This window comes from Nipponia nippon, unplaced genomic scaffold (assembly GCF_047370975.1).
Source record: "Nipponia nippon isolate SJK-2023a ecotype South Korea unplaced genomic scaffold, ASM4737097v1 scaffold_7, whole genome shotgun sequence".
In the NCBI taxonomy this organism is placed as follows: Eukaryota; Metazoa; Chordata; class Aves; order Pelecaniformes; family Threskiornithidae; genus Nipponia; species Nipponia nippon.
In genome coordinates, this window is record NW_028262391.1 from 14,616,173 (window position 1) to 14,741,599 (window position 125,427).

The 125,427-nt window shown below is 49.8% G+C and overlaps 4 protein-coding genes across 6 annotated transcripts; 3 read left to right on the forward strand and 1 right to left on the reverse strand.

The window, feature by feature from the left end:
- The first annotated feature begins 788 nt into the window (after nt 1-788).
- Nucleotides 789-63,299, forward strand: LOC104015731 (IgGFc-binding protein-like). The gene is given in 91 exon segments (XM_087739719.1): nt 789-858; nt 8,308-8,448; nt 8,993-9,249; nt 9,352-9,436; nt 9,581-9,673; nt 9,975-10,058; nt 10,356-10,448; nt 11,450-11,539; nt 11,656-11,897; nt 11,993-12,276; nt 12,386-12,663; nt 12,957-13,555; nt 13,935-14,499; nt 14,651-14,850; nt 14,952-15,332; nt 15,678-15,964; nt 16,666-16,937; nt 17,211-17,394; nt 17,986-18,163; nt 18,926-19,169; nt 19,286-19,527; nt 19,623-19,906; nt 20,016-20,293; nt 20,587-21,185; nt 21,565-22,129; nt 22,281-22,480; nt 22,582-22,962; nt 23,308-23,594; nt 24,296-24,567; nt 24,841-25,024; nt 25,616-25,793; nt 26,556-26,799; nt 26,916-27,157; nt 27,253-27,536; nt 27,646-27,923; nt 28,217-28,815; nt 29,195-29,759; nt 29,911-30,110; nt 30,212-30,592; nt 30,938-31,224; nt 31,926-32,197; nt 32,471-32,563; nt 32,865-32,948; nt 33,246-33,338; nt 34,340-34,429; nt 34,546-34,787; nt 34,883-35,166; nt 35,276-35,553; nt 35,847-36,445; nt 36,825-37,125; nt 37,128-37,388; nt 37,540-37,739; nt 37,841-38,221; nt 38,567-38,853; nt 39,555-39,826; nt 40,100-40,192; nt 40,494-40,577; nt 40,875-40,967; nt 41,969-42,058; nt 42,175-42,416; nt 42,512-42,795; nt 42,905-43,182; nt 43,476-44,074; nt 44,454-44,754; nt 44,757-45,017; nt 45,169-45,368; nt 45,470-45,850; nt 46,196-46,482; nt 47,184-47,455; nt 47,729-47,821; nt 48,123-48,206; nt 48,504-48,596; nt 49,598-49,687; nt 49,804-50,045; nt 50,141-50,424; nt 50,534-50,811; nt 51,105-51,703; nt 52,083-52,383; nt 52,386-52,646; nt 52,798-52,997; nt 53,099-53,479; nt 53,825-54,111; nt 54,813-55,084; nt 55,358-55,450; nt 55,752-55,844; nt 57,272-57,519; nt 57,804-57,981; nt 59,533-59,641; nt 60,145-60,236; nt 60,865-61,041; nt 63,007-63,299. Coding segments are annotated over 91 exon segments (23,127 nt in total).
- Nucleotides 63,300-63,522: 223 nt separating this feature from the next.
- LOC148050833 (zonadhesin-like) lies at nt 63,523-78,482 on the forward strand. Its single transcript, XM_087740968.1, has 17 exons — nt 63,523-63,647; nt 64,404-64,645; nt 65,316-65,480; nt 65,945-66,069; nt 66,816-67,084; nt 67,647-67,855; nt 68,327-68,468; nt 69,743-69,993; nt 70,621-70,750; nt 71,795-71,963; nt 73,185-73,361; nt 74,776-74,906; nt 75,815-76,014; nt 76,981-77,119; nt 77,412-77,543; nt 77,910-78,018; nt 78,228-78,482. Exons 2-17 carry the CDS (start codon nt 64,457-64,459, stop codon nt 78,379-78,381), a joined length of 2,691 nt encoding a protein of 896 aa, XP_087597094.1. The 5' UTR covers nt 63,523-63,647; nt 64,404-64,456; the 3' UTR covers nt 78,382-78,482.
- Nucleotides 78,483-82,527: 4,045 nt separating this feature from the next.
- Nucleotides 82,528-85,960, forward strand: PLAAT1 (phospholipase A and acyltransferase 1). Of its 3 annotated transcripts, none has more exons than XM_087740969.1 (4): nt 82,528-82,673; nt 83,250-83,482; nt 83,675-83,943; nt 84,331-85,960. In XM_087740969.1, the coding sequence occupies exons 2-4, from the start codon at nt 83,344-83,346 to the stop codon at nt 84,430-84,432; spliced, it is 510 nt and encodes a 169-aa protein (XP_087597095.1). In that variant the 5' UTR covers nt 82,528-82,673; nt 83,250-83,343; the 3' UTR covers nt 84,433-85,960. The 3 variants fall into 3 exon arrangements, with proteins under 3 accessions (XP_087597095.1, XP_087597096.1, XP_087597097.1); XM_087740970.1 differs by having other exon boundaries at nt 82,550-82,673; nt 83,190-83,482; XM_087740971.1 differs by having other exon boundaries at nt 82,567-82,673; nt 83,247-83,482.
- Nucleotides 85,961-86,066: 106 nt separating this feature from the next.
- Nucleotides 86,067-121,532, reverse strand: LOC104015732 (putative cation-transporting ATPase 13A5). The gene is given in 33 exon segments (XM_087739720.1): nt 86,067-87,150; nt 89,235-89,458; nt 90,959-91,019; nt 91,021-91,114; nt 91,738-91,978; nt 92,998-93,098; nt 93,834-93,943; nt 94,752-94,794; nt 95,794-95,873; nt 96,005-96,127; nt 96,696-96,859; nt 97,012-97,136; nt 97,752-97,869; nt 99,299-99,455; nt 100,523-100,606; nt 101,889-102,032; nt 102,652-102,727; nt 104,696-104,757; nt 105,005-105,193; nt 105,460-105,491; nt 105,494-105,616; nt 105,852-106,013; nt 106,621-106,761; nt 107,571-107,643; nt 109,987-110,052; nt 110,054-110,122; nt 112,324-112,393; nt 112,949-113,029; nt 113,106-113,176; nt 113,396-113,435; nt 113,437-113,540; nt 114,238-114,411; nt 121,470-121,532. Coding segments are annotated over 33 exon segments (3,618 nt in total). The 3' UTR covers nt 86,067-86,997.
- Between the last annotated feature and the right edge of the window lie 3,895 nt (nt 121,533-125,427).

The following is a 125,427-nucleotide window of genomic DNA, read 5'->3' on the forward strand; positions in this document are numbered from 1 at the left end:
ATTTGTAAATGCTTTTTTTCTGCAGCATTTTCAGGGTAAATTAGAAGAGCTGAATGAGATGACAGCTTTGTGTCATGAGAGATTTGCAGGGGTTAAAGGAAATATATAGCCTTCCAACAAATAACAGCATTACACGGTATACTAGTTTACTGACATTTACACACTTTGCAACAGCGGGGATGACGATGCCATGAGCAAGTTAATAGCAAGTCTTTGCTATTATCCTGGTATTGTCTGAACTGAGCTGAGCTGCATCCATCCATCCCTTCCATAGCTCCCTGTACCTAGGAGAGCTGGTCTTCTTTCAGTTCAGTGGGATAAAGAGCAGAGGATCCTTCCACACTAGATGAAGTGAACATATCCTACCTTTGACTCACTCTCAGAGCTTTATCATGAAGGACTAAGTACATATGGGAAGAGAAAGAATCAGATATGGATGAAACCCTGGATCTATTCAGTTTTTCAGTGAAACACCCAAAGATATATGTTTGAGGTCCCAACATTTTTTCTTAAACAATTTTTGAGTTACTAATTCCACAAAGGCTTCACTGTGTTGTTTTTCTTGGCAGGATCAAGCGAAGACCAACTGGTGGCTTGACAACATGGGATCCTGAAACAGGTAACTTCATGTCATTAGTGCTGTTAACATCTGAGGCAGATTTTGAACATACTAGCTCCTCTTCCTTATTTTAATGTGTTGTATTTCAGCTTACCTCACCAGATGTGATTTTAACAACAACTCAAGACCATTTTGTGACTGGACCCAACCTTGCAATGCCAACCACGGAATGTGGATACGAACCAAGCATGACACTCCAACTGGTGGAACGGGTCCTAGTGGAGACTATCCTGATGGAAGTAAGTGCTCGGTTGTGGCATTGTTGATTTCCTTTTGAAGACAGCTTGACTACCTTTATTCTTCTTTCTTTGAAAGAGAAAAGAGATTCATGAAGCCTGTTGAAATGTGTCAGTTTCATTTCATGCTGACACCTGTCTTCTTTGACTTTTCACTTGTCAGTTCTGAGTAAATTAAACTGGGTTGCCCTGTTGTGGGTTGGAAATCTTTATCAGTGCATGGAAGTAGAAAGAAGCTAATTATGTGATACTTAAGGCCTCATAGAGAATGCAGTGACGTGCAACAGATCATTATTCAAGATAGGTCTCGTGGCCAAATTACACCGTTATCAGCTAATGGCAAAAAATGTGATGATCTCTGTACGGGCACTAGATAATGTTCACGCTGGCAAAGTACTACAAGATCAACTCTGAAATTAAATAATATCTTTAAAAAGCTTGTCCTCAGCTACATGTGATTGAAAAATTGGGGTCCTACATAGTCATATCATCAAACAAGTGCTTAGTATGTCTCCATCTCTATCTGTTTGAACTGCTATCCTTGCACTAGCAGATCCATTTATGGGGGATCAGTCTGCAGTCATACTGCTTTCTGTAATTATCCCGAGACTGAAAGATCAGCTACTGTCAGACTCAGTAAGTGGATTGGAACAGTATTAGTTGGGATTTTTGCTAAATAATTTTCTGCATTTTTACTATTTTTAATTTGGATTCACACAAATAATAATTGTATTGCTTTTTGAATTGACGCAGACCATATAGCTTTAAATGTGACTTACATTTTCTTGGCAACTAAAACATATGACTGAATGTTAGAAGCTATGTGTGGAGCCATACTTAACCATATGCAAATGGTCATTCATTTCTTTTTGATTCCATTCCATAGTGAGATGGGAGAGACTTGACTTTAACTGCACTGGGGAAATGTAGCTTTGACTTTAGCCCATGGGAAGAAAAAACTTCAGCCCTAGTAAAGCAAAATGAGATCTCATATTGAACCAATTCAGACTAAAGCATTTCAAATCCTAAAAGAAATACTGTGAGTTTCTGAATTTTGAAAAGTTTTGTTGCTTTTCATAATGTCAAACGTAAATATTTTCATGGATATATCTGCATTGCTTTCTGTCCCTTCCATTTTGAGACAAAACCAAATGCTGATGGGTTGGAATTTTCCTTGTGCTAGGGATTTGCTCATCTTGAGACCAAAATATTTAGAAAAAAATATATCTCGCAAGAGAAGGTATATAGCAGGTTGCATTATTTTCCTTTGAGGAAACATTAAACTGAACATGGATCAGTGGAGCACTGTGTTTGGAGATGCTGTTTCTTGAAAGAGGCCTACACCTTTATCTGTGATGCCAAAATAACTGTTCATGTGAGATGGGATGTATTTGCTTTGCTCTCCAGCTCACATTCTAGTTTAGATAACTACATGGTGCTAACCGTTGCAATGTAAATTCCAAACACCCTCTACTTTGTTTCTTTGAACTGCTAATGATGCCCTTGATTTCTTCTAGAGTTGGGTTGTACTTCAGTTTTAAATGACACCTAACAAGTTACAAAGATTCAACCATATTTTAATTTTTTTCACTCTGCAGAAGGCTATTTCATCTACCAAGAAGCAAGTAATCTAATCCCATTCAACACTAACAGACTTGAGAGCCCAGATACTCTAGTTTCTGAAAAAATATGCATCGACTTCTGGTACTATATGTTTGGGTCAGAAGACATGAATGAGCTGAGAGTGCTTATCCAAGACAGCACAGGGGAGTCTGTGGTGTGGAGTCGGAAGGGAAACCAGAGTTCCTTGTGGAACTATGGTTCCATCACTCATGCTTTTCCAACACAGAGAACAATAAAGGTATTATATTTTCAGAATAAATTTCTCTGTACAGTGTCAGCATTTGTTCTCCCCTTGCAGGCTGCAAAAGGTTGTGCATGTAAACTAGAAAATATAATCAAGATTTGCTTGGTTTATATTTTGTAAATATAATGGCCTCATGCTTTGTGACAATGAACTAAGAGAAGAAACAAACAACCCCCTGAGTTTTTAGGGGACAAAATATATTTAATTTTCTCTCTTTTTTCTTCCTTCCCTCCTTCATTTTATCACAAAGTCAAGGACTTTAGGTGCCTTAATTAAATGCAGGTTTGTCTGGTATGAGTTAATGTTTGAACTTTAGGATGCTGCCTACATTGGACTCCTGCATAGAGTCTAGACAACTAGTTACCATAAATCATCAGTCAGCAAAACAGAGGACAAAGTTTCTTGAAGTCCTTACCTTATTACAGAATATATATTTTAGGCTTCTGAGGGAAGGTAGAAAAACAGTTATAGCCTCAGTTTACTTCCCGCCTTTAGAGATAGACCAGAAAGAATATTTTGAAAACATGCTAAGGGAAATGGTCTCATATTTGCCTAAACAAACTCTGATGCAGTGATTCATTTTGCATCCTGCCTAGGTCATTTTTGAGGCTGTCCGAGGACTGACAGAGTACGGGGATACAGCACTGGACAATGTGAGAGTAAGGGATGGATCCTGTGGTAAGTCTGTGTTTGCACCTTAGTGTATACTCCTTCCTCATCTTTGTTTAAGCTGTTGACCATTACTCAATTCCATATACAATACAGAAACTCCTCATAACTTTGAACCACAAAAGAGAAATAACAAAAACTTTACAGCTCGCTTCATTTGAATGTTATGTTTTGTTGTAGTTTCTTCCTAAATCTTTCCACACCACCTCAAACATTCAGAATAAGCTATCCCTTTCTCTGCAAATGTGACCATTTTCACAAGGTCCAGCAAACTTTACCTTCACTTTAAGTCTGAAGTGCATTTCTAAACCCATCCAAGGCTATGCACATTGGTCTTGGATTCCAGATTAAATGCTCTAATCAGCATTTTACAGCAAATCTCAATTCATGCAAGCTCAGCAAATACACAGCACTGCTATATGTCACAAAAAGAAATAGCGGTGAGCCAGTAAAGCTGAGTTGCACTACCAGCTCTGACTATGAATCAGCAATTTGAGCTTGATCCCTGACCCTGTAACAAATCAGCCAAGATTGGCACAAGCTGTGGATGACTAGGATCTGGAAGTGAATTACAGTTTCATCCCGTCTTTACTGACAAGCATGCAATACTTACAAAATGGGAATTGAACAAGAAACTTGCTGAAAACCATATAGAAACTGTCATTAGGTCCTAATAGGCCTTGCTCTCTGTGAAATACTGCTCATATAATGACAATAAAATGTTTCAAATTTACACTAGCCAGGACAAAGATTTCCATTCAGGTCCACACCATCTGAACATATAATTTTCTTTAAAATTCTCTGAAAAATACTTGGAGCCTTTTTTTTTTTTGAGGTCTAGGGAGACCCAGTTCTTCTTTTTCCCAGGCGTATTAGCACATGATTCAGCCACTGGATGGTGCACTAACGTAACTACAAGAGACAAGAGGAACGTGCTCCTCTCTCTCTTCAACTGTATGGCTACTAATATGATGAAAGTTAAGTGAATTATTAGGTCTCGTAAAAGTCAAAGTCCTCCCAACCTTTTTGTTTGTACAAGAATGTTTGATTGAATAGACATTTTAATCACACTCATGAAAACTAAATATATGTCCATTTGTCACATGAAAAATTAGCTTCCAAGGCAACTTTAGCAAGCAGTCTTTAGGTTATGATGTTTGATATTCATACTGTCATTTGCAGAACTTCTTCACCTTAGATCTCAAAGAACAATAATCTTAGGAAGAGGTTTTCTTCTGGTTTTTTTTTTTCCTCAGCTTACAACAAAGTTAACTTAAAGCTTGTTGGGAAGTATCTATTGTGGGAATACAGCCATTATCAGGATTCCTGTAATTTTTCACCAATGTTGAAAGAGCAAAAAGAGCAATTCTGGGCTAGATATGCAAAAACTGCATTTATACTGGAGTAGGGAGCTGAATGTGAAGAAATGGGCATATAAGAAACAGGTGTACAAGAAACCAGTGCATGCAAAGGAGCTGATCCCATTTTGCAGGCAGGTTATTACAAAATATCTTCAGCTTTGAAGTTAGAGCTCATTAAGTGAACAGGATCATTTTGTGCAGAGATTTATCAGTATAGTAGTGTATACTAGACTTCAAGTTATGTGAAGTCTGTTGGCTTCTTCTAAATTATAATCATAAGTATCTTGCAAAACCCCCACATCCAGCTGAGTTTGAATCACATGGTTAGTGCAAAAGCAGTACCATCATAGTATGTAGTTACTGCATCATTATTCAAAAATCTCTAACTTGTCCTTGTATGACTTGTTTTCTATATTACAACTTAATCCTTATAATGTTAGCAGTGTCAGTAATATGGAAGACCAACTGCCTTACTTGTGGATTCATTTAGGTGATTATATCTAGCGGGGTTCTGCAGGGATCACTTAGGGCCAGTGCTCTTTAATGTCTTCATAAATTACTTGGATGCAGGACTGGAAGGATTACTATCTTTGCCGATGACACAAAACTGGGAGGAGCCGTTGACACTCCTGAGGGCAGAGAGGCCCTGCAGAGAGATCTAGACAAATTAGAGAGCTGGGAAATCACCAACTGTATGAAGTTTAACAAGGGCAAGTGCTGGATTTTGCACCTGGGACATGGCAACCCTCAATGTACATACAGACTGGGGAATGAGAGGCTGGAGAGCAGCCCCACGGAGAGGGATCTGGGGGTTCTGGTCGATGGCAAGTTGAACATGAGCCAACAGTGTGCCCTGGCAGCCAAGAGGGCCAACCGTGTCCTGGGGTGCATCAAGCACTGTATTTCTAGCTGGTCGAGGGAGGTGATTGTCCCGCTCTACTCTGCACTGGTGCGGCCTCATCTTGAGTGCTGTGTGCAGTTTTGGGCGCCACAGTACAAAAAGGATACAAAGCTACTAGAGAGTGTCCAGAGGAGAGCCACGAAGATGGTGAAGGGTTTAGAGGGGAAGCCGTATGAGGAGAAGCTGAAATCACTTGGTCTGTTCAGCCTGGAGAAGAGGAGACTGAGGGGAGACTTCATTGCAGTCTACAGCTTCCTCACAAGGGAAGGAGGAGGGGCAGGCCCTGATCTCTTCTCCCTGGCGACCAATGATAGAACCCGAGGGAACGGCAGGAAGAGGGGAGGTTTAGGTTGGATATTAGGAAAAGGCTCTTCACCCAGCGGGTGGTGGAGCACTGGAACAGGCTCCCCTGGGAGGTAGCCATGGCACCAAGCCTGACAACATTCAAGAAGCATTTGGACAACACCCTCAGACATATGGTGTGAATTTTGGGGTAGTCCTATGCAGGGACAGGAGTTGGACTCGATGATCCTTGTGGGTCCCTTCCAACTCAGGACATTCTATGATTCTATGATATACCTATAGTGCATCTATAAGTAGGTTGGAAAGCATTGTTCTCCATGAATCAATTCATCACTTGATTATCTCCTTGTACACTGACTGTTATTGCACACTCAGTGCACGGTGGAAGGCTCACAAGGGTGCAACAGGAGAGCACCTGGATGAGGAGAGTTGTTCTTTGTTCTGCAAAGGGGCAGGAGTGAATGCACGCATGCTCTGAAGGTTTTAGTCAGTCTGTTGTACTTCCAAAGATTCAGATCCATCACTCATCTGCATGTCACCAGGTGAATGAACATGACATCAAGAGAATACTCACCCTGGTGTTGCTAGCTGACACATACAAGTACACCAAGAGGACCACTTCTTTTGGAGGATATCTTTGTGATGGATAAAGAATAGGTGGAGAAGATGCTAATATTTGTTAGCAAGCAGAAGTAGGCAGGAGGAAAGACTTCACAACACGACTCTTTCTTGTGTCTGTCAGCAGAAGGCTCTTACAGCTGTCACATTCCTAAGAAATAAATATAATTTTGAAGAAACAACTAAACTCTCTGATTAGAAACCACCAGTGCCCTAAGAGTTATTTTGTTTCTGCTATATGGTGTCTGCTGGCAGGCTACTCACTCACAGACCTGCCAACACGTGCAGACAGTATGACCTTCGTGCCTTAACATACACACCAGAGGGAGTCACATATCCAATTGTAAATACACTTCCAGCTCCAGAGAAGCATGCTGGCACAAGCTCAGTCACTGTCACCAAGCTAACAATCAGACGAGCTTTCCTAAGCGCTCAGAAGACCCACACATCCTCATTTTAAATAGAGGCAGTTCCACTTGCTTCAGTGAAAAACTTCTAACTTTATACTGGTGAAGAATAAGTGGAAATTCATGTATGTTGGTGTGTAAGTAGTGTTCACCCTGTAATGTTATAACTTATTGTATTGCCTTCTCTTTTATACTAACAGAAGCTGTCCCTAACCCTGTACCACCAACAACTACAACAGAATCTTCACCACCTTCATTGGCACAGAATTTTAGCCAATCACATATGCTAGTCAATGGGTTGTAGAAGGGCACCTACATTTTTTACTACCAGTGCTACTTATTTGCTTCATGTAATTTCTTTGGGTATCTCTCTATGGCATTGCCTTATGCCATATAAATCTGCCTTTTCTGTTTCGGTTCTTCCATATGTAATTTATAAAATGGGGATATTGTGGTTTCAAGTAGGTACAAGCCTCAGCCTGGGGAAGGGCAGCTTGAGGAACATTGTGCTTCTCGTGGCAGTCAGTGTAGTTTCTGTCTTGAACAAGAGCTGCCAGCCCTTGGGTGAAGAGACTCTTTGTGACAGGGATACCGTGGAATGACACTCTCTGATTCCTGCCCAGGGCCTGTCTGGTCACGGCGTTGGGTGTTTGGGAAGGGTGGGCCAGCTGCCTGCAACAAATGTCCCATGTTGGTGCAGAGCTCCTCTAACTCTCTCTTGTGCTAGGTCCATCGACACCAAAACCCACCATCCCCTTGCCAAGCACTACAACACAGCCTCCACGCACGCCGTCAACACCAAGACCCACACCGAGCTCAGGTACTGCCGTGTTCCATTCCCATCTTCTACTGCTTGTTGAAACTGTTCATTTCACTTCCTCCAAGGCCCACCACCACGCTATGGAGTGTCTGTAGTGAAGGGGCTGCGCGGCTCTTTCTATCCTCCCGCTATGCTGGTGGATGAGCACTTGAGCGCTGGAATTTTTGCTGAGGAGACACTGGGCAATCCCTGCCCTGGGCCTGCCTGGTCACAGCGTTGGGTGTTTGGGAAGGGTGGGCCAGCTGCCTGCAACAAATCTCCCATGTCGGTGCAGAGCTCCTCTAGCTCTCTTTTGTGCTAGGTCCTGGTACACTTGTCTCCCGTCCATGTTTGTTACTGGCTGTGCTAGGCACTCTGCTTATGGATTTCCACTTGGCTGGCCATCCTTACCTGTCCATGACCATGCTAGGGATGTAGGTGTGCCCTGTGTGACATGAGGAAATGGTGTCCCCATCCTCACTGTAGAAACTCTGCTTTCCTTTCTGCACCATATCCATCTCCCCCAGGAGACTGCAATTTCACCTGCACATTCGACAATGACTTCTGTGAGTGGGTCCAGGCAGATTACAACAGCATTGACTGGATAAGGAACAAAGGTCCAACGCCCACGCAAAATACCGGCCCCTCCTCTGACCACACAACAGGAGGTAGGAACAGCAATCTGTACACAGTAGACCTTCAGGCAGAGGGGTCTCCCTGGGAAGGCAGTGACAAACCTCTTCTAAAAGCAAATACAGGCCACGTGTGTCCAGGCCTTGATCCAGAGCCGTTTGTGAGAGTCTCCCCGAGAGCCAGAGCCTTCCTTTAGGAAGATTTTCAGCCCTGGGAATCAGTCAGTGGTACCCACAGGTCAGGCAAGGACCTGCCATGCAATGGGGAAAGTAATGCAAAACTTGATGACACGGCTGTCTCAGGGGAACAGGAAGGGGTCTCTCTTTTAGGAGACGCTGGTTTCTGCAGAAGACAATGATGAGTGGGCCCCGAAGCTGCAGAGCCATGTGAGCAGGGTTCATAGGTGGACCCAGGGCTGGGGAGGGTTATGCCTAGCTAAGGACCTGTGTTTGCTCTCCCCTCCTTTTGTCCGACTTGAACCGCAGCAGGGGGTACTCCCAGGACTGTGCTTGGGTTGTCCCTGACTGCTTTGTCTGGATTTGATATGTGTGTGACAGTGTGGCTCACGCTTTGTTTCAGACGGCTACTACATCTACCTGCAAGGGAGCAACGCCCTCCCCGGCTTTGTGGCTCACCTGATCAGCCCGGTGTGCAGTTCCGAAGGACCACACTGCTTCCGCTTCTGGTATCACATGTACGGAGTGGCTGAAGCAATGGCCCTGCGGGTGTATGTGGCTAAGGGCGAAGAGCTAGTGCTGGTCTGGAGCAGTGCTGGGAACCATGGGGACAGATGGATCTTGGGAGAGGTCACAGTGCACAGCACAGGAAACATGCGGGTAAGGGCAGGGGCTCTCACTGCCATCTGAGATGAACTGTGCTTTGTAAAGGAACTTCACACATGCGGCCAGAGCTAATGCTGGGAACCATCCCTTCCGTAGATTGTCCTGGAGGGAGAATGGGGTGAAGATTTCCGGAGTGACGTAGCATTGGATGATCTGTCCATCGAAAAGGGATCCTGCACAGGTACAAGGCTCGGCCTGGGGAAGGGCAGCTTGAGGAACATTACGCTTCTTGTGGCAGTCAATGTAGTTTCTGTCTTGAACAAGAGCTGCCTGCAACAAATGTCCCACATTGGTGCAGAGCTCCTCTAACTCTCTCTTGTGCTAGGTCCATCGACACCAAAACCCACCATCCCCTTGCCAAGCACTACAACACAGCCTCCACGCACGCCGTCAACACCAAGACCCACACCGAGCTCAGGTACTGCCGTGTTCCATTCCCATCTTCTACTGCTTGTTGAAACTGTTCATTTCACTTCCTCCAAGGCCCACCACCACGCTATGGAGTGTCTGTAGTGAAGGGGCTGCGCGGCTCTTTCTATCCTCCCGCTATGCTGGTGGATGAGCACTTGAGCGCTGGAATTTTTGCTGAGGAGACACTGGGCAATCCCTGCCCTGGGCCTGCCTGGTCACGGCGTTGGGTGTTTGGGAAGGGTGGGCCAGCTGCCTGCAACAAATCTCCCAGGTTGTTGCAGAGCTCCTCTAGCTCTCTCTTGTGCTAGGTCCATCAACCGCAGGACCTGAGACCGCCTTGCCAGACACCACAACACAGCCTCTGCATACACCGAGACCCACACCGAGCTCAGGTACTGCCGTGTTCCCTTCCCCTCTTCTACTGCTTGTGGCAAGTGTTCGGTTAGCTTTCCTCGAGGCTCGTGGCCAAGGGATGGAGTGTCTGTAGTGCAGGAGCTGCGTGTCTCCTTTTATCACTCACCAGTGCTCTGTGGAGAGCGCTTGAGTGCAGAAACCTCTGCTGAGGAGACACTGTGCGATTCCTGCCCTGGGCCTCTCTGGTCATGGTTTTGGGGTGTTTGGGAAGGGCGGACCGGCTGCCTGCAACAAACCTCCATCTTGCCACTGACCACTTCTGTGTCTCTCCGTAGGTCCGCTTCCTTCTACACCCTCGACCCCATTGCCAGACACTACGACGGAGCCACCACGCACACCAGCAACACCACCACCTGGGACCACCTCAGGTACTACTGTTATTGGTGGCGTTTTGAGTCATCTTCAAAACCCATAGTGGATATGCCGGGCAATGCTTTGTGTCACTCTCCTGCCGTACTGAGACACACATTGAGTGCTATTCCCTTTCTGAGGGTTTGGGTGGGACGCCCGTGCTTCTGGCACTTAGGTGTTTGAGGAGGTTTGAACCGGATGCCTGGAAAAAATATTCCTGTCTTGATATAGATCTCCACTAATTCTGTCTCTTGGCAAAAGCAGTGGACCAGTCATGGTGCTGATGTTCTTTGTGCAAGGTGGGCTGGGGAGAAGAGGCAGCAGGAGGTGCTTAACTGAATGTTTCCTCTGGTCTTTCATTAGGTCATTTAGCAAAGAGCCATCCAATTAAATCCTCATGCTACAAATATAAATTCAAAAGATGAAGAAGTTGAGCAGAACTTCAGAAAAGGGGATTCAAGGAGACACAGGAAGCTTTCAAGTGCTTAGCACCTCTGGAAATCTGGCTTCTAATCTAAGCTTCTAATGGGCTTCCAGTATTCACTTTAGAAGATGATGTTTGAACACTTTTGACCTACGACCAGAATTGGGTCATGAAAGACCAGAATTGGGTCATGAAAGACAACATACACTGTCGGTTAAGGGCTCAGCCAGGGACAATTGAGCACTTGTCTAACAGATCACCACTTTGGCTTTAATACAATATTTTATCTTTTTGAGAAGTGCTACTGCATCACATACCCAACCTGTCTACAGCTTCAGGTTTTCACCAAACATGCAAAATAAATTATAGAAGTATATAAACCAGGGCTTTAAAATTAATAAAGGAGAATCCTGCAGCTTGAGGTCCATTCAACCTTGCAGTCACAGCACTACAGAGGTACAAGGCTTGGCCTGGGGAAGGGCAGCTTGAGGAACATTGCGCTTCTCGTGGCAGTCAGTGTAGTTTCTGTCTTGAACAAGAGCTGGTCAAGGAGGACTGATTTGCTTCTACCATCTTCTACCATCTCTTTCGTAGGCGATGTGACTCCGACACCACCAGACACCACCACCACCACCACCAAACCTTCAACAGGGCATCCCACGCCACCACCCGTGCCAGACTCAGGTGAGTAGAGTAGACCCGTCATGGGGCCACCGTCCTTTGTGCAGGGCCTGCTGGGCGGCAGAGGCGGCAGGAGGTGCTTAACTGAATGTTTCCTCTGGTCTTTCCACTGTGAGCAGGGACCTGTGTGGTGGAGGGAGACCCTCACTACCACACGTTCGACAAGCAGCTACACCACTTCATGGGCACCTGCACCTACACCCTCTCCAAGCTGTGCGAGAGCAACAGCTCGCTGCCCTACTTCAACGTGGAAGCGGCCAATGAGCACAGGGGAAGCAACACGCGCGTGTCCTATGTCCGATACGTGGATGTCGACGTGGCTGGCCAGCGGATAAGGCTGGGGAAGGGTGGAGCAGTGACGGTAAGCGCAAGGAGGAGAGGCGGTGGGGCTGGGCGAGAGGACAGAGCTGCGCCAAATGGGTTGCTCCAACCCTGTCTCGGTTTCTGCCCTTGCAGGTCAACGGAGTGGCAGAGCTCCTGCCCTGCACCCCATCCGTGGGCGTGCAGGTCTCATCCAGCGGGTTCTACACTGTGGTCACGACAGACTTTGGCTTGAGAGTGAAGTTTGATGGGAAGCATCGGGTGGAGGTGACGCTTCCGAGCACCTTTGGGCAGAAGGTTTGTGGCATGTGTGGGAACTACAACGGGATGGCAGCAGATGACTTCCTGAACCCGGAAGGGGTGATGGAGCCAGACTCCACCAGCCTGGGCAACAGCTGGCAGGTGTCCAACGACAGCAGGTGCGTGTGGCCCCCCAGCAGGTCTGGGGACGTGTCGGGCAAGGGGAGGGGGAGGCACCAGGAGAAGCCCGCGGATGACCCAGGGGCCCTTCTGCCTGTCCTTCCACAGCTGCGCAGCCGGACCGCTCCCCACCCCAGCCTGCAATGAGACGGACAAGCAAGTCATTGCCAGCAGCCACTTCTGCGGGCTCCTCACTGACACCAGCGGCCCGTTTCAGATGTGCCACGCTGTGGTGAGCCCCAGCGATTACTTTAACACCTGCCTTTATGACCTGTGTGAGCTGGGGCTGGATCGCGAGGCCCTGTGCAAGAGCTTGCAGTCCTACGCGGACGCCTGCCAGTCGCTTGGTGTCAAGATACCTGCGTGGAGGAACGCAACCTTCTGCCGTAAGTCCACACGCGGTGCCGCGGATCGTTCCTCTCAGGAAAACACAGAACAGGAATGAAAGAGTGGGGTGGGGAATAAGAAGTAATTTTATTAGGTGCCGTGGGGATTTACAGGTAGTTGTCAGTATTAGAGGCACCATTTTCTGTTTCATTTGATCAGGTGTGACTTAGAATACTCACGGAGCCAAGCAGACCACAGAGAAAATATAGACTCTTAATTTTTCAGAGGGGAAAATACAGAGCAAAGCAGTGTTATGTTCCCCAAGTAACGGCCATGTCTTCTGTCTCGGCAGCCATCACCTGTCCGGCCAACAGTCACTACGAGCCCTGTGCTGCAGCCTGCCCTGCCACCTGTGTTGACCCGATGGCTCCTGCTACCTGCAGCGTGCCGTGCGTGGAGGGCTGTGTGTGCGACAGCGGGTACCTGCTCTACAACGACCGATGCGTGCCCAGCCAGCAGTGCGGGTGCTGGCACAACGGGCAGCACTACCCCGTGGGCTCGGAGTTCTGGACGGACAACACCTGCTCCTCAAAGTGCACGTGTCCCGCGCGGGGAAGCAAAGTCCAGTGCACCAGTGCCTCATGCCCTGCGGGCCAGTACTGCGGGGTGCAGGATGGGAAACCCGAGTGCCTCGAACAATCCTACGGCATCTGCCACGTCCACGGTGACCCTCACTACAACACCTTTGACAAGGTGACGCACCACTTCATGGGCACCTGCACCTACACCCTGGCCAAAGTGTGCTCCAACACCACCTCCCTGCCCTACTTCAACGTTGAGGCCAAGAACGAGCATCGTGGGAACACCAGAGTGTCGTATGTGCGCGAAGTCCTGGTGGAGGTGTACGGAGCGCGCATTGTCATTGTCAAGAAGGAGAAGAGCCAAGTGCTGGTAGGCAGCGGGGCTGGCAGGAGCGTGGCGCGGCTGCAAGGCGGGGCTGGCTTTTCTTGGCAGGGCCTGGGCTGTGCCAGACACCTCCATTGTCCCAGGCCCGGGTGGGTTGCCCTGCAGCCACTGGGTTGCTTTGTTTTCCCTTTCCGGAGGGGTTGGAGGAGGAAGAGGCAAACGGGGAACGTGGCCCGTGTTGAACGGAGGCCCCTGCAGAGTGCAGAACACAGGCATGGCTCTGCAAGCCACAGGGGCGTCTGGGTGTGAGGGCATCATGGGCGCCGGTTTGCCGTGCCCGGCCTGGCAGCTGATTTCCCTGGGGCAGGAGACCCCAGGGAGGCCAGGGACAAGTCCCGGGCCCATTGCGGTGTGTCTGCCCTAGGTGAACAATCTGCGCAAGACCTTGCCGGTGAGTGCAGCGGGAGGTGCCATCACGGTGAGCAGGAGCGGCCGCTACATCGTCCTGGAGACAGACTTCAACCTCAGAGTGTCCTACGACACTGACCACTCGGTGGAGGTGAAGGTGCCCACCACCTACGTCAACCTGACCTGTGGCATGTGCGGGAACTTCAACAGCCGGAGAGAGGACGATTACATGATGCCCAACGGGCTGCAAGCCGCAGACTCCAATGAGCTGGGGCAGAGCTGGCAGGTCCCAGACGACGACCCCTCTTGCGGTGTCCCCTTCCCCCCCGGACCCTGCAGTGCAGAAGAGGAGAAGCTCTACCGATCGGACCAGTTCTGTGGCATGCTGACTGCCGGGCCTGGCTCTTTTGAGAGGTGCCACGGCGTGATCAACCCCCAGAGCTACTTTGAGACCTGCTTCTATGACCTTTGTGCCCTGAATGGTGGCCAGGAGGTCCTGTGTGCTGCTCTGGAGGCCTACGCTGACGCATGCCAGGCAGCCGGCGTGACTCTTCTTCCCTGGAGGAATGCCACCTTCTGCCGTGAGTACCTGCCTTGCAGTTGCCAGAAGGGGAATGTGCCGCTCCCCGTGCCCAGAACCGCTGGCCAAAGCAAGTCTTTGGTCGTCTCCTTCCCAGGAGGTCGTCCTTCCTTGAAGGCTTGCTTGTCCTAATTGTCCCCTTCCCATTGCAGCCCTGCCGTGCCCCGCCAACAGCTACTATGACCCTTGCATGACCGGCTGTCCTGCCACCTGCGTTGACCGACAAGCCCCGCAGAACTGCTCCAAGCCCTGCGTGGAGGGCTGTGCGTGTACCTCTGGCTTCCTCCTCAGCGGAGACACCTGTGTGCCCGAGGCCCACTGCGGCTGCCTCTTTGAGGGCAACTACTACAGCGTGAGTGAAAAGCCTGCCCTGGCTTGCACCCCTCCCAGGGCACTCCCTTGCCTCTACTTTCCTGCCTGACGCGCTGACGCTCGGTGTTCCTCTGCCCGCAGGAAGGCGAGCACTCCGTGAACGAGAACTGCACTCGCCAGTGCCGGTGTGAAGGCAACGGCCAGATGGTTTGCTCTGCGTTGTCCTGTGGTGAGGACGAGGTCTGCAAGATCCAGAACGGCCAGAGGGACTGTTACCCAGCCAGCACTGCTCTCTGCCACATCTACGGCGACCCGCATTACAGCACCTTCGATGGGAAGCTTCACCACTTCCAGGGCTCCTGCAACTACACGGTGGTGACGGGCTGTGAGAACTCCTCCGTGGGGTTCAGTGTCACCACCCGCAACGAACATCGCGGCAGCCAGAAGTGGACAGCTCTGAACTCTGTGGCACTGTCTGTGGAAGGCCTCCACATTGCACTGCGCAAGAACAAGGCGGTCTACGTAAGCCCCTCATTTTTACACCTGGGAACAACACATGCCCTAGGCACCATTAAGTACCACTCTGTCCCCAGGAAGAGCTTGATATTCCCTGAGCCTGGCGCACGGCGAGGCTCTGAGCGGGGCAGATATGGCTGCTCGCGCAGCAACAGGTTCTCGGCTAGTTTTCCTGGCCTTTCGGTGTGCCGTAGGTAGAGTCGCCGCCGTTCTTGTAGGCCTGGGCAGGGTTTCCCATGCCATCAGTGCTCCTGACTCACTGGGCCCTGGCGCCATCGCAGTGAAGAACAGCGACCTCTCAGCGGAGGGCATCTCTTTATGCTTCTGTCTCCCCCTCTCCCCCTCTTTCAGGTCAACGGTGCTCTGGCCTCCCTGCCTGCTTCTCCTGCCCCCGGTGTGACCATTTCCCTGAGCGGCTCCTACGTGCGGGTTTCTACCAAGCTGGGCCTGCAGCTGCAGTTCAATGGGGACCATGAGCTCCTAGTGAAGGTGTCTGAGAAGCACAAGGGCAAGCTGTGTGGGCTGTGCGGGACGTACACTGGGAGCCAGCAGGACGACTTCATGCGCCCCGATGGGGTTGTCGTGCCCAACTTCAATGACTTTGGAGACAGCTGGATGGTGCCGGATGAGGAGTGGGCGTGAGTCCTTGTTCCGTCGCGTAGATGACGGGCAAAAGGGAGCGTGGGGGAGGGGCGCTGTGAGGGGCGCAAGGAGGGAGGGGCGGTAATGGCAGGCATGCGGCAAGGGAGAGGAGGCAGGCAGCTGTGGGAACGCGTGTGCAAGCACATAGAGGCTCCACGGCAGTAGGCGTTATCGTCCTTGCGTCTCACACCCCTGCTTCACCCACCAGCGGGGTGTCCTGTCTGCAACTGGGTGCCAGACGTGCGGCCGTTCCCCTTTCCCCTCAAGGCTGGCTTGCTTGTGCCAGCGTCCAGGCCCCTCCGCGCGGTCAGGGTACACGGTGCACTCGCCCCCTAGGCGCTCTGCTCTGGGGTCCTCGGTGACCTCTGTGCAGGGCCCCGCTGTCCCACTCCAGACGCTGCATCTCACCGTTCCTGACCCCAGAGAGAGCGGGCCGTGGCCTTGGCATGATGCTTTTGCCAAGCTGTTGCGATCGCAACTGCCTCGGCCATTTGTTTCTGTCCACCTGATGCCACGGAGGGGAACGGTGACTGTGGGCCATGTTGCCCACCCTTGCAGGTGACAGCCGTGGGTGCCTCGTCTTAGCGAGGGATCTGGACTCCAGAGGCCGAGGTTTTGGCTGGGGAGGAGGTCAGGAAACAGCGTGGCTGGGGTCCACAGGCTGCTGTGAGCTCAGGGCTGTCTGTCCGCTTTGCAGGTGTCACCCAGGCCCCATCCCGCCTGCCTCCTGCTCCCCCGAGGAGGAGGAGGCAGCTAGCAAGCAGTGTGCAATCCTCACGCAACTCGGTGGCCCGTTCCAGCCATGCCATGCAGTTCTGCCGCCCAAGACGTACTTTGAGAGCTGTGTCTATGACCAGTGTGCCACGGGTGGCAGCGCGGAGCATCTCTGCAATGACCTGGGGGCCTATGCTGCAGCCTGTGCTGAGGCAGGCGTTGCTCTGGGAGACTGGAGTGCTGGCACTGTCTGTGGTAGGTGTTCTGTTGATCTCCTTTGTGGCCCACGTTCAAGGAACGGGGCAGCTGTGGTGGAGGTTTCTCCGCGTGTCACCCAACCGCTCTGGTGGGCCACCAGCCCTTGGGTGAAGAGACTCTTTGTGACAGGGATACCGTGGAATGACACTCTCTGATTCCTGCCCAGGGCCTGTCTGGTCACGGCGTTGGGTGTTTGGGAAGGGTGGGCCAGCTGCCTGCAACAAATGTCCCACGTTGGTGCAGAGCTCCTCTAACTCTCTCTTGTGCTAGGTCCATCGACACCAAAACCCACCATCCCCTTGCCAAGCACTACAACACAGCCTCCACGCACGCCGTCAACACCAAGACCCACACCGAGCTCAGGTACTGCCGTGTTCCATTCCCATCTTCTACTGCTTGTTGAAACTGTTCATTTCACTTCCTCCAAGGCCCACCACCACGCTATGGAGTGTCTGTAGTGAAGGGGCTGCGCGGCTCTTTCTATCCTCCCGCTATGCTGGTGGATGAGCACTTGAGCGCTGGAATTTTTGCTGAGGAGACACTGGGCAATCCCTGCCCTGGGCCTGCCTGGTCACGGCGTTGGGTGTTTGGGAAGGGTGGGCCAGCTGCCTGCAACAAATCTCCCAGGTTGTTGCAGAGCTCCTCTAGCTCTCTCTTGTGCTAGGTCCATCAACCGCAGGACCTGAGACCGCCTTGCCAGACACCACAACACAGCCTTTGCATACACCGAGACCCACACCGAGCTCAGGTACTGCCGTGTTCCCTTCCCCTCTTCTACTGCTTGTGGCAAGTGTTCGGTTAGCTTTCTTCGAGGCTCGTGGCCAAGGGATGGAGTGTCTGTAGTGCAGGAGCTGCGTGTCTCCTTTTATCACTCACCAGTGCTCTGTGGAGAGCGCTTGAGTGCAGAAACCTCTGCTGAGGAGACACTGTGCGATTCCTGCCCTGGGCCTCTCTGGTCACGGTTTTGGGGTGTTTGGGAAGGGCGGACCGGCTGCCTGCAACAAACCTCCATCTTGCCACTGACCACTTCTGTGTCTCTCCGTAGGTCCGCTTCCTTCTACACCCTCGACCCCATTGCCAGACACTACGACGGAGCCACCACGCACACCAGCAACACCACCACCTGGGACCACCTCAGGTACTACTGTTATTGGTGGCGTTTTGAGTCATCTTCAAAACCCATAGTGGATATGCCGGGCAATGCTTTGTGTCACTCTCCTGCCGTACTGAGACACACATTGAGTGCTATTCCCTTTCTGAGGGTTTGGGTGGGACGCCCGTGCTTCTGGCACTTAGGTGTTTGAGGAGGTTTGAACCGGATGCCTGGAAAAAATATTCCTGTCTTGATATAGATCTCCACTAATTCTGTCTCTTGGCAAAAGCAGTGGACCAGTCATGGTGCTGATGTTCTTTGTGCAAGGTGGGCTGGGGAGAAGAGGCAGCAGGAGGTGCTTAACTGAATGTTTCCTCTGGTCTTTCATTAGGTCATTTAGCAAAGAGCCATCCAATTAAATCCTCATGCTACAAATATAAATTCAAAAGATGAAGAAGTTGAGCAGAACTTCAGAAAAGGGGATTCAAGGAGACACAGGAAGCTTTCAAGTGCTTAGCACCTCTGGAAATCTGGCTTCTAATCTAAGCTTCTAATGGGCTTCCAGTATTCACTTTAGAAGATGATGTTTGAACACTTTTGACCTACGACCAGAATTGGGTCATGAAAGACCAGAATTGGGTCATGAAAGACAACATACACTGTCGGTTAAGGGCTCAGCCAGGGACAATTGAGCACTTGTCTAACAGATCACCACTTTGGCTTTAATACAATATTTTATCTTTTTGAGAAGTGCTACTGCATCACATACCCAACCTGTCTACAGCTTCAGGTTTTCACCAAACATGCAAAATAAATTATAGAAGTATATAAACCAGGGCTTTAAAATTAATAAAGGAGAATCCTGCAGCTTGAGGTCCATTCAACCTTGCAGTCACAGCACTACAGAGGTACAAGGCTTGGCCTGGGGAAGGGCAGCTTGAGGAACATTGCGCTTCTCGTGGCAGTCAGTGTAGTTTCTGTCTTGAACAAGAGCTGGTCAAGGAGGACTGATTTGCTTCTACCATCTTCTACCATCTCTTTCGTAGGCGATGTGACTCCGACACCACCAGACACCACCACCACCACCACCAAACCTTCAACAGGGCATCCCACGCCACCACCCGTGCCAGACTCAGGTGAGTAGAGTAGACCCGTCATGGGGCCACCGTCCTTTGTGCAGGGCCTGCTGGGCGGCAGAGGCGGCAGGAGGTGCTTAACTGAATGTTTCCTCTGGTCTTTCCACTGTGAGCAGGGACCTGTGTGGTGGAGGGAGACCCTCACTACCACACGTTCGACAAGCAGCTACACCACTTCATGGGCACCTGCACCTACACCCTCTCCAAGCTGTGCGAGAGCAACAGCTCGCTGCCCTACTTCAACGTGGAAGCGGCCAATGAGCACAGGGGAAGCAACACGCGCGTGTCCTATGTCCGATACGTGGATGTCGACGTGGCTGGCCAGCGGATAAGGCTGGGGAAGGGTGGAGCAGTGACGGTAAGCGCAAGGAGGAGAGGCGGTGGGGCTGGGCGAGAGGACAGAGCTGCGCCAAATGGGTTGCTCCAACCCTGTCTCGGTTTCTGCCCTTGCAGGTCAACGGAGTGGCAGAGCTCCTGCCCTGCACCCCATCCGTGGGCGTGCAGGTCTCATCCAGCGGGTTCTACACTGTGGTCACGACAGACTTTGGCTTGAGAGTGAAGTTTGATGGGAAGCATCGGGTGGAGGTGACGCTTCCGAGCACCTTTGGGCAGAAGGTTTGTGGCATGTGTGGGAACTACAACGGGATGGCAGCAGATGACTTCCTGAACCCGGAAGGGGTGATGGAGCCAGACTCCACCAGCCTGGGCAACAGCTGGCAGGTGTCCAACGACAGCAGGTGCGTGTGGCCCCCCAGCAGGTCTGGGGACGTGTCGGGCAAGGGGAGGGGGAGGCACCAGGAGAAGCCCGCGGATGACCCAGGGGCCCTTCTGCCTGTCCTTCCACAGCTGCGCAGCCGGACCGCTCCCCACCCCAGCCTGCAATGAGACGGACAAGCAAGTCATTGCCAGCAGCCACTTCTGCGGGCTCCTCACTGACACCAGCGGCCCGTTTCAGATGTGCCACGCTGTGGTGAGCCCCAGCGATTACTTTAACACCTGCCTTTATGACCTGTGTGAGCTGGGGCTGGATCGCGAGGCCCTGTGCAAGAGCTTGCAGTCCTACGCGGACGCCTGCCAGTCGCTTGGTGTCAAGATACCTGCGTGGAGGAACGCAACCTTCTGCCGTAAGTCCACACGCGGTGCCGCGGATCGTTCCTCTCAGGAAAACACAGAACAGGAATGAAAGAGTGGGGTGGGGAATAAGAAGTAATTTTATTAGGTGCCGTGGGGATTTACAGGTAGTTGTCAGTATTAGAGGCACCATTTTCTGTTTCATTTGATCAGGTGTGACTTAGAATACTCACGGAGCCAAGCAGACCACAGAGAAAATATAGACTCTTAATTTTTCAGAGGGGAAAATACAGAGCAAAGCAGTGTTATGTTCCCCAAGTAACGGCCATGTCTTCTGTCTCGGCAGCCATCACCTGTCCGGCCAACAGTCACTACGAGCCCTGTGCTGCAGCCTGCCCTGCCACCTGTGTTGACCCGATGGCTCCTGCTACCTGCAGCGTGCCGTGCGTGGAGGGCTGTGTGTGCGACAGCGGGTACCTGCTCTACAACGACCGATGCGTGCCCAGCCAGCAGTGCGGGTGCTGGCACAACGGGCAGCACTACCCCGTGGGCTCGGAGTTCTGGACGGACAACACCTGCTCCTCAAAGTGCACGTGTCCCGCGCGGGGAAGCAAAGTCCAGTGCACCAGTGCCTCATGCCCTGCGGGCCAGTACTGCGGGGTGCAGGATGGGAAACCCGAGTGCCTCGAACAATCCTACGGCATCTGCCACGTCCACGGTGACCCTCACTACAACACCTTTGACAAGGTGACGCACCACTTCATGGGCACCTGCACCTACACCCTGGCCAAAGTGTGCTCCAACACCACCTCCCTGCCCTACTTCAACGTTGAGGCCAAGAACGAGCATCGTGGGAACACCAGAGTGTCGTATGTGCGCGAAGTCCTGGTGGAGGTGTACGGAGCGCGCATTGTCATTGTCAAGAAGGAGAAGAGCCAAGTGCTGGTAGGCAGCGGGGCTGGCAGGAGCGTGGCGCGGCTGCAAGGCGGGGCTGGCTTTTCTTGGCAGGGCCTGGGCTGTGCCAGACACCTCCATTGTCCCAGGCCCGGGTGGGTTGCCCTGCAGCCACTGGGTTGCTTTGTTTTCCCTTTCCGGAGGGGTTGGAGGAGGAAGAGGCAAACGGGGAACGTGGCCCGTGTTGAACGGAGGCCCCTGCAGAGTGCAGAACACAGGCATGGCTCTGCAAGCCACAGGGGCGTCTGGGTGTGAGGGCATCATGGGCGCCGGTTTGCCGTGCCCGGCCTGGCAGCTGATTTCCCTGGGGCAGGAGACCCCAGGGAGGCCAGGGACAAGTCCCGGGCCCATTGCGGTGTGTCTGCCCTAGGTGAACAATCTGCGCAAGACCTTGCCGGTGAGTGCAGCGGGAGGTGCCATCACGGTGAGCAGGAGCGGCCGCTACATCGTCCTGGAGACAGACTTCAACCTCAGAGTGTCCTACGACACTGACCACTCGGTGGAGGTGAAGGTGCCCACCACCTACGTCAACCTGACCTGTGGCATGTGCGGGAACTTCAACAGCCGGAGAGAGGACGATTACATGATGCCCAACGGGCTGCAAGCCGCAGACTCCAATGAGCTGGGGCAGAGCTGGCAGGTCCCAGACGACGACCCCTCTTGCGGTGTCCCCTTCCCCCCCGGACCCTGCAGTGCAGAAGAGGAGAAGCTCTACCGATCGGACCAGTTCTGTGGCATGCTGACTGCCGGGCCTGGCTCTTTTGAGAGGTGCCACGGCGTGATCAACCCCCAGAGCTACTTTGAGACCTGCTTCTATGACCTTTGTGCCCTGAATGGTGGCCAGGAGGTCCTGTGTGCTGCTCTGGAGGCCTACGCTGACGCATGCCAGGCAGCCGGCGTGACTCTTCTTCCCTGGAGGAATGCCACCTTCTGCCGTGAGTACCTGCCTTGCAGTTGCCAGAAGGGGAATGTGCCGCTCCCCGTGCCCAGAACCGCTGGCCAAAGCAAGTCTTTGGTCGTCTCCTTCCCAGGAGGTCGTCCTTCCTTGAAGGCTTGCTTGTCCTAATTGTCCCCTTCCCATTGCAGCCCTGCCGTGCCCCGCCAACAGCTACTATGACCCTTGCATGACCGGCTGTCCTGCCACCTGCGTTGACCGACAAGCCCCGCAGAACTGCTCCAAGCCCTGCGTGGAGGGCTGTGCGTGTACCTCTGGCTTCCTCCTCAGCGGAGACACCTGTGTGCCCGAGGCCCACTGCGGCTGCCTCTTTGAGGGCAACTACTACAGCGTGAGTGAAAAGCCTGCCCTGGCTTGCACCCCTCCCAGGGCACTCCCTTGCCTCTACTTTCCTGCCTGACGCGCTGACGCTCGGTGTTCCTCTGCCCGCAGGAAGGCGAGCACTCCGTGAACGAGAACTGCACTCGCCAGTGCCGGTGTGAAGGCAACGGCCAGATGGTTTGCTCTGCGTTGTCCTGTGGTGAGGACGAGGTCTGCAAGATCCAGAACGGCCAGAGGGACTGTTACCCAGCCAGCACTGCTCTCTGCCACATCTACGGCGACCCGCATTACAGCACCTTCGATGGGAAGCTTCACCACTTCCAGGGCTCCTGCAACTACACGGTGGTGACGGGCTGTGAGAACTCCTCCGTGGGGTTCAGTGTCACCACCCGCAACGAACATCGCGGCAGCCAGAAGTGGACAGCTCTGAACTCTGTGGCACTGTCTGTGGAAGGCCTCCACATTGCACTGCGCAAGAACAAGGCGGTCTACGTAAGCCCCTCATTTTTACACCTGGGAACAACACATGCCCTAGGCACCATTAAGTACCACTCTGTCCCCAGGAAGAGCTTGATATTCCCTGAGCCTGGCGCACGGCGAGGCTCTGAGCGGGGCAGATATGGCTGCTCGCGCAGCAACAGGTTCTCGGCTAGTTTTCCTGGCCTTTCGGTGTGCCGTAGGTAGAGTCGCCGCCGTTCTTGTAGGCCTGGGCAGGGTTTCCCATGCCATCAGTGCTCCTGACTCACTGGGCCCTGGCGCCATCGCAGTGAAGAACAGCGACCTCTCAGCGGAGGGCATCTCTTTATGCTTCTGTCTCCCCCTCTCCCCCTCTTTCAGGTCAACGGTGCTCTGGCCTCCCTGCCTGCTTCTCCTGCCCCCGGTGTGACCATTTCCCTGAGCGGCTCCTACGTGCGGGTTTCTACCAAGCTGGGCCTGCAGCTGCAGTTCAATGGGGACCATGAGCTCCTAGTGAAGGTGTCTGAGAAGCACAAGGGCAAGCTGTGTGGGCTGTGCGGGACGTACACTGGGAGCCAGCAGGACGACTTCATGCGCCCCGATGGGGTTGTCGTGCCCAACTTCAATGACTTTGGAGACAGCTGGATGGTGCCGGATGAGGAGTGGGCGTGAGTCCTTGTTCCGTCGCGTAGATGACGGGCAAAAGGGAGCGTGGGGGAGGGGCGCTGTGAGGGGCGCAAGGAGGGAGGGGCGGTAATGGCAGGCATGCGGCAAGGGAGAGGAGGCAGGCAGCTGTGGGAACGCGTGTGCAAGCACATAGAGGCTCCACGGCAGTAGGCGTTATCGTCCTTGCGTCTCACACCCCTGCTTCACCCACCAGCGGGGTGTCCTGTCTGCAACTGGGTGCCAGACGTGCGGCCGTTCCCCTTTCCCCTCAAGGCTGGCTTGCTTGTGCCAGCGTCCAGGCCCCTCCGCGCGGTCAGGGTACACGGTGCACTCGCCCCCTAGGCGCTCTGCTCTGGGGTCCTCGGTGACCTCTGTGCAGGGCCCCGCTGTCCCACTCCAGACGCTGCATCTCACCGTTCCTGACCCCAGAGAGAGCGGGCCGTGGCCTTGGCATGATGCTTTTGCCAAGCTGTTGCGATCGCAACTGCCTCGGCCATTTGTTTCTGTCCACCTGATGCCACGGAGGGGAACGGTGACTGTGGGCCATGTTGCCCACCCTTGCAGGTGACAGCCGTGGGTGCCTCGTCTTAGCGAGGGATCTGGACTCCAGAGGCCGAGGTTTTGGCTGGGGAGGAGGTCAGGAAACAGCGTGGCTGGGGTCCACAGGCTGCTGTGAGCTCAGGGCTGTCTGTCCGCTTTGCAGGTGTCACCCAGGCCCCATCCCGCCTGCCTCCTGCTCCCCCGAGGAGGAGGAGGCAGCTAGCAAGCAGTGTGCAATCCTCACGCAACTCGGTGGCCCGTTCCAGCCATGCCATGCAGTTCTGCCGCCCAAGACGTACTTTGAGAGCTGTGTCTATGACCAGTGTGCCACGGGTGGCAGCGCGGAGCATCTCTGCAATGACCTGGGGGCCTATGCTGCAGCCTGTGCTGAGGCAGGCGTTGCTCTGGGAGACTGGAGTGCTGGCACTGTCTGTGGTAGGTGTTCTGTTGATCTCCTTTGTGGCCCACGTTCAAGGAACGGGGCAGCTGTGGTGGAGGTTTCTCCGCGTGTCACCCAACCGCTCTGGTGGGCCACCAGCCCTTGGGTGAAGAGACTCTTTGTGACAGGGATACCGTGGAATGACACTCTCTGATTCCTGCCCAGGGCCTGTCTGGTCACGGCGTTGGGTGTTTGGGAAGGGTGGGCCAGCTGCCTGCAACAAATGTCCCACGTTGGTGCAGAGCTCCTCTAACTCTCTCTTGTGCTAGGTCCATCGACACCAAAACCCACCATCCCCTTGCCAAGCACTACAACACAGCCTCCACGCACGCCGTCAACACCAAGACCCACACCGAGCTCAGGTACTGCCGTGTTCCATTCCCATCTTCTACTGCTTGTTGAAACTGTTCATTTCACTTCCTCCAAGGCCCACCACCACGCTATGGAGTGTCTGTAGTGAAGGGGCTGCGCGGCTCTTTCTATCCTCCCGCTATGCTGGTGGATGAGCACTTGAGCGCTGGAATTTTTGCTGAGGAGACACTGGGCAATCCCTGCCCTGGGCCTGCCTGGTCACGGCGTTGGGTGTTTGGGAAGGGTGGGCCAGCTGCCTGCAACAAATCTCCCAGGTTGTTGCAGAGCTCCTCTAGCTCTCTCTTGTGCTAGGTCCATCAACCGCAGGACCTGAGACCGCCTTGCCAGACACCACAACACAGCCTTTGCATACACCGAGACCCACACCGAGCTCAGGTACTGCCGTGTTCCCTTCCCCTCTTCTACTGCTTGTGGCAAGTGTTCGGTTAGCTTTCTTCGAGGCTCGTGGCCAAGGGATGGAGTGTCTGTAGTGCAGGAGCTGCGTGTCTCCTTTTATCACTCACCAGTGCTCTGTGGAGAGCGCTTGAGTGCAGAAACCTCTGCTGAGGAGACACTGTGCGATTCCTGCCCTGGGCCTCTCTGGTCACGGTTTTGGGGTGTTTGGGAAGGGCGGACCGGCTGCCTGCAACAAACCTCCATCTTGCCACTGACCACTTCTGTGTCTCTCCGTAGGTCCGCTTCCTTCTACACCCTCGACCCCATTGCCAGACACTACGACGGAGCCACCACGCACACCAGCAACACCACCACCTGGGACCACCTCAGGTACTACTGTTATTGGTGGCGTTTTGAGTCATCTTCAAAACCCATAGTGGATATGCCGGGCAATGCTTTGTGTCACTCTCCTGCCGTACTGAGACACACATTGAGTGCTATTCCCTTTCTGAGGGTTTGGGTGGGACGCCCGTGCTTCTGGCACTTAGGTGTTTGAGGAGGTTTGAACCGGATGCCTGGAAAAAATATTCCTGTCTTGATATAGATCTCCACTAATTCTGTCTCTTGGCAAAAGCAGTGGACCAGTCATGGTGCTGATGTTCTTTGTGCAAGGTGGGCTGGGGAGAAGAGGCAGCAGGAGGTGCTTAACTGAATGTTTCCTCTGGTCTTTCATTAGGTCATTTAGCAAAGAGCCATCCAATTAAATCCTCATGCTACAAATATAAATTCAAAAGATGAAGAAGTTGAGCAGAACTTCAGAAAAGGGGATTCAAGGAGACACAGGAAGCTTTCAAGTGCTTAGCACCTCTGGAAATCTGGCTTCTAATCTAAGCTTCTAATGGGCTTCCAGTATTCACTTTAGAAGATGATGTTTGAACACTTTTGACCTACGACCAGAATTGGGTCATGAAAGACCAGAATTGGGTCATGAAAGACAACATACACTGTCGGTTAAGGGCTCAGCCAGGGACAATTGAGCACTTGTCTAACAGATCACCACTTTGGCTTTAATACAATATTTTATCTTTTTGAGAAGTGCTACTGCATCACATACCCAACCTGTCTACAGCTTCAGGTTTTCACCAAACATGCAAAATAAATTATAGAAGTATATAAACCAGGGCTTTAAAATTAATAAAGGAGAATCCTGCAGCTTGAGGTCCATTCAACCTTGCAGTCACAGCACTACAGAGGTACAAGGCTTGGCCTGGGGAAGGGCAGCTTGAGGAACATTGCGCTTCTCGTGGCAGTCAGTGTAGTTTCTGTCTTGAACAAGAGCTGGTCAAGGAGGACTGATTTGCTTCTACCATCTTCTACCATCTCTTTCGTAGGCGATGTGACTCCGACACCACCAGACACCACCACCACCACCACCAAACCTTCAACAGGGCATCCCACGCCACCACCCGTGCCAGACTCAGGTGAGTAGAGTAGACCCGTCATGGGGCCACCGTCCTTTGTGCAGGGCCTGCTGGGCGGCAGAGGCGGCAGGAGGTGCTTAACTGAATGTTTCCTCTGGTCTTTCCACTGTGAGCAGGGACCTGTGTGGTGGAGGGAGACCCTCACTACCACACGTTCGACAAGCAGCTACACCACTTCATGGGCACCTGCACCTACACCCTCTCCAAGCTGTGCGAGAGCAACAGCTCGCTGCCCTACTTCAACGTGGAAGCGGCCAATGAGCACAGGGGAAGCAACACGCGCGTGTCCTATGTCCGATACGTGGATGTCGACGTGGCTGGCCAGCGGATAAGGCTGGGGAAGGGTGGAGCAGTGACGGTAAGCGCAAGGAGGAGAGGCGGTGGGGCTGGGCGAGAGGACAGAGCTGCGCCAAATGGGTTGCTCCAACCCTGTCTCGGTTTCTGCCCTTGCAGGTCAACGGAGTGGCAGAGCTCCTGCCCTGCACCCCATCCGTGGGCGTGCAGGTCTCATCCAGCGGGTTCTACACTGTGGTCACGACAGACTTTGGCTTGAGAGTGAAGTTTGATGGGAAGCATCGGGTGGAGGTGACGCTTCCGAGCACCTTTGGGCAGAAGGTTTGTGGCATGTGTGGGAACTACAACGGGATGGCAGCAGATGACTTCCTGAACCCGGAAGGGGTGATGGAGCCAGACTCCACCAGCCTGGGCAACAGCTGGCAGGTGTCCAACGACAGCAGGTGCGTGTGGCCCCCCAGCAGGTCTGGGGACGTGTCGGGCAAGGGGAGGGGGAGGCACCAGGAGAAGCCCGCGGATGACCCAGGGGCCCTTCTGCCTGTCCTTCCACAGCTGCGCAGCCGGACCGCTCCCCACCCCAGCCTGCAATGAGACGGACAAGCAAGTCATTGCCAGCAGCCACTTCTGCGGGCTCCTCACTGACACCAGCGGCCCGTTTCAGATGTGCCACGCTGTGGTGAGCCCCAGCGATTACTTTAACACCTGCCTTTATGACCTGTGTGAGCTGGGGCTGGATCGCGAGGCCCTGTGCAAGAGCTTGCAGTCCTACGCGGACGCCTGCCAGTCGCTTGGTGTCAAGATACCTGCGTGGAGGAACGCAACCTTCTGCCGTAAGTCCACACGCGGTGCCGCGGATCGTTCCTCTCAGGAAAACACAGAACAGGAATGAAAGAGTGGGGTGGGGAATAAGAAGTAATTTTATTAGGTGCCGTGGGGATTTACAGGTAGTTGTCAGTATTAGAGGCACCATTTTCTGTTTCATTTGATCAGGTGTGACTTAGAATACTCACGGAGCCAAGCAGACCACAGAGAAAATATAGACTCTTAATTTTTCAGAGGGGAAAATACAGAGCAAAGCAGTGTTATGTTCCCCAAGTAACGGCCATGTCTTCTGTCTCGGCAGCCATCACCTGTCCGGCCAACAGTCACTACGAGCCCTGTGCTGCAGCCTGCCCTGCCACCTGTGTTGACCCGATGGCTCCTGCTACCTGCAGCGTGCCGTGCGTGGAGGGCTGTGTGTGCGACAGCGGGTACCTGCTCTACAACGACCGATGCGTGCCCAGCCAGCAGTGCGGGTGCTGGCACAACGGGCAGCACTACCCCGTGGGCTCGGAGTTCTGGACGGACAACACCTGCTCCTCAAAGTGCACGTGTCCCGCGCGGGGAAGCAAAGTCCAGTGCACCAGTGCCTCATGCCCTGCGGGCCAGTACTGCGGGGTGCAGGATGGGAAACCCGAGTGCCTCGAACAATCCTACGGCATCTGCCACGTCCACGGTGACCCTCACTACAACACCTTTGACAAGGTGACGCACCACTTCATGGGCACCTGCACCTACACCCTGGCCAAAGTGTGCTCCAACACCACCTCCCTGCCCTACTTCAACGTTGAGGCCAAGAACGAGCATCGTGGGAACACCAGAGTGTCGTATGTGCGCGAAGTCCTGGTGGAGGTGTACGGAGCGCGCATTGTCATTGTCAAGAAGGAGAAGAGCCAAGTGCTGGTAGGCAGCGGGGCTGGCAGGAGCGTGGCGCGGCTGCAAGGCGGGGCTGGCCTTTCTTGGCAGGGCCTGGGCTGTGCCAGACACCTCCATTGTCCCAGGCCCGGGTGGGTTGCCCTGCAGCCACTGGGTTGCTTTGTTTTCCCTTTCCGGAGGGGTTGGAGGAGGAAGAGGCAAACGGGGAACGTGGCCCGTGTTGAACGGAGGCCCCTGCAGAGTGCAGAACACAGGCATGGCTCTGCAAGCCACAGGGGCGTCTGGGTGTGAGGGCATCATGGGCGCCGGTTTGCCGTGCCCGGCCTGGCAGCTGATTTCCCTGGGGCAGGAGACCCCAGGGAGGCCAGGGACAAGTCCCGGGCCCATTGCGGTGTGTCTGCCCTAGGTGAACAATCTGCGCAAGACCTTGCCGGTGAGTGCAGCGGGAGGTGCCATCACGGTGAGCAGGAGCGGCCGCTACATCGTCCTGGAGACAGACTTCAACCTCAGAGTGTCCTACGACACTGACCACTCGGTGGAGGTGAAGGTGCCCACCACCTACGTCAACCTGACCTGTGGCATGTGCGGGAACTTCAACAGCCGGAGAGAGGACGATTACATGATGCCCAACGGGCTGCAAGCCGCAGACTCCAATGAGCTGGGGCAGAGCTGGCAGGTCCCAGACGACGACCCCTCTTGCGGTGTCCCCTTCCCCCCCGGACCCTGCAGTGCAGAAGAGGAGAAGCTCTACCGATCGGACCAGTTCTGTGGCATGCTGACTGCCAGGCCTGGCTCTTTTGAGAGGTGCCACGGCGTGATCAACCCCCAGAGCTACTTTGAGACCTGCTTCTATGACCTTTGTGCCCTGAATGGTGGCCAGGAGGTCCTGTGTGCTGCTCTGGAGGCCTACGCTGACGCATGCCAGGCAGCCGGCGTGACTCTTCTTCCCTGGAGGAATGCCACCTTCTGCCGTGAGTACCTGCCTTGCAGTTGCCAGAAGGGGAATGTGCCGCTCCCCGTGCCCAGAACCGCTGGCCAAAGCAAGTCTTTGGTCGTCTCCTTCCCAGGAGGTCGTCCTTCCTTGAAGGCTTGCTTGTCCTAATTGTCCCCTTCCCATTGCAGCCCTGCCGTGCCCCGCCAACAGCTACTATGACCCTTGCATGACCGGCTGTCCTGCCACCTGCGTTGACCGACAAGCCCCGCAGAACTGCTCCAAGCCCTGCGTGGAGGGCTGTGCGTGTACCTCTGGCTTCCTCCTCAGCGGAGACACCTGTGTGCCCGAGGCCCACTGCGGCTGCCTCTTTGAGGGCAACTACTACAGCGTGAGTGAAAAGCCTGCCCTGGCTTGCACCCCTCCCAGGGCACTCCCTTGCCTCTACTTTCCTGCCTGACGCGCTGACGCTCGGTGTTCCTCTGCCCGCAGGAAGGCGAGCACTCCGTGAACGAGAACTGCACTCGCCAGTGCCGGTGTGAAGGCAACGGCCAGATGGTTTGCTCTGCGTTGTCCTGTGGTGAGGACGAGGTCTGCAAGATCCAGAACGGCCAGAGGGACTGTTACCCAGCCAGCACTGCTCTCTGCCACATCTACGGCGACCCGCATTACAGCACCTTCGATGGGAAGCTTCACCACTTCCAGGGCTCCTGCAACTACACGGTGGTGACGGGCTGTGAGAACTCCTCCGTGGGGTTCAGTGTCACCACCCGCAACGAACATCGCGGCAGCCAGAAGTGGACAGCTCTGAACTCTGTGGCACTGTCTGTGGAAGGCCTCCACATTGCACTGCGCAAGAACAAGGCGGTCTACGTAAGCCCCTCATTTTTACACCTGGGAACAACACATGCCCTAGGCACCATTAAGTACCACTCTGTCCCCAGGAAGAGCTTGATATTCCCTGAGCCTGGCGCACGGCGAGGCTCTGAGCGGGGCAGATATGGCTGCTCGCGCAGCAACAGGTTCTCGGCTAGTTTTCCTGGCCTTTCGGTGTGCCGTAGGTAGAGTCGCCGCCGTTCTTGTAGGCCTGGGCAGGGTTTCCCATGCCATCAGTGCTCCTGACTCACTGGGCCCTGGCGCCATCGCAGTGAAGAACAGCGACCTCTCAGCGGAGGGCATCTCTTTATGCTTCTGTCTCCCCCTCTCCCCCTCTTTCAGGTCAACGGTGCTCTGGCCTCCCTGCCTGCTTCTCCTGCCCCCGGTGTGACCATTTCCCTGAGCGGCTCCTACGTGCGGGTTTCTACCAAGCTGGGCCTGCAGCTGCAGTTCAATGGGGACCATGAGCTCCTAGTGAAGGTGTCTGAGAAGCACAAGGGCAAGCTGTGTGGGCTGTGCGGGACGTACACTGGGAGCCAGCAGGACGACTTCATGCGCCCCGATGGGGTTGTCGTGCCCAACTTCAATGACTTTGGAGACAGCTGGATGGTGCCGGATGAGGAGTGGGCGTGAGTCCTTGCTCCGTCGCGTAGATGACGGGCAAAAGGGAGCGTGGGGGAGGGGCGCTGTGAGGGGCGCAAGGAGGGAGGGGCGGTAATGGCAGGCATGCGGCAAGGGAGAGGAGGCAGGCAGCTGTGGGAACGCGTGTGCAAGCACATAGAGGCTCCACGGCAGTAGGCGTTATCGTCCTTGCGTCTCACACCCCTGCTTCACCCACCAGCGGGGTGTCCTGTCTGCAACTGGGTGCCAGACGTGCGGCCGTTCCCCTTTCCCCTCAAGGCTGGCTTGCTTGTGCCAGCGTCCAGGCCCCTCCGCGCGGTCAGGGTACACGGTGCACTCGCCCCCTAGGCGCTCTGCTCTGGGGTCCTCGGTGACCTCTGTGCAGGGCCCCGCTGTCCCACTCCAGACGCTGCATCTCACCGTTCCTGACCCCAGAGAGAGCGGGCCGTGGCCTTGGCATGATGCTTTTGCCAAGCTGTTGCGATCGCAACTGCCTCGGCCATTTGTTTCTGTCCACCTGATGCCACGGAGGGGAACGGTGACTGTGGGCCATGTTGCCCACCCTTGCAGGTGACAGCCGTGGGTGCCTCGTCTTAGCGAGGGATCTGGACTCCAGAGGCCGAGGTTTTGGCTGGGGAGGAGGTCAGGAAACAGCGTGGCTGGGGTCCACAGGCTGCTGTGAGCTCAGGGCTGTCTGTCCGCTTTGCAGGTGTCACCCAGGCCCCATCCCGCCTGCCTCCTGCTCCCCCGAGGAGGAGGAGGCAGCTAGCAAGCAGTGTGCAATCCTCACGCAACTCGGTGGCCCGTTCCAGCCATGCCATGCAGTTCTGCCGCCCAAGACGTACTTTGAGAGCTGTGTCTATGACCAGTGTGCCACGGGTGGCAGCGCGGAGCATCTCTGCAATGACCTGGGGGCCTATGCTGCAGCCTGTGCTGAGGCAGGCGTTGCTCTGGGAGACTGGAGTGCTGGCACTGTCTGTGGTAGGTGTTCTGTTGATCTCCTTTGTGGCCCACGTTCAAGGAACGGGGCAGCTGTGGTGGAGGTTTCTCCGCGTGTCACCCAACCGCTCTGGTGGGCCACCAGCCCTTGGGTGAAGAGACTCTTTGTGACAGGGATACCGTGGAATGACACTCTCTGATTCCTGCCCAGGGCCTGTCTGGTCACGGCGTTGGGTGTTTGGGAAGGGTGGGCCAGCTGCCTGCAACAAATGTCCCACGTTGGTGCAGAGCTCCTCTAACTCTCTCTTGTGCTAGGTCCATCGACACCAAAACCCACCATCCCCTTGCCAAGCACTACAACACAGCCTCCACGCACGCCGTCAACACCAAGACCCACACCGAGCTCAGGTACTGCCGTGTTCCATTCCCATCTTCTACTGCTTGTTGAAACTGTTCATTTCACTTCCTCCAAGGCCCACCACCACGCTATGGAGTGTCTGTAGTGAAGGGGCTGCGCGGCTCTTTCTATCCTCCCGCTATGCTGGTGGATGAGCACTTGAGCGCTGGAATTTTTGCTGAGGAGACACTGGGCAATCCCTGCCCTGGGCCTGCCTGGTCACGGCGTTGGGTGTTTGGGAAGGGTGGGCCAGCTGCCTGCAACAAATCTCCCAGGTTGTTGCAGAGCTCCTCTAGCTCTCTCTTGTGCTAGGTCCATCAACCGCAGGACCTGAGACCGCCTTGCCAGACACCACAACACAGCCTCTGCATACACCGAGACCCACACCGAGCTCAGGTACTGCCGTGTTCCCTTCCCCTCTTCTACTGCTTGTGGCAAGTGTTCGGTTAGCTTTCTTCGAGGCTCGTGGCCAAGGGATGGAGTGTCTGTAGTGCAGGAGCTGCGTGTCTCCTTTTATCACTCACCAGTGCTCTGTGGAGAGCGCTTGAGTGCAGAAACCTCTGCTGAGGAGACACTGTGCGATTCCTGCCCTGGGCCTCTCTGGTCATGGTTTTGGGGTGTTTGGGAAGGGCGGACCGGCTGCCTGCAACAAACCTCCATCTTGCCACTGACCACTTCTGTGTCTCTCCGTAGGTCCGCTTCCTTCTACACCCTCGACCCCATTGCCAGACACTACGACGGAGCCACCACGCACACCAGCAACACCACCACCTGGGACCACCTCAGGTACTACTGTTATTGGTGGCGTTTTGAGTCATCTTCAAAACCCATAGTGGATATGCCGGGCAATGCTTTGTGTCACTCTCCTGCCGTACTGAGACACACATTGAGTGCTATTCCCTTTCTGAGGGTTTGGGTGGGACGCCCGTGCTTCTGGCACTTAGGTGTTTGAGGAGGTTTGAACCGGATGCCTGGAAAAAATATTCCTGTCTTGATATAGATCTCCACTAATTCTGTCTCTTGGCAAAAGCAGTGGACCAGTCATGGTGCTGATGTTCTTTGTGCAAGGTGGGCTGGGGAGAAGAGGCAGCAGGAGGTGCTTAACTGAATGTTTCCTCTGGTCTTTCATTAGGTCATTTAGCAAAGAGCCATCCAATTAAATCCTCATGCTACAAATATAAATTCAAAAGATGAAGAAGTTGAGCAGAACTTCAGAAAAGGGGATTCAAGGAGACACAGGAAGCTTTCAAGTGCTTAGCACCTCTGGAAATCTGGCTTCTAATCTAAGCTTCTAATGGGCTTCCAGTATTCACTTTAGAAGATGATGTTTGAACACTTTTGACCTACGACCAGAATTGGGTCATGAAAGACCAGAATTGGGTCATGAAAGACAACATACACTGTCGGTTAAGGGCTCAGCCAGGGACAATTGAGCACTTGTCTAACAGATCACCACTTTGGCTTTAATACAATATTTTATCTTTTTGAGAAGTGCTACTGCATCACATACCCAACCTGTCTACAGCTTCAGGTTTTCACCAAACATGCAAAATAAATTATAGAAGTATATAAACCAGGGCTTTAAAATTAATAAAGGAGAATCCTGCAGCTTGAGGTCCATTCAACCTTGCAGTCACAGCACTACAGAGGTACAAGGCTTGGCCTGGGGAAGGGCAGCTTGAGGAACATTGCGCTTCTCGTGGCAGTCAGTGTAGTTTCTGTCTTGAACAAGAGCTGGTCAAGGAGGACTGATTTGCTTCTACCATCTTCTACCATCTCTTTCGTAGGCGATGTGACTCCGACACCACCAGACACCACCACCACCACCACCAAACCTTCAACAGGGCATCCCACGCCACCACCCGTGCCAGACTCAGGTGAGTAGAGTAGACCCGTCATGGGGCCACCGTCCTTTGTGCAGGGCCTGCTGGGCGGCAGAGGCGGCAGGAGGTGCTTAACTGAATGTTTCCTCTGGTCTTTCCACTGTGAGCAGGGACCTGTGTGGTGGAGGGAGACCCTCACTACCACACGTTCGACAAGCAGCTACACCACTTCATGGGCACCTGCACCTACACCCTCTCCAAGCTGTGCGAGAGCAACAGCTCGCTGCCCTACTTCAACGTGGAAGCGGCCAATGAGCACAGGGGAAGCAACACGCGCGTGTCCTATGTCCGATACGTGGATGTCGACGTGGCTGGCCAGCGGATAAGGCTGGGGAAGGGTGGAGCAGTGACGGTAAGCGCAAGGAGGAGAGGCGGTGGGGCTGGGCGAGAGGACAGAGCTGCGCCAAATGGGTTGCTCCAACCCTGTCTCGGTTTCTGCCCTTGCAGGTCAACGGAGTGGCAGAGCTCCTGCCCTGCACCCCATCCGTGGGCGTGCAGGTCTCATCCAGCGGGTTCTACACTGTGGTCACGACAGACTTTGGCTTGAGAGTGAAGTTTGATGGGAAGCATCGGGTGGAGGTGACGCTTCCGAGCACCTTTGGGCAGAAGGTTTGTGGCATGTGTGGGAACTACAACGGGATGGCAGCAGATGACTTCCTGAACCCGGAAGGGGTGATGGAGCCAGACTCCACCAGCCTGGGCAACAGCTGGCAGGTGTCCAACGACAGCAGGTGCGTGTGGCCCCCCAGCAGGTCTGGGGACGTGTCGGGCAAGGGGAGGGGGAGGCACCAGGAGAAGCCCGCGGATGACCCAGGGGCCCTTCTGCCTGTCCTTCCACAGCTGCGCAGCCGGACCGCTCCCCACCCCAGCCTGCAATGAGACGGACAAGCAAGTCATTGCCAGCAGCCACTTCTGCGGGCTCCTCACTGACACCAGCGGCCCGTTTCAGATGTGCCACGCTGTGGTGAGCCCCAGCGATTACTTTAACACCTGCCTTTATGACCTGTGTGAGCTGGGGCTGGATCGCGAGGCCCTGTGCAAGAGCTTGCAGTCCTACGCGGACGCCTGCCAGTCGCTTGGTGTCAAGATACCTGCGTGGAGGAACGCAACCTTCTGCCGTAAGTCCACACGCGGTGCCGCGGATCGTTCCTCTCAGGAAAACACAGAACAGGAATGAAAGAGTGGGGTGGGGAATAAGAAGTAATTTTATTAGGTGCCGTGGGGATTTACAGGTAGTTGTCAGTATTAGAGGCACCATTTTCTGTTTCATTTGATCAGGTGTGACTTAGAATACTCACGGAGCCAAGCAGACCACAGAGAAAATATAGACTCTTAATTTTTCAGAGGGGAAAATACAGAGCAAAGCAGTGTTATGTTCCCCAAGTAACGGCCATGTCTTCTGTCTCGGCAGCCATCACCTGTCCGGCCAACAGTCACTACGAGCCCTGTGCTGCAGCCTGCCCTGCCACCTGTGTTGACCCGATGGCTCCTGCTACCTGCAGCGTGCCGTGCGTGGAGGGCTGTGTGTGCGACAGCGGGTACCTGCTCTACAACGACCGATGCGTGCCCAGCCAGCAGTGCGGGTGCTGGCACAACGGGCAGCACTACCCCGTGGGCTCGGAGTTCTGGACGGACAACACCTGCTCCTCAAAGTGCACGTGTCCCGCGCGGGGAAGCAAAGTCCAGTGCACCAGTGCCTCATGCCCTGCGGGCCAGTACTGCGGGGTGCAGGATGGGAAACCCGAGTGCCTTGAACAATCCTACGGCATCTGCCACGTCCACAGTGACCCTCACTACAACACCTTTGACAAGGTGACGCACCACTTCATGGGCACCTGCACCTACACCCTGGCCAAAGTGTGCTCCAACACCACCTCCCTGCCCTACTTCAACGTTGAGGCCAAGAACGAGCATCGTGGGAACACCAGAGTGTCGTATGTGCGCGAAGTCCTGGTGGAGGTGTACGGAGCGCGCATTGTCATTGTCAAGAAGGAGAAGAGCCAAGTGCTGGTAGGCAGCGGGGCTGGCAGGAGCGTGGCGCGGCTGCAAGGCGGGGCTGGCCTTTCTTGGCAGGGCCTGGGCTGTGCCAGACACCTCCATTGTCCCAGGCCCGGGTGGGTTGCCCTGCAGCCACTGGGTTGCTTTGTTTTCCCTTTCCGGAGGGGTTGGAGGAGGAAGAGGCAAACGGGGAACGTGGCCCGTGTTGAACGGAGGCCCCTGCAGAGTGCAGAACACAGGCATGGCTCTGCAAGCCACAGGGGCGTCTGGGTGTGAGGGCATCATGGGCGCCGGTTTGCCGTGCCCGGCCTGGCAGCTGATTTCCCTGGGGCAGGAGACCCCAGGGAGGCCAGGGACAAGTCCCGGGCCCATTGCGGTGTGTCTGCCCTAGGTGAACAATCTGCGCAAGACCTTGCCGGTGAGTGCAGCGGGAGGTGCCATCACGGTGAGCAGGAGCGGCCGCTACATCGTCCTGGAGACAGACTTCAACCTCAGAGTGTCCTACGACACTGACCACTCGGTGGAGGTGAAGGTGCCCACCACCTACGTCAACCTGACCTGTGGCATGTGCGGGAACTTCAACAGCCGGAGAGAGGACGATTACATGATGCCCAACGGGCTGCAAGCCGCAGACTCCAATGAGCTGGGGCAGAGCTGGCAGGTCCCAGACGACGACCCCTCTTGCGGTGTCCCCTTCCCCCCGGACCCTGCAGTGCAGAAGAGGAGAAGCTCTACCGATCGGACCAGTTCTGTGGCATGCTGACTGCCAGGCCTGGCTCTTTTGAGAGGTGCCACGGCGTGATCAACCCCCAGAGCTACTTTGAGACCTGCTTCTATGACCTTTGTGCCCTGAATGGTGGCCAGGAGGTCCTGTGTGCTGCTCTGGAGGCCTACGCTGACGCATGCCAGGCAGCCGGCGTGACTCTTCTTCCCTGGAGGAATGCCACCTTCTGCCGTGAGTACCTGCCTTGCAGTTGCCAGAAGGGGAATGTGCCGCTCCCCGTGCCCAGAACCGCTGGCCAAAGCAAGTCTTTGGTCGTCTCCTTCCCAGGAGGTCGTCCTTCCTTGAAGGCTTGCTTGTCCTAATTGTCCCCTTCCCATTGCAGCCCTGCCGTGCCCCGCCAACAGCTACTATGACCCTTGCATGACCGGCTGTCCTGCCACCTGCGTTGACCGACAAGCCCCGCAGAACTGCTCCAAGCCCTGCGTGGAGGGCTGTGCGTGTACCTCTGGCTTCCTCCTCAGCGGAGACACCTGTGTGCCCGAGGCCCACTGCGGCTGCCTCTTTGAGGGCAACTACTACAGCGTGAGTGAAAAGCCTGCCCTGGCTTGCACCCCTCCCAGGGCACTCCCTTGCCTCTACTTTCCTGCCTGACGCGCTGACGCTCGGTGTTCCTCTGCCCGCAGGAAGGCGAGCACTCCGTGAACGAGAACTGCACTCGCCAGTGCCGGTGTGAAGGCAACGGCCAGATGGTTTGCTCTGCGTTGTCCTGTGGTGAGGACGAGGTCTGCAAGATCCAGAACGGCCAGAGGGACTGTTACCCAGCCAGCACTGCTCTCTGCCACATCTACGGCGACCCGCATTACAGCACCTTCGATGGGAAGCTTCACCACTTCCAGGGCTCCTGCAACTACACGGTGGTGACGGGCTGTGAGAACTCCTCCGTGGGGTTCAGTGTCACCACCCGCAACGAACATCGCGGCAGCCAGAAGTGGACAGCTCTGAACTCTGTGGCACTGTCTGTGGAAGGCCTCCACATTGCACTGCGCAAGAACAAGGCGGTCTACGTAAGCCCCTCATTTTTACACCTGGGAACAACACATGCCCTAGGCACCATTAAGTACCACTCTGTCCCCAGGAAGAGCTTGATATTCCCTGAGCCTGGCGCACGGCGAGGCTCTGAGCGGGGCAGATATGGCTGCTCGCGCAGCAACAGGTTCTCGGCTAGTTTTCCTGGCCTTTCGGTGTGCCGTAGGTAGAGTCGCCGCCGTTCTTGTAGGCCTGGGCAGGGTTTCCCATGCCATCAGTGCTCCTGACTCACTGGGCCCTGGCGCCATCGCAGTGAAGAACAGCGACCTCTCAGCGGAGGGCATCTCTTTATGCTTCTGTCTCCCCCTCTCCCCCTCTTTCAGGTCAACGGTGCTCTGGCCTCCCTGCCTGCTTCTCCTGCCCCCGGTGTGACCATTTCCCTGAGCGGCTCCTACGTGCGGGTTTCTACCAAGCTGGGCCTGCAGCTGCAGTTCAATGGGGACCATGAGCTCCTAGTGAAGGTGTCTGAGAAGCACAAGGGCAAGCTGTGTGGGCTGTGCGGGACGTACACTGGGAGCCAGCAGGACGACTTCATGCGCCCCGATGGGGTTGTCGTGCCCAACTTCAATGACTTTGGAGACAGCTGGATGGTGCCGGATGAGGAGTGGGCGTGAGTCCTTGCTCCGTCGCGTAGATGACGGGCAAAAGGGAGCGTGGGGGAGGGGCGCTGTGAGGGGCGCAAGGAGGGAGGGGCGGTAATGGCAGGCATGCGGCAAGGGAGAGGAGGCAGGCAGCTGTGGGAACGCGTGTGCAAGCACATAGAGGCTCCACGGCAGTAGGCGTTATCGTCCTTGCGTCTCACACCCCTGCTTCACCCACCAGCGGGGTGTCCTGTCTGCAACTGGGTGCCAGACGTGCGGCCGTTCCCCTTTCCCCTCAAGGCTGGCTTGCTTGTGCCAGCGTCCAGGCCCCTCCGCGCGGTCAGGGTACACGGTGCACTCGCCCCCTAGGCGCTCTGCTCTGGGGTCCTCGGTGACCTCTGTGCAGGGCCCCGCTGTCCCACTCCAGACGCTGCATCTCACCGTTCCTGACCCCAGAGAGAGCGGGCCGTGGCCTTGGCATGATGCTTTTGCCAAGCTGTTGCGATCGCAACTGCCTCGGCCATTTGTTTCTGTCCACCTGATGCCACGGAGGGGAACGGTGACTGTGGGCCATGTTGCCCACCCTTGCAGGTGACAGCCGTGGGTGCCTCGTCTTAGCGAGGGATCTGGACTCCAGAGGCCGAGGTTTTGGCTGGGGAGGAGGTCAGGAAACAGCGTGGCTGGGGTCCACAGGCTGCTGTGAGCTCAGGGCTGTCTGTCCGCTTTGCAGGTGTCACCCAGGCCCCATCCCGCCTGCCTCCTGCTCCCCCGAGGAGGAGGAGGCAGCTAGCAAGCAGTGTGCAATCCTCACGCAACTCGGTGGCCCGTTCCAGCCATGCCATGCAGTTCTGCCGCCCAAGACGTACTTTGAGAGCTGTGTCTATGACCAGTGTGCCACGGGTGGCAGCGCGGAGCATCTCTGCAATGACCTGGGGGCCTATGCTGCAGCCTGTGCTGAGGCAGGCGTTGCTCTGGGAGACTGGAGTGCTGGCACTGTCTGTGGTAGGTGTTCTGTTGATCTCCTTTGTGGCCCACGTTCAAGGAACGGGGCAGCTGTGGTGGAGGTTTCTCCGCGTGTCACCCAACCGCTCTGGTGGGCCACCAGCCCTTGGGTGAAGAGACTCTTTGTGACAGGGATACCGTGGAATGACACTCTCTGATTCCTGCCCAGGGCCTGTCTGGTCACGGCGTTGGGTGTTTGGGAAGGGTGGGCCAGCTGCCTGCAACAAATGTCCCACGTTGGTGCAGAGCTCCTCTAACTCTCTCTTGTGCTAGGTCCATCGACACCAAAACCCACCATCCCCTTGCCAAGCACTACAACACAGCCTCCACGCACGCCGTCAACACCAAGACCCACACCGAGCTCAGGTACTGCCGTGTTCCATTCCCATCTTCTACTGCTTGTTGAAACTGTTCATTTCACTTCCTCCAAGGCCCACCACCACGCTATGGAGTGTCTGTAGTGAAGGGGCTGCGCGGCTCTTTCTATCCTCCCGCTATGCTGGTGGATGAGCACTTGAGCGCTGGAATTTTTGCTGAGGAGACACTGGGCAATCCCTGCCCTGGGCCTGCCTGGTCACGGCGTTGGGTGTTTGGGAAGGGTGGGCCAGCTGCCTGCAACAAATCTCCCAGGTTGTTGCAGAGCTCCTCTAACTCTCTCTTGTGCTAGGTCCATCAACCGCAGGACCTGAGACCGCCTTGCCAGACACCACAACACAGCCTCTGCATACACCGAGACCCACACCGAGCTCAGGTACTGCCGTGTTCCCTTCCCCTCTTCTACTGCTTGTGGCAAGTGTTCGGTTAGCTTTCCTCGAGGCTCGTGGCCAAGGGATGGAGTGTCTGTAGTGCAGGAGCTGCGTGTCTCCTTTTATCACTCACCAGTGCTCTGTGGAGAGCGCTTGAGTGCAGAAACCTCTGCTGAGGAGACACTGTGCGATTCCTGCCCTGGGCCTCTCTGGTCATGGTTTTGGGGTGTTTGGGAAGGGCGGACCGGCTGCCTGCAACAAACCTCCATCTTGCCACTGACCACTTCTGTGTCTCTCCGTAGGTCCGCTTCCTTCTACACCCTCGACCCCATTGCCAGACACTACGACGGAGCCACCACGCACACCAGCAACACCACCACCTGGGACCACCTCAGGTACTACTGTTATTGGTGGCGTTTTGAGTCATCTTCAAAACCCATAGTGGATATGCCGGGCAATGCTTTGTGTCACTCTCCTGCCGTACTGAGACACACATTGAGTGCTATTCCCTTTCTGAGGGTTTGGGTGGGACGCCCGTGCTTCTGGCACTTAGGTGTTTGAGGAGGTTTGAACCGGATGCCTGGAAAAAATATTCCTGTCTTGATATAGATCTCCACTAATTCTGTCTCTTGGCAAAAGCAGTGGACCAGTCATGGTGCTGATGTTCTTTGTGCAAGGTGGGCTGGGGAGAAGAGGCAGCAGGAGGTGCTTAACTGAATGTTTCCTCTGGTCTTTCATTAGGTCATTTAGCAAAGAGCCATCCAATTAAATCCTCATGCTACAAATATAAATTCAAAAGATGAAGAAGTTGAGCAGAACTTCAGAAAAGGGGATTCAAGGAGACACAGGAAGCTTTCAAGTGCTTAGCACCTCTGGAAATCTGGCTTCTAATCTAAGCTTCTAATGGGCTTCCAGTATTCACTTTAGAAGATGATGTTTGAACACTTTTGACCTACGACCAGAATTGGGTCATGAAAGACCAGAATTGGGTCATGAAAGACAACATACACTGTCGGTTAAGGGCTCAGCCAGGGACAATTGAGCACTTGTCTAACAGATCACCACTTTGGCTTTAATACAATATTTTATCTTTTTGAGAAGTGCTACTGCATCACATACCCAACCTGTCTACAGCTTCAGGTTTTCACCAAACATGCAAAATAAATTATAGAAGTATATAAACCAGGGCTTTAAAATTAATAAAGGAGAATCCTGCAGCTTGAGGTCCATTCAACCTTGCAGTCACAGCACTACAGAGGTACAAGGCTTGGCCTGGGGAAGGGCAGCTTGAGGAACATTGCGCTTCTCGTGGCAGTCAGTGTAGTTTCTGTCTTGAACAAGAGCTGGTCAAGGAGGACTGATTTGCTTCTACCATCTTCTACCATCTCTTTCGTAGGCGATGTGACTCCGACACCACCAGACACCACCACCACCACCACCAAACCTTCAACAGGGCATCCCACGCCACCACCCGTGCCAGACTCAGGTGAGTAGAGTAGACCCGTCATGGGGCCACCGTCCTTTGTGCAGGGCCTGCTGGGCGGCAGAGGCGGCAGGAGGTGCTTAACTGAATGTTTCCTCTGGTCTTTCCACTGTGAGCAGGGACCTGTGTGGTGGAGGGAGACCCTCACTACCACACGTTCGACAAGCAGCTACACCACTTCATGGGCACCTGCACCTACACCCTCTCCAAGCTGTGCGAGAGCAACAGCTCGCTGCCCTACTTCAACGTGGAAGCGGCCAATGAGCACAGGGGAAGCAACACGCGCGTGTCCTATGTCCGATACGTGGATGTCGACGTGGCTGGCCAGCGGATAAGGCTGGGGAAGGGTGGAGCAGTGACGGTAAGCGCAAGGAGGAGAGGCGGTGGGGCTGGGCGAGAGGACAGAGCTGCGCCAAATGGGTTGCTCCAACCCTGTCTCGGTTTCTGTCCTTGCAGGTCAACGGAGTGGCAGAGCTCCTGCCCTGCACCCCATCCGTGGGCGTGCAGGTCTCATCCAGCGGGTTCTACACTGTGGTCACGACAGACTTTGGCTTGAGAGTGAAGTTTGATGGGAAGCATCGGGTGGAGGTGACGCTTCCGAGCACCTTTGGGCAGAAGGTTTGTGGCATGTGTGGGAACTACAACGGGATGGCAGCAGATGACTTCCTGAACCCGGAAGGGGTGATGGAGCCAGACTCCACCAGCCTGGGCAACAGCTGGCAGGTGTCCAACGACAGCAGGTGCGTGTGGCCCCCCAGCAGGTCTGGGGACGTGTCGGGCAAGGGGAGGGGGAGGCACCAGGAGAAGCCCGCGGATGACCCAGGGGCCCTTCTGCCTGTCCTTCCACAGCTGCGCAGCCGGACCGCTCCCCACCCCAGCCTGCAATGAGACGGACAAGCAAGTCATTGCCAGCAGCCACTTCTGCGGGCTCCTCACTGACACCAGCGGCCCGTTTCAGATGTGCCACGCTGTGGTGAGCCCCAGCGATTACTTTAACACCTGCCTTTATGACCTGTGTGAGCTGGGGCTGGATCGCGAGGCCCTGTGCAAGAGCTTGCAGTCCTACGCGGACGCCTGCCAGTCGCTTGGTGTCAAGATACCTGCGTGGAGGAACGCAACCTTCTGCCGTAAGTCCACACGCGGTGCCGCGGATCGTTCCTCTCAGGAAAACACAGAACAGGAATGAAAGAGTGGGGTGGGGAATAAGAAGTAATTTTATTAGGTGCCGTGGGGATTTACAGGTAGTTGTCAGTATTAGAGGCACCATTTTCTGTTTCATTTGATCAGGTGTGACTTAGAATACTCACGGAGCCAAGCAGACCACAGAGAAAATATAGACTCTTAATTTTTCAGAGGGGAAAATACAGAGCAAAGCAGTGTTATGTTCCCCAAGTAACGGCCATGTCTTCTGTCTCGGCAGCCATCACCTGTCCGGCCAACAGTCACTACGAGCCCTGTGCTGCAGCCTGCCCTGCCACCTGTGTTGACCCGATGGCTCCTGCTACCTGCAGCGTGCCGTGCGTGGAGGGCTGTGTGTGCGACAGCGGGTACCTGCTCTACAACGACCGATGCGTGCCCAGCCAGCAGTGTGGGTGCTGGCACAACGGGCAGCACTACCCCGTGGGCTCGGAGTTCTGGACGGACAACACCTGCTCCTCAAAGTGCACGTGTCCCGCGCGGGGAAGCAAAGTCCAGTGCACCAGTGCCTCATGCCCTGCGGGCCAGTACTGCGGGGTGCAGGATGGGAAACCCGAGTGCCTTGAACAATCCTACGGCATCTGCCACGTCCACAGTGACCCTCACTACAACACCTTTGACAAGGTGACGCACCACTTCATGGGCACCTGCACCTACACCCTGGCCAAAGTGTGCTCCAACACCACCTCCCTGCCCTACTTCAACGTTGAGGCCAAGAACGAGCATCGTGGGAACACCAGAGTGTCGTATGTGCGCGAAGTCCTGGTGGAGGTGTACGGAGCGCGCATTGTCATTGTCAAGAAGGAGAAGAGCCAAGTGCTGGTAGGCAGCGGGGCTGGCAGGAGCGTGGCGCGGCTGCAAGGCGGGGCTGGCCTTTCTTGGCAGGGCCTGGGCTGTGCCAGACACCTCCATTGTCCCAGGCCCGGGTGGGTTGCCCTGCAGCCACTGGGTTGCTTTGTTTTCCCTTTCCGGAGGGGTTGGAGGAGGAAGAGGCAAACGGGGAACGTGGCCCGTGTTGAACGGAGGCCCCTGCAGAGTGCAGAACACAGGCATGGCTCTGCAAGCCACAGGGGCGTCTGGGTGTGAGGGCATCATGGGCGCCGGTTTGCCGTGCCCGGCCTGGCAGCTGATTTCCCTGGGGCAGGAGACCCCAGGGAGGCCAGGGACAAGTCCCGGGCCCATTGCGGTGTGTCTGCCCTAGGTGAACAATCTGCGCAAGACCTTGCCGGTGAGTGCAGCGGGAGGTGCCATCACGGTGAGCAGGAGCGGCCGCTACATCGTCCTGGAGACAGACTTCAACCTCAGAGTGTCCTACGACACTGACCACTCGGTGGAGGTGAAGGTGCCCACCACCTACGTCAACCTGACCTGTGGCATGTGCGGGAACTTCAACAGCCGGAGAGAGGACGATTACATGATGCCCAACGGGCTGCAAGCCGCAGACTCCAATGAGCTGGGGCAGAGCTGGCAGGTCCCAGACGACGACCCCTCTTGCGGTGTCCCCTTCCCCCCGGACCCTGCAGTGCAGAAGAGGAGAAGCTCTACCGATCGGACCAGTTCTGTGGCATGCTGACTGCCAGGCCTGGCTCTTTTGAGAGGTGCCACGGCGTGATCAACCCCCAGAGCTACTTTGAGACCTGCTTCTATGACCTTTGTGCCCTGAATGGTGGCCAGGAGGTCCTGTGTGCTGCTCTGGAGGCCTACGCTGACGCATGCCAGGCAGCCGGCGTGACTCTTCTTCCCTGGAGGAATGCCACCTTCTGCCGTGAGTACCTGCCTTGCAGTTGCCAGAAGGGGAATGTGCCGCTCCCCGTGCCCAGAACCGCTGGCCAAAGCAAGTCTTTGGTCGTCTCCTTCCCAGGAGGTCGTCCTTCCTTGAAGGCTTGCTTGTCCTAATTGTCCCCTTCCCATTGCAGCCCTGCCGTGCCCCGCCAACAGCTACTATGACCCTTGCATGACCGGCTGTCCTGCCACCTGCGTTGACCGACAAGCCCCGCAGAACTGCTCCAAGCCCTGCGTGGAGGGCTGTGCGTGTACCTCTGGCTTCCTCCTCAGCGGAGACACCTGTGTGCCCGAGGCCCACTGCGGCTGCCTCTTTGAGGGCAACTACTACAGCGTGAGTGAAAAGCCTGCCCTGGCTTGCACCCCTCCCAGGGCACTCCCTTGCCTCTACTTTCCTGCCTGACGCGCTGACGCTCGGTGTTCCTCTGCCCGCAGGAAGGCGAGCACTCCGTGAACGAGAACTGCACTCGCCAGTGCCGGTGTGAAGGCAACGGCCAGATGGTTTGCTCTGCGTTGTCCTGTGGTGAGGACGAGGTCTGCAAGATCCAGAACGGCCAGAGGGACTGTTACCCAGCCAGCACTGCTCTCTGCCACATCTACGGCGACCCGCATTACAGCACCTTCGATGGGAAGCTTCACCACTTCCAGGGCTCCTGCAACTACACGGTGGTGACGGGCTGTGAGAACTCCTCCGTGGGGTTCAGTGTCACCACCCGCAACGAACATCGCGGCAGCCAGAAGTGGACAGCTCTGAACTCTGTGGCACTGTCTGTGGAAGGCCTCCACATTGCACTGCGCAAGAACAAGGCGGTCTACGTAAGCCCCTCATTTTTACACCTGGGAACAACACATGCCCTAGGCACCATTAAGTACCACTCTGTCCCCAGGAAGAGCTTGATATTCCCTGAGCCTGGCGCACGGCGAGGCTCTGAGCGGGGCAGATATGGCTGCTCGCGCAGCAACAGGTTCTCGGCTAGTTTTCCTGGCCTTTCGGTGTGCCGTAGGTAGAGTCGCCGCCGTTCTTGTAGGCCTGGGCAGGGTTTCCCATGCCATCAGTGCTCCTGACTCACTGGGCCCTGGCGCCATCGCAGTGAAGAACAGCGACCTCTCAGCGGAGGGCATCTCTTTATGCTTCTGTCTCCCCCTCTCCCCCTCTTTCAGGTCAACGGTGCTCTGGCCTCCCTGCCTGCTTCTCCTGCCCCCGGTGTGACCATTTCCCTGAGCGGCTCCTACGTGCGGGTTTCTACCAAGCTGGGCCTGCAGCTGCAGTTCAATGGGGACCATGAGCTCCTAGTGAAGGTGTCTGAGAAGCACAAGGGCAAGCTGTGTGGGCTGTGCGGGACGTACACTGGGAGCCAGCAGGACGACTTCATGCGCCCCGATGGGGTTGTCGTGCCCAACTTCAATGACTTTGGAGACAGCTGGATGGTGCCGGATGAGGAGTGGGCGTGAGTCCTTGCTCCGTCGCGTAGATGACGGGCAAAAGGGAGCGTGGGGGAGGGGCGCTGTGAGGGGCGCAAGGAGGGAGGGGCGATAATGGCAGGCATGCGGCAAGGGAGAGGAGGCAGGCAGCTGTGGGAACGCGTGTGCAAGCACATAGAGGCTCCACGGCAGTAGGCGTTATCGTCCTTGCGTCTCACACCCCTGCTTCACCCACCAGCGGGGTGTCCTGTCTGCAACTGGGTGCCAGACGTGCGGCCGTTCCCCTTTCCCCTCAAGGCTGGCTTGCTTGTGCCAGCGTCCAGGCCCCTCCGCGCGGTCAGGGTACACGGTGCACTCGCCCCCTAGGCGCTCTGCTCTGGGGTCCTCGGTGACCTCTGTGCAGGGCCCCGCTGTCCCACTCCAGACGCTGCATCTCACCGTTCCTGACCCCAGAGAGAGCGGGCCGTGGCCTTGGCATGATGCTTTTGCCAAGCTGTTGCGATCGCAACTGCCTCGGCCATTTGTTTCTGTCCACCTGATGCCACGGAGGGGAACGGTGACTGTGGGCCATGTTGCCCACCCTTGCAGGTGACAGCCGTGGGTGCCTCGTCTTAGCGAGGGATCTGGACTCCAGAGGCCGAGGTTTTGGCTGGGGAGGAGGTCAGGAAACAGCGTGGCTGGGGTCCACAGGCTGCTGTGAGCTCAGGGCTGTCTGTCCGCTTTGCAGGTGTCACCCAGGCCCCATCCCGCCTGCCTCCTGCTCCCCCGAGGAGGAGGAGGCAGCTAGCAAGCAGTGTGCAATCCTCACGCAACTCGGTGGCCCGTTCCAGCCATGCCATGCAGTTCTGCCGCCCAAGACGTACTTTGAGAGCTGTGTCTATGACCAGTGTGCCACGGGTGGCAGCGCGGAGCATCTCTGCAATGACCTGGGGGCCTATGCTGCAGCCTGTGCTGAGGCAGGCGTTGCTCTGGGAGACTGGAGTGCTGGCACTGTCTGTGGTAGGTGTTCTGTTGATCTCCTTTGTGGCCCACGTTCAAGGAACGGGGCAGCTGTGGTGGAGGTTTCTCCGCGTGTCACCCAACCGCTCTGGTGGGCCACCAGCCCTTGGGTGAAGAGACTCTTTGTGACAGGGATACCGTGGAATGACACTCTCTGATTCCTGCCCAGGGCCTGTCTGGTCACGGCGTTGGGTGTTTGGGAAGGGTGGGCCAGCTGCCTGCAACAAATGTCCCACGTTGGTGCAGAGCTCCTCTAACTCTCTCTTGTGCTAGGTCCATCGACACCAAAACCCACCATCCCCTTGCCAAGCACTACAACACAGCCTCCACGCACGCCGTCAACACCAAGACCCACACCGAGCTCAGGTACTGCCGTGTTCCATTCCCATCTTCTACTGCTTGTTGAAACTGTTCATTTCACTTCCTCCAAGGCCCACCACCACGCTATGGAGTGTCTGTAGTGAAGGGGCTGCGCGGCTCTTTCTATCCTCCCGCTATGCTGGTGGATGAGCACTTGAGCGCTGGAATTTTTGCTGAGGAGACACTGGGCAATCCCTGCCCTGGGCCTGCCTGGTCACGGCGTTGGGTGTTTGGGAAGGGTGGGCCAGCTGCCTGCAACAAATCTCCCAGGTTGTTGCAGAGCTCCTCTAGCTCTCTCTTGTGCTAGGTCCATCAACCGCAGGACCTGAGACCGCCTTGCCAGACACCACAACACAGCCTCTGCATACACCGAGACCCACACCGAGCTCAGGTACTGCCGTGTTCCCTTCCCCTCTTCTACTGCTTGTGGCAAGTGTTCGGTTAGCTTTCCTCGAGGCTCGTGGCCAAGGGATGGAGTGTCTGTAGTGCAGGAGCTGCGTGTCTCCTTTTATCACTCACCAGTGCTCTGTGGAGAGCGCTTGAGTGCAGAAACCTCTGCTGAGGAGACACTGTGCGATTCCTGCCCTGGGCCTCTCTGGTCATGGTTTTGGGGTGTTTGGGAAGGGCGGACCGGCTGCCTGCAACAAACCTCCATCTTGCCACTGACCACTTCTGTGTCTCTCCGTAGGTCCGCTTCCTTCTACACCCTCGACCCCATTGCCAGACACTACGACGGAGCCACCACGCACACCAGCAACACCACCACCTGGGACCACCTCAGGTACTACTGTTATTGGTGGCGTTTTGAGTCATCTTCAAAACCCATAGTGGATATGCCGGGCAATGCTTTGTGTCACTCTCCTGCCGTACTGAGACACACATTGAGTGCTATTCCCTTTCTGAGGGTTTGGGTGGGACGCCCGTGCTTCTGGCACTTAGGTGTTTGAGGAGGTTTGAACCGGATGCCTGGAAAAAATATTCCTGTCTTGATATAGATCTCCACTAATTCTGTCTCTTGGCAAAAGCAGTGGACCAGTCATGGTGCTGATGTTCTTTGTGCAAGGTGGGCTGGGGAGAAGAGGCAGCAGGAGGTGCTTAACTGAATGTTTCCTCTGGTCTTTCATTAGGTCATTTAGCAAAGAGCCATCCAATTAAATCCTCATGCTACAAATATAAATTCAAAAGATGAAGAAGTTGAGCAGAACTTCAGAAAAGGGGATTCAAGGAGACACAGGAAGCTTTCAAGTGCTTAGCACCTCTGGAAATCTGGCTTCTAATCTAAGCTTCTAATGGGCTTCCAGTATTCACTTTAGAAGATGATGTTTGAACACTTTTGACCTACGACCAGAATTGGGTCATGAAAGACCAGAATTGGGTCATGAAAGACAACATACACTGTCGGTTAAGGGCTCAGCCAGGGACAATTGAGCACTTGTCTAACAGATCACCACTTTGGCTTTAATACAATATTTTATCTTTTTGAGAAGTGCTACTGCATCACATACCCAACCTGTCTACAGCTTCAGGTTTTCACCAAACATGCAAAATAAATTATAGAAGTATATAAACCAGGGCTTTAAAATTAATAAAGGAGAATCCTGCAGCTTGAGGTCCATTCAACCTTGCAGTCACAGCACTACAGAGGTACAAGGCTTGGCCTGGGGAAGGGCAGCTTGAGGAACATTGCGCTTCTCGTGGCAGTCAGTGTAGTTTCTGTCTTGAACAAGAGCTGGTCAAGGAGGACTGATTTGCTTCTACCATCTTCTACCATCTCTTTCGTAGGCGATGTGACTCCGACACCACCAGACACCACCACCACCACCACCAAACCTTCAACAGGGCATCCCACGCCACCACCCGTGCCAGACTCAGGTGAGTAGAGTAGACCCGTCATGGGGCCACCGTCCTTTGTGCAGGGCCTGCTGGGCGGCAGAGGCGGCAGGAGGTGCTTAACTGAATGTTTCCTCTGGTCTTTCCACTGTGAGCAGGGACCTGTGTGGTGGAGGGAGACCCTCACTACCACACGTTCGACAAGCAGCTACACCACTTCATGGGCACCTGCACCTACACCCTCTCCAAGCTGTGCGAGAGCAACAGCTCGCTGCCCTACTTCAACGTGGAAGCGGCCAATGAGCACAGGGGAAGCAACACGCGCGTGTCCTATGTCCGATACGTGGATGTCGACGTGGCTGGCCAGCGGATAAGGCTGGGGAAGGGTGGAGCAGTGACGGTAAGCGCAAGGAGGAGAGGCGGTGGGGCTGGGCGAGAGGACAGAGCTGCGCCAAATGGGTTGCTCCAACCCTGTCTCGGTTTCTGTCCTTGCAGGTCAACGGAGTGGCAGAGCTCCTGCCCTGCACCCCATCCGTGGGCGTGCAGGTCTCATCCAGCGGGTTCTACACTGTGGTCACGACAGACTTTGGCTTGAGAGTGAAGTTTGATGGGAAGCATCGGGTGGAGGTGACGCTTCCGAGCACCTTTGGGCAGAAGGTTTGTGGCATGTGTGGGAACTACAACGGGATGGCAGCAGATGACTTCCTGAACCCGGAAGGGGTGATGGAGCCAGACTCCACCAGCCTGGGCAACAGCTGGCAGGTGTCCAATGACAGCAGGTGCGTGTGGCCCCCCAGCAGGTCTGGGGACGTGTCGGGCAAGGGGAGGGGGAGGCACCAGGAGAAGCCCGCGGATGACCCAGGGGCCCTTCTGCCTGTCCTTCCACAGCTGCGCAGCCGGACCGCTCCCCACCCCAGCCTGCAATGAGACGGACAAGCAAGTCATTGCCAGCAGCCACTTCTGCGGGCTCCTCACTGACACCAGCGGCCCGTTTCAGATGTGCCACGCTGTGGTGAGCCCCAGCGATTACTTTAACACCTGCCTTTATGACCTGTGTGAGCTGGGGCTGGATCGCGAGGCCCTGTGCAAGAGCTTGCAGTCCTACGCGGACGCCTGCCAGTCGCTTGGTGTCAAGATACCTGCGTGGAGGAACGCAACCTTCTGCCGTAAGTCCACACGCGGTGCCGCGGATCGTTCCTCTCAGGAAAACACAGAACAGGAATGAAAGAGTGGGGTGGGGAATAAGAAGTAATTTTATTAGGTGCCGTGGGGATTTACAGGTAGTTGTCAGTATTAGAGGCACCATTTTCTGTTTCATTTGATCAGGTGTGACTTAGAATACTCACGGAGCCAAGCAGACCACAGAGAAAATATAGACTCTTAATTTTTCAGAGGGGAAAATACAGAGCAAAGCAGTGTTATGTTCCCCAAGTAACGGCCATGTCTTCTGTCTCGGCAGCCATCACCTGTCCGGCCAACAGTCACTACGAGCCCTGTGCTGCAGCCTGCCCTGCCACCTGTGTTGACCCGATGGCTCCTGCTACCTGCAGCGTGCCGTGCGTGGAGGGCTGTGTGTGCGACAGCGGGTACCTGCTCTACAACGACCGATGCGTGCCCAGCCAGCAGTGCGGGTGCTGGCACAACGGGCAGCACTACCCCGTGGGCTCGGAGTTCTGGACGGACAACACCTGCTCCTCAAAGTGCACGTGTCCCGCGCGGGGAAGCAAAGTCCAGTGCACCAGTGCCTCATGCCCTGCGGGCCAGTACTGCGGGGTGCAGGATGGGAAACCCGAGTGCCTTGAACAATCCTACGGCATCTGCCACGTCCACAGTGACCCTCACTACAACACCTTTGACAAGGTGACGCACCACTTCATGGGCACCTGCACCTACACCCTGGCCAAAGTGTGCTCCAACACCACCTCCCTGCCCTACTTCAACGTTGAGGCCAAGAACGAGCATCGTGGGAACACCAGAGTGTCGTATGTGCGCGAAGTCCTGGTGGAGGTGTACGGAGCGCACATTGTCATTGTCAAGAAGGAGAAGAGCCAAGTGCTGGTAGGCAGCGGGGCTGGCAGGAGCGTGGCGCGGCTGCAAGGCGGGGCTGGCCTTTCTTGGCAGGGCCTGGGCTGTGCCAGACACCTCCATTGTCCCAGGCCCGGGTGGGTTGCCCTGCAGCCACTGGGTTGCTTTGTTTTCCCTTTCCGGAGGGGTTGGAGGAGGAAGAGGCAAACGGGGAACGTGGCCCGTGTTGAACGGAGGCCCCTGCAGAGTGCAGAACACAGGCATGGCTCTGCAAGCCACAGGGGCGTCTGGGTGTGAGGGCATCATGGGCGCCGGTTTGCCGTGCCCGGCCTGGCAGCTGATTTCCCTGGGGCAGGAGACCCCAGGGAGGCCAGGGACAAGTCCCGGGCCCATTGCGGTGTGTCTGCCCTAGGTGAACAATCTGCGCAAGACCTTGCCGGTGAGTGCAGCGGGAGGTGCCATCACGGTGAGCAGGAGCGGCCGCTACATCGTCCTGGAGACAGACTTCAACCTCAGAGTGTCCTACGACACTGACCACTCGGTGGAGGTGAAGGTGCCCACCACCTACGTCAACCTGACCTGTGGCATGTGCGGGAACTTCAACAGCCGGAGAGAGGACGATTACATGATGCCCAACGGGCTGCAAGCCGCAGACTCCAATGAGCTGGGGCAGAGCTGGCAGGTCCCAGACGACGACCCCTCTTGCGGTGTCCCCTTCCCCCCGGACCCTGCAGTGCAGAAGAGGAGAAGCTCTACCGATCGGACCAGTTCTGTGGCATGCTGACTGCCAGGCCTGGCTCTTTTGAGAGGTGCCACGGCGTGATCAACCCCCAGAGCTACTTTGAGACCTGCTTCTATGACCTTTGTGCCCTGAATGGTGGCCAGGAGGTCCTGTGTGCTGCTCTGGAGGCCTACGCTGACGCATGCCAGGCAGCCGGCGTGACTCTTCTTCCCTGGAGGAATGCCACCTTCTGCCGTGAGTACCTGCCTTGCAGTTGCCAGAAGGGGAATGTGCCGCTCCCCGTGCCCAGAACCGCTGGCCAAAGCAAGTCTTTGGTCGTCTCCTTCCCAGGAGGTCGTCCTTCCTTGAAGGCTTGCTTGTCCTAATTGTCCCCTTCCCATTGCAGCCCTGCCGTGCCCCGCCAACAGCTACTATGACCCTTGCATGACCGGCTGTCCTGCCACCTGCGTTGACCGACAAGCCCCGCAGAACTGCTCCAAGCCCTGCGTGGAGGGCTGTGCGTGTACCTCTGGCTTCCTCCTCAGCGGAGACACCTGTGTGCCCGAGGCCCACTGCGGCTGCCTCTTTGAGGGCAACTACTACAGCGTGAGTGAAAAGCCTGCCCTGGCTTGCACCCCTCCCAGGGCACTCCCTTGCCTCTACTTTCCTGCCTGACGCGCTGACGCTCGGTGTTCCTCTGCCCGCAGGAAGGCGAGCACTCCGTGAACGAGAACTGCACTCGCCAGTGCCGGTGTGAAGGCAACGGCCAGATGGTTTGCTCTGCGTTGTCCTGTGGTGAGGACGAGGTCTGCAAGATCCAGAACGGCCAGAGGGACTGTTACCCAGCCAGCACTGCTCTCTGCCACATCTACGGCGACCCGCATTACAGCACCTTCGATGGGAAGCTTCACCACTTCCAGGGCTCCTGCAACTACACGGTGGTGACGGGCTGTGAGAACTCCTCCGTGGGGTTCAGTGTCACCACCCGCAACGAACATCGCGGCAGCCAGAAGTGGACAGCTCTGAACTCTGTGGCACTGTCTGTGGAAGGCCTCCACATTGCACTGCGCAAGAACAAGGCGGTCTACGTAAGCCCCTCATTTTTACACCTGGGAACAACACATGCCCTAGGCACCATTAAGTACCACTCTGTCCCCAGGAAGAGCTTGATATTCCCTGAGCCTGGCGCACGGCGAGGCTCTGAGCGGGGCAGATATGGCTGCTCGCGCAGCAACAGGTTCTCGGCTAGTTTTCCTGGCCTTTCGGTGTGCCGTAGGTAGAGTCGCCGCCGTTCTTGTAGGCCTGGGCAGGGTTTCCCATGCCATCAGTGCTCCTGACTCACTGGGCCCTGGCGCCATCGCAGTGAAGAACAGCGACCTCTCAGCGGAGGGCATCTCTTTATGCTTCTGTCTCCCCCTCTCCCCCTCTTTCAGGTCAACGGTGCTCTGGCCTCCCTGCCTGCTTCTCCTGCCCCCGGTGTGACCATTTCCCTGAGCGGCTCCTACGTGCGGGTTTCTACCAAGCTGGGCCTGCAGCTGCAGTTCAATGGGGACCATGAGCTCCTAGTGAAGGTGTCTGAGAAGCACAAGGGCAAGCTGTGTGGGCTGTGCGGGACGTACACTGGGAGCCAGCAGGACGACTTCATGCGCCCCGATGGGGTTGTCGTGCCCAACTTCAATGACTTTGGAGACAGCTGGATGGTGCCGGATGAGGAGTGGGCGTGAGTCCTTGCTCCGTCGCGTAGATGACGGGCAAAAGGGAGCGTGGGGGAGGGGCGCTGTGAGGGGCGCAAGGAGGGAGGGGCTGTAATGGCAGGCATGCGGCAAGGGAGAGGAGGCAGGCAGCTGTGGGAACGCGTGTGCAAGCACATAGAGGCTCCACGGCAGTAGGCGTTATCGTCCTTGCGTCTCACACCCCTGCTTCACCCACCAGCGGGGTGTCCTGTCTGCAACTGGGTGCCAGACGTGCGGCCGTTCCCCTTTCCCCTCAAGGCTGGCTTGCTTGTGCCAGCGTCCAGGCCCCTCCGCGCGGTCAGGGTACACGGTGCACTCGCCCCCTAGGCGCTCTGCTCTGGGGTCCTCGGTGACCTCTGTGCAGGGCCCCGCTGTCCCACTCCAGACGCTGCATCTCACCGTTCCTGACCCCAGAGAGAGCGGGCCGTGGCCTTGGCATGATGCTTTTGCCAAGCTGTTGTGATCGCAACTGCCTCGGCCATTTGTTTCTGTCCACCTGATGCCACGGAGGGGAACGGTGACTGTGGGCCATGTTGCCCACCCTTGCAGGTGACAGCCGTGGGTGCCTCGTCTTAGCGAGGGATCTGGACTCCAGAGGCCGAGGTTTTGGCTGGGGAGGAGGTCAGGAAACAGCGTGGCTGGGGTCCACAGGCTGCTGTGAGCTCAGGGCTGTCTGTCCGCTTTGCAGGTGTCACCCAGGCCCCATCCCGCCTGCCTCCTGCTCCCCCGAGGAGGAGGAGGCAGCTAGCAAGCAGTGTGCAATCCTCACGCAACTCGGTGGCCCGTTCCAGCCATGCCATGCAGTTCTGCCGCCCAAGACGTACTTTGAGAGCTGTGTCTATGACCAGTGTGCCACGGGTGGCAGCGCGGAGCATCTCTGCAATGACCTGGGGGCCTATGCTGCAGCCTGTGCTGAGGCAGGCGTTGCTCTGGGAGACTGGAGTGCTGGCACTGTCTGTGGTAGGTGTTCTGTTGATCTCCTTTGTGGCCCACGTTCAAGGAACGGGGCAGCTGTGGTGGAGGTTTCTCCGCGTGTCACCCAACCGCTCTGGTGGGCCACCAGCCCTTGGGTGAAGAGACTCTTTGTGACAGGGATACCGTGGAATGACACTCTCTGATTCCTGCCCAGGGCCTGTCTGGTCACGGCGTTGGGTGTTTGGGAAGGGTGGGCCAGCTGCCTGCAACAAATGTCCCACGTTGGTGCAGAGCTCCTCTAACTCTCTCTTGTGCTAGGTCCATCGACACCAAAACCCACCATCCCCTTGCCAAGCACTACAACACAGCCTCCACGCACGCCGTCAACACCAAGACCCACACCGAGCTCAGGTACTGCCGTGTTCCATTCCCATCTTCTACTGCTTGTTGAAACTGTTCATTTCACTTCCTCCAAGGCCCACCACCACGCTATGGAGTGTCTGTAGTGAAGGGGCTGCGCGGCTCTTTCTATCCTCCCGCTATGCTGGTGGATGAGCACTTGAGCGCTGGAATTTTTGCTGAGGAGACACTGGGCAATCCCTGCCCTGGGCCTGCCTGGTCACGGCGTTGGGTGTTTGGGAAGGGTGGGCCAGCTGCCTGCAACAAATCTCCCAGGTTGTTGCAGAGCTCCTCTAACTCTCTCTTGTGCTAGGTCCATCAACCGCAGGACCTGAGACCGCCTTGCCAGACACCACAACACAGCCTCCACGCACGCCGTCAACACCAAGACCCACACCGAGCTCAGGTACTGTCATTTCCTATCCCCACCTCTTACTGCCTGTCATAAGTTCTGAGTTTTCTTAATCCAGGTCCCACAGCCAACTGTCAGAGTTTTTATACTGGCAGGTCAGAGCTTTTGCTTGCTGACCGAATCACACTGATGTGACAGTCCTTCAGTGCTGGAACTCCTTCTGAGTAATGACTATGAAAGTCCTGCCATGGGTCTCTTTTGCTACAATGTTGGGGTTTTTGGTAACGGTACACCAGCAGCCTGATAGTTATTATTTCACATACCCTTTATTGCTATGTCCATAAGTATTTAAATTACTCTTCTTTATGGCAAGTTTTCATCTGTTATACAGATGTTATTGTTTTTAGTATTTTGAAATTTAATGTAGCTTCCAAATTTTATTTTTATTTTGGATATAATCCAGTTATATGGTCCTGGAAAAGACTGAGTCATTGTGGTTATTTTTATTTTAATGCTCTAGGAAATACACTAAATATCAGTTTAGATAAGTTTTAACTGCTTTTTTCCTTCGATTTTAAGCACCACGTCTTCGACATGTGTCAGCTTGTACAAGGGAGTGCTAGCTCACCTAGTCAGTTTTAATTTCTTCTGCGTTTTTTTATAATTGTTATGTATGTAGTTCCTGGAGTTTTAATAGTTTGGGTGTAAGCAGTTAAGGCTGACATGTAGACACAACCATAAGTGTAACTGTTTTTGTAACATGCCATTGAAAAGCAGAGAAGACGTAAAGACCTCATTATTTTTTGTTGTTGTTGAAAAACACCATAAAACACCTGCAAGCTCAACTCTGCTAAGATTTGATGGGAAGAATTTTTTTTGCTGAAAATGTGAATTTCTTATTAGCACTCAAACCCTTATCCAGCTTACACACACAAATGCACATACACTGTGTACCTCCATTTGTATATATTATTACTAGCTAATTAACTTCAATATTTTTTAAAAGTGTGTAAGGGACATCTTGTGTATGCAGTGTTAGATAGGAGTTCCATAACTGATGTGAGTACAGAAGGCCAGACAGCTTGTAGTGCAGTGGTCTATTCTGGCTAACCAACCCTGTGAAGTTTTTTAGTAGATTCTTCCTGTTTAGTCACAAATAGCCTTTCAGACATGGACATTAAAAACTCACTGCTCCTCTTTATATAATGATGTCTTAATAGCAAAGCTTGTTTTAATATCAAAGCTTTTTGCTTATATTTCTTCCTCAACCTCTAGCATAGATTTCTGATACATAAGAGTGCAGATTCTTTATGGGTCCAAAGACAGGAGGCTGGGCTGGGCTTTGAAATGTTCTTGACTCATGCCATCACTGTTATATCTGAGCAGAAGTTACAAAGTAAAACAAACAAAGTGGGGACAAAGCAACTGCAGAAGTCTGGTAGAGATTCAGAGGGAATTATTCTGTCTTTCTTTCTTCCCAGGCCGTGCTTTCTGCAGTGCCTCTGGAGATCCACATTATAACACTTTTGACCAGAGAGTTCATAATTTCATGGGAAATTGCACTTACACCCTCTCCAAAGTGTGCAACGTCTCTGAGAGCCTTCCATACTTTGATGTGTCCACAACGAATGAGCACAGAGGAGCCAACACCAAAGTCTCTTACGTGAAGTCAGTGCAGGTGGAAGTCTATGGCAACCAGATTTCTTTGCTGAAAAACAAGAAAGTGAATGTAAGAAAATACTTGTTTAAAAGACATGTATAATATTTTTAAACTGACGTGCAGATAACGAAATATTTTCTCTGACTGTAGAGTTCATAGCAAACTTTCTCTTTTTATTAGTTAAATGTACCTCTTTTAGTGAGATGTCCAACAAATTTGCTCAGCTGAAGTGTTCTTTAATTACTTCCAGTTCCCTTGTGCACAAGATCATATCTTGCACTAATCTATTTTAGCTGCCAGTAGCTATAGGAGTCCCAGCAGCCGTACACTAACTTTTACAACTTGCTGTACAGGTCAATGGCAGCAGAATGAACCTGCCTGTATTTATTGAGAAGAAGATCAGTATTCAAAGCAGTGGTGGATATGTTGTCTTGCAAACTGACTTTGGACTGTGGGTGAGATATGATGGAAATCACTATGCAGAAGTCTCTGTGCCCTCTAATTACAGAGGTCTGCTCTGTGGCCTCTGTGGTAAGTCATAGGCTTAGTCACTTTTTAGTGAGTTGTGGAGGCTGGTGATTGCTTAAACTTTTTTTCTTAGCATGTCATACTCTACACACAACTCATCCTTGTCAAATGGACTAGAATTTACAGCAGTGAAGAAAACTTGCTAGAATTTTTCAGTTTCTAAGAACTGTTACTTACAAAATTCCTGGTAACATGCTATCCATTTGTAATGTTGTAAGGTATAACTACAAATAACAATTTTAGCCAAATAAAAAACCTCAATTCAGTTCTACAGTTTAAATTTAGGAAGAGTAATGATTTGCATGCATCTAAAGAATTCTACAAATACATTTTTCTGTTATTTACATTCTGATGTATTTGTCTTTTGTTGGGTGTGAGGAATGCTATACCATTTCATTTTGTGAATCATAAAAATTTGAGGCTGTTTCCACAGCAGAGAGCAATCTTCAGAATAGCTTACGGTCAGCATCCTCAAACTTTCCAGCTGTTGTTTTCCTGTTTCATGAGGTATTTGTACAACCCAAATGATCATGTTTATATGATCAAAGGAAAAAAAAAAAAAAAAAGAAGATATAAAAGAAAAAGAAAGACATGAAAAATTAGACTACTAAGGCTTATTTTTACCTGCTTTTTATTCCAGCTAAGATAGGCACTGTCTACATTAAAATAAAGCAATGACAAGGATCCAATATGGATAATCCTGAGCTGACAGACTTGATGAATAAGCAAGAAAATTCATACTTTATTTCCAAAATTCAAATACCACAAAACATTAAGTGCTCTATGTGATACAAAACACAAAGGCCTTTTAGAGTACTGTGAGAAAGATCAGACACAAAGGACACATTCTACTGTGTTCTGCAAGAAATTCTGATGCAATAGGATAGCAAAGTAAATAAGTCACAGGTGGCTTATGTAGCTAATGAGAGTAGGAGCTCACTGGAATTAGTAGTGTCCAGTAATTTTTTATCAGCGATGTTGCTAGTGCCTGAACCTGAGCAGGTTTAGTTGGAACAACATGCTGAAATCCAGCTGATTATATGAAACGTACTTCAGGATAGAGATGGGACTGTAGAAATTATGAGAGTAGCTTGTCTTGTGAGTTTCTGATTATTCTTTAATTTGGATCACCTGAAATTTCCTAGTTCAATTATCTCTCCATGGGTTTTTCACACTTTCAATTCGGGAAATCTACCTAAGAATATAATGGTGCAAATAACACCATTTGATTTTTAGTCCAACATTCTACAGGTAGGATCCAAGGAAATGAGTTGGTTTTTTTTAGTTAAGCAATTCTTTCTTGTATGCAATGTAATCTAGTTACATGAGAACTTACAGACTTCTTGCTTCAAGTCCACAAGTCTCTGAACGACAGCTCTTGTCAGTAGTCAAAGCCTAAAACACAATTGAGCTCTTCTTGTTTTGCCCAGTACACACTGATGTTGCATATATACTCTCCCTAGCTCATTGTAGTTTATTTTACAGCCTGAAACCTAGATTTGTTCTACAGGTGTGAACTTCATGTGTCCCATAAATCTCTCTTTACCCTCACAGGTAATTATAACAGCGATCCAAATGATGACAACATAAAGCCCAATGGTGACATTGCAAGTGGTTCCACTGATCTTGGACAAAGCTGGCTTGTGCCTGAGAATAACACCATGTATGTATATTAATTTAATCACATGGCATTTGCTAATCAAACTCTATAAAATCGAACATCTATCCACTCACTGACTTTGTCATCCAGTGCCATTTTACATCTTCCAACTGCCTGTTAGAAGTAGGGAGCTGCCTCTTTACTTTAAACAGGGAATGAGAAGAGGGCTTATGTCCTTTAAGTCATGTTTTCCAAAGCAAGAACTGTCTGCTGAGTGTGAGGGGGGATGGGACTTCAGTCCAGTTCCCTGACTGGAAACCATAACTGATCGGATCTCATAGTTCCTTTTTCAGCTAAGAATAAGCCTTTGAATAGCCCAGAAGGCATCAAAAAGGGAGTCCATTCAGTGATAGAGCTGACATCAGCTTTTCAAAGAAGCTGGGTAAAGTCTTGTGACTGTAATAAAATACACCCTGTTGTGCACGGTTGTCATGTGTCAATCTTCCACTGAAAATCTGATAGTAAGAGATGTGAAACACACACTTGATTTTGCTTGCTTTCCCCAGATGCTCCAGTGGGACAGAAGAGCAATGTGATCCTGTGCTGGAGAGTGAAGCAAAGAAGAACACAGCATGTGGCATGATCACAGACACAACAGGTAGTATGTTGGTAGTTCTCTGTGAACCATATGATGGAGCACTTTATAGCTTGTGTTGTCTCCTCTCTATGGTCCGTTGTTCTGAGCTCCCATTGGAAGCATATAAAACCTCCAGTGTGAATGGCCAATATAAAACTTGTAGGTGCTTGGTCAAGTTACATCAACCATTCAGACAGTGCCAATGTGTCCACAAAGTTTATCTGAGAATGTGCGCAGGGAGCCATAGCTGCTATTTGCTTTATAGTGACTTGCACTCTGCTTGCTAAAAGGAATAGTTCAGAGGGCACTGTCAATGCATGTATTGCAGATACTTTATCTGAAATTCTGTAGAGGTTCCCTGCGTTGGAGAGCCCCTGCAGTTGACTAGAATTAGTGGCTTACCTAGCCAGCAACTCTTAATTTATGTAGGCTATGGTGTATGTAACCATGCAAAAAGAAGAAAGCCTGATCCAGAGGGCCAAGTCTCATTGTGCATGCTCCATTTCAAGTGTTGGTTTGACTTACTAAACAAAGTTAGCCTGGAGCACTCACAATACATTTGCCGTGACAGAAAATAGATGGTGGTAGCGATCTTGTCATTCCCAATTTTTTTTCTGTCCTTCTCATATATCTTTCTTGATCTACATAGGAATCTTCAAGGATTGTCATACCAAAGTGCCTCCAAAGAATTTCTTTGAAAACTGTGTTTACGACATGTGTTTCACTGGTGGACAGGCAACATCCTTATGCTATGGACTGCAGGCCTATGCTGAGTCATGTATCAATGCTGGGATATGCATAGAGTGGAGGAATGCTACACTTTGCCGTGAGTGTTGTGACTTATAAATATCTATTCTGGATTTAAACTTCAAATGTATGCACATTCTCCTCTACCTTTTCCATACATGTTATTTCATTTTATGTACTGTTTTGAGTATAGTCTATCTTTTGTCATGTCTTGAGCCTGCTTCAGTTTCAGCATCATTGCAGTATTTGTATAAAACACTAATTTTCGTGAACATTTGGATACATGTAGGTCTAATCCTTAAAGTTTTGACAATTTACTATTAGTTTCTTGGAAAAGTTTGATTACATTCAGCTGTATCTTACATGAGCTTCTGCATTGGGGAAATAACTGTTGCTTTGCTCCACTAAAAATCTACCATCCTCAGTGTAAGTGGAGCTGGTAGCCCTCTATACACAAATGGTTATTGATGGGTTTTGGGTCAGAAACTAGTTTAATAAGAGACCTTGAGAAACAGCTGTTTCTAGGCAGTTTACAAGTATTTGTCTATAAAGCAAAGAAATCAAATATTCTCACCTATCTCCCGATTAATTCTCTTCAGAATGACCTTATGGGAAATTTCATATAACGAACTCATATTTCTTAGAATAAAGCTTTCCAGGGGTTCCACTGGTGCTGATTTTATGAAGCACTGGGCAGTTTTCTGCTTGCCAGACATCTTCTAAAGGACCTTTATCTCCACAAAGTACACACCTGGAGAAAAAAAAAAAAAATCCTCTAAAGGTCAACCACACTGAAATAAACCATAATTCTTCTCTATGTTTTTTTGTCTTTTACACTGATTTTAATTATACCAGTTACCACTGTATTAACTTCTGCAGATTTGCACCTTTTTTTCTTTTTTTTTTTTTTTTCCTTGTGATCAACAATTAGCTCTACATTGAAACTAAACCATAAAAAAACATTGAGAGATTCTGGGAGCTGCTCAGTTTGAAAAAAGAATTACTGTGACTTTAGAATGGCTTTAAAGCACCCAGTAAGTCAGCACTGGGAGGACAGAGCACAGAGAATTCATATATAAAAAGAAGACAGAGCAAGAAACGAGCTTCTAACCCTCCAAATCAGATTAAAGCTACGGACATCCAGACTCCACAGTCTGAGGCCATAGCCCAGGGACTAAATATCTATGGCTTGATTATAGTGATAGAGAAGACTCAGTCACATTAAGAGGATTGACTCTCAAGTGCTCCTTTCATCAATAATTCAAATAAAAACTCAATTAAGAACCTGACAAAGAGCAGGTACTCTGGCTAGATGACTGGAGATGTTGGCTGTAGTTATCTGACAGGACTAAGAGATCCTGCTGTAGGGACAGAAGTAAATGAGAGTCATATGTAGTGATTTATGACAGGATCTAGCCAGAAACAGTATTTAGGGCTTTTATAGATGACAGAAATGGACAAATACTTCAGGATTTCTGTATAATGTAATGTCTTCCCTGGGGAGCATGCTTTGAGCGGTAGAAGCCCAATTCTACCATCAGCAGGAGGGGTGTGACAGTATAATATATTTTCCTCAGTGGGTCTCAGTGAAAGACAGAGTCTGATTTTTAGTTCTAGTTTTAAATATATGGCAGGTATTCAAATAGTAACTACAGTAATGGGGCCATATCAGCTGGTATGGGAAGAGATTCTTCTATTCCCTTCATGGAGTGACTTTATGTCTTTAAACCTGCAGAAAAAGGTTTACTAAACTAGGCACAATTAGTCCTAGATGATCACATCAGACCTGCCCTCAAAGCGAGCCTACAATGTTTGACTTCCTTTGTGAGGTGAAGTGCAGGGTAGCCCACCTGTCTTACCCACCTCTACCAAAAGCCACCCATCTCACACTGCAAGAAAATCCTTTATATGCAGCAGTCTCCAGTGTCAGACTTTCTAACAGCAATTTTTATATATTTTCAGGAGCAAACAGTGAAAGCATCAGGAAAAATTTTATCATGATTTTGGCCTTTTGAGTGACCTTATTTTTTCTTTTTCTCTCTAGCCATGTCCTGTCCTGGAGGCAGCATCTACAAGAGCTGTGGTACTAGGTGTCCCTCTACCTGTTTGAACATCTCAGCAGTTGATTCCTGCAGTTCCTTACCAGTGGAAGGTTGCTTCTGTAAGGAAGGCTACGTTTTGAGTGGAGACAAATGTGTGCCAGAAAGCAGCTGTGGTTGTGTTGATGAAAAAAACCAGTATCACCAGGCAAGTTACCTCAGACATTTAAAGAAAAAAAAAAAAAAAGAAAGAACAGGGGATCTCATTTTTTATCACCATGAGAGAAAAAAATGTTAATAACACTAACACAATTATTATTTACACCATCAATAATAATAAAATAGACTCACTTTGCCAACCTTCTTGATCTGTGAGCTGTGTGGCTACAATTGCCCAAATGATCATCTATCATGCATTTTCAAATAATTTGATCGTCCCTTACGGTATTACCTTCCAATTTATCTTATAGTATATACTTGTACACTCTTTTTTCCGCTCAGCTGGATGAAAGCTGGTTCACCAGTTATCCCTGCACTGAACGCTGCACCTGCAAGGCTAACAACACCATTGTATGCACATCCTGGGAGTGTGGAGTCCGAGAGGAATGCAGTATTCAGGATGGTGTGCTGGGCTGTCATTCCAATGGTAAGTCCTGCCTGAAAATGGTTCTCAATGTCAATTCCATAATTAGATCCTTCTTCTCCTTCTAGCTTTATTATAAATATCTTTTCATATGTGATGGCAGAGAAGTCCCAACTGACTGCTACCAGTGCTAAGAGATGAAAAGACATGATGATCTGTCTTGCAAGCACAGATCCCCTTCCTCTGTTATAGTGGATATCAGCAAAAACTGATGCTGCCCAAAAGCTTGCAAAGTCACTTGGGTTCCTTTTGTCTTGATAATACAAATTCAAGTCCCACATCACCAGTTCTGCAAGCTCTAAATATGGGAATAATTGAGAACTGCATTTCTGAAAGTCTGGGTGATGGCAAGTGCATTAAGTATCTATGTATATAGATGCAAATTTATTTACTTTTATGTTTACATGTATATGTATACATATAATTATGTATTTTCACATACCTAAGTAGAAAAGCTCTGTATTACTCTCAACTACCACAAATCATAGCTACAACAGCATATAGAAATGTATAAAGAGGTTCATTTGCTGCCAACTTGCCAGTTTGTACAAAATTTGCAAATTAAATTTAGGAGACACTTTCTGGAAATTTCTTACTTCCAAATAAATGCCATTGGCACAAACCTGAGATATCTTTGTGAAGTTTTGCCCACATAATAATGATCAGGATTAGGTTGCTGCATTAATGCAAACATCTTTGGTCAGCTGTGTCCACGGTGAAATCCAGTCCAAAGTTCTTAGATCATTTTTTCACCTTCAGGCCAAGCAACGTGTCAAGTGGCAGGAGATCCCCATTATTTCACTTTTGATGGAATGATGTACACTTTTGTGGGTACCTGCACCTACACCTTGGTTGAGGTTGTCAACAAGAACAGTGTCATTCCCATAACCATCCTTGGCAAGAATGAAGACAGAGGACTAAGAGGGGCTACATACCTGAAAGAAGTCTACATAGATGTGTATGGTGTACGAATCACCCTTCAGAAAAGCCAAGGAATCCTGGTAGGTGGTGGTGCTCTTTATTTTGGCAAGAAGCATCTTAAAATTAGCTCACTACAGTAGCTGTAGGAAAAAGGATCTTCATGTTTCTTAATGAATATGTATGCATATGCTTAATTAATACTTGTGGGCACCTCCATTAACTGGATATCATGGGGAAATATCATTTCTTACTAGTTCCAAGGCTTCTTGGTTTGGGTTTACTGTTCTATTGGCCCTATTTTGGAGATGGAGCCCAGAGCCTCCAGATCAGAGAATTGTTGCCTGAACTAAAGAATGGGGCTCCCCACTTCAATAGCTGTTGTAAACCCGATCAGCCATAGCTAGCTAACAAGAGCAGAGGAAAAGCAAGTCATACTGTATTGGTTTAGAACAGCAAGGGGATCTGTGGCAGTACCAGAGGCAGGGAATCCACCCTATGGGTGGGTAAGAGCTTGCTCACTACCAGGGATCTTTCCAGCTTCCTGTTAAAGGCACACGCTACGAGTTCTGCCCAGCTCTCCTCAGCTAAAAGGCCGATTCCTGCAACCCATAGTTGGAATATACAATGGTGGAAGTGTAAAGGAGCTAAAACTGTCATAGAGAAATCTTCAGCACTGCAAGGAATATAGATTGTAAGCAGAAAAGCTTTCACAGAAGAATGTCCATACTGATAAATGATATGTCTCTCCAGTTGAACAACGAGAGAGTCTACACTCCAGTGGAGAACCGGTTGCGAGGCGTGTCCATTGGAAAAGTTGGCAGATTTATAGTAGTGGAAACTGACTTTGGTGTGATAGTGAAATATGATGGCAATCACCATCTGGAAATCACCCTCCCACAGTCTTATTTCTCAAAGGTAAGATTTAGCATGTAAACATTTGGCACTGTTTCAAAACCACTGCTTTGTGCATTTACTTTTAATTTCTTTTATTCTTGTGTTTTGCTATTGCATCTTTCTTTTGTAATCTTCTGTATTGTAATACATATCATTTTTTTCCTTTCTGTTTTTTTCTCTTCACAACAATTTCCTTGAGTTCCAAGGGGGTAGTCAGAGAAAATGAGCTGGCTAGGGGAATACATCCAGCTTATAGAATTAAATGCCTTGAAGCCTAAGGGAACCACAGATTTACTGCAGTTTCTGTTTTATTTCTCCATGGGTGAAATAGTCAGACACTAGCGAGTATGTCTGAAATGTCTGGTACAAGATTGGTTGGTGGTGGTGATTTGGTCACATCATTTCATAGGCAATGAATAAGCAATTATTGGGGAAGCTGATGTAGAACAGATTGTGCTTAGAATATGGTTATTGTTCATTTGCAGGTACATGGCATGTGTGGTAACTTCAATGATAATCGTGAAGATGATCTGTCCTTGCCCAATGGTACACTCGTCAATGTCCCACAGTTTGGAAATAGCTGGAAAGTGGAGGAAGACAGTGATGAAGGGTAAATGTAACTTCTTTTCATACCTTCCATCTTCCTTCAGGAAACAGTCTCCTTTCAATTGTTTTGACTGTTTGCTACTTTGTAAAATATAAGTAGTGTATATGAGACTTTTCTTGAATTTGAAGCTCAAAAAAAAGCCATCACCACAGGAAACTACTGCACAGGCCAGAGGGGAACCACAGCCATTCTTTTGACCTACATACACACTTGGGGAATTAGACTTTGGGGTAGTCCACAGTGTGGACATAGCCTCTGTTTATTTTACACTGAAAACGCCTAGAGCAGGATGATGGTGTTGGGGAACAGTGAGGGCCAGCTTCTCCCTAAGGGACAGGGAGCCAAGTGTGATAACGCAGCCAAGAGAACAGTGGCCTCACCAGCCAGGGCCCATCCCGCACTGCCCAAGCAAGGCAAGCAGGGCAGGCCCAGGGGTGGAAGCCAGGGGAAGCCAAGAGTCCAGATCACCACACAAGTTTGCAGTGATGAGACAGGTCCAAGGCCAAGATGAACAGTCAAACCTCTATTCAGGGTCAAGTTCAGTGAGAGTAACGAGGGTCAGACACAGCATGGTGATTGCCAGGCAAGTCTACCTCTCTCTAGTCTTTCACTCATAGACAGAAAGAAGACTGTAGTCTTTAGTGTTCTTTGTTTAATACCTTTCAATAGAAACAAACTTTACAGTTTCAGTCTCTGTCTTATACATGCCTTTGAAACTTAAATGCAGCTGTGTCTGTGCTTTCATACAGTTGTTTATCAGACTTAAGAGAAGATGATGTTCCTCCTTGCACTGCTGAGAATAAACCAGTCATTGAAAGCCAGTGCAACGTCCTAAAATCAGACAAATTCAAAGCATGTCATAATCTAGTCAAGCCTGAAGACTTCATACAGATCTGCATCTATGACATGTGCCAGTATGATGGCATGAAGTCTGCTCTGTGCGACATAGTTCAAGTCTATGTGGACACCTGCAGGAATCATGGAATCACCATTGAGTGGAGGAATAGCACATTCTGTCGTAAGTGCACAAGCAAGTGAAAAAACTGAAACTTGGATGGCTGATAGCATGAAAACAGATTAGCAGTATTGGGTGAACAAGTTATGTAAAAGAAAATTAAACCCAAATTTTCACAAAATGCAATTCTATTATTATGATTTTATGGCTCCATTGTTGCACTGAACTGTGTTCAGGTTGAGCTAAACCCAGTGATAACTCAGGACTAGACAAGTTATGGATAGTAATGTGGAGTTAGAATGGCTTTAGGAGCCAAAAGAGGCATTTGCAGCTGAACTGGAATACTGAATATGAATGATCTAGTGCCAGGTGCCACCAGTTCAGGCATACCTGTAACAGAACTGAATCAGCAGCTCCAGAGAGGGTTCTCTGTTTTGGTTTTGTTGTTTTTTTAAATAAAATATAGAAAATCAAAGCTGGTTGATGATCAAAATCAGCTATTAAAAGGCAATTCTATACTACCATTTTATAGGCCAAGTTGTAGCTTTCAGGCAGGCACATGTGTTTGCAGTGCACTTTCTAAATGTCTTTAATAATGCTGATTCTATTCTCTTCACCCACACAGCATTGCCCTGTCCACCCCACAGCCATTACACGGACTGTGTCTCCACCTGCCCATCAACATGCAATGACATTTTTGCCTCTTCCCTTTGCGAGAAGACAGATGAGTGCACAGAGGGCTGTGAGTGTGATAATAATTATGTGCTCAGTAATGGCAACTGTGTACCTCTGAGCAAGTGTGGCTGCAGGGATGATGACAACAATTACTACAGTGTAAGTAGTGTGTCTGTGGAGCAAACCTCTGGCTGCAAAACTTGTAGAAAGTTAGTCTCCTGTCCATCTGAGTGAGAGAGAGAGAAATCTTCAAGCTCTACCTCTTAAATACCTATTATCTCATTAGTAAAAGCTGCAGGCTCAGGTATTAGGAGATGCAGGAGCTTGGTACTTTGCACCTGAGGCCAAAATTGAGGCATATTCAAAACTAGTCAATTGATCAGAGTTATTCAGGCAGTCTGTCCTAGTCCTGTTTTGTGTTCAAATTCTCATGTCGAAGACAATAATATGAATGGACTGGGATCCTCCCTCCCAGGCTTTTGGTGAGAATACACCTGGACTGAGCAGTTGTGGAATCACTAGCTGGACAGGTTGCACCTAGCCAGCCCCCACACCCTTTGCTATTGAACTTCTATTGCATTGCAAAGCTGAGCACCTTGATAACATATTATTAACACAACTTGTGTCCAGGCTGGGGAGACTTGGATAACTCCACACTGCACCAAAAGATGCCAGTGTCAGAAGAACGGTGTCATCAAATGTAAGAGCTATAGCTGTGATTCTAAAGAAACCTGCGTAATCAAAAATGGAAAACACAAGTGCAATCCAACAGGTACGTGCAGGCAGCTCTTCACTTGGTGTTCCATGAGGGCTGGAGAAGGAGGAAGGATGTGGGTGTCCATTCTTTCTTCCATGGCACTTCCAGTCTTTTCCACAGGGAAAAAAGGCAGCTCTGACAGTGCTGTTGATGACACATTATTGAACACAAAAAAGCCTCAGTTCTCAGAATAGAAAGTTCCAGTACAAGACAGAGAATTTGTAGAGGGAAGTGGAACAAGAGTTTGAAAATTTACTTACATCTAGAAATTTGACGGTTTGGTCTGACTAGTTTAATTAAAAAAAAAAAAAAAAAGAAAAGAGATTTGTGCTGCATCTACCAAACCCAAAACTCAGATATGCCTGTGAATCCTTTGGCAATGATCTTGTTTTTTCCATTGCATGTTGATTTGAGAACAGAAAAAAATAAAGGCAAAACAGGACAGAGAAGATCTGAACAGATACGTAATAGGCCAGTCAGAGAACTTTGGTGGGTTTTCATTCAATAGCTGCTTTGGCTAAGCAAAGTTAATCCCATATTCTCTAGGTAAATTGGATTATTTAGGAGACAGCTTGCTGCCTAGTGACTCTACACTTCAATTTTGAAGAACAGTAAGGCATAGTTCCTACTGTATTGATGATCAGTACAAAAGCATAATGCAAATCCAGCTTCCCCCTGCTCCGTTTTGGTAAAATACCACAGCAGAGGCACCCCAGCAGTCTTAAGGAGAGACTTGCTTCTGGGATAACGGTTTGCTCTGCGCTCAATGGTCAAGGAGAATACTTAGACAATAGTCGCTGCATCTGATTTTTAGGTCTGTTGAACCCAATGATCAATTTAGTAACCTCAGAAGAAATCAGTGTAACAGCAGTGAGCCAGCCATAGTTAGACATTGCTTTTCATGTTCCAATAATTTTGTAGCAACACATTGCTGAGGATTATGAAACCGACATCTCTAAGAGCCCACTGCAAGACATGCTCTGTGGCAGAGTCATTCCTCTGCAGAGGACCAATGTGCATAACTTAGTCTCTATAAAGCCTATAAACCCTAATGTTCTGCTTCAGTTCAGCTGGCTCACACTGGTTCTCAGCAGAGGAATGAGTTTCTCTGGTCGTCTCTCCATTTGAGTGTCCATTCACTAGGGTGATGCCTGAGCACCCATCTCTACTTTAGAAGACCTGCATGCTAGCAGCAATTATTTTTATGTAACTTATTTTAAACTGATCCATGCATGGGATCTGGCACATGCACATTCAGAATCGAGAGTAATGAAGCTCTTCCCCTTTAGGTTTTGGGAAATGCCAGGTCATGGGTGACCCACACTACATCACCTTTGACGGTCTGGTGCACCACTTTCAAGGGAAATACACATATATTCTGGCTCAGACCATCCCTGACCTACCTGATACTCTGACGCCATTCAGCATTGAAGGCACGAACTATCCTTTTCATCGAAGTCGGCATATTACTTACCTGAAAGAGATTATCATCAATGTTTACAATCACACAGTGCGATTCAGGCAAAACAAGCAGCTTGTGGTAAGTCTTTTTCTGACTGCAGAGCACAGAGAAAGGCCCTCCCTTGGAGTAAAACACCTTTCAGTAATAAATGTCTGTTTTGAAGAATTTAAGTATTAAAGTTAACTGTATTATTACAGCAGTGCTATTGGGGCAACCACAAATGTGACTTTCAGTTGTGTGGAGTCTTTTTTCTCTATAGCTATGACCAATATAATTCTACTTCAAACAAATAAATTAATAAATAGAGATTTAGGAATAAAATACCAAATATCCCAAGACTTACAATAAAGCCATACAAATTTTTGTCAGTGGTAAGGAAAAGTGTGAATTATGCTAGGAAAATTTTATTTCCATCCCCTTTATTAGTGCATAACAGTATATATAGCTCATATATACATTTTTAGCTCAATAATAGAAATCTCTTACGATGATATGAAAATACTGTGTCCAGATCACTTTCCTCAATACATGATTTTGTTAACTTTAAAAAATTGAATACTGAGTTTTTTACCTTGTTAAATTATCTGAGATATTTATCATAAAACCAGAGAGGGGGAGTGTTCATTTGTGGCATTGACCTGTACTGAAAGCAGATTTGAATTTGGCCTATATATTATGAATTTTAACTTATTCTTTCCCTGTTAGTTGGATGGTGTGAGGGTGAGACCCCCTGCTCATCCTCATGAAGGTATTCATATACATGAGAGTATAACAAGAATTTACCTGAAGACAGATTTTGGCTTATACCTGAGCTTTGATGGCAATCAAAATGCAGGTAAGTGATACTAAAACAATGTACAGGAATACTTATGCACTGTCTCAAAAAATATTCTTATTGCAAAGGAGGTCTAAACCCAGGCAAAATTAGAAACCTTCACCCTTTGAGCCTATGGCCCTTTGTAATATGAACTTCCAGAAAATTAAAACAAAAAAGTTTCCCAGGAACCAGAAAAACCATAAAACTAGCATTTCTTTATCTGGATCCACCTGAACTTAGGAGAAATGAGGTGTAGACTCAGACTGTTCTACTTTTTTCATGTTAAGTAAGGCCTGAGTGATAAAAACGAAAGCAAATAAGAATGATGAGGTGAAGTCTGGATCTGCCCCTTTGCCAGCTTAATCCAGTCATAGGACTGAGGGCCTCAAGCTATACAGCTGTGAATGCATCCTTTTACATCTTCCTCTCAAGCCTGTTCCAGGTAAATCTCATTCTTTAGTGTTTCTCAGCAGGACTCATATCACATATATGCAACTCACTCATGTAAGTTGAACACACGTTACCTCTTCTGTTCAAAGCAGAGTTACTCCTGATTTACAACAGAATATAGCCATGTTATTTCTGAGTGTGTGGTGAAAGTGCCAGGCCATTTATACATACAACCATCATTCCAAACCCTAAAATTCCAACTGCAGAAAGCAAAGGTCTGTTTTATAGGAATTCTGTTTCTCAACGAGCAAGTAGATTGTAAGTGAATGGCAAAAAGTGGGTGGTGCATTCAGTTTGTTGCAAAGCAGTAAGCAGTATGCACTAAGAACGCTCAGGTGGTGATGTCATGTTATATAATACCTTATTGGCTGCAAGAAAAGACTTTTTTTCATGATCCATGTTGCAGAGCACAGAAACAGTCCTGTGAATACATGTATGATCACGTATGTTCAGGGCTGTGTTCATATCCTACGTATGTGGCCCATGTCACATTACGAGCTCCGACCTGAATTATGAAATGTGGTACTACACACTGCTTTCCACCTCTTCCATACACTCAGAAGCAAAGATTTCTGTGTAATGTTTTTTTTTTTTTCTTCTGAACTTCCCTAGATATAAAGCTGGCCAACACCTACAGAAACAGAGTGGAAGGCTTGTGTGGTGACTTTGATGGGAGACATAGAAATGACTTCACAAAGCCAGATGGTGTTTGGGTGAAGAACGTGGATGTATTTGGTGACAGCTGGAAAGTTCCTCTGAAAAGAAAAACCTCTCGTCTCAGGTACTTAATTTTCTATTTAATATCCATGGCAAGCACAGCCACTGGAAGTGACTGAATTAAGCCATAGTTAATATCCAGGAATTACTATACTGTCTTATTTCTGGTCTTTCTTCTTCCCTTGGTCTGTGTGTAGGGACTTTTCCTGCTCATCACTAAGGTGAACTATCAGTGCCCTTCTGTCTAGCCAAAAGAAGCTTGAACTATCACTGCATTACTCCAGTAGCCCTCTTTGGAGTCACAGCCATTACAACTGCTAGGGCACAGGGATGAATAAGATCTTTGCCAAGCTTATGGTTCCTGGCAAAGATAAATACATCATGTTGTGCTGGATGGGCCTGAGGGAGGGCAAATCCTGGTTCAGTGTCATCCCTCCCTCTGGAACAGAAGGAAGGTAGCTTTGAAATCCATCAAGATGAATTCACAATTCCTCCCAAAAGAGGTTCTTGAAGAGTCTGATTTCCTTACTTTCATGGCTATCTAGTGTTTTCTGCCAGTACACAAAAAGTAAGGACATTCTTTTGAGTATAAATGAGCATGAGATTTGTGGTCAGGCAAATTCTGTGCTAATTAGTCCATACAGAACATTGAAACAGGTAGGGAAAGAAGTTTCCTTCCTTCCTTCTCAATTTGCTTTGAAAGACCTTTGGAGGTTGCTTAGGCACTAATACAGAACTCTTTCAGCAAGTAAATGGAATTGTATTAGCTGCCAGGATATAATTTGGCTGCAAAAACTTTTCTGCCAGAATAGCAGAAAGCAGTATGTAGGCTAGTGTTGAGCATAAAGAGGCTCTGGAGGCTATGCCTACAGGAGAATTCTGGCACCTCAGGCATGCAGCCAGTTGTTCAGTGAAAGTGAACATAGGTCCAAAAAGTAGTGGCCTATTCCAGCTGCATCATTCTGCCTAACGTTCAAGTTTTATTGAATAGATTGGATGAAGAAGGCATTGGATGAAGCCTGTATCATGCAGAATTTCCAAAGAGATAATTACAGCATCCCTTTTGATCTAAATACCCATAAATCTCTGAGATGATAGGAAGTGTTCTAGGACATCTTTGATTTGCTTTGTCTATCTCCTTCCAATTCAGGATAAATCATGAGAGAGAAATAAGCTTATACTTGCACCACAAGGCAGAAGTACTCTTGTGGTGTTACTTAGAGAGTAGTACCATGAATGCTGGATGTACAGAGAATTGATGGTTTCATAATTACTTCAATTACAGACGAGATGTCATCTCAAAAGCTGAGTCTGAGGAGGAACCAGATCCAGGGCTCTTCCAAGGCTGCAATGAAAAACAGCTGAATAAAGAAAACAGAACTTCAAGATGTCAAATCCTGACTGACTCAAATGGTCCTTTCGTAAAGTGTCATTCTACGGTCTCACCAAATTTCTATTTCACGTAAGTGTCTACTACAGACAGTTATTCTCCCCATTTGCTAAATCATTTTGGTGCTAGTTTCTGACAAGAAATTTGCATCTTCAGTCTCCAGGGTATTAATAGGAAATGAGGATAGTAAGTGTCTTTGGAAAACTGGGCCCAGTGATTCCAGTATTGATATACTTAAATCCTCTTAATTATTTTTAAATAATGGTGATGATCTGTCTTTCCATCTAGAGTTTCACTTTTCTGTTAGCTCTAGAAAGTAGCTTTCCTCTTTCCCTACACAAATAAAGCAGTAGTGTTAAGCATTTTACCTGTAGGCTGGGATTTCCAGTGTGCTTACAGTTCTCATCCACATTCAGTGAGAATTTAGTACCTGGCTCTATTAGTTTCCTTTTAGCAATTCTAGCTTCATAAAATCTAGCCTTCATGCTATAGTCATAAAGGCTAAAGCTGTCAGTGACACTTCTTGAATCTTTTATGGAGAAGTGCAAAAAACAGATTAGTGAAGAGTAACTAACCTGGTATCTTCAAGAAAGTTCCTTCTGCTGTGTTTCAAGGCTGCTCTGGCCTCCTACATATACAATTCCTACACACCTAATTTTGAGCTGTATGAAACCTGTTGATTCGTCCCGACATTCATCATTCATCTGTCATCAGTCACAAAATTGCCAGGTAGCTGCCAGTTTTCTTTAGTTACATAGTTGTATCTAATGTTTAAAGGTAGATAACGCCCACCCCAGTCCTCTTAGCTGTGAGAAGAATGTGAAGGTATCTTAAGCGAGATAAACTGAACCACTGGCTTCAATGTATATATCCTGATTCTTAACATAAGCCTACTTTTCTCTGCACTCTAGAATTTGGTTGGGCAGCCTGTTCTGCCTTTGTAGTGGTTGCCTGATTTTTCTGAGGTGCTGCATACTTGCAGATCCCATTCATCTTGGATCTCAATGCCTCTGAAAATCAGACCACGGATATCCAGACGATGAGCAAAGCTGAGAAGATAGCACTGGCAAACAAACAGAATTCTGTGTTCAATATTCAAGGCATATGGACATGGGGAGGGCTCCCATGTATTGAAAGAAGTGCGTAGTCCAGCTATAAGACTTAGAAGCATTAAAAAGTGCTCTATAACCAAGATGCAGCCATGCTAGCCCAAAACAGAAGCAGACAGCAAAGCATAACTTACTGTGACAAGCGGTCAGGTACCTGTTTATTGCTTGTTCATATATGAATACCTCATATGTTAGCAGCAGCTGCATAACAAATGACCTGATCTTCCCAATCATGTGGCTGGGGTTTTTTTATTCCTCTGTTTTCCTGTCAGCCAGACACAGGAAAACAGAACTAACCCAGAGTTAGGCAGAAAAACAGCTGAAAATAAACAATAACAAAGGAATTGGGGATGAACGCTTTCTCATCTTGCACATAGGAGCTGCCTGTTTGATATGTGTGTGGAAGGAGATGAGGATGCTACCCTATGTCGCAGTCTGCAAGAATACGTGTTGGCTTGTCAGGAGCAAGGAGTCCGTATGGAAGGCTGGAGGCAACAGACAGTTTGTGGTAAGCACAGGAAGAACCAGAAAGTATGGTTTCTGCCTAAAGGGCTCTCAAAATCTGAGATTTGAGGCTTTTCCTAGACGCACCGTATATCAAAGCTTCTCAGGGAGCAAAAGCATGTTGATTCATGCTTCAATCACAGTTCACAGTTTAGCATGAACACTTGCTCTTGTGGCCTCTCTTCTGTGTCCTATGCTGACTTTGGCATTTAGACCCCAGCTTAGAAAGCTACTTAGGAAAGCAGAGCTCCTCTGTCATCAGAAGTTTTGTGAGAGAAAAAAAAAGTCCCCATTCCCACTGGGCAAAAAAGTTAAAATTTTTGAAACCATCACAAGCCACAAACCTGAAGGAAAAACATTTCATTTCAATCTCTTTTTAAATCTACAAAATATACTAATTCTCTTTTTTACCTGTGAAATTTCAAGATACAAGATTCAACTGAAAACTCCAAATCTTTCAGACTAAAAAATGCTGAAATAAAACTTATAATAACATCAAACCTTTTTGTCCTAATTTTTTTTTTCCAAGTTGGGAGATTCATCAAACCATACTTCCCCTACATCACCCATGGTTAGATGACTTTGTATTCCTGGTGATACAGTTCCCAGAGTTGTGAAACAGCTCTGGTACTTGCAGGGATAGCTACCTTGAATGTGTGAGAAGTTATCTGAGATCAGTGAACACCAGGAATGAGGGCACAGCATTCAAAGAGCTTTGACAATGCATTTCCTGACTTTGGAGTGCTTTACTTACAACCTCAGTACTATTATATTTGTATGCACATCTCTGTGTATGTGTGTTCATCGTATTGCCTCCTACAAAATGGTAACATCCTCTGGATCTCAAAGGGCATTGTGTAAGTAAGTAACGCACAGCAACCCACTGTAACTGTACTCTCCTTATTTTTACAGCTATTTCATGTCCTGCCAACAGCAACTACAGCTCATGCATGTCTGCATGCCCGGCGTCCTGCAGCGATTTGACCAGCCCCTCTGAGTGTGAATTACCTTGTGTTGAAGGCTGTGAATGTCTCCCTGGCTATGTTCTTAGTGGTCTTGACTGCGTACCTTACAAACAATGTGGCTGCACATACCTTGACAGATATTATGAGGTACAGTCTCTCTGTGGGTCAGACAGCTCCCGCAGCACCAAACAATATTTTCTTCTGCTAATTATTTTGACAATCTCCTCATTCTCCTCAGCATGTAATTTCACATTAGAAACAAAGAGTAATTGTTTAATAAAATTCTGGTCTCTGGAGGAAGGGAAGAGAGAGTAGATCACTTGGTCTGCCTCTGCCTGCCAGAATACTCAAGGCAGGCATTTGAAGAAAGTATGATTACACTCTGACCTCCATGTAAATTCTCCACCTTTATTATGCTAAATAACAGCCTCATAGGCTCTAAAGTTTACAATACACCAGTTGCAGAGAAATTCTGTCAGTCACTGTGGTCCCTCTCCTCTCAGTGAAGGGTGGTATAGGAAGGTTGAGAGTCTGTAGAGTTGCCTATGACATGAAGAGAGCCCCAAGCAAGGCTGGATTCTGAGGAACACAGAGAATCCTCCATTATCGCTTCAGGAAAAAACAGCTTCATAATTTCATAGCTTTCTGTTTTAACACTAGAGATTTGGTACAGGAAAGGCCTAAACCAGGAAAGATTGTTTTATGGGAGGAGGGAGACACTTACTTACTATAAACAGGTGGCACTTGCCAGAAAAATGGCACATAGCATTTCCACATTGCCTTGGAGGCATGATGTGATGCATCTGCCACTCTCTCTTACCTCCAGCAACAGTTGGACACTGTTGGTTGCAGACATACCCCACCTGGGGCTAGGATCTCATACCCCAAACTCTTCTTTTTCCTGCTTTCTTGGGCCATCCTTGAGTTTCAAAGAGCTGGATTAATAAGCCGCTTGCTTTCTTTTTTGTACAAACTACTAAAAAAAACCCAAAACTGCACTGTTGCCATTCATCACAAAGGCATCAGAGAGAATAGCTTGGGGCCCCAGTGCTCCATTCATGTATTTTTCTGGCTAATTTTGACATTTTTTAACATTTAACTGCTGTCTTCCAGATTGGAGAAATATTCACCACCGATGACTGCTCTCAGAGATGCCAGTGCACAGACAGCTCCACTGTCTCCTGCTGTAACATAGCGTGTGGATCTGATGAAATCTGTGGCATTTCCAGCTACAGTCGTGGATGCTACAGGAGTGAGTCAACCATCATCACCTTGTCTTTGATGCTAAGAAGTCTTGACTTGCTGCTTATAGGACATCACTGGGTTGGGGATAGTTGCAACAGTGTGTACAGAAGGGATCTTGCTCTGATGTTTCATTATAGCAACAGTGTTTCTTTCCCTTATTCCTGTTGTCAAGTACAAGTAATGTGCCTTAAAATACAGGGGATGTCCAGCATTAGGAGTCAGTGTAATCTAAGCAAGAACAGTTTTCTCAGGGGTGGATTATCTGAGAGTCTGAAGTGTTTCTCCTTCCTTTTTGCTAGGTGGACCATGTATGCCAGATCCTTGTAAGAATGATGGAGTTTGCTCTGAAACTACCAACAGCTCTGCTTTCCCCTTCTACTGTGAATGTTCAGAACTGTACACAGGACCAAGCTGTGAGACTGAAAAGATTGGTAATAAAACTATTTTGGATTTCAGTGTCTGCATTACACACACCACTTTCAAAAATGGGTGTCATTATGGAGAAGACTGAGCTTACTCTTCATTTCCATGCTGTAAATTAGTAGCCCAGTGGGTGAGAGCCTGTGGTCATCCAAGCAGAAAGAAGGAATCAGATCCCCCAGTAGAGAGGTGCTAGAAGGCATGACAGCAGGGCTCTGTAGAGCATACAGGACCTGGGTCGGACACCACTCCAGAAAGCCACATTCATCAGAGAACGCAGTATAAACCAAGACGACAGGCAAGGGTTGAGAAAAAGTTTCTGTTCACAGTATGGTTAGCTTCCACTAACAGGGCTCTTGTTTCTTCTTCATTTGAAGACTCTCCCATATTTGATCCTGTGGACCATACAATCGCCATCGTCATTGGAGTTGTGGCAGGTGTAGTTGTTATCGTCATTCTCATCTCCTCTGCAGTGTACCTTTACAGGTAAGGCTTTTCCCAGCTTTGCTATGTTCAGCCGAGTCAAGACACATACACCCCTTTTAGCACCTGTAAACCTCAAAACTCCCATTAATCACATACCTGCAGGACCAAAATCTGACTTCATTCATGCTCACACCATTATTTGACCTCTTTCTACAGCTAAGAATAGAAATTAAAAATGGTTGTTCTTTTTTTTTTTTTCCATTGTACAGAAGGAAGAAAAAGATGGATACAGCTCCAAATTCAAGGGATTCTTCTTTTAAATGGTCCAGGGATGAACCGGATGACAGAGTACATGATCAAGATTATGGCTGTATCATGAACACTGCATTTGATCAAAATGAATCCCAAAATACTTACCTATAGTTAGCAATATTTTTCCAATTCATTTGTATTACTTTCTGCTCTTGTATTTTAATAGTATTTCTAATAATTTGAGATGGTATAATAATAAATAAATCATTGCATTTGCTGAAAGCCTTTTTTGTATTTTAATAGTATTTCTAATACTTTGAGAAGAAATAATAATAAATAAATCATTTCATTTGCTGAAAACCTTTGAAATTGTTCATCTGAAATACCTCTCAGATCTCATGTTGTAGACCTAAATTGAAATATGTCCTAACTCACATAAAAGACTGTGTTGTCTTCAGAGGCTGTTTGAAAAACAAAGTCCAGACAGAATTTGCCAGCACAAGTGTGCTGCATAGCATTGCATACGCACCTCTGATAGATGGACAAACTGCAGACTGATGCAGTCAGAATTAATTATAGCATCCCAGGCAGATCTTCATGAGATCATCTTACCCAGTCCTTCCATGGGGAGCGTGCTGGGTCTTCCATGAGCTAACTGAGCTGGACACAGTCCTTACTCCTCTTCTGGCAAGGCATGTCCAACTGGGGAGAGAAATATATAAGAAGACACTGAGCTCATCTGGTGACAGGTGTAGTAAAAACGGTGACCCCCATTGTCCCCCTTGGGAGTGCTGGACTGAAAGAAGTGATTGTTTGAAGAAGAGCTGCCTCCTTGCTGTCAGGGTGGAGTGGACAAGAAGTAGGGCTGTCATCAGCCCCTGGCCTGTGGGGGCTAAGCAAGAGCATAACTTAACAAAAACTTTCTGAAGAATGAGATCCTGTCATAAACTCTCCTTGAGGTCTTTGCAAACTCTGAAGCTGCCGCGCTCCGATGAATGTGGGTAGATCTGCATCGGCTCAGTCCCAGACCATGCCAAGGACCACCCTACAGCAGAAGATCAAAGAGGTGTTTGTGGCAAGGCCTAATAACACGCAGTGTGCGGGACACCCACCCCATGACAGACCCCTCACAAGGCTCGGGGGACCAAGGCACTGCCTGGGCCTTGTACAAGCCCTGAATGAATTTCCGATGCCATGAGTGAAGCTTTGAGAGATAAGGCATGCACCATTAAGGCTTCTCTGATGCTTTTCCAGTTCTTTGCAGGTTCACTTCTGATTACAGTGAGGAACAGTGTGGGCTTCCCGTTGTTTCTGCCATAATGCTGGTTATTACTTACTTACCCTTTCTGCATCCCTTTATCTATAAACTCATGTGTGCTGTTAGCCAAAAAAGTATTTGTAACCTCCATGGACAGTTAGGCAGATAAAAGGCATTTTATTCTAGGCCATTCAAGAATACGCCAGCTGTCCATACACGCACAGCTCAGCTATTTTGGAGAGGATGTGAATGGAAACGGGCTTTCAGCCTCGTTACATAATGAAAATGAATCAGCACGAGAGACCTACCCATGCACAAATGAACTGTCAACCTTATGCTGGAATTTCACCGCAGTTATAAAAGCATTTTTCCTGCCTGTTCAGCGGCAGCTTCCTATTGCGCTCTTGCGCTTGGCAACAGTGCGATTCTGTGAACACTGAGCGGTGCTGACCACGCTTGCCTCCCCTCGCAGTTGGTGGGAGCACAGGCCCATCCCTAACCTGCAGGATCCCAACCCAGGTTCTCCCAAGCAACAGGCCCCAGCTGTGCCCAGGTAAAGCAGATTTCTGGGTTTCCATGGATACATCTTGCTATTTCAATACCTCAAGAATTGCCTTGGCTTTCCACTGCAAACCTTGCAAATACTTCAGATTTGAAACAGGGGCTGATACAGAGTGCAGAATTGCAATTCAGTGCTCCACCGAATTAACTATGTCATGTCAATAGAAGCCAGAGAGATGATGAATCTTCTGCTGCTCTGATCTTTTACATCAATTGGCTTGCTCATCTGACTTTCAAAATGCTGGGCTTCAAATACACTGCTGTCATGGTTTAAGCCCAGCCGGCAACTAAGCACCACACAGTCGCCCACTCACTCCCCCCAGTGGGATGGAGGAGAGAATTCGGAGAGTAAAAGTGAGAAAACTTGTGGGTTGAGATAAAGACAGTTTAGTAGGTAAAGCATCTATGAGCCACAGTCTCTTCAGGGGTATACCTGCTGAGGCATAGGCTTATCCACAGCCACAGTCACTTTGAGGAGCACCTGTTCCAGCATAGCCTTCTCCATGGGCCACAATGCCTTCAGAGGGATACCCGCTCCAGCGTGGCCTTACCCACAGCCACAGTCTCTTCAGAAGTAAACCTGCTCCAACATGGCCTTACCTATGGCTGTAATCCCTCCAGGGGTGTACCCGCTCTGTGAAGGGCTTATCCATGGCCACATGCTTTGAGGTGCTCCAGCATGACCTCATGCACAGCCACTGATGCTTCAAGGTGCACCTGCTGTAGCATGGATTTATCCACAACCACAGATGCTTCGAGCTGTACCTTCTCCAGCATGGACTTATTCTTGGGCCACAATCCTGTCAGAGGTATACATGCTGCAGCACAAACATAACCACGGCCACAGATGCTTCGAGATGTACCTACTTTGGCATGGGCTTATCCATGGCCACAGACACTTCGGGGTGTCCTGCTTCCATGTGGACTCATCCACAGGTCACAGTCCCTTCAACTAGAGTTCACGCTGGAGTTCCAGCCTGTCCAGTACAGCAGCACAGAAACAGCAGCGGTACCCTGGCCATCTGCCAGCCCAGGCGCATGGCCATTGCTGCTGTCAAAATGCTCCCAGGCACAGCAGAGTAAGATGATAAGCAGTTCAGCAGTACAGCAAGCAGTGAAAGCAAAAAGCAGCCACTAACGAGCACCAGACTAACATACAGTGAAGCACGCAAGCCCCATGGCAAGCACAGGAGCCGGCCGATCAATAGCTAAAGAGAAATAACAGCTATAAATTTGATCTAGCACATTCCAATCAAATCTGTTGTTACCTTGAACCCTTTGAGCCCCATATTGGGTGCCAAAAAAGGACTGTTGTGGTCTAAACCCAGCCAAGAACTAAGCACCAGTTCGCTCGCTTACTCCCCCCCAGTGGGATGGGGGAGAGAATCGGAGGAGTAAAAGTGAGAAAACTCATGGGTTGAGATAAAGACAGTTTAATAGGTAAAGCAAAAGCCACGCACGCAACCAAAGCAAAACAAGGAATTCATTCACTGCTTCCCATGGGCAGGCAGGTGTTCAGCCACCTCTGGGAAAGCAGGGCTCCATCACGCGTAACAGCTACTGGGGAAGACAAACGCCATCGCTCTGAATGTCCCCCCTTCCTTCTTCTTCCCCCAGCTTTATATGCTGAGCATGACGTCATATGGTATGACACAGCCCTTTGGCCAGCCTGGGTCAGCTGTCCTGGCTGTGCCCCCTCCCAGCTTCTTGTGCACCGGGCAGAGCACGGGAAGCTGAAAAGTCCTTCACTAGTGTAAGCACTACTCAGCAACAACTAAAACATGAGCATGTTATCAACATTATTCTCATACTAAACACAAAACACAGCACTATACCAGCTACTAGGAAGAAAATTAACTCTATCCCAGCGGAAACCAGGACAACTGCTTCGTTCAACTCACCCAGGGGACAGTTTTGCTGACAGCGAGCCCTCCTTTCCAGCATCCTGCACCGGCAAGAGCCAAGGAGCCAGCCGTACCTGCTCGGCTGCGCTCAGGCTGCCTGCGCTGCCCGCCCCTCAGCTCAGAGGACCCTTGCTGGGCACAATCAGGAGACTTCTCTGATGTCCTGAAAGAAATTCCTGGGCCACAACATGAAAGACACATGAAAAGCCATCCTAAAAATCTCTTTGCCCTAAAATGGCCACTGGGATTTACCCTGAGCTCCACCTCCTTTCCTTCCCTTCGTCAGCAAAGAAGTGAAACGGCAGCTCTGCGCTGCCTTTCGCTCGGGGAAGGTTTCCTGGTGAGGGATGCCCGCGTACCCCTCGGCTCGGCAGCACAGCTGCCCCGGCTCCGCACACCGGAGCCCGCCCCCGCGGCCGGCGGGGCCCCGGGAGCCGCGGCGGGGCCCCGGGCAAGGCGGCGGTGGCCCGTCTTCCTCGGGGGCAGGACGAGCTTTTCCACCCCGGCGGGTGGTTTTGGCAGCACCCGCTGGAGCGGAGCCTCCGCCGGCGGAGCGGAGCGGCTGCTTGGCAGGCAGGGAACTCCCCCGGGCCCGGGCAAGCGCCGCCTACCCAGAACCCGCCCGGCTCCTCGTTATTTACAGCGGCCGGGAGGAGCCAGGCCCCGGCCCGGCTTCGGCCGCTGCCCCCCCGCCCCCGGGGCGCAGCCCGGCCGGGGCAGCGGCGGGACGGGCGCCGGCGGTGAGCGGGGCGCGGTGGGGGGGATGCGGGGCAGCTCCGGGGGTGGGAGCAGGCGTCTGCCAGCAGGATGTGGCCCCCTCCGGGGTGCCGGGTGCTGTGCTGCAGGGGTGCCGGCGGCGGGCGCGGCTCTGCCGAGCTCCCGGGGGTGCCCCAAAGCCTGGGGACGGGCTGGGCGCCCCGGGTGCCCCCCCGGGGAGCTGCGACCCCGCACAGGGGCTGGCCCGGTACTGGCACAAGCAGAGCCCGGACAGGAGCACGGCCGGCCGTGCATCTTGCGGCGGGGACCGTTCGGAGCGCCGGCCCGGGGAGGGCGAGCCGGGGACGGGCGCTGCGAGCTGGGTGCCGGCCCGCCATGGCTTCACCCTCCCGCAGCGCTTGGCAGGAGGGGGCGATTGCATTTCTTACCCGAGGGCAGCGCGTCGGTAGCGGGCGGGACCGGCTGGCCCTAGCCAGGGCCCTGCAGAGAGGGGCACCTCCGCAGCAGCGGTTGGGTGCCAACTCGACGATGCTCCGCAGGCAGTACAAGCGCACCAGTGCCAGGCCCTAATGATCTCCCTGCCTGCGGTCCCCCAGCAGATGCCCTGTTCTCATCCCAGACCTCCCCTCTCCACCGTGCCTTGCACTGAGCCTGCCCAGCAAGAGGGGCATGTCCTGACCGCACGCTCTTGAGATGGCAGCTATCGAAAGCTTCAGCGCCGCCCACCCCGGAGACCCCCAGCCTGGGGACCTGATCGAGATCTTCCGGCCAGCTTACCAGCACTGGGCCCTCTACCTGGGGGACGGGTACATCATCAACGTGACACCCGTAGGTAAGGCTGGCGGAGCCTGGCAGGGTGCAGAGGGGGCCTTGGGGTGACCTGGGAGCCCAGTCTCCCTCCACGGGCCAGTGGTGGACCCCGTGTGTGTAGATGGCATTTCCAGGAGCCAGCCAGAAACCCCTCTGAGGTCTTGGAGGGGCCAGACAGAGCCTGCCTGGCTGATCCCATCCCTGCCTTCCCCAGATGAAGGGCCCCCAGCCACGTTCGGCAGCGCCAAGTCAGTGTTCAGCAGAAAGGCCCGGGTGAGGATGCAGCTCCTGAAGGACGTGGTGGGAAGTGACACCTACCAGATCAACAACAAGTACGACGGCACCTACACTCCCCTCCCGGTGGAGGAGATCATCCGGCGTGCTGAGTACCTCATTGACCAGGAGGTATCCTACGATCTGCTCGGCAACAACTGCGAGCACTTCGTGACGCTGCTCCGCTACGGCGAGGGGGTCTCTGACCAGGTAAGTAACACGGGGTAAGCCCCTGCGTGCCTCGCAGTGCACCTCCTTGCTGCTCTGTGTGAGCCCCTGGACCAGGGCACAGCTTGCAAACTGCATGGGGACAGCAAACCCCAGGCACGAGGTCCAAACTGTCACTGCCTCTGCCCTCACTGGAGACCCTGGCCCAGGAGGTTCAGCGTGGTCTGTCTGCACCCTGATAGTGCCATCTTACTGAATGCCACAACCTAAGGATAAAAGCCTGGGTGTTACCCCTTCTGCTTATGGGGCAGGTGTCCCTCATTCATTTAATGGCTTTGATTATCTCTGCTTGCTCTTCATTAGTGTGCCTGGGGGTAAAAAAAAAAAGCTCATCACATTTCCAGCCTGTGTTTTACTTCACCTTTGCAGGCCAACCGAGCAATTGGTGCCATTGGGTTTGTAACGGTTGCCGCCGGTGCCTTCTCCTTGCTGGGCTTGCTCCGGAGCAGATCCAGAGAGAGACAGTACTGACGGGCCGCCGGGATGAGCTCGGAGCAGGGCAGGGAGCCCCTGGCCGGGAGGGATCCAGGACAGTTTGTGGCCACAGCTGCCACCGAGACTTACTAACAACTGTGTTGCTCTTGCTGAGAGCAGAGCTAGCCTGTTTGCCACATCTGCTTTTATTTCATTGCCTGTGATGATTTTTGTGGTAGTCTGGGAGCGCTTGCAAGCAAATTCTCCATCCTCACACCCCCGGTGCTCTGCTGAGGGCTGGCACGGGCTTTCTACACACATCCTGGTTTTATCAGCTACATCCTGTGGGCCCTTTCTGTGAATAACCTATTTCAACCCTAACATTTTTACTTTTTTAATCAAAAGTAATGTAAAAGTATCGCTGAGGGTTTATTGTGTGTCCTCCAGCTGAGGGCTTGTGCAAGTGGAAAACCCCACGTTCCCAGGCCTGCGAAAGGGCAGACAAGGCATGTACTCTGTCTCAGAGCCCGTGCCTGCGGTGCCTAAACTGAGCTGTTCCTGCGAGGGTGGGAGGGAGGAAGGAAGGGCAGGTCATACAGGCTGTATCCCTCTGTTTTAAATGAGTGCTCTGGTTTTGGCATGGTGGTGTTTTTCTCGGTTTCCGTCTGCCTGGAAAACATCCCTTTACCTGGCTTTTCTGACTCTGACTTTGGGGGCAGCAGACTCTCAGTCTGGGGGGGGTCTGACAAAAACCCCAGCTAGCTTTTTCTCTGGCAGCTGTTTGTTCTAGGTTGGGACTACTGTGCCACTGAAATTTCCCTCTTCATCCCTGTAAGTGCAGTAATTGTTGGCATTGGACCTGACCAAGCTTACCAGATGATCTTTAAGGTCACTTCTAACCGTTCTATGATTCTACTCCTTGGGCTGCCAAAGCACTGAGGTTTAAAGAAAGATCACCATGGATTGCAAGGGCAGCCCCGTGGAGCTGGGGCCATTGGCTCCTCAGTGACCAGAAGTTGAGTTTAAACAGTTTGTAGCCCCAGCACAAGATCGATCTTCCTCCAGCCAGCAGGAAGGCAAAGCCAGGGTCCCTGCAGTGCTGTGGGGGGCATACCTGGAGAATGAGCTGTGGCCGCACCTATGCCCCATCTCCAGATCTATAGAGCCCCACTATTTCCTTGTCACAAAGCTGATGTGTGGCTTGTCTTAGAAGAAAACTGTTTTGGAAAAGTGTCATTTGTTACTCTTTACCAGGAGTATCTGGCTTGTGTGTTTGGAACCATGTTATTTGCAGACCTCATGTAAGAAATTAAATCCTGTGTTGCTTTCACCACATGCAACTGCCTGGACTGTAAGAAGAGATGAGAGCAAAAGAGCTGTCTGTAAGAGGCCTGCTATTTTTGGCTGCTCTTAACATCTACATAACAGGATCAGAAGCTTTTTTTAAACATCAGTTGTTTCAATGTTTGAAATAACAAAGCCAAGACTTCTGGTCATATTTTGTAGTGCCCTCTGTTATTACATTTAAATAAAGTTCTTTTATAATATGTTTTCCCATATTAAAATAAAAGTGAACCTGAAAGTCTTTTTTTGCTTCCTGCAAATGTAATCAAAAGTTCTTTCATGGCTAAACTAATGAGGTTGTTGAACAACTGAAGATAAAAGAGCAAGTAGAGAGGGGCTGAGCTTCTTGTGCCTGTCCAGCAGCCGTGTGCCAGAGCACGTTAAAACCCCTGCTCTGTGGCATGACCTAGTTACAGCAAGAAGCCAAGGCTTAGCCCTGCTTTCTGCCACGTGACACCAAACCTGGGCCGGGACGTGGCAGCAGCTGAGCATGAACTGGGGCATTATGTGTGCCCAGCAGCTCTGCTGTCCTCTGCCTTTGCAAGCTTAAGTGGGGCACATCCTCTCCAGCCTTCCCAGGCTGGTCTTACAGCAATCTGCGAGCTTTAACCTTTCCTGTACTCAGAGGATTATGTCTGCAAGAGCTCACAAGGGAGAGCTGGGTGAGGGCAGTGTATGCACCCTCTCACATCTGTAATTCACTCTGGGATGCAAGAAAACTGGAATTACTTCATCTGGGGAACGTTCTTGGAAGCCACAGCATTTCATTTAACTCAGGGTTTTGCAATTGTACACGTGCTCCTCTGTGCGGTCAAGATTAGGTCACTTGTGTTGGACTGCCTTTCCATCGAGCCTGATGGGTGCATTGACTGGATTTGGTGGAGCAGTGGCTGAAACATGGAGTGAAAGTGTGACATGGAGCAGCAGAAGCCATCACTTTGCTGTATTCAGTATTTTTGAGCCTTTGTAGGAGATGTTGGCAAGGCCCAAGATCTGCTGTTGCCATGGAGTAGAGTCAAGGCTGTTATTTTACCAGCAGCCCAGAGAATAATCCTTGCCTGTGCTCCGGGGCACAGCCAGCACAGGCCCAGCCTGCCCCTGAATGGATGGGTTTGTACAGGGACCTCAAACATCTGAATCTGGTGCACGTCAAAGGATGAAAACACAGGCTGTTCAGTGCAAGCCGGGGAAGCTGCCAGCACTGCACAGCCCCATGCCTGGCTGCAGGGTCTCGCCTAGTCCTCAGCGCTGTATTCATAGGTGGGGTTAATGTAAATCTCATCCATGCTTTTTGCTGTAGTCTTTTGCGTTCATGGGAGGTCAGCTGGGATCCCTCTGCAGCATCCTCTGCCATTTTCGGTACTGGCTGTTTGACTTGTACCCAAACCAGGCTTTAATCAGCAGCCAGAGGTGCTTGTTCTGCAAGATAACCTTTTGGGCCCCTCACTACAAGAAGGACATCGAGGTGCTGGAGCGTGTCCAAAGAAGGGCAACGAAGTTGGTGAAGGGTCTAGAGCACAAGTCTTATGAGGAGCGGCTGAGGGAGCTGGGGTTGTTTAGTCTGGAGAAGAGGAGGCTGAGGGGTGACCTTATTGCTCTCTACAACTACCTGAAAGGAGGTTGTAGCGAGGTGGGGGTCGGTCTCTTCTCCCAAGTAACAAGTGATAGGACGAGAGGAAATGGCCTCAAGCTGCGCCAGGGGAGGTTTAGGTTGGATATTAGGAAAAAATTCTTCACCGAGAGGGTGGTCAGGCATTGGAACAGGCTGCCCAGGGAAGTGGTTGAGTCTCCATCCCTGGAGGTATTTAAAAAAAGGGTAGACGTGGTGCTTGAGGACATGGTTTAGTGGTGGACTTGGCAGTGGTAGGTTAACGGTTGGACTCAATGATCTTAAGGGTCTTTTCCAACCTTAATGATTCTATGATTCTATAACGTCCTGCAGAATGACATGGTGCGGGGTCAGTGCTGTTGCCCTTCAATGGAAGGGAGGACCACTCTGGGACAAAAGCCATCCCTTGCTACATGTGCAACCCCCCTGAGCCCCATGGCGCTGGGCAGCTGCGTGCAGTCCCCTTCAGTAACACGGCTGCCAAATGCCACCTTCCCCATTCACAGGAAGGCTCTGTTCAGTTGTAGCAGGACAATGCTGATCTCAATCTGTTTAGCTGAAGGGGATAATCAAGGGGCAAGATTTTCCTTCTGGGGCTGTGGGACAACCAGGCACTGCTACTCCTTGCAGGGGACAATACCCAGTGCTGGATACAGCCAGCCTTGACCCACAAAACACTTTAGGGCTTAGTCATTACTGCAATATCCAGTGGCACAAGCCAGTGCACTCTCTGGCCTGGTCGATTGTAGGACAAGAGGCAAGTGGTTGTTTCAAAATCACTGCCAAGCCCCTGACCCATGCTGCTGGCTCCCATCCCCTGGGAGCCAGGGCAGCAGGCTCCTCCCAGGCAGCTTCAACTCCCTCCCTCTTTAAAGGCTTAAGAGATGTGGTCTAAATAATTTCTGGGGCTGCATAAAATGGATTTGACTGACACACATTGAGTCTTAAAGAAAAAAAAAAAAAAGGCCTGAGGGTTTATGCTTCTGCAGGAAGAGAGCGTTGCTGCAAATGGGGGTAGAAAGACCTGACCAGACACTGCTTCTGTTCACCCTGGGGAACAGGCGGTAAACAAATGCACTCATCTCTGTAAAAAAAAGACACAAAAAAGGTGAAAAGGTGACCAAGAGCATCAGTAAGATGTAAACTCTCCAGATCACAGGAGTGCAAAGAAACTGTTGGAAAAGACATGAACAGCAATTAGGTTTAAATGCTTTGCCAAGATTTGCATCTGTTCCTAATGATTTGAGAGGCTGACTAACATTTTCCCAGTGGCAAGCATGGAGGAGGCAGTAGGAAGTGACAGTAATTCCTTGTCACAGAGATCTTGGAAGGTTTGGTGCCAGATTCCCCACGGCACGGAGCTGCCTAACTCATTTTGGCTACTTAAGCTACTGCTGAAACCCGCAGATCAGGTGCCTGGGGCAGGATCCAGTGCCCAAATACTTCTGGAGAGCTGCAGCTAGTGCACAACGTGCGGCTCCTCTCCCTCTGTGTATGCCCACCCTAACGCCAGGCCTCCACCCGAATCCATCCCGTGCAGGATGGCCGGGGACGAGCCGCAGGGCTCGGCCATTCCCGACGTTGGGCAGCACAGCTGGAGGCAGCTGCCTGCGCTGTGCCCTGGCTGAGCGCCCGGAAGGGCCAAGGCAGCTGCGGCCCCAAGTGAGCTCATGGTGCTCGGGGCAGGGGGAGCAGCAGCAATCCCTGCCCACTCGCTTCTCTGGCCAGCAAGCCTCCTCCAACATGCAAAACCACAGTCCACCCTATTGTGCTTTTCTGTCAAGAAGGAAAGCTCAGCAAGCTCTAAGCACTTTTTGTTCTCCCTGTTGCCACCCAGTCTTTAGAGGAGAGGAGGACTACCTCATTAATCAAGCCCTTGTCAGAAGGATGTTAGAGAAGTTTGAAAGGGCTGCCCAGTCAGCATCAGATCAGCAAATTCGTTTCCAAGATGACCATAGCTGTAGCTTCTGCTCTGTACACTTAGGTAAAGGGCCAGCAAAATACGTGGCATGAAAAGAAAATTCACTTTTTTGTTTGCGCTTACCTGCATGCCACTGTACACAGCATCAGTGTTGGCAAAGAGGAAGAGGCAGAGTGCAAGCTGGAGGGCCAGGAGGACTGAAAATACATCTAGGGAAAGAAGAGCATCTGGGGCCCTGGGAGGGAGAGGGATTGGTGACCAAACTCTGCAAATATGCTGACAGGAGCCCCAAGTGCTAATGCTGTAAAACTGCCATCATGTAAAATGTCTTTCTTTTTTTTCCCCGCTAAAAGAAGAGCTGTGGAATTGAAACTAAAGCTCCTCCCCAGCAGCCTGTTGCAAAGCTCACCACCTACACTGGCTTTTCTTGCACAAGTGATTTGGCACTTTCTGATTCTTGCACAACCACAGAAAGCTGCCTCAAAAGGGCACTGCTGTGAGCCATGCCAGCATCCCTTGCCCTGCGCTCACTCTCCCACGGGCTCAGCCATACGCCTGGACCACAGGCAGCAGAGGAGGCTGCTTGTTCTCATGGGCTGCCCTCCCAGGGAGGGCCAGGTGCTTCTGTGCACCCACAGGGTGCAAAGGTGGACTATACCTGTGCCTTCCACAGGAAGAGTTTGTCTGGATTTGCATCCTCTTCCAAAGGAGCAGGAGGCCACAGAGCAATGGCAAATGGCTCAGACCTCCAGAAGCACCAAATTCCTGGCAATTACCGGGAGCTGCGCATCTTAAAGCTAGCTGGTAAATTGGGTCAACAGCCTGCTGGCAACCTTCTCACAGCCAGGGAGGAGAGGGGACAGGGCTGAGTGGGTGGCAAAACCAAAGGAATTGCCCTTTGCTTCCTCCTAGGGATTGTCCCCAAACAGGGACAAAACGCAGAGAAGCACGTGCAGATTTCTCAGCTGACAGAGTCCGCTGTCCCGTCTCAGCCTGGCTGCTTGCTGGGCAGCTTCTTTCTGGGCTCACCTGTCTTCTGCAGGTGATCAGTGCTCTGTGAAATGGGTTTGGGACCTACCTTTTAACAAAATACTTAACAAAATCAATTCTGCTAAGATTAAGCAATATGTCCTGCCCTCTCATCCACGAACTGCAAGTGCAAAGGAGCTATCAGTCAACTGATGGCTAGAAGAGCTAAATCATCTCAGCAAAACGCAAACAGAAAAAGAAAGGTTATTGTGAGAGGATTTTAACAGTGATGTTATCAAGGGCTTTTCTCTCTCATTTCTAGGAATGGAAGTCAGGCAAGGTAAGACTGTGAATCTCAGAGGAACTGTTTTGATGTGTGTATTTTGAAATAAATACATCTGATCCTCATATGCTCTCTGTGTTCACAATAATACACAGTTCTGCTCTAAATCCAGCCCATCATCCCCTGGAAAGCACACATTTTCCAAAATAAGATGCAGTCTCCTTTCCCAGCTCTGGTGCTTCTTATTTCCAGGAAGAAGCTAACATAAGCAGTGCTCACGGAGCTTTTTTAGAGAGAAGTAGGAGCTCACATACACCAACAATTATTTTACATGCCAGTCACTGGTGTGGGTACAGAAAAATCCACAGCATCCCTTCCCTAGCAGCCTCTCCTGCCAGGGTTATTTTGGGGCAGGAAGGAGAGTCTGTGGAGCACATGTTACTCCAGCTCTACTCACAGTTGGTGTAGATGGGCTTCCAGAAGGGCTTTCCCTTGGAAAAGACAAAGGCCACCATGATGCAGTTGATTGATAGAAGACAGTGGCCACAGCGTAGTGTCTTCATAACCGAGGACAGTGCTCTGGGCACCGCTGCTGGTACCGTTTCCTCCTGGGCTGGTGGGGGACACGGTCTGGTTCCCTGGAGAGCAATGTCTGTAAGGTAACACCCAGCATTTTATTTCTGCTCTCTCCAGCAACAGTGAGCTGCAAACAGCAATTTGCTTTTCTTCCCAACTCAGCCTACTATAACCAGATATGGCCCACAGGAATGAAAACCACACGTTTTAAAACAAAAAAACCACAAATCCCCAAAAAACTCAGCTTAATTTTCTGGTTTGTGCCAAAATCTTGGCTCTCAAGTGGGCAACAATAGCAGTGTTCAAGAGACATGGCTATGAAGATGCGTGCCCCAGCTGCCTGCACACCACTCCAGCACACTCGCCCTGTGATGCATCCATGCAGTCGCAGGGAAACGGCCACAGCGGAGCCCTGGCATCTGGGAGCATCCCCATTGAAACGCCTCACTGGGCCTCCTGCCCTACCGGTTCATTTCTGCGTGATGATATGCTGGTCATTAATATATATATAATAATATATTATAATATATTATAGAATATTATATATATAATATATAATACAATTCAGCTCTGGAATATGGAGGGAGACTGAAGCGTCCCCTGCACACAGCAGCAACATGATCCGCAAGCTGGGGATCAGAGACAAAAAGAGGGACTTGCCTTTGGCTGGCCAGCGCTACATACCAGGGCTGCTGCTTCACCAGAAGGAAGCCACAGGTTTGCATGATTATGGTAAAGCACACATTGAGGATGATGGAGAGCAGCAAGGGAGGAGAGATGAGCTGGCCAGGAGGGCGATAAGGTGCCAGATTTGGATAGGCTTCAGTCAAGCTCACTAGAGAGAAACCGGAGACATTTGCAGTCCATGGCAGCTCAAACCACCAGCATCCCTCTGTGTTTGCTGGGCAAGCAGAGCCACACACACAGACCCCCATCCGCTCATCACTGGTAAATGCTGCAAAGCCAGACCCTAATAAGCAATATCACACCAGCAACAGCAGCCTCATGGCCCTGATGCACCCCCATGAAGACTAGCAAGCCCAGCTTGTAGGCTGTCAGCTGTGTCCCACTGAACCCCTTGCTAATTCATAGCACTTGTGCGCAACCCAGTGGCATTTGAATATTTTCCCACCAGATACCAGCGCCTCTGGACCCCCCAGATCAGGTCACACACTCCCAGCCCACAGCAACAGCAATGACAGCCAGAGTTTCACTTTGTGCCAGTTTTGAAATGTCTTTAGGTAGTGGGGACATGGACAAAGTTGGCGTGCCAAAAGTAGTGGCTGGGGAAGCTGTCCCCATGGGGTGACCCACCAGCACTCCCTGTTTGCCACCAAGCCTCGGCTGTACCTTGCAGCTTCGCAGCAGCTCACTGTGCTTTCTGGCCATCACTCTCTGCAGACTGTGCACAGAAGACGTGCATGAAGTGAGCCAAGAGAGGTGCCCAGAGTAAACCCATACATGAATTTCCTTCGCTGTTTTCCTTTTCATGGATTAAAATTTTAGAGGATTCATCACATACTGGTGATGATACACAATGGTAATTCTTCCTTAACTACCCTCCTTCATCTGCCTGATACACTCACTTCTTTTTCAAGCTGAGAGAGGCAGCTGCTCTCCCAAAGCCTCCATTTTACAGCAAGTCCTGCTCCTGGACATCCACCACCCAGCTAGGCAGGACTCACCCCCCTGCTATTGCCCTTTCTTCTTTTGGAAGAGGTAAACTTTTATCACTGGGCTTTGTCCATGACTCTGGGGGTCCCTACAACCAATCTACCCCCTGCCGGTAATTATCCAGCTTTTCACATCTTTGTTATTCCTTGAAGCCCTGTATGCCTTTTCTTCCCTGCCGAGTAATACCACTAAAGATAAAAACCTACAGTGAGCACAGCGTACTGACAAAAGATGGGCACAAAACACTTACCCAAAACAGCAGAGCAGTACCAACAAACTGTATCAGGCCGTAAAGGGTCAGGTATTTAACCACAGTGAAGGAACCAACCAAAGCAGCTCGACCTTCCCTGCTCAAAACACAAAACAAAGCTAAAAACCCCACTTACAGCTGCCGTACTGTGGTTTTAGTGCTACAGATGGTTTCTGCTTCTAAGGAGGGTAACTCCTTTTGTTTAGGATCTCTAAGAAGAATAGAAAACAGTTCAAATTCCATATACAAATATTTTGGCCTTAAGATACTGCAGAGCCACTTAACTACCCTTCATCTGCAGTGTTTTGTTTCTGTGTTTTTATTCTGCAGCCACAATTTTAATACCTGGATTAAGCTGCTAGTGCTTTTTCATTACTAATTTGCTCAACAGTTCTGGGAATCAAGCACATTTCTACACAAACAGGTAATTGTCTTTGCATACATTTGGTTAAATGGCATTATTACTGGCTGCTCCATGGCTGTGTGCACCATATAGATATCAATATTTTAAAGTAATAACAAACAAATCTATTCTGTGGTCACTGTTATACCTGCCCTTTCATGTGACTCCTGCTGTACCTGTTCCAAAAATATCAGCCACCATGGGCAATGCTCTCCTAAAACCACAAAAAAAACTCTCAGCACTGGCATTTGAGGATCAAAAACAATTTAAAAACCCTTCTGCTGTATTTTATATAGTAACTGAGGAATTAGGTTTGGTTGAACAGCATCTTTGAGGGTCATTGCGCGCCCACTCGCAACCCCACATGCTGACCTCGGAGCAGGCAGCAGCACCCTGAGGCTGCACCAGGGCAGCACCCAGCAGACCCACCTGATCAGCTCCGGCACGCACTGCATGTTGTGGATTTGGGAGGTGAAAGGCGAGGCCACAGATGCCTCCTGCTCTGACAGTGATATCCCTGCATGGGCCGTTTTCAAAGCCTGAAATCCACAGGAGTAAGAAGACAGAGAGACATCCATCCACCCCTCCCACCCTGCACAGTATGTTTACTGGTGCTTTACAAGTTTTGCTTCAAGTGTCTTTTGTAATTGATCTTTCTCTATTCTGTGGCCCAGCTGATCTCATTTTATAGATATCTTCCCATCCCTGGAGCTTAAATATTTCTTTTGTTCATTTAATCCCATTATACCTATTTACAATCCTTTGAACTACCTTGTATGCTGGTTCCCACACCAGAGTTTGTGCATGCCTCTCCTGTTAAACAGTCTCCTAAAGCAGTTAAATTACCATTTTATCCTCTTTCTATTCCTTTCAATCTCCTGTTCATATTTCTTTTACTGCTGTCTTATGAGCTCCCTGGCACCTGGCCTTGTCACCTCTAGTGTAGTGGTCAGGTATAGGCTATGGACAACTTTTACAAAGCAAGCTAATGAGTTATTATAAAATTATATTATGATAACATTTATTATAATAATATAATAAATAATAATTATTTTTATGGCTAAGACCCTCAAATTTACAAATTTGAACAAATGTGTAGGAAAAATTCCCTTTCCTCCGTTTCTGGGGGGAGAAATATCAAAACTGTAATCCTCTATTGTCATGTATGTTAGTATAAAAAAAAAAAGCGTGTAGATAGCATTGTACAGTGCCACGCTGACCAAGCGTACCCATGGGCTAACTTGGGAAGCACTAGTGACAAGTGGCGTTGGGCAGCCTCTTATCACAGCACTCCTTAGCTTGAAAGAGATGAAATTTAACAAGAACAGGAGATGTGCTCCTACGTACCCCGCAGTCGTTGGCGCCATCACCACACATACCCACATAGTAACTGATGGAGGAAGAAGAAAGAAAACACATAAGCCTTGCACGTAGCTGTTCGATCCCGCGGTGGAGCACCCGCTGGCTTGCGGGTACATCAGAGCAGGGGCCTCATGTTGGCCCTGGAGAAGGCAGTGGCCATTTCCAGAGGACAAGTGGTATACGGGGAGTGGCTGGGGCAGAGCGCACAGAGCAAAATTAGGATTAAGTTTTGAAAGAGGCTGTAATGAGAAAGGGAACACTGCCACTGTATTCCACACAGTGTTCTCCCCTTGGTACCAGGGCCATGGAAAGGGAGCAGGGTTTGCAGCAGCTCCTGCAGCTGCAGCTTGGTTTTTACCAGTATTTTCTCCTCAACTGTCTTTGTAGACCCAAAGACACAGGAACTGCTGAAATAATACAGCAGCTCCCAAACCACCACACGTGAGGTCCCTCTGAGAGGGCAGGGAACTTCATCCCCAAAGGAAGCACCTCATAACCAATAATTAACTTGCTTTTTCAGAAAGGTATCACATCTTGTTTACGCTTAGCAAGCAATATCCATAGTCAGTGTGAGCCTTGTTTGGGGGAGGAAACATTCCTTTGGGGGACCTGAAGGAGCATCTTTCGGGTCAAACTCCCCACTGCATCAGGCTGTTTTCACCTTTGCTAAAGCTGCAGCCAGGACAGCACCAGCAGCCACGCGGGAGCTCTGAGAGTGGGGGCTATTTGTATACGTGGGGGTCTGCCTCTGTATTTTTATCTCAGCCTCATTTAATGCTGCCTTCTGTATGGCACCAGCGAGAAGCAGTGGCTAAGTGTGGGCAAGGGGTGCAGGTACTCCTGATGCAGAGGGATCCCTGTAGGGGAACTGGGAGGAAGGCGGCCACAAAGGATGTGAACAGGGGTCACGTGCGGAGGAAGGGAGGGTTGGAAAGATGGGCCTGGAGCAGCGCTAGCTGGGACGATCACACTTCAAAGAAAACATGGTATTGGTTTGGGTCAAGAAGAAAACAAAAGAGAACCTTACTTGAGTTTCTGAAGCGCTTCAACAAGGCTGGACTTCTAGCCAGGAGACATCCTAGCAAAGACAGTCACATTGACCAGTATCTGCAAGAAAGAGCAACAGGCTGCCTTGGTCAAGCATTTGTGCCTCCATCACTCCACCAAGACAGGATCAGGCCTCCCTGATGGGTGCCTGACACTTGTAAAACCCTCTAATCCTGTCTCCCAAACCCTACCATGGTTTTGCTACCCTTAGGGTTCAGGTTTCCTCTAACAGATTTATCCTGCTCTGTTTTCTGCCTTGCCTGCTCTGTAGGAGGTTCTGGGAAGCCAGCGATCACCACGTGCTCTGCAGCAGCCTTTAGAGCAGCAAGGCGTTATAAGTGCTTCCCAAGCACAGAACAGATGGTTGATGACAGCAGCAATAACACTGCTTGGCCCGAGGTTTCTCCTACCGGAAAATCTGGCCAGAGAGTACAAAATCTGAAAATCTGTCCCAGCACCGGCTATTTTATGGACTGGAGGACAGGAATTGAAGATTTTTGTTGCTAGATATGGGTATTTCATATTCCTGATGCCCCTGCTGTGCAACGCACAATTCTGCACACTTCAAGTGTGACTGAAGTGGCCACTGCATCTGCAGAGCCTTGCCAGTTATTCATGTAGTTATTTTGCATGTTGTCCTCAGCAAAGAGCCACTGTATTAATTATTTCTCCCTAATAGGTTCATGGTCCACACCACACCTCCCTATACCCTGGAGCAGGTACAAACTAGCCCCCCGGTTTCCTCTGTTCCTCAGGGCTACTTCCAAATCCTTAGCAAAGAGTCCAGGCCTAAGGAGCCTGGACATTAAACATTAATTAGACATTAAAAGCTTTGTTAATTCCCCCTGGCACCTGAAAGCAACCATCCCTGTCTGTGCTTACATGGGGAGCAGCTGTGTTTGCTTTGCTGTCTTCTGCCAGTCACCAGGCAATGGCAGCTGGAGTGGAGCCCTCCAGTTCGTTTGCTTCGATGAGGATGACTTTGCCGCCCGTGTGAACCATACCCACGTTCCTGGCCACCACGATAGCTGTCTGCAGGTTTTTCCCTGCAAGGATAGTGGAGAGGCAGGCTCCTCACATCTGCCATAGCACAGTGGCAGCACCATGGATGTGCAATGGAGGATGCTGGAGGAGCGAATCTCTCCTGTGTGCCCCACATCAGCCAGCACGGCCACAGGAGGAGCCTGGGAGGATTTACCTGTGACCATGATGCTCCTGATGCAAGTGGCAGCCAGGTCTTGTAGCTTGGGCTTCATCTCCTGCTTCAGGCAGTTCTCCATCACCAGGAGGCCCAGGAACACCAGCCCAGACTCTGCCTCCTCTCTTGGAGCAAGGACAGAAACACACGTGCTGTTTCCCATGGATGGGACAGAGAGCAATTCTCTCCGTTTTTGTTCAACAGGAAAGCCGTGCTCAGTGGGAAACATGCTTGCTCCACAGGGAAACACAACTGCTATGAGTTCAAGACAAGCAGTGCTCAACAAGCACCAACATTTCTGCAGCTTCAGCCAAACTGCTGATCCACTACACTGCTGTCTCTAGGAAGGAGAAATGCAGCAGAGATGCATGTGCAGAGAGAGGGACAGGGATTTGCAGGAATGGCTGAAACCCACAGATTAAGGCATACAGAATTTCTGTCGCAGTCCCAATCTGTTGCCATACAGAAGCACAATAGCCAGCTTTCATTACCCTTTGATAACAGATTCTGAAATTCAGCTCAGTGAGCCTTGCGAGAGCTCACTGTAAAGCAGGCACTTAACAGCATCATCAGCACCTGCTGAAAGGAAGGTGTTACATGGTACAGCTTCCCAAGAGGCTTCCTTTGGCAGGCGAAGAGGGGAAGGTTTGGGGCAGGGCAGAATGGTTTGGGGCAGGATGTAGCAAGTAGATAGGAAAGCAACCCCACAGCAATACCAGCGGCTCATCAGCACACCTTACCTCTCTGTGTTGCTCACATCTACATCCTTTCCTAGGTTTAGCACTTTATGGGCCAGGACAATGGCTCTGAAGCCTTGGCTTGTGTACATCTTAAGCTCCCTTAAGAAATTAGCTGGGACTGTTTACAGGAAAAAAAAGTTTCATGCTTAGAATATTCCATAGTTGCTGATTGTTTTTTCTAGGGTTAAATGCCTGTCCTTTAAACCACTTTATAGCCGTAGTTACAACACTGTGGCCTCTCATAGAAGTCAGCTGTTCTGTACTGAGGCTGTGTAACTAACTGTTCAAATAAGTGATCTATGCATCTGTTTTATATTTTTTAAATGCATGTTAAGGTGCAGGTAGGTAATATGAATTACTGGGCAGAGGACAAATGACTGACTTCGTAATTCTGTCCTAAGCTTTACTGCATACACGCTGAGTGACCGAGGAAATTGTTTTTATGTTTATGCCTTATTGTGAGAATTATCCCAAATCCTAAATTTTCAATTCTCTGGTTCCTGTGGCTCTAAAAGCAAAGAGTTCCTGTTAACTTTGCAGTATTCTGTACTCACTACATACTGCAATCACAGCTTTACAGTGCAGTACCCAATTATTCATTAACCTGAAATCAATATGGAAACAATCAAGACAGGATAAGAGGAGCTATTTAGAAACCTGTGAAAGTGGAACATAATTTTGAAGACATTTTTATTGCTGATGTTGTCTTGTTTGGAGGTTTGTGTCATTAGATCTTAGGTTGTTCTAAACTATATCTTTCCATTGTCCCTCAAAACTGTTTTCACCTGTTTTCAGGTCAGTGCCATCTGAAAGAACAAACCACAGAGCCACAAACCATTGGTACTGTGTTTGCTTGGCATCCTTTTGAAGTATTCAGTGAACGTGACCCGACTTTCAAGTTTGCAGACAAATCTGAGTATAAGCCTATAATATTGTTCACATACAAAAAAGAAAAGCCTATGTTTAATTCCAGAGAGAGGACAGAAGTCTTGGCTTGAGTGTTAATACCAATTACTCTTAATAACAGTAATTTGCATGTCCACAGCAATTTTCCCATCGTTGAGATTTAAAGCCTTTGCAAGTTGGGTCAGTAACTCAAAGCTGAACTTACAGGGCAATAAATTAGCAGGAAATTTAAGAACTTGTATAGTACAAGACACTTGTTGTGACACATGCAATTAGCATGATCCTACGTCAGCTCTGGGTATCCTGACATATCAACATTTTTATTCGCTATATCTTCAGCTGATGCAAGTCAGCTAAGGGATGTATAGGGGCTGAACCTCAGGCTGTGCATCTCACTAGCTGTTGGGCTGTGTGCATCTTTAACTTACAAACAAGCAATGAAAACTTGTTTGTGGTATTAACTAATGACACTTAACAAGCCCAAGGCTTGCTTGTGGGAAGAGTCACACACATGCAGTTGCAGTGTGGCCAGTGGGAAGAGTGAGCACTGAAAACCTTTTAGGATTAGAGCCCCAATGTAAACTCTGGTTTAGATTAAGTCCAGATAAACAGTGTAAAGCTGCCCTTTCCCAATTCTATACCAGTTTCTTGTCTACAAAAGCTGGACACCATTTCTGGTGCTCCTTTCATGTACAGGTCATACTGTTCCTCTCCGATCTTCTGCAAAACAACAGACATCCTCTGCAGTCCAGAAGAAAATGGGAATTGATGTAGGATTGCTATTCCTTCCACAGGAGCCTGGAGAGATCAGGAAAGTGAGATGTTATTTGAGTCATTGATTATACACAAAGCAAATCTGTTCTGAACTTCAGCTTATTTGAGGCTTTCTTGCTAAGGTGATTTATTATTAATAGGAGATTATTTCACTTTTGCTGCCTTCTGGCTGTGGGATCAGATCACTGATTATAAGTTTAGGAACCACAGTCTCAACAACTCTGTCTTCCCAGTGTACTTCCTAGGAACCTCAATGTTTTTCTTTATATTTCACTGGTTTTCCAGGCTTTGTTCCATTCTTTCTCTTAAGAATGACATATTAATGTAATATTCCTTTATCTACAGTCCTGGGTCCTGGGAACTAAAATTTGATATGTTACAGTGACATTACCATGGGAACAGAGCAATACTAGAAACGAGATTGATTTCCTTGTTGCCACAGCACTGTCTTCCTGGTATTGCTAGCAGAAATCACACTCCTTCCACCGGGAGGATGCTGGCTGGTTCAACGTTTGGACTGGAAACATAACAATTTTCAACTCTCAAAACTTAGAGCTTCCTAAGTGCACTTTTAGGAGAAGAGTGAAGCAAACAACACGGTGCTTTGGGGTGATGCTAGTAATTCTGCTAGTGGGGTTGCACAACCATTACCAACAGGACTCATGGACCCACATCCATGCTTCTAGCTGTAACGCCTTGTCCTTCCTCACATTGCCTCCTCCTGCAGGTGAACTCATGCTTTAGACATTTATTCTGTTTACACAGTTTCTCTGCATTAGTTTCCACTTAAACCGATTGTGTGGTTTCATTTTGCCAGCAGCTTTACAGGGTGAGGACTCAGAGAAGTCTGTATCTTTTATTAGCGCAAGTACTGGAGTTGGAAATGAGGGGGTTTTAAGGCACATGAAGTGCTTTAGATGCCACTTTGGAGCAGCATCTCCACTTCAATCAGAATTTGCTTTTCTGGTCCTATGTTTCCAGGTTGATTTGGGGGAAGACGCAACACAGTACCAAGAGTGGTTGAAAGGCATTTTGCAATGACTGCAGGTTGAAATCACAAAATATTCATTCTCAGAAAGAACTGGACTTACACTGCTGGCCTTCGGCCCCAGTCTAATGATGCAGATGTCGAGAACATCAGCCCCATCCTGAGCTGTGCTGGAGTCATCTGTCTCCTGTACAAAGAAAAGTGTTATTTCTGATATTTTTTTTTTCTGGCTTCACATCTGTCTGTTAAAGCAGGAGCAGCAGCACATGGGAGTGTGTTTCCCCCTTACTGTTGGCACCCAGTTGCAGAAGTGTTTTGTTATGATCTAATCAGTCTTCCTATCCATCGTCAGGGACAGCCTCCCTGCAGCCTTGTTCTTAGCAGAAGCCTACATGGTCCTACGTCTTTTGACTTGATGAGAGTAAAAACCTGTATCAAATTTTGTGGTTTCTCTAAGCTCAAGTTACATGTAAATTTAATGCCATATCAATGATGTAGGGAAAGAGAAATAATTATCCTTATCTAGCTGGTTTTACCTCCCAGTCTCCTGCTTTTAAAAGACTCTCACTGATGTTCTGTGCAGAAACAGGGTGGTAATTTTCAGTGTAGGATGCTCTTCGCCTTCCAGCTCTGTTACTTTATGTGCTGCCAAGGCTCATTCACCCTTATAGTTCCCTTCTGCCGTCATGTGGCTCTGCTGCTGCCTGCTCTTCCACAGGAGCAAGCACCAGCATGATGCCTTCCCGCAGTGCTGCTGAAAGAGCTGCCATCTGTTTTACTTATTGATTAATCTCTCTTGAGCAAAAGGTTGAAGGAGAAAAGATGATGAGGCAGCTAACTGCAGAGACCCAGATTCCCTCCAGGCTAGGAGGTGGCAGGGAACAGAGCTGCCCCTTTCCTTCTTGTGCCTCCTCCCATCCCGCTCCCACCCAAGCAACTCTCCATCCCCACAGATGAGCCCCAAGGCTCAATCTATCGCCTCTTCCCCAGGTCTCTCTGAGACTTGCTGTTCACCCAGCTGGAGGCTCCAGCCTTGGTTTCGCCATAGGGATGTCCCTTTGGTAACCAGAGATAACAGCCTTTAGCTTAAGGGCATAAAAACCTGCCTGTGCATTTCCTTGGCTGTGCACCACATGGCCACAGCATGGTCTGATCCCCTGCTTCCAGCAAGCAGCAACCAGGCTCCCCCTCTGCTTCCTTACGCTCCAGTGTTTCCAAATCAAATTAAGAGAGCAAATGCAGGCAGCCCCAAGGAAAATGATTGCTGGACTATCAAAAAGCAGCTGCAGTGCTGCAAATCTGCCATGCAGTTAGCAGAAATAACAGAGCAAATTCCAGCTGTTACGACCAGGACTGCAAAGGAGTTTTCCCTACAGGCATGTATTTGAGCTTGACTTGCGAGTAAACCCCCATGGGCCGGGTTGGGGGTGTCCGTGCTTTGGATGTGTGCAGAGGATACAAGACTTTACCCAGTGTGTGCCCTCAAACATTTCCAGGTCCAGCGGATCTCCCTGAATCTTCTTGTCCAAAACGACCAGTGAATGACAGCTTGCCATGGCTCCACACACAGGTCCCCAGGGCAGAGGATTGCTGGATGGGATCTTATGGATTTTCTGAAACATGATTAAAAGCAGAAGGTTAATGGGACCGCTTATAAGAGGGATGCAGAGACACAACTCCTCAGCTAGTGCATACAGGTGCTGCTCTGCTGCATTCAGCAGAGCTGAGCCCGATAACTGCAAGCAGCACCCATCCTTCTGATTAGCAGGTCAGATGCATTCAGGAGATCAAAAAGTACCCAATATTTAATTGGCACAAGCTCAACTTGATATGAAGTAACTGAGACAGTAAAACACTCAGAGGGGCTGGCACAGACACAGGAGTCCTGCTTGGCAATTGCTGTTTGGTATTAGACAAAGCAGAGAAGACACTATCAGAGAGGAAACAACTTGCAGCAGGGATCTCAAAGAAGTTTGGCAATGTGCCCTAGGAGATTTGTGAAGCTGCAGTATGGAAAGCATCTGCCCAGGCTGGTGCTCTGCACCCACCAGGGTGGATAAGCACCATCGGCCTGCTCTCAGCACCCCTAGGAGCCACGTGGGAGAGCCACGAGCAGCCCGACCTTCACTTCCAGCTGTAGATTTGACATCTGCATAGCTGCACACACCAGATGTTTGTCCCTCAAACCTTGGTTTTAAAAAAGGTTAAATTGGTTAACTCTTATTGAGTTACACGAAGGCACACTGTCAAAGGTTCATACCCCACTTTCTTTCTGTGAAAAGCCTGGAGGCTTATTCCCTCCTTGGCCCTGCAGTACAGACTGAACACATGAGAGGCTGGGCTGGGTGAAGGCTCTATAATTTCATCATGGAAGTTATTTCTCAGAGTCCTATCTTCTCACACACACATTTTTCCCCTCTAAGAAACTGGCTGGCTGACAAGCTGCGCCTGCCAGATCACAACACAGCCCATTACTATTTAGGCTGGCATGTTAAGGAGAAATTTAAATAGGTTTTATTTACCTTTGATCACCACTAGCATCCCCTGTTACTAACACAGGCGCAGTGAAATGCATCTGGAAGCAAGCAGCGTGACAGCTCGCCGCTTTATTAAAAGGAACAATGAATCGGGGACCTGTTGTCCCTCTGGGCTATCCAAGTCTGTTCTGTTTCCAGCAAATTATACCCTCTTCTCAGCCTGGTCATAATTGCCTTATTAATTAATTAATACTTGAGAGACACTGTGAAACTGCTAAACACCACATGAAACCAACAAACATTTATATCTTATTAAATATACAATAGGATATTTTGTAAGTTGAATGAAATTCCTTAACTGTCCTTGCCTTGCAGTATTCAGCTTAGCTAACAGCTAGTCTTATAACATGTTTAAAAAAATCAACATTTAAGAAAGAATAATTATGCAAATAGGCTAATGAGATCAATGCAGTAAGCAATAGCTCCTCCTTGCGTTTTGGCAAGCCACCAGCACCGGTTCCCAGCTGGGTGCAGATTGGACATGTCTGCAAAGACAGCCTTATGTTTTGATACCTTGCAGAGGTTTTATTATGCGAATTTATTCCAATATACGGGTCCGGTTTTGTTCTGCTGTTTATGTGAGCAGACACCTGCAAGGCTACCTTGATAGAAATCATTCTGGCACTACCACGAGCTGTCTGCTGTTGGTGGGCTCCAAGCCTGTTCACCATGCACCTATTCAGTGTGGCCTCCCTGCTGCACTGGAGGGGGGCCAAGAAGAGACTGTCCTATGTGCCTGTGGTTTGGTCCCACTGGAAGAGTATTTTATTGGTTGACACTTATTAATCTCTTCTCATTAATTTGGATCACATAGTAATTTTCTCTCTGTCCTTTGAGGAAGTATTGGGAATGTGATTTTTCTCCTCTCACAATGAATTCATCCTTTCATTCATTATGGCATGATTATCTCTATGGTGTTGAAGTGTCTGATATATTCACAACTACTAATGAAACCTGGGAGTTGATTGGGGTGTGTGATTTGTCCTGGCCCCTGCAAAAGATTAATATGTTGAGTTTGGCATAACATGCACTGCAGAGCTGAAGTCTGTTATTGTATTACAGTAACACGAATTGAATAGTATCATTCTGGATATAGTCAAGTTTAATGTTTACATAGTGGTTATTTCTTGAGGATTTCAATGGTCTTTGGGCTTGGAATTGAGATGGAGCCTGCCACAGGTTTGAGGGAGTTCCTAAGGACACCTGAGCTTTGCAGGTCTGATCTGTGGTCTCATGGATTTTTTTTTTCCCCCCACAGCATTTACAGAAGGTAGGTGAGATGTGACAGGCACCAAAGTCAGCAACACTTAATTTCAACAGAAGGAGCATTATCCTAACATTTAAATGATGAAAGGTTTATTGACTAGATTAAGAATATTTATTGAACTGTGCTGAGAATCACATAATTGAAAAGCTCTGTGCATATTCTCCAAATCCCCTCAGGGTAATTAGAAACACACATGCTGCTGCTGACTTCTGTTTGCCTTGAATTAGCAGCAACCTTTACAGCTACGCCTGCCACAGCAGTGCCCAGATGCTCTCCTCAGAGGGAAGGAGCTGAGTAGGGAGCAGGGACACCCATTGCACTCTGCCTCCCCAAATGCACCCAAACATCTCTTGCTGCATGCTGTTTGCTGTCTCTGTACTCTATGCGACTGCCTCCCCCCGTAACTAGACATTTGGGCAGTACATTCATTCACACTGGAGATTAGTTCTTGCTAAATGAAATCCTTCCTTACCGGCTTCCCTCAGAAGGGATGATGCCCCGCAGGTCCAGTCCATCTTCTGTCAGCGTACCCATCTAAATTTAAATAAATATCTAGTTACCCTGCTATTGGCTACCCCTTCCTCCTGCCATGTCCCCAGAGGTCCTTCCCTGGCTCCCCAGCAGGGTAAGGAAAGCCTCCTGCCCACAGTGTGACCCTGCTGCATGGGCACCTGTAGGGGATTTTTCACTGGGGTTAGATCAGGGTAGATGGGGTCGAAAAAAATTATCCCATGTTCCTAGCAGCCCCCAGCATCTTTCAGTGCCCAAGGAAGCGCCTTACTTTGTCAAAGCAAGCAAGGTTGGTCTGCCCACAGATATTAATCCTCTGTGGGCTGATGCAGAAAGTCATCTTTTTCTTCAGCCTCCTTTGGGCATAAACAGTGCCTGTTGTCAAGGCAGCAGGGATAGCGGGAGGCACAGCCACAGTGAGGAGGAGGAGGGCCCTAGCCACCACTTCTGCCACTGGCTTCTGCGAGCAGTGAGAGCAACAGGGGTGGTGGGGTGGGAACAGCCTCCCTCCCCTGCTACTGCCACTCACGGGGAGTCCGACCATCCTGCCCTGGAGCAATGCACCCCAAGCTCTGCTCCTGGGGATAACAGATTTATTCTGCTTTGTTCTGTCCATCTCCCCCGCCCCCAATTCTGGCATCTGAAAACTGAATTACAGAAGTGAACAATATTCTAAGGATCTTGAGTGACCAAGGGCTGCAGCGCAGAGGCATCCCTTGTACTTACCTTGTGGGACACAAACACACACATGGTGTAATGAGTCCGAACACACCAATGACAGAGAGGCCTACAATGAACTTGAAGGCATCTCTGTAGAGTTTGAAGTTCACTGGCTTGGGGTAGGGGATGGATCTCACCAGGTCACCTTTAGCTGTATTCAACCCTGTGTGAAGACATATGCCATACATTGCATACGTGACACGGCGTCGTCGTACTGCATTAGTCCTGTTTGAAAACGGATAACAGTCCACAAGCCTTAGCCATCAGGTGCCAACAAGCACTTCTCAGGTACAGCAGTCCTGTGCTGGACTTTGAACTACAAAATGAAACCAGCTCTCCTACCAGCCTCTGGGGCTGCCCGTTTCCCTCTGCTGGTTAGCAACCGATAAAAGAAATACCAGTTTGCAGCACAACGGCTCTCGCTGGCCCTCTGCCTGTCGGCTTCATCTGTGTGACTTCTGTCCTGCAGAAGAGGACATGTCTCTGATAGTCTTCTATGCTGTGGGTTTTCCAGGGCATTGGACCCTCCGTGAGGGGTAAGGGGGCACAGCAGCATGGAGCTTCACTTAAAGAGGATTTAAAAGTCTATCAGATTCTGCATATTAGAAAGTGACAGCACCCTGTAGGTGCTCAAGCTTACCTGACTAATTAGCTTGCTTATATGCTTACACATGTGGATTTATGGTGACAGCCATTACAGTTCTAGTTTCAGAGTACATCAGGTGGCTTCTCTGAGCATTTTCTATCAATGGGCTTAGGTGAAATTCTGCCCCTGACCCAAGTTCATGCCTTGTAGTGGCTCAGTGTTTAGGTATAACTCTGACCCCTGTGCTCATACATTGCCTGGCTGAACAGAACTGCTGCAAGATCAGAATTCGAAAACTCAAAAAAATACATACTCAGTGTATATTTTCACTTTCTATTCCTGACAGTGTATTAATCCTACTTGTTTTTAACGTGGATAAGAAACGCATATTACACAATGGCAGTGTTCAAAAGCCCAAGACAATTGTGAATTATTCAAGCTGCAGTTTTTCCACCTCCTGCTGCAAACTATTCTAATAAATAGTAAACAATTTGCTGTCAGAAGAGATAGAGAGATCTCCCTGACAGACAATCTGCACAGGTTGTTAGCATTTCAAACTCTAAGGTTGTTAGCATTTCAACTCACTGCACCTGTGAGCATCCCTTCATTCACAATGCAGCTTCCATCAATCAGGACAGCATCACATGGGAGAGTGAGCTTTTTTCCATCTAAAAGAAACATGTCTCTGGGGACTGAGTAATGGGACTCCAGCTCTTTGCAACCTGTAGAACAATACAAAAATGAACTTTACTTGTGCACAAGTTCTGGGCAATTAAAAAGTCTCAAGGTACACACACCATCATTAAACTTCTACACTGCATGATTTAAGTCCAGAGCTTCTTCAAAATAACACTGACTGAAAAGCAACAGCACAAAGATCTGCCCTTATCAAAACATCTCCCTCCAAGTGGTTGTCTTCAGTTTTATTTGCTTAGTGTCCATAAAACACGCTGACCAAGAAAACCTATCCAAGGCCTTTACATCTCCCATCACCCTAGCAATTGCCCATCTCAACATCTTTGGTAGGCAAAAATAGCTATAACCCCTATTTTATGGGCAAGGAACTGAGACGCAGAAGAGAAAGCACATACCTCGGTGCGAGCCATGTATCTGGACTCCTTAAAAAAAAACCACTCACAAGCTATTTGGCAAAATTGTGAAAGTAGCCTATAGCAGAGCAGGGAAGCAGGTCTCAGAAGGCCAGAGTTGTTATCTAGTTGCTTGTTTGTGAAATTAAATTTTCCAAGCCATTCTCGACTCTTAACACAAATTACTAGGTTCACCTCTATCATTACAGATGCCACAGATATAAATGATAATGATACAGATACATCATTACCACACCGCATAGGCTGTGCCCACACTTCTCGCTGCCCTGCCCGGCTCACCTCCCTCTGCCCCATTCTCCCTGCAGCTCGCCCTTCACATTTCAGCTGTAGAAATCAACAGGAGCTGTGCAATTCCAGGTAACATTTCAACACGTTAGTTAATTATACAGGCTGGTGAGGGAAATGAGACACAGATGACTCACCTTCGCTCTTTGTGCAGACTGTAACCTGGACTTTGTTATGCTCCTCAACAAGGCCATGCAGTTTGGTAGACTGCTGTTGATGGGAAAGCAATTGCAGTGTTGAAACACCAATACTCAAGTGATCACGCTAACATCACAGAAACTGAACTCTGCTGAGTTATCCTGGGGAGGTTTAACATTGCTTGTTAGAAGTCAGGATGTGAGTTCATCAAGTTAACCTAGAACAAGCTGCTGTGGGAACATGGACCTAACTTTCCATTTGCTTCCAATTCATGCTGCTGTATCTCCTTCGACTTTCAAGGGGCTATTCCTGCTTCATGCCAGAGTAAGTCTCCTTAGATGCAACGTTGCTATCTGCAGTCCCTTCTTAGAGAGCTTCTTTATGCTCACCAGTTTTATCCTTGCTAAGAGGCTATCAACTGGACAACCAAGTTGTAAAGACTATCATTACAAAACTGCCTTTGCAAGAAGAAAAACAGAAATTCTAATTTAGCTGGGTGTCTGTGCTTTGCCAGTTTTTGCAATCTAATTCAGACAATTACATATCCTGAGATAATGATGAAGTCAACTGTCATTGCAAGACCATTAGAGAGAATGCCTTATCTTGATTTCAAAGTTGCAATTGCAAAAAGTGATCCCCGAGTGTGGATTTCTTCACTAGCATTGTTCATGTGAAGATATAGAGCCAGTTTGAAGAATATCCAGAGGCCTCAAACATTGTAATTCTTCCTGCCAAAATTATCAGTCACACAATAAAACGTGCCTTGCCAAAGAAAGCTGAACGGACCTTATCTGTTCTTCGTGCTCTGCAATACCAGGACGTGACACCAACACTTAAGTACAAAGGTGCGCCTAAAGAGATGCGAGTGCTTGTTCAACATGGGAGTGCTAGCCATTCTGCAGATATTAGTCAGAGATACAAAAACATGATGCGTTGCCAACGCACCTGTGCTGGCAAAAGCCCCAGCTATTCACAAAGACCTCGCTGAGATCAGTGTGAGGCAGCGATAAAAGCATGCCCTTGGCAGGGCAGAGGCCGCGCAGGAATGCCTCGTCAGCACAGCGCACCGGTGAGCACAGACTGCCCGAAGCCCCACGAGCCCGGGACCTACGCGGGGAACGTGCTGTGTGCCTCCACCAGCCCAGGGAAAAGCAGAGTCAGGGACCTATGCGGGGAATGTGTTGTGTGCCTCCACCAGCCCAGGGAAAAGCAGAGTCAATTCAAACAAAAGCCAGCTCCTGGAAGGGCAAATTATTGCCTCCTCCTGGAAAGCACTTCACAGAGCAGTTTGCCATACCACCTTCTCAAGGAACCTTTATAAGGGTCGAATCTTGCCCTTCCCCAGTAATTCAGTGCAGGAACAATGGTTTTAGCAGTGTATTTGGAGGCAATGTGAGCTGTGCCTGGCTTTGAAGCAGAATAGGAGCATGACTGTCAGGTCAGTGCACCCCAGACCTGCCATCCCTTCACCCTGCCACCACCTGTAATCACATCACGCTGTCCGCAGGAACTGTAATTCTCAATGCTGTCCTCTAACCCTGATGTTTTCCCTGAAGATTAAAAAAAACATTTACCAGAACCCAGGAATCCCCAGTTCATTTTTGCTTTTAAATCTTGATGATGCAGAGGAATGTGCTAACCAAAAATACAGACCAGAGACTAAAACATTGTCTGCCAGACTCCTGTTCCTATCACTCTTTCCCATCTGTACTTTCATTCACATAGTTTCTCTTTTTTCCCCTATTATATCCTTTCTCCATGTGATTTTTGCCTTCCCTGTATATTTAAAGTGGGCTCAGAAATCACAGAACTGTTTTCCCAACTCCCAGTGAGAGTGTTCTGCATTTCCAGCAGGAAGCAGCAGGAAGCTCATCCAGCTGCATGAGGATACTCAGTGGCAGGCAAACATTGTGTAAGGCTCAGCTCAATCTATTTGCCTTTGCCATAGAGACTGAAGGCTTCAGGTTTATCACAAGTGAATGCTTTAGGTCAAAAAGCGAATGAGCCGAGACTATTAGAAAATGCTTCCAAGCAGCTGTGTCTGTGACAGAAGCATTGAACAAATTTGAGAAATAAAAAGTCATGCTTCTTTTTGCTGTTAACACCCGATACTTAGCAAACCTTGAGAGAAGTGAATCCTCCTGAAATTACAGTAGGAACCAGACTCATGGATATAATCCACCTTCATGAAGTCTTACAAAGACCAGGTATCAATCGTTTTTAATTCTTGGGAAGTTCAAGACTCCCAGGTATGACCCTTTTAACTCTTCTATAGAAATAAATCTGTAGTAAAACAGCAGAATACACAGCAATAGAAAAGAACCAGAAAGTGCATACAGCTACTTGTGTCTGTGGTAGATGAAATTGCTAGCAAAGTGCAGGATGGGAAGCTGGCATGCTGCGTGGCAGACTCACCTGTCTGAGGTCATACACGGTTAAGCCAACAGAAACGATTGACAGGATTGCGATGGCCACTGAATATTTCAGTGTAGCCTTGGATCAGCCAAAGGATGAGGGTGAAGGCTTGAAACACATAGAAGGGGTTTAAAATCTGCAGACACAAATGTAATGCTTGTTAGGGGATGCACATAACACAGGAGAGATCGAGTGTGCGAAGAGGCGAGAACGTTTCATTACAGCGTCCAGGAGTCTTAAACACCATTTGAAGGGCTGTTTTGCCATCTCAGGGCAGAGTTCTTTCACGGCTGTTTTAGAGCATTAATAGCCTCCAGCTCTGAACTTACCAGCTTACACATAGTTCATGGTGTTTGTAATTAAAAACTGTTGCTAACCAGTTACTCTGCAGCAGCATCTATGCTGGCGACTTTAAGTCAGACTTAAGGGACTGTACATCAGTTGGTTTCTCACTGTAGCCACCTAACAAAGGTGACCTTGACATTTCTGATACTAAGTAATTGCTACACAGGAGATACTACTCAAATGTGGAAAAAGAGACCAAGTTACAGTAAATGTCTTTAATGCTTTGTGATTTAAGAAAGCCACTATGAATATATTTATTTGGAAAAAGAAAAATGGCAAAGAAGAACTAAGGGTCTGTGGGCCCATAAATAATCAGTCTTAGACTACAGCTAAAATGAAGGCTTGATTTCCTTGTACTTCCATACTTTTGGCTACTCTACATTGCATCAGTCTTAAAATACCAGTCATCACTCACTTTAATGTGTTATGCTAAAATAGGCAACGAGCCCCACTGAAGTCTGGGAATGCAATTTTGGTTATCATGGTATCTAGCTAACAAAAGAATTCGATGAAGTTTTTCAGAGATTTGCTCACCACTTGACTTGTCTGAAGGAGTGACAGACTTCTCTGTAGACCTGGTAAAGCTAAAATAGCCACTGAAAGAGCTTTCTGCATAAAGATTGGAACTGAAATGAATTATTCATCTGACAAATTTGGTCCCTCAATGAAAATTTAATGCTTTCTTTGACATTCAGCAGGACAGAGAGACAGACACTAAATCAGGATGCCAGTCTTCGGCCAGTGAAGCTGTATCTGGACTGAAATACCACAGGCTTATGAGGACCAGTCTGCCTCCAGGCACCACCATTAATATTTCAAACATGAAGCTTCAGCCTTGGATGGAAGTGCAAAGTTCAAATTAAATAAACTTTTTAGAGTGCTAGACTGGAGTTCTCTTCAAAACCGTCTCCAGGGGGTACTGAAAGGTTGGTAACGTCAAATGCAACCAATTTCAGGAGCCCTGGAGCTTTTCATGTATTTTGTAGGGTTTCAAACAAACTCCATGTAAAGTTTAGACACATGCTAGCTTGGAGTCCCAGCATTCATAGCTCTTTTCCATTTTAAAGACATTCATGTAGCATCCATAATCCGCTAAAGTGAACACAGATGACATAACAGTATCTTGTATGCAAAGTCTCTGCTTATAGGCTGACACAAATACATGTCCAGCAATTCTATATGCAAACTCAGCAAGTAACCATCCATATGTGTCTCTCCTCTTAACCACAAGATGCGTTTGTTTTGTCCTCTGTAGAGGAAGAACAGTCTTGCAGTGTGTCCTTATTTATGCAGGAAAAAAATTGTCTTACGTCTATATCATAGAAGAAAAGGAAGTTACTAGGTGAACAAGGCAATTATAAAATAGGAATTTTGCAAATGTTTTCCTCCATTCTAAAGCACACTCCTGATTTACACTGCTGTTGAGGCCACAAGCAAGCTTGTACAATGCTTTGTACTACCTTTGGACTACTAAAACAAGGCTACTAAAGAAGAACAAGTGTGCCTTCATTGTACCAATAACATTTTCACTGCAGATCATTATCAAGAGCCTACATGAAAGGACGGAGTTACTGATGTGGCTATGGTCAGTCCTAGCAGTTGCAGAAAGCACGAGCACTCCAGGTGCATGTCACTGCTCAGTCACAAGGCAAGATCTGCAAGCTCATGGGAGATGTTCAGTCGTGAGTAAGGGCCTACAGCAGAGAAGGAGGACATCAGTCCTCCCCACTACTGCTCTCCAAGAACAGACACAGTCTTCATGAGGGAACCATTCAGCTGTTATAAGTATGCAGCACCAAGTATCCTCTTTGCTTTATCTTCTTCCCTGTAGCCTTCTGCCAGGAATGTGTGCTAATAGTTATAAAGGAGGTTCACCAACTTTCCTCCATGGCTTATGCCTCTGAAGCATCAATCACCCCACCCAGTGTGCCCAGGTAAAGTCTTCAAAACACTTCAAACCTGTCCTACCAAGTGCTAGTCCAACTTACTGACCTCTTTAAAAAGTAACTTCCAAATAGAACAAATTTCAACTTCGATGGCATTTGGTCCACACACCAGCTGCCTGTAGGAAGGTAGAGAAGAGTTCCCCATGTTATAGCTTAGTCTCATAGGGTAAGACTTCATGTGGAAAAACTATTCACCCAAACAACATTAACACTTATCTAAAAAAGTAAGTCCTGGGGGCACCATATTGCTGAGCGGGACAAATAAACCTGTCAGGAAGCTATTGTATCCAAGAGGACGTCACACAGAGGCAGAATTTCACTCTTTCCTTGCTGAAAAGATTGTCAGTTTGCTGCTAAACCCTGTGATGAGCTTTCCAGAGTGCTTTTAAGGAGATGATGGCAAAGGAAGCCAGTCAGAGCTTGCTGTGCCCTGAACCCCAGGTGGAACCAGTGGCATTTTCCCCAGACTTAGCCTGGCATCACTGAGAAGATAATGAGCTCAATAGAATGTAAGGGATAATGATTTTGCACCTTTCTGAATGTCACCCACACAGTTTGCACTGCCTTACTACTAAGGTGAGTAGCAAGAAGTTCACATGAATTTGAAAGGAAGAATTAATAGGCCACACTGTCACAATTAGCTCATACGTCTACTTGTATGTAGACTGTACCTGATCTTCTGTTCTTCCCTTGTGAGGCCAGCTCCAAACTTGTGGTGTATGCTGTGACATGTGTTGCTGTCTTCTAACGATCTAGGACAACAGGAGAAAGTTCAGGCAAGGGAGTTCCCTACCAAAAAGGGGTTTGTAACAGGTTGTTGACACTCACCCAACTTTCTTGAATTCTTTTACAGAAAATTCCCAAATATAACAGATCTTCTGCACCTGGATACATCTGATCTGCAAGACCAAATATCAAAAATGCCTTTTGCCATTCAAGGGAAAACCATCTCACTGTCACAGAAGTGCTTTCCCGTGTTTTAGGAGAAAACTTGAGCTTATGTAAACAGGATTTGCAGGAAGATGCTGCCAGAGCACCCTTGGGAACCTCCAGGTGCCTTGACTCCAATTTTCACCCACCTCCCCGCTGCCATCTTCTCCATTTTATAGGTGACTTACCTTTAACTGTGGCTTCATTATGGCTCTGTTTATGACAGTCTTTATCAGCTACAAGAGGATCATCTGAATTACTACCAACAGGTAGTGCCAAAGTGGACAAATCAATCCAGGTCACCTTCTTGCAGGTGTATCTCTGAAACTCATCCTACAGAAACAGAACACAGTTCAGTGACAAGCCCAAAATGTTGCCTGTGGTGTTCCCTGACTCTGGGAAGTACATATGAAATTCCCAGAGAACTACAGTACTGTGGCATCATTTTAAGAATATCATTGCAATGTTGAATATTAAGTGTCTTAAGCATTTGCTCTGCTAGAATTGAGTTGGGTTTTAATTTATAGTCATGGACTCTTAGAATATAACTAATGCCTGAAATCTAGCTCTCTAAAACCCACCTCCTCAGCATTCTTCAATAACTTTAAAGCAGAAAGGCTACTAACAGCCACAACTTCTGAAGATGATCCCTCCACTGAAGCCAGTTGACTGCACCCCATGCACATAGAGGAAGGGACGAGGCAGAGCTGTGTTACAGAACATGTTGTTGGCAGACGGCAGCTGCAGGGGCCTGCGGATGGGCAGCAGCAATGCCTGAAGTCTGCTTGGTGCCCAGCCTTCGGGCAGAGAAGTTGTGCTCTTGTTAGTGTAAACATGATCTTTTACGCAGTGTTTCAAACTCTGCAAATAAAAATGGTTGGTCCTCTGCAGCTTAACTGATCCTTGCTGCTCCACTTCCAAAAGTGGAAAGTGTTACTAACCTGCTACATCATGCAGACAAAGACAGGTAGGCTGCCCTGTCTGTGAAAACAATAGGTTTTGCAAACAACAATGAGCTAGGAAGGTTCACCTACTGTTGTTTGAGCAGAACAGCGTCCGCTTCTTCCAAGCTGCAGCGGATGCAGTTTGCTCACACATCCCACTCTGGCTTCCAGTAAAACAGCAGCAGAGCCCCACAGGAGAAGATGTATCCAGCAATGCACAAGACCCTCTGCCAGCCTTGGGTTTTGTAGCCAAATATCTCCTGTACAGCAAAGAGAAAGCATTCTTTGTTAACAAGTTTGACCTTGGCATTTGTTCATCAGGAAACCCAAGCTTATTGAAAAGAAAGGCTGGTGACTGAAGCCCTCCCTCATAACTGCTCAAGGTCATTTTTGGAAATGAGAGTTTGCTGATTGATATGACATAGTTAAGAATACAGAGAGCTGCTGAAAGGAGGATGCTGCCGGGCTGCTGCTGGCAGAGAAGCGTTCTCACATCAGCTCTCCCAGGATTAATGAAGAATTAACTCCAGTCTGGAGTTTTTATCATCAAGACTGCAGCTGACCCGTCATGGTAACACTTCTCTACCTGCAGTGCTAGCACCAAATAAGCCCTGCCTGCCTTTGAGGAGGATGTCTCCATGCAAACTTAGTGCTGACTGCTGAAATCTACCTTGCAGCAGGGGCACAGAATTTGCCTCAGGGAAAGAAAACTGCCAAGCCCCGAGCAACTCCTCTCAGGTACCAGGTACCGTACCTACTGGTGTGTTATCTTCCACTACATACACTTTATCCTGAAAACAAATATGGACAGGCTCCTTTTGCCCTGTACAAACTCTTCCTCCAACTTATTTCCCAGGTCATCTGTCATCTTCCCTACTTGCCCTTTCATTTTAATAGCCCAATAGTCATCTATTCAGTGATGCTCCGTTGTCTGTGAAGGAGAGTAAGTCCATTGTTAACTCCATAGCTTTAGTTTTTCCCCTTGAGAAGAACTTTGGACTTTTGCACCCTTTGGTTTGCTTTAAACCTGCCCATGGGGCTAACAATAACATTAATGCCTGTAGCGTAACTGGATCCTTCTGTACACACTGGGTGCTCTCCCAGCCCTCTTAGCACCCTGCAGGGCATGAGGGAAAGGGGGAGACACGCCATCCACAGCTGGCAGCTCACAGCACCCAGGGATGCCAACCCTTTGGACATGTCACCCACATCCAGCCTGGCCACAGCTCTCACAGCAGTGAGACCACAGCCTTGGTAGGTGCCAGCCTGGCCCTACAGCCCTACATCCACCCCCTCAGCAGCCATGTGTCTGTCCCTTTCTGCTTCCCCACAGGCACCAAGGCAGGGACCCAGGCAGCCCCCACGATAAGGCTTGCTTTTTCCTACCCATGCTATGGTAGATTGTATAAAAGTTTATTTGGGAAAATAATTTTGGTTTAAGGCTGAGATAAAAACCTAGAAAAAGAGATTTAATTTGTTGTGTTGCACCCACTGCTGGGGGGGAAAGAAAAAAAAATCTATTGCTTCCCATCAGGTGTCTCCTTTCCTGCTGCAGTGATCCATTTGTTTCCCTATACAGGGCACTTCCCAGGCACCTGTCAGCTCTCTTCCCTACTTCAAAAAGCACAGCTCCAGGCAATGCTTGTGACTTCACCCTAGGGCTGATGGTGAGGGCAGGAGGGCACCCGCACTCAGAAGCGAGCGGAGGAAGCAGCGGCATTGCAGGCGAGCGGCTGCGGTGCTGCCCTGCCTGCGCCAGGCCCATCGCTCTGGCACCAGCACAGATGCTGCCAGTCGCCCACTGCTTGTGGGTGCTGCAGGACAGGCCCGTGCAAGGAGCTGCAGGAGCAATCCTGCGCCATCACCGAGGTGAGATACCTGACCCAGACCACAGATAACAATTACCCACCCACTGGGCAGCGGGTGCGTGAGGCACCTGCCCCTGAGGAGGTATCAAGTGACCCTGCTGACGCAGGCAGAGGTAGTAAAAGGAAATGTTCTTGTACGTCTACTTGTGACTACACTGAGTGTCTTCCCAGAACAGCTTGCCAACTAAAGTACACAATGTGGTGGGATAGTGTAACCTATTGACATGGCTTATGCTGTTGAGAGGAGGGGGAGGAAATGGTGTTTCGAATTATTAAAAAAAGAATAAAAATGAGGAAGTCCCATATCCAAAATATATGCCAGAGAAATGCCAGGAGGACAACTGGTGCTTTACAGGATAGAGTTTGCAACAAAGCAGAGCTCCTTGGAGAGGGCTTGTACAAACAATTGTACTGGTTCAACTTCAAATATAATTTTCAAGTGATTTAGAGGCAGCGGAGTAAGCACCTATGTAGGTTTAAGAGAGCAATTAACTTGATTTATCTGAACTCTGATCATAATCAACATAAACTAAGCTGAAATCAATGCAGCTCAAGTGAAATAAAGATAATAATGCAACCCTTATACCAGGTTAGCAAAATCCATTTCAAACCAGCTCTGTAGCTTTTAGATGTGCAGCCCTGCTGTATACAAAATATTGTTCCTTCAGAAGCCACAGAAGTTTAAATCAATAACTACAAATGGTGTTTTCAGATGGGAGGACAAACCACAGTGTCCACAGCTAAGGAAATTCAAGGAGGTTTTCATTTGCTTACCTCTTCATAGCAAGACTTTTTATAAATACACTCTGAATGCAGGCCTGGAAAACAAGGAGCCTGTTAGAGGGGTGGCTGGAATGGCAGGAGGTGTGTGGGGCCACAACTCATTCATCACCCCACAGGGACAGGTGTGATGGATGGGCTTGGCCCCTTGACCAAACTGGTGGTGGTTTGGTGCAGGCTCCAGAAGAAGCAAACTGCAGAAAGAGTTACAGGAGGAGGAGGAGAAAAACTGAAAGTTAGAAGAAAGGGTCAAAATGATGCTTGTGCATGCTCCTCACGTCCCTGACATTGTACAGATTAGAAAATTAATTCCCAGAAGAATCAGATGGCAATATATGGAGTAACCCCAATAATAGTGATTCAGGAGAGGATGACTCTACTTTCTTTAAATCCCTCTGAATATGAAGCCAGACCTATTATTAAAAGAGAAATATCTGAAGGACCTTGGGGTGGTGCTCCATGATATATTGTACAAAGCACTCCCTGGGATCTGATACAATTGGCAAATTTACATGAAAAATATGGCAGAAAGCCAGGTGAAACCGAAACAGAGTATTTGTGGAGAGTCTGCTGAGTGGCAGCAACTCAATAATGCTGGCTGGAGATGAAGCAAATGGCTTTTGGGGTCCAGGAGTTCTCTTAAATTTAGGACCAATCCGGCATACGCATCCCACTCTATTACTAGCAGGATAGCTTATTGGGCTAGAGGAATAGATGGGATGGAATGAGATGAACCTTCCATAATCCTCATAAGATCTCTTAGCAAGCTCTCTACAGCCATCAGAAAAGCTGCCTGCATACAAGCCATGCATAGACGAGAACCTGGTGATATCCCAATATGCTACAACTGATTACGCGAGGCTAAAACCACTACTTGGAGGGGCCCCAGAAGTTCTTAAACCCTACTTAATTGCAAAGCAGGATGAAATTAAAAGAAACACAGAACACAATGAGGGTTTAGATGAAAATGATCACCACCATGCAGCCATTAAAGCAGAACACATTCTGATTCCAGTTGGACCTCAATGACAACTGGCAAAATTTTTAATAGGTATGGGAGCACAAATTTCCATACTAACACAACAGGATGCTGAGACGCTGGGTGTACGACCTGGATGGCAAAGAGTTAAAATTACTGGAGTGAACGGAGCAAGTGCTACTTGCCAAACTGAAAGTTAATTTATGGTTCCTGGTCACAATGAAAATATTTTGGGGTTTGATGTTTTGATCAGACAAAATTGGCACTTCCCAGCCTGCAGCGTGTGGTTCTTCAGTTCAAATATTAACCCAAACCTTGATAAAAATCAGGAGGCTACAGCGTGTGTGCTTCATGCTGCCCCTGCGCTCCCTGATTCAAAGATTATTAGTGTACTGCAATACCTGACTTATGCTGCAGCACAAAACGGGATTTCTGAAGTAATAGCAGACTTAGAAAAGCAGGACATTGTTTCCAGAACCCACTCCCTGTACAATTCACCCGTCTGACCAGTCCGAAAGCCAGATGGGAGATGGTGGCTGACAATTGATTATCAGCACTTAAATGCCAACACAGCTCCAGTAAGGGCTGCAATACCTAATACTGTAACTTTAACAGCCACCTTACAAGCAGCTGCAAACACATGGATGGCAGAGCTAGATGTGAAGGATATGTTCTTGATGGTCCCCTTGCAGGAGAAGCATAAAGAGAAATTTGCTTTTACTTGGGAAGGTAGACAATACACCTTTAACAGACTCCCACAGGGGTATAAACATTCACCTACAACGGCTCATGCTGCACTTGCTGAGCTCTTACACAGTCTCGCTCCCTCAAGATGCGAAACTGTACCAATATATAGATGATATCCTAATTGGAGGGACCTCCCCGAAAAGGTAGGGAGGCAGCAGCAGCATGTTAAACACTACATAAAGCAGAAGTTGAAATTTCACCCAAAAAATGTCAGGGACTGAGTAGAGAAGTAAAATTTTTAGGCACTTTGTGGATTGCAGGTAGTGCAGCAATCCACCAGGCACTAAGTAAAATAGAACAATTGCAGATACCCCAATCTAGGAAGAAATTACAACAACATATTAAGGTACTGGAGAGAACATTTACCTGGATTTTCTGTTTTTGCTCACCCACTGTATTCACTTTTACAAATTGTAAAACTGTGGAAGTGGAACCCAGAGCATGAAGAGGCAGTCAAAACTCTAATACAGGAATTAAAGTCATATCAGTCACTGGGGCCAGTACACCCCCGTGACCCTCTTATAGCAGAATGAGGGTTTGCAGAACATGGTACTTATTGCAATCTATTCCAGACCAGGTCAAGCAGGCCAAAAAGACTTTTAATGTTTAGCTCGACTGCATTTAAAGAGACAGAACAGAGATATTCTGAGCAGGAAAAAGGATTTTTGTCTTTAGTTTGAATAGTTAAACAAGTTGAGTGACTGAGGGATAACCCATCTGGAAAAAACCCACCAAGACTTGTATTGTTTTCTCTTTCCAGGAAGACACCAGGAACGATGCCAGCACACCTCCCCTGGAGGTCAGGTTAACCACTGAAGGATTGCTTACCCTTCTCACAGGAGCAATCATTGTCAGCACAGACCAAATTTGGCTTATAGGCCAAGAAGCCCAACACCCAGGGTGGAGACCCTCACTTCCTTTATTTACGCTAATCAATACAGTACATTCTGCACCAGACATGTTTCTCAGTTGTGGGTGCAATCTACTGTAACAGCAGTTACAAGGGAAGGCAATAAGGGTACCTTGCCCACTGAAATTCCAGAGGTAATTTGGGATAATGCAACTCAATTTGAAAGGAAACTCCAATCGAGGAAGCACTGAAGGCCAGAGCTGAGGGAACCCACATTCGCGGCTGATTCACCCCACTGAGCCTGTCTGCAGTAAGAAGGGATTTCTGAGAAGTGCAGTACCTGGAAGCAAGGCTGCTCCAGCAAACAGGACCACGGGAAGATGTATGATGAAAAGCACTGCCCAGCCTGATGCAGACAGACTTGCACAAGGCAGGTTGTGTCAGCAGCATCCAGGGCAGAGCCAGGGCCCTCCCCTGCCCGCAGGGTTGCAGCCACAGGCTGGATGGGGCAAGGGAGGTGTCTCCTGGAAGTGGGTACAGCTCATCTGGCGTGCACAGGCTCCCAGCTAAAAGGCTACTTGTGGCAACAGCCCCACTCCATCCATCCATCCCGGCACTCCATCCTCATCAGGGAGCTGGCATCCCCATTGCTTCTTATGCAAGTAGAAGCAGGCATTGAGGGCCATATCCACACACCAGCTAGTGACCCCCTGAAGAACACTGTCTGTAGCAATCAGTATGACAGAGATAATCCCTTGCTCATTCCTTACCTGTCTCCCACAGCAGATTTTTTTCATCTCGTGCTGGATTCAGGTTACTGCAACTAACCCGAGCTCCCTAGTCTGAAACAAGCTCACATGAGCAACAGCCAAATCCCAACAGGAATTTACTGAAAGCAACCAGGGAAGCTGAAGCCCCATTGCTATTAGTAGCCCTGCAAGCAATCCTGGTACAGAGGTGCAGGTGTGCTCTGCAGAGCAGGATCTCTCCCACCTGTGTGTGCCCTGAGCACCTGCATACCCATGACAGAGGCACTTTCTCAGTCCCCAGGGCTGGGCAAACAGTGACACTGGAAATGCTGGGAAACACCTGCTAGCAGCCTCTGCTTGCAGAGGACAGGGACTCCTATCCTGGGGGAGCGTGCTGCTGTGGTTCCAGTGCAAGCAGCACGTATATATCTGTAGCAAATACAGGAGTGACAGGACTATATTTTGCACCTGTGCAGAGGCTTCTGCTTCTGTGCCCACTTTGTGCACTGTAAATATCTGGATTCCAGTTGTTCCTTGCACAGAAAGCTGGAGGAGAAAGTCTTACTCCCACCCTCACCGGGCTCTGTGTAATTACCCTGTGTTAGCAGGTAGAGGAAGAGTTTCCAACTCCCTGTGTTCACAAAGCACTCACTTAGCGTAGCCCTTCCAGGCTGCTGCACATAATCAATAATCAATCACAATCAAAGACAGAAAGTAGATTCAATTAACATTAATAAAAAACCCTTGTAAGGACAGAGCAGCTCCATAAAAGCTGCTGCAAAAGACTGAGAAACAAGGGATTCTCGCCATGAGAGCTGCAGTAGACTTTGGTGATCTGCTTAGTCTTCCTAGACCTCCTAAGCAGCAAAGACCCTTGCATTTCAGGAGAAGTGATTTAATCACTACTTCAGACAATTGTCCTGGATAAAACTCATTTGTAAGCACTTTCCCTATGACTCGCTTTCTGATACATGATGACCCAGTAAGGAAACGTGTACTCATTAGTAGAGATCCTCACAATTAGGATGGAAAAGACAATGGAACAGTGGGGAAAGGGGCTCTTCTCCCTGGCCAGATGACTTCTGGTGGGCAAAGAGGTCTCTTCCATGTTTCATGCCTCTGGACTGAAGTAGTATGTTCCTCACTAAGCCCTTACTTTGCAAAAATCAGTCTCAAAGTCAGCAAGGACTGATCCAGGGTTTTGCCTTCACCAAGGCTATGTTGAAGAGACAGTGCCTAAATGGGGAGTGAAGGTGAAGAAGCAGCAGAGGCACATCCAAAATGGGCATGTGGGAAAAGAGGTGCACAAGGAAACCAAAACCCAGTGCGGTCCCCCACTCCTTACCAGCTCATTTTCTTCATCCTTGTTGAGGAGCACACAATGATCCTTCCAAAGCAGTTCCTCCATCTGATCACGTTGTTTTCAGTCCTGGATCTCCTTGACGGTGGCATCAAGCAATGTTGAACGCAGTTACTGACTTGAACTCAGGCCAGTGATAAAGCCAGCTCTCACCATGGTCCCGTCTGCTGCCTTAGAAAGCCTCACAGTGTGCACACTTCTTATTAGGCTCCCAGGAGAGGGAGGAAAATCCACCCTCACGTGTAAAGCTCTTAAATGTCTGGCTTATGTAAGACATGCTTTTCTCTGCCTTCTGGCTTTGCTGTGCTCGACGGGGTGGAACAGGCTGGAGCAGAGCTCAGGTGGCCGAGGGAGGGAGGGCACCTGTGATCCTGTGCAGGGAAGGTGGCTCTGCACAGGGCTCGGAGGGAAATCGAGGCACATGGCAAGGAGAAGGGTGGGAGAGTGCCACAGCCCCGCACAGAGCTGACCCCAGAGCAGCCACCCTAGCACTGGGAACCACCTCCAGCATGTCAGAGAGAAGCATCTGCTCTGGGGAGATCACAGTGTCTGGGCCCAGGCTTGGTTTCAGCGCAGTGGAGGTGCATGCTAGAGCAGTGGTTTTCAGGTGTGGATCCAGTCTGAACTTCCCCACTAGCTCTGGGCATCACCTCAAACATGAGCTTTGGTTCAAATTCTGCCTGAGTTACAAGGAAAGAGCAACAGGACTGGATGACTCCTTTGGAGAAGCCCAGCTGGGTGACATGGGACCCTTGAACACCGTGCAGCGTGAACCCTGCGAGGCAGGGAGAGATGGGGGCTCCAACCAGTCCCCCTGGCAGGGACAGCAGCGGCAGGAAGGCTTGGGAGCCCCACTGCACATCTTCCAGTCCCTCGTGCCCCAGCTCTCAGTGTTGTCAGAGACATTTTTCAGGCGTTAACCTGAAATTGCTCTGTCTCCCCCCGTTCTCCTTCTGTCACAAAGTCTGAAAACAATCATTTATCCAGGCAGGAAAAATGTGCTGCGTTATTGTCCTGGAATAAAGTATGTGTCTGTGTGAATAGAGACAATGGCGCTGAGTTTGCTCAGAGCCTTTTTGGCTCAGCCACAGGAAGCAATTCTCTATCACTGATGAGACCAGGGGATTTAAACTCTATAAAGAAAGAGACATGGTCTTTGCACACAGTGTATTTCCCCAGTGATGGCAAATCAGGAATTCTTCCAAATTCTCCTTCCCCCGGGTGGGAGAGAGAATGATGCCCAGGGACTGCAGTGCAGCATGTCTGGAGTCCTCTAAATCTCCCTCAATCTGCAGCTCCATCCTGGAAAGAGCTCCAAGAACTGAGAAGCACCTTTCACTAGGCAGACTACTAAGGAAATAAAAGCATTTATCCATGTTTCTTCTCTTTGAAACAGAGCAAGGAGAGGCCAGGCTGTCTGGCCTTAGGATGACTAAAGAGCAATTGTCACTTTGCTGCACCCCGAATCTACCTGGGGCTGGCTCTGCACAGTCCAACCAGATCCATCTTTGGTGGGTTCTGCCAGCTGCAGTTGTATCCATGAAACAGCAGAGATGGACCAAAGACTGAAGAATCCTGAAAAATCATGCTCTTGGTGGCAAAATACATATTTTTCTTTTTTTTTTTTAAGCATTGTTCTTTTGAGCTGTCTAAAGCCTGAATTGAATCAGATTTCAACATAAGTAAACAGTCCCCCTTTGTCTCTCTACCTGCCTCTGATCGGGCGTGGATGAGCTTCTCCACCACACTGTTCTGCACATCAGCCACTGTCATGCAGCTCCCTGGACAAGACATGCTTGCAGTCATTCCACTCCCTGGTTTTCAGAAGCAGTGCCCATTTCTAAGGGTCTTGTACCTCGCCCTTACATGAAGTCCAGCTGTGTCCTTTGTGGACATTCTTGTGGCAAAAGGCTTGTACACAGAGATAAAGTGCAACCCACAGTAAGTAGGTGATTGCCTACTACCAGGCAATGCCTCCTGTAACTCTGCAGGGGAAGGAAACTCAAGAGATGTATCATTAGCTGGGTGGTTTTACTAGTTCTCGGTATTTTGATCATCCAGGGTGACATGCGTTTCATTTACAGGAACATGACCTCCAGTCCCTGGACTGGCATCTCAGCAGTTTCCCTGCGTGGGGCAGCAGGACGCCCACCACTACCACTGTAGCCTGCGCTTGCAAAGTGCTCCCCAGGCTCTGTGGGACACCTCCAGCCCCAGTCCACCAAGCTGTGGAGCCAGCACCTGAAAAGGCAAAAAAGAAGGACTCAGGGAATTACAGGACAGTCAACCCATCCTGAATACACAGACGGATGTGAGAGAAAATTCTTAAGCAGTCAGTTTGTAAGTACCTAGGGGATAATAAAATGATAAGAAGCAACTAACATGGATCTGTCACGGGAAGATCCTATCGAACCAATCTCATTTCCTCCCTGACAGGGAGATGCTCCAGGGAACAAGACAGAAGCAGCTAATGTGGCACATTTAGGCTTTTGACAGAGCTCCCCATGAGATAAGGAGATACTGAGAAATAGGATTCTTTTATGAGAGGATGAAGGGTTGAACCCTAAGTAGGTGTCTGTGGCTTGCTGTCCATCCCAGGGGACCCAAAATAGTCCTGTTTTTGTTAGCAGCTTGGATAACAGGATGGAGAGGACAACTGAAAGGTGTTCATGAGACTGAGCTGATGGAAGCACCTGCTTTAGAGAAAAGAAACAATGCAGCATGATTTTGGGATGCTGGCCAAATAGTCTGGAAAGACCATATGAAAGTTAGTAAAATCCTGCACTTAGTAGCAGGAGGAAACAGGTACAAAACGAGGAGGTAGTGGCCAAGCAGGTGTATGACAGAGAAGGAGATGGAGGTAACTGCAGGTGCAGTTTCCTCTTGCCAAAAGTGTGACTGTCATTCTGAGCCACAGTAGCGGGAGGCTGGTGAGGTCTGTAAGATGGGAGGAAATTATTCCACTCAACTTGCTGTTAGCAAGTCCTTGGCTGGAGTGCAGGCTCTAGGAAGGTGTGACCTAAATGGCAAGAGTGCAAATGACAATGAGATGAGAAGCTTGGAAGACATGACCCATGAAGAAAAGTTGAATAACTGAGTTTGTTTAAACTAGAAAAGAGAAGGCTGAAACATAATAACTCTTATAATACACAAAAGAAGACAGTCCACTATTTTTTTTCTCCTATTCTTATTACACACAAGGAAAAATCAGACTAATTTCTTGTTAGATTAAACAATTATATTTCCAGAGTTAGTTTAGATATTCAGGAAGATTTTCTAACTTAGAGGATAGTAAAATACTCAAACAGGCTACCTAGGGCAGGAGGAAATCTTGTGCAATAGAAGATTTTAAGGAAAAGCAGGACATAATTTGCCAAGGATGATCTCAGGATAGGTAGATCTTGCCTCAGAGCAGGGAGATGGACCAAATAACCACACTGTGTCCCCACCAGCCTCACACTCTTTTGACTTCTGCAGGAATCCCTGTCCAAGCTCAGTAAAGCACAGCCCAGACCTTAATTGCAGTGGGGCAATGGCTCTCTGTGAATTCAGATCCAGATAACCGTATTTAGCAGTACCATTCCACTTATTCCTGGGACCAACCTGTCTGCAGTGAGACACCTGCACAGCAGTGTCTGTCAGGACTTACATTTCTTCAGTCCCACCTATATTTTTTCTTGCATATTTTCTGCTGCTTTTGTATTTCTCCTGATGTTTCTGTCATTCTGCCCTCCCCTCTCTCCTTCCCTGGGCTCTGACTAAGTTTATTCCTAGCACTGGTGAGTGTCTGATAGCACGTTATTAAAAAAAACTTAGCTGTATCGAACAGCTGAACAAAGCTACTGAAAAGCAAAGCCATAGTTTGATTTCAAACCCTTTCTCCCAGTGTCCAACTGATAGCAGTTACCACCTGGACCTCTTACCCCAAATGCCCTTGCTCTAC

Excerpts from the sequence above, each read along its gene's own strand:
- LOC148050833 (XM_087740968.1), top strand. The coding sequence starts at position 64,457 with ATGATGTACACTTTTGTGGGTACCTGCACCTACACCTTGGTTGAGGTT. Across the intron at positions 65,481-65,944 it reads CACAGTCTTATTTCTCAAAG|GTACATGGCATGTGTGGTAA; the intron begins GTAAGATTTAGC and ends GTTCATTTGCAG. Across the intron at positions 78,019-78,227 it reads TCTGCAGTGTACCTTTACAG|AAGGAAGAAAAAGATGGATA; the intron begins GTAAGGCTTTTC and ends TCCATTGTACAG.
- PLAAT1 (XM_087740969.1), top strand. The coding sequence starts at position 83,344 with ATGGCAGCTATCGAAAGCTTCAGCGCCGCCCACCCCGGAGACCCCCAG. Across the intron at positions 83,483-83,674 it reads CATCAACGTGACACCCGTAG|ATGAAGGGCCCCCAGCCACG; the intron begins GTAAGGCTGGCG and ends TGCCTTCCCCAG. Across the intron at positions 83,944-84,330 it reads GCGAGGGGGTCTCTGACCAG|GCCAACCGAGCAATTGGTGC; the intron begins GTAAGTAACACG and ends TCACCTTTGCAG.